The following is a 112183-nucleotide window of genomic DNA, read 5'->3' on the forward strand; positions in this document are numbered from 1 at the left end:
ACACTGTCCTGTCCATGTAGCAGCAAAGACACTGTCCTGTCCATGTAGCAACAAAGACACTGTCCTGTCCATGAACGACAAAGACACTGTCCTGTCCATGTAGCAACAAAGACACTGTCCTGTCCATGTAGCAACAAAGACACTGTCCTGTCCATGTAGCAACAAAGACACTGTCCTGTCCATGTAGCAACAAAGACACTGTCCTGTCCATGTAGCAACAAAGACACTGTCCTGTCCATGTAGCAACAAAGACACTGTCCTGTCCATGTAGCAACAAAGACACTGTCCTGTCCATGTAGCAACAAAGACACTGTCCTGTCCATGTAGCAGCAAAGACACTGTCCTGTCCATGTAGCAACAAAGACACTGTCCTGTCCATGAACGACAAAGGCACTGTCCTGTCCATGAACGACAAAGACACTGTCCTGTCCATGAACGACAAAGACACTGTCCTGTCCAAGAACGACAAAGACACTGTCCTGTCCATGAACGACAAAGACACTGTCCTGTCCATGAACGACAAAGACACTGTCCTGTCCATGAACGACAAAGACACTGTCCTGTCCATGAACGACAAAGACACTGTCCTGTCCAAGAACGACAAAGACACTGTCCTGTCCAAGAACGACAAAGACACCGTCCTGTCCATGAACGACAAAGACACTGTCCTGTCCATGAACGACAAAGACACTGTCCTGTCCATGAACGACAAAGACACTGACATGTCCATGTAGCAACAAAGACACTGTCCTGTCCAAGAACGACAAAGACACTGTCCTGTCCATGAACGACAAAGACACTGACATGTCCATGTAGCAACAAAGACACTGTCCTGTCCAAGAACGACAAAGACACTGTCCTGTCCATGAACGACAAAGACACTGACATGTCCATGTAGCAACAAAGACACTGTCCTGTCCAAGAACGACAAAGACACTGTCCTGTCCATGAACGACAAAGACACTGTCCTGTCCATGAACGACAAAGACACTGTCCTGTCCATGTAGCAACAAAGACACTGTCCTGTCCAAGAACGACAAAGACACTGTCCTGTCCTGGAACGACAAAGACACTGTCCTCTCCATGAACGACAAAGACACTGACATGTCCATGTAGCAACAAAGACACTGTCCTGTCCATGAACGACAAAGACACTGTCCTGTCCATGAACGACAAAGACACTGTCCTGTCCTGGAACGACAAAGACACTGTCCTGTCCTGGAACGACAAAGACACTGTCCTGTCCTGGAACGACAAAGACACTGTCCTGTCCATGAACGACAAAGACACTGTCCTGTCCATGAACGACAAAGACACTGTCCTCTCCATGAACGACAAAGACACTGTCCTCTCCATGAACGACAAAGACACTGTCCTCTCCATGAACGACAAAGACACTGTCCTCTCCATGAACGACAAAGACACTGACATGTCCATGTAGCAACAAAGACACTGTCCTGTCCATGAACGACAAAGACACTGTCCTGTCCATGAACGACAAAGACACTGTCCTGTCCATGAACGACAAAGACACTGTCCTGTCCATGAACGACAAAGACACTGTCCTGTCCTGGAACGACAAAGACACTGTCCTGTCCTGGAACGACAAAGACACTGTCCTGTCCATGAACGACAAAGACACTGTCCTGTCCATGAACGACAAAGACACTGACATGTCCATGAACGACAAAGACACTGACATGTCCATGAACGACAAAGACACTGACATGTCCATGAACGACAAAGACACTGACATGTCCATGAACGACAAAGACACTGTCATGTCCATGAACGACAAAGACACTGTCGTGTCCATGAACGACAAAGACACTGACGTGTCCATGAACGACAAAGACACTGACATGTCCATGAACGACAAAGACACTGACATGTCCATGAACGACAAAGACACTGACATGTCCATGAACGACAAAGACACTGACATGTCCATGAACGACAAAGACACTGACATGTCCATGAACGACAAAGACACTGACATGTCCATGAACGACAAAGACACTGACATGTCCATGAACGACAAGACACTGACATGTCCATGAACGACAAAGACACTGACATGTCCATGAACGACAAAGACACTGACATGTCCATGAACGACAAAGACACTGACATGTCCATGAACGACAAAGACACTGTCATGTCCATGAACGACAAAGACACGGTCATGTCCATGAACGACAAAGACACTGACATGTCCATGAACGACAAAGACACGATCATGTCCATGAACGACAAAGACACTGTCATGTCCATGAACGACAAAGACACTGTCATGTCCATGAACGACAAAGACACTGACATGTCCATGAACGACAAAGACACTATCATGTCCAATACATTTTAATTCAGTTACTTCTTGCTAATTTGCTGGTAAGACAACATAGATATTTCAGAGCATTAGCAACCAGCGCAAAGTCAAGCTGGATAAATGGATGTGGTTCCCAGATCTAGGTTTAGCTTATTCTCCCCCGATGCTAACCTGAGCCATTAGAGGTAGAAATGCTAAACTGACCCAAAATCAGCACAGAGGGGCAACTTGACCCTACCCCAGTTACCTGATCAGGAGGCTGGATGTGTATGAAGCCCTGGAGGAAGTGGGAGCCCTGCACCTCCCTGAGTGACGGGTGGAGAGAATGTTCACTGTGACTACTGACGACCAGAGACACCAGGCTGGAGCGCACCACCACGTCATGTACCATGTCCCTTAGACCTGGACAACACACACAGGGAGGGGTCACAACACACACAGATATTAGATGTCTATGAACAAGAAACACACACACACGGACGCGTATGCGGATATGGACACACACAGAGTTGTGTAGTATCATACTCTGGGCAATGTGCAGCCTTAGCAGAGCCTCTGGTCCGTGTTCATGTTCCGGTGAGGTCGGTGCCCCCGTCACATGATCCAGGTCATCCAGCAGGACCACAGAGGGCTGTCTCCACACCGCCTGTTCAAACACCTCTTCCAATATCTGCCTCACGGTCTCTGCTCTCTTCCCTGCAGAACATTATACAACAACACTGTATCATCATGGTCAAAAATAAACAAGTCACCACAGACACAATAAGTGAAAGGTCCAACTCCCACCTTTCAGCTTTTTGCAGTCAACCACCTCCACATGAGCATCCAGGTCCTCCATAGTTTTCCTACACAGAGCTCTGGAGAGTGCCGTCTTCCCACTTCCCTGTAAGGGAATACAAAACACACACTGGACAGTCACACCAAAGCTCACAGTCCACAATCTGATTGAGTGGGTCACTACAGCTGGCAGTGGTAATCGTTTTAACCTACATATTAGCCCTTGATATCAAGATAAAACTGTTTTAACTTAATGTGATCTGACTTGGACATTCAGATCATGTCAGAATCAGTCCTGCTGATTTCTGGGAAAGATTGACAGGATGACATGAGGTCAGAGGATACCTTGGCCCCTGTGATGAGTAGGGCTCCGCCCCGGAGGCCCCGGCCGGTGGACACCAGCTCCCAGGAGAGAGGCCGTCCCATCAGGCTGTGGGAGAGGAAGTCAAACCCTGTCCTGATCAGCTCCTCCACACCACTGGGGACAGCACAAGAGAACACAGGTCACATCATGGCAGGGCAGTGACACACTTTGGCCGCATTCCAGGCTGACTACATTGCAGATGCATGCCAGATCGCATCATGCCTGGATAGGGGTTTGACATGTCAACTAAGCAAATCATTTGATATGGCAGTCTGTTGCGTGACTCCGCAGTGGGATGATGTTACATTGCATCAACCAATGGTCGTGTGCCACGTCTGCAATGTAGTCAGCCTGGAACTCGACCAACATAAAAACAGCTACCATTAATCAACAATCAACCAAAAACATAAATCCTATACCGTTTGTGAGATGTTTAGTATAAAAATATCAATTTGGTTCACACAGCTATGACTTTAACAGGTTAGTGTGTTCAGTAAGGAATCTGGTGGTTTACCCAAGACTGCTGAGAGAGGGTAGATCTTGATTAGGTGTCTCACCCATGGCTTTCATTGTAGGCACAGTTACAGGTTCCCTGACAACCTAGACATCATGAGAAGGAGGGGGGGGGACTCAATATTAGGAAGGTATTCTTAATGTTTTTTACACTCAGTGTATGAAGTCTGAGTTAGCAAAGCTTGTCACTAGTACCTGTATGTCTGTTTTCTGTATCACACATGGAGCCAACAGAAACAACTGGTCAGGCTCTTTACTCTCTGGCTCAGGTTCTGACTTCAACACAGTCAGAGCAAACTCCACCTTGCCTGAAGTGAGAAGATCAAGATTGTATTCCATTTACAATGCACTCCATACACTTTGGGTGAGGTTGAAGAACCTGCTGCCAACCATCACAGAGTGACTTATTCCCTCTGACATTTCTTGATTTGTATTATTTGTGTACAGTGCCTTCAGACAGTATTCATACCCATTGACTTATTGCACATTGTTGTGTTCCAGCCTGAATTAAAAATGGATAGATTTGTTTCTCACCCATCTACACAACATGAAAACATGTTTTTAGAAATGTTTGCAAATGTAAGGATAATGAAATAAAAAAATATCATATCACATTCAATTTCGCCGTGGTAAGCAACTCCAGTGTAGACTTGACCTTGTGTTTTAGGTTATTGTCCTGCTGAAAGGTGAATTTGCCTCCCAGCGTCTGTTGGAAAGCAGACTGAACCAGGTTCTCCTCTAGGATTTTGACTGTGCTTATAGCTGTATTCCGTTTCTTTTTATCCAAAAAAAAAAAATCCCTAGTCCTTGCCAATGACAAGCATACCCATAACATGCCACCACCATGTTTGAAAATATGAAGAGTGGCACTCAGTGATGTGTTGGATTTTCCCTGAACATATCACTTTGTATTCAGGAAAAAAAATACATTTATTTCTCTTTTTTTTTTTGCAGTATTACTTAAGTGCCTTGTTGCAAACAGGATGCATGTTTTGGATTATTTTTTTTCTTCTGTACAGGCTTCCTTTTTTCACTCTGTCATTTAGGTTAGCACTATGAAGTAATTACAATGTTGTTGATTCATCCTCAGCTCTCATATCACAACCATTAAACTGTGTAACCATTTTAAAATCCCCATTGGCCTCATGGTGAAATCCCTGAGCAGTTTCCTTCCTCTCCGGCAACTGAGTTAGGAAGGACGCCTGTATCTTTGTAGTGACACACTATCCAAAGCCTAATTAATTACTTCACCATGCTCAAAGTGATATGCAGCATCTGCTTTCTTTATTTTTACCCATCTACCAAGCGGTGCCCTTGTTTGCGAGGCATTGAAAAACCTCCATGGTCTTTGTGGTTGAATCGGTGCTTGAAATTCACTACTCGATTGATGGACCTTACAGATAATTGTATGTGTGGGATATAGAGATGAGGCAGTCATTCAAAAATAATGTTAACCACTATTATTGAACACAGAATGAGACCATGCAACTTATTATTTGACTTAAGCTCATTTTTACTCCTTTATTTAGGCTTTCCATAACAAAGGGGTTGAAAACTTACTGACAAGACATTTCAGCTTTAAATTTGGAATTAATTTCAAAAAGGTTCTACAAACAAAATACCACTTTGACATTATGGGGTATTGTGTGAAGATCAGTGACACATAATCTAAACTAAACAACTTAAATTCAGACTATAACACTACAAAATGTGAAAAAGGTCAAGGGGTGTGAATACTTTCTGAAAACACTGTATTTGTTTGACATTTTACTGCAGTTAGAAGCTAGTAACACAAACATTTCACTGCAGCTGCTATAACTTCTGCTAAAGTGGGTACATGACCAATAAACTTGGATTTTATTTTTATAGTGCACTATAAAGGGGACAGGGTGCTATTTGTGATGCAACCTATGTGTACCTTCAGTGGCAGGTAGGAAGATGGTGTTGGAGCGGCCAGTCAGACAGGCTAGTGGTTCGTGGCTCTGGGTGTGCAGCCAACCCAGGAAGGCAGTCTGAATCTCCACCTCACTCTCTGCTGCAGGCTAGGAGGACATCAGGGCAGGGGTCAAACAGCAACACGGAAAGTACAAGATTAGGCTGAATAGAACAGTAGAATCCATAGAATTGCGTATTCCAAATGTACCAATATGTCAAAGCTCTGGAGATATAACATGATGTAAAAATAAATGTTACTCACCAGTGGTTGTAAAGGCTGCAGGTGGATACTGGTGGCTACTTTAGGAGTTGACTTGATTGGCTTGATTCTCACTGATGAGTGTGGGTTGATATGAAGACTAGTTTCCAGGGATTGTGGGATCTGAGAAAAACAACTGTATGAGGCATGGATACATATGAGCCTCAATATGAATACGTTAGGGCTGACAAACCTGTAAACCATAGGTAGAAAAGGTCATTTGATTAGGCCTACATCGTGTCCAACTTGAGTTTAGACCATGGCTTCAGTACATGTACTCACCCAGACCCTTCCACTGTGGAGCTCTCCCTCTCTAGATGATCCCTGCTTCCCTTTCAACCCCTCTGTAAGGTGACACACCACCTTGACTACAGTGGCATCCTCTTTTTCCTCCCTGTCTCCTACCCCACCAGCACCACCTGGCTGGGGAGCACCACCAGCCCTGCCACTCTTCTTCTTTTCCATGGCCTGCTTAGCCCTCTCTCTCACCTCCTTGGGAGAGAGCACCTTTGACAGTAGGCCATAGGTCACAGCTGGCTGGCCTCCATTGATATTACCTCCCATCTGCTGGCCCCAGGGCAGGATGTGGGCAACCCCATGGGTGGCACTCAGAGGGCCAGGAGACACGGGCGGTGCTCTGCACACTCTGAAGACTGAGTCACTGAGGAGGGCAGGGATGGTGGGGATGGGTGGAGTCTCTCTCACAGGGTCACAGTTCCCTGTTAGCATGTACCTGACCAGGCTCTTTACGTCTGCTATCCCGCCCCACTGCCGGGGGCTCTGGAGGGCAGCAGCGTTAGGATGTTGTTCTACAGGGAGTCCAGTCCCCTGAACGCTGAACTCCTGAGAGGACCTGGAGGAGGGTGAGAGGTCAAAGTTCGGCTGCCTGTGGAGGGGCATGTTCTGATTGGATAAGGATGATCCAGAAGGAGCGCAGGAGAGGTCCTCACTTCCAGCACGGATTTTAGGAGAGACGTGTAGCTCTGTGAACTGCTCTAATCGACCGTACGGCACAGTTGGGGTGAGTGAAGCTGCAGAAGAAGAAAAGTATGAACGATAGTATGACATCAACTGCAGATGAGGCTGGTGGGAGGAGCTATAGGAGGATTGCTCATTGTAATGGCCAGAAATTACATTCCAGAAATTACAATGAGCTTGTCGTCCTCCTATAGCTCCTCCAATCAGCCTCCTCTGATCAACTGTTTCTTTGGTCATAACATAGGAGCTGGTGAGTTCATAGCTGTTAGATGTTGAGAAAATGTAAAAGTGAAAATCAGTGCTGACCGATTCTGATGTAGATGACTGTTCTCTGGTCCACCCACACAGGAAACACTGCATCAGGAAACACCACTCTAATCTGATCCAGGAGCTGCTGCTCCAGCTCTGCACTGTGGAGCTCCTGAGGATAAGACATGGTTAAATGTTTGCCCATCCCAGACTGTACATTTACGAACCATATTGACAGTTGCTCTTCAATGTTGAATTTGCTGTGACAGCAAAGGATCAAAAATAGCCTTGGTAGCTGTCTGTTGCATGACATCGACAAAGGAGTTGAATGAAGAATAAACCCACAGGCAACACTCCCAGGCTATACTAAAACCATAGGGTACTAAATGTTTCTGATGGGTGAGCTTGCCTATTGCACAAAGACCTCTCTATAGGTTCTCACCAGGATTTCCCAGTCGTCAGAGGAGAGTGGCTCCACAAACACCTGCTGTACAGACAGGACCTGCTGGCACGACCGCAAGAAGCCCTGAAACCATCCAACATGAGTTAGTAATCAGGAAAAGTGGGGTTATCAGGGCATGATGAGTTTGGGGAATGGGCAAGAGAATTAGTGAATGGGACATCATTGCCTGCTCTCCATCTCTGAGTCCAAGCTTCTCTCCCAGTTGCCTGCTCAGCGCTACTTTGTGGTCCTCCTGGTTGACAGGGCTTCTGCTTCTGGTCCAGCTGAGGAACACACGGGCATCATGACCCCAGGACAGCTCCAGGGCCTGGTTCTTTATAACACAGAAGATAGCTAATTGCATGAAAAAACGTTGGGAAATTGTCATACTACAGATCAGACCAGAAGAAATGGCATGCAATGGTTACAAGTGCAAGTTAGCTACCGGTAGTTTGTTGATAGTTTGGCATAGTTATTATTTGACACAACTTAAAAGACAACACTAACTAGCTGTTAGCTAGCTAGCTAGTTTATAGCTTACGTCTTGGAGAGAGAGCTGTTTTAACAAGTTTGGAGGAAGGTGAAGAAAACAGTTTTTCGTGTTGTGGAAAATCAGAGTGACCGGTTGGATGCCATGATTGCCCAACATAACTAAATATGTTTACAATATCATCAAAATGTCCCTTTTCAGAGCATGGAAATATATTGTTAGTAGCTAGCTAGCTAAGCGACGTGAATGTACTCTTGGGGATCGATGCATTCGGTGCTATGTCTGGCAGGCAAAAGTAGCTGATCTGCTTTTTGTTTTTCACAGAGACATCGATGAGCTCAGATCCGATTATTGTCGTCTGGGAAACTACTTCCGGTTTGGTGCTTGTTGTAATTCGCAAACATGGCAGGATTTACCAACAGCTCATGTTGGAGCACTCCAGAGGTTTATAAACATCATGAGCAGCAAAAGATTTGCCCCTCACGACCGAAGTATAGAGAAGGGAGGAGACCTAAAGCAGTCAAGGTAGGAATGTCGTTTCCTACCTTAACTGCAGCGAAATGCTGGATATGGCGTGGATACAGGATACAGCATTTCGCTAGACATCGAATGTATTTGGTTGATTGATAGATACAATTTATTGTATTTCTAACCCGTGCTATATTGCCCCTGTAGGTGTACACCATCAACTTGGAGTCTCGTTACCTGATGTTGCAAGGAGTCCCAGCCATCGGGGTGATGACAGAACTGATCGAGCTCTCTGCGCTGTACGGGGCTGTGGAGGAGTACAGGGTGCTGGATGAGTACCCTGCAGAGCAATTCACAGAGGTCTACCTCATCAAGTTCCAGAAACTCACCAGTGCAAGGTTAGGACAGGTTTTATAGGTTAGGATGAGATAGACAGGGATGGGTGTTTTCCCTGACCATGTAACCTGGTCAGGAAAAACTTCAGGCCCTAGTTTTATCTACCCTAGTTGTACACCAGCTGGTAGATCACATGTCTCAGCCAGTTATGCTTTAAAGTAATTGTGTTTCAGGGCGGCCAAACGGCACATGGATGAGAAGAGTTTCTTTGGAGGTTTACTACATGTGTGCTATGCCCCAGAGTATGAGACGGTGGAGGACACCAGACTGAAGCTGCAAGACAGGAGACGATATGTGAACAGGACGACTCAAAATAAAAGTACAGATGTTGTGCTAGTAGAATATTATCAGAACTATCTCTGGTATGTCATTCCCAATGTAAGAAGGATTATTATGATGTAGTTAGTTGACATATGATTCTTCTTTTTCGGTTGAGAAGCAAAGGAACAGGACCCCGGGGATGAAGAGTGCAAAAAGCCCATGTCTTTAAATACAGTTGCTACCACAGCCAGGACTTCCTCAGGTGATGATCAGAGATCCAGTGATGCCAGCAATAAGGGAGAGACTTCGAGTACCAGCCAAGGCCATTATTTAGGATTTCCCTTATTGCCTTTACCCCCACAGGAGTTTCTTCCTTACAGACATGCCCCATCTTATGATCAGTTGTATAGTTATCAGGCAAACCAATGCAGGACTATTCCAACAGAGGACAAAATGGGGTCATTGCATAATGCAATAAATACTAAACAGCAGCTGGCACCCAACATAAGCAGTGTTCCCTCCTCTTCTGGGGGAGACAGAGGAATAGTGAAAAGACTGAGTAAGAATCCACCCCTTGCAGCACCCCCAAGATTCGTACCGAGGACCACCCATTTGGAGAACAGAAAACGGAAAATAGTAGAAACTAATAAAGACTCACTTTTTGGCTTTGTGGACAAAAATGAAATCCTCATTGGACCAAAACTACCAGACCGGCCTAAGATGGATATGGCGGACGAGTCATTGAACATAACAGCCAACATGATCAGAAATACATTGAAAAAGGTATATTCGTGGTCATTGTTCACTCACAATTTCATACAATTGAAGAGTGATACTACAGTAAATTAATTTATTTCCTTGTTCTCAGGTTGCATCAGTTCCTGAAGTCAAGCCAACAGAGAAGAAGACAAAGTCAGCAAAGCCTCGGAAGAGAATCTAACAGACCTGTCCTGAAAGACTACTTCTCACAGGGAATGAGGTGGACATTAGCAAGTTCCTACATTTACATTTACATTTCCCATCAGTGTATAAGAAGATTTTTGTTTATAAAAAAAATAAAAAATGGTGTTATGAATAACTTAGTGATGTCCTTTAGCGCTCAAGTGGATACTGGAATGCATGCTGCTCAAATGCCAATATGCTCTGTAACACAAAAGGAAAGAACATGTCAGACAATGGCAAAATATTGTCCAATCCAGACAGACAAGTCATTACACTGTTTTTACAGTCTTAACTTCAAGGGTCACCTTGGCATCATGAAGGCAGGTTCCAAAAGCCTCAAGCAATAGATTTTCATCTCTAACTGCCTTTTCAAAGTCTGCATAGGATAGTCTGCTGTCATGATCCTGAGGAAGGAAACAGCTCATTGATATTTTATGTTCAGACAGTATATTTAATCTGAAACATGAATTGGTCAATTGTGGCCAAGTTAAACAGTGATTGTAAACACAGGGTACAGTGAAGATAGCTTGGCAGGTTAAACAATAGGTAGCACAGCATTCAGCCTGGTGTAACCTGATGAAAATGAAGATAAACATTTTGCCATTACCATCTTCTTGAGTGTGATCACCACCAGGTCTTTGATGCCCTCGTCTGGGTCCTCCTCTGTGGGCTGTCTGATCAGGCTGTTCTTCAGCATGTGGAACGTCTCTTCCCGGGAAATGTACCCAAGTCATACACATCAAAGCTGTGAAAACCAAATGGGGGACCATACATGGGTAGAAATATCGTAGATAGCAGTCGAAAAGCCTACATGATACACTTTATAGCTTTCTTAAACTTAATTTTTTTCATCCTATGTCCCATGGAGAAAGACTGATAGTCCCTCGGTCCACTCTTTCACACTGACGTAGCTGTCGTTGTCCTTGTCAAATGCGCAAAAGACTGGAATATAATACCAATTTTTTTGTGATACCTTACCGTATCAGTATCATACTTTATTTGGTGCTTACATTCTGTTTCATGTGACAAAAGAGACACACCTACCTCTATCCATGATTATATGATCAGTCATTCCAAAGGTGTTGTGGGGAATATTCCTGAATTTCCCACTGTCCAGGCCATTCCCTATCATCCTGTCACTCTGATCCCCCAGGTGTCCATTGAATAGTCGGATCAGACACTCCGTTTCTGTTTAGTGTTAGTACTGCTTCCATATGCATCATTTCAATTTACGTAGACTGATATATGCTTTTATTAATTTGCATAATCACAGGACATACTTGACATGATCTCAACAAAGCAAGATTATAGCGCCCCCATCTGTCACCTAAACAGTGGTGCCAACACGTTCAATGGAAGGTGAGTTTTGGTTGGAGGAGCTCGACAACAATAGAGCTAGACAACAATAGATAGCTATTCACTTTTCTTTTGTTTGCACTTTTTGTTATTAGATATATAGCTACTGTAGCTAGATAAATGCAGAGAAGAAGAAACTAGGTAGTTGGCTACTAAGACGTTCTGCGAGCCGTTACTGTAACGTAGCTATCTCAGGACGCAACATAGACTCTCTGCCAACTGACATTAGCTATCAAAACTCATACTTACAGTGTTCCCTGCTCCCTGCTGTTTCATTACATTATTTAATGTTTAGGTTTATGTACTCTTGTTTGTATATTTCTGTTTTTTTTTGTATTTGTTGTGTTCATAATAACATTTTTTAAAACTAACGTTAGCTACTTGATGTTGTTACCATAGTAACTCCAATCCACGTGCACAGAGCTGCACGTATAATACAGGCAATGGCTCAGAAAGTGAGGAGCATGATTGATACATAGTATGGGTGGCTATCTTCTCCGATTTCAGAGCACTCTTGTCTGAGTGTGCCAGAGCGCAGAATAACTGATGACTTTACGAACGCTCAACACCCGTTGAATAAGGCCGGTGTCAGTAAACGTTGGCGTAATGAAATGCGTAATGAAAGTGATGCCAGCAGTACAGTTACAGTCACCAACGCTCTGGATAACATGAAAACAGCCTAACCAGCTCTGACAGGCTGAGTAAAATGGTGACACTGAGGTGTTCTCTCATTTGTGTCAGGAAGTACGTTAGCTAGCCAACGTTAGCCAGTTAGCTTGGGTGCTTGACTGCAGTTGTGAGGTCAGAATGATGGGATCAACCCTACTCCTTGGCCAAAGCGTCTAGTGACAGCGCTTTGAATTTATGATCGCCCAGAGCGCACTCTGAGCACACCCATGCGCTCCAGAATTAATTTACGAACACACCCATACTGTACATAAATATTTGACTCTGATACAATTTAGCCAGTGGAGATTGATAGCCTATAAGGAATGATACACTAAATACTCAACAAGGAAACATTTTAATGATTGGGTGACATGATTTAACATTCTTGTATTCATCAGTGCAAGGTTAAATTCAAATGCATTCACAAAAAGGGTACAATCCAATGTCAGTACAGTGACAAGATCATAAATAATTAGAAATAGTGTCAGTCCTGATTAGCATCATCCTTCAGACCTGAAGGAATCTGAGAGTACCATTTCCTGCACTTGTATGAGTTTGGGTCACAGGTGTATCCATATTCACAGCAATGCAGGCCATCCGCACAACACTTCGCCTAAAAATTAAAAATAGGTCTCAGAACATGATAGTAATATAAAATCGGCATAATATTGCACATGATCTTAATGTGATAACTCTACCTACATGTACATATTACCTCAATTACCTCAACTAACCGGTGCCCCCTGTACAGTTGAAGTCGGAAGTTTACATACACCTTAGCCAAATACATTTAAACTCAGTTTTTCACAATTCCTGACATTTAATCATAGTACAAATTCCCTGTCTTATGTCAGTTAGGATCACCACTTTATTTTAAGAATGTTTAATGTCAGAATAATAGTAGCGAGAATTACTTATTTCAGCTTTTATTTCTTTCATCACATTCCCAGTGGGTCAGAAGTTTACATACACTCAATTGGTATTTGGTAGCATTGCCTTTAAATTGTTTAACTTTGGTTAAACGCTTTTGGTAGCCTTCCACAAGTTTCCCACAATAAGTTGAGTGAACTTTGGCCCATTCCTCCTGACAGAGCTGGTGTAACTGAGTCAGGTTTGTAGGCCTCCTTGCTCACACACGCTTTTTCAGTTCTGCCTACAAATGTTCTATAGGATTGAGGTCAGGGCTTTGTGATGGCCAATCCAAGACCTTGACTTTGTTGTCCTTAAGCCATTTTGCCACAACTTTGGAAATATGCTTGGGGTCATTGTCCATTTGGAGGACCCATTTGCGACCAAGCTTTAACTTCCTGACTGATATCTTGAGATGTTGCTTCAATACATTGTCATGACGTTGGCCTCTTTGGGTATAGCAAGCCCCATCCCCCTCTCCCTGCCTCCCCCTTTCCTCCTTCAACTAGGTTGCTGTGGTCAGAGAGACGTCGTAAATTCCTGAGGATCTCCTCATGGACACACAGTATAGAGAGTACAATTTCATAGAGAACAAAGCAATTCCTTCCACCTCACAGAACTTGAGGTACCAACAAATTTCATGTTCCGGAGAAAGTATAAAAGATCAGTGAAGAATCCAGCTACGAACTGGTCCATTTGTCACAACTTGGGGAAGCTCATGGGAGACGGTGTGGCCACATTACCATAACGCTGTTTATATAATAGCCTCAGATATGAGGTTTACATCTAATTGTTGTATAAGATGAATGAGTGAGTATGATACTGTTTGTAAAATTGTGTAATATGATTTTGGACGTGTTAAATGAAGGAAAACTGAAAAAGGGGATTGGAGTTAACTAAATCAGAGGACCGCCCCTGAGCCCAGTTAGGGTCAGGCGTCCTGGGACAGCCCTTTTCTGCCTTCCGAATAAAACCCCCACTCGGGTTTTCGATCAGCAGACCAAGCTTACCTCAATTACGAGATGGCTAAAGGTTGCAGACCATGTTTTTCTACATTAGGAGAGTACAAAGGTTGTAGACCATTGCTGAATCTTTTAACCATACCATGTGGTTAAACTCTTAGACTATCGATACCGACAGAATAAGAACAAGTCTTTGATATTAATTACTAGTCTGCAGCTAGGAATTCGGTATCATTGAACACAAAGAACGACAACCGCCGAAACATCCATTCTATAACGAAACGAATGAATGTCACTCTGAACTATCCACTATAAACACGACAGAGAGAGAGACGGACAATTCTACAAAATAAATTAACTTTTCACCAGCGATCAAGACGACACACTGAGCGTAAATATATACAGTATATTGATTGCAATTGTTCCCAAATGAGTGAGCGTTCATGTGCAAAGGATTAGCATTTAAATTGTTATAATTATCACTTTGTAGTGACTTCTTAGTCGACCCCCACTTCCCCTTTTGTCTAACAACCCGCCATGCCGGTTTAGCCCACTAGGGCACATTCTCCTATCATTTCTTGTAACCACATTTACCTTGATTGTTTGTTTATGCATTTCTGTGAATTACTTAGTTAGTAATAAATAAATGATTTAAGACAATTGATGTATGGATGACTCATAGTGAAGACTGGGTTCGTGCAGATAACCAACAATTTACGACATTTGGAATGAGACTAACGTGAGGTAAAGTAAATAATTAATTAATCAGAAGACTATGGATCAGATATGAAAATATCTGAAAGGTTATATTAGGAAATTATAACCTTGTAATCGTAATATTTTTTCCTTGGTGCCCCGACTTCCTAGTTAATTAGTTACATGATTAATCAGTCTAATCGCGTAATACTAATTACAGAGAATCTTTGATAAAAAATTAAGTCTTCAGTTAATGATAGTAAAGACACGACAACATCCACATCATTTTCCAGCCTCATGATGCCATCTATTTTGTGAAGTGCACCAGTCCCCCCTGCAGCAAAGCACCCCCACAACATGACGCTGCCACCCCCGTGCTTCACGGTTGGGATGGTGTTCTTCGGCTTGCAAGCCTCCCCCTTTTTCCTCCAAACACAATGATGGTCATTATGGCCCAACAGTTCTATTTTTGTTTCACCAGACCAGAGGATGTTTGAAGTACGATCTTTGTCCCCATGTGCAGTTGCAAACTGTAGTCTGTCTTTTTTATGGCGGTTTTGGAGCAGTGGCTTCTTCCATGCTGAGCGGCCTTTCAGGTTATGTTGATATTGGATACTTGGACTTGCGTACTATTGTTTGCGTACTTGCGTACTATTGTTTGTACAGATGACCGTAGTACCTTCAGGCGTTTGGAAATTCCTCCCAAGGATGGACCAGACTTGTGGAGGTCTACAATTTTCTTTCTGAGGTCTTGGCTGATTTCTTTAGATTTTCCCATGATGTCAAGCAAAGAGGCACTGAATTTGAAGGTAGGCCTTGAAATACATCCACAAGTACACCTCCAATTGACTCAAATTATGTCAATTAGCTTCTAAAGCCATGACATAATTTTCTGGAATTTTACAAGCTGTTTAAAGGCACAGTCAACTTAGTGTACATAAACTTCTGACTAGAGGTCGACCGAATCGGAATGGCCGATTAATTAGGGCCGATTTCAAGTTTTCATAACAGTCGGAAATCTGTAATTTTGTTGGCCTAGTTGCCTATTTTTTATATTTTTTAATCTTTATTTAACTAGGAAAGTCAGTTAAGAACACATTCTTATTTTCAATGACGGCCTAGGAACGGTGGGTTAACTGCCTCGTTCAGGGGCAGAAAGACAGATTTTCACCTTGTCAGCTCGGGGGAGCCAATCTTGCAAGATTACAGTTAAATAGTCCAACGCAATAACGACCTGCCTCTCTCTCGTTGCACTCCACAAGCCTGTTACGCAAATGCAGTAAGCCAAGGTAAGTTGCTAGCTAGCATTAAACTTATCTTATAAAAAACAATCAATTATAATCACTAGTTAACTGCACATGGTTGATGATATTACTAGATTTTATCTAGCACGTCCTGTGTTGCATATAATCTGACTGGGCATACAAGCATACAAGTATCTAAGTATCTGAGCGGTGGTAGGCAGAAGCAGGAGCGTAAACATTCATTCAAACAGCACTTTCGTGCAGCTCTTCGTTGTGCGTCAAGCATTGCACTGTTTCTGACTTCAAGCCTGACTTCAAGCCTCAACTCCTGAGATGAGGCTGGTGTAACCGAAGTGAAATGGCTGGCTAGTTAGCGCGCGCTAATAGCGTTTCAAACTTCACTCGCTCTGAGCCTTGGGGTGGTTGTTTCCCTTGCTCTGCATGGGTAACGCTGCTTCGATTTGGTGGCTGTTGTCGTTGTGTTGCTGGTTCGAGGGAGGGACGGAAGCTATACTGTTACACTGGCAATACTAAAGTGTCTACAAGAACATCCAATAGTCAAAGGTTAATGAAATACAAATGGTATAGTGGGAAATAGTCCTATAATAACTACAACCTAAAACTTCTTACCTGGGAATATTGAAGACTCATGTTAAAAGGAACCACCAGCTTTCATATGTTCTCATGTTCTGAGCAAGGAACTGAAACGTTAGCTTTCTTACATAGCACATATTGCACTTTTACATTCTTCTCAACACTTTTTTTTGCATTATTTAAACCAAATTGAACATGTTTCATTATTTATTTCACCTTTATTTAACCAGGTAGGCAAGTTGAGAACAAGTTCTCATTTACAACTGCGACCTGGCCAAGATAAAGCAAAGCAGTTCGACACACAACGACACAGAGTTACATTATCTACTTGAGGCTAAATTGATTTTATTGATGTATTATATTTAGTTAAAATAAGTGTTAATTCAGTATTGTTGTAATTGTCATTATTACAAATACAAAAAAATGTAATCGGCCGATTAATCGGTATCGGCTTTTTTGGTCCTCCAATAATCGGTATGGTATAGGCGTTGAAAAATCATAATCGGTCGACCTCTACTTCTGACCTACTGGAATTGTGATACAGTGAATTTTAAGTGAAATAATCTGTCTGTAAACAATTGTTGGAAAAATGTCTTGTGTCATGCACCAAATAGATGTCCTAGCCGACTTGCCAAAACTATAGTTTGTTAACAAGACATTTTTGGAGTGGTTGAAAAACGAGTTATAATAACTCCAACCTAAGTGTATGTAAACTTCTGACTTCAACTGCATATAGCCTCGCTATTGTTATTTTACTGCTGCTCTTGATTTATTTGTTACTTTTATTTGTTACTTTTTTGGGGGTATTTTTCTTAACTGCATTATTGGTTAAGGGCTTGTAAGTAAGCATTTCACTGTGAGGTCTATACCTGTTGTATTCAGCGCATGTGACAAATAACATTTGATTTGATTAAAACATTTCACACTGCTCTGCACGTGCACTACAGATAAAATGTTCATTACATTATTAAACATGCTCTACCTACATAACATTGATATACTACTTTATCAAATGATAGCTCAGTGGTATTTAATGTCAGTTGTATTAAATCCCCCCTAAAGTACACCCAACACTTTCAGTATATTTACCAGTGGGAATGGGCAACATCCCCATTTGCCATTAGGTCCCTTGCAGCAGCTGGTTGCAGAAGGACAATAGAATTTAGTGTCACAGTGAGTGACTCCAGCCTGTGGCGTGCTGTCAGCGGCCTGAACTAGAGCTGTCCATGAGACCTGCTAAAAGACGAGGGAAAGAAGATAACCACACCGTCAATGTTCTACTCAGGGGTTCAACATGTAAAAAGAACACGCACATCTGAGTATCTGGTTGCGTGGGACTCATGTGATTACATTACTAACTACTCTCAGAGGTTAAAATGTAATAGCATACCAGTGTGCAGGAAATCATTCTCTATTCATTATTATTTTTAATGCCCATAAGGTGGGAATCAAAAGTGATTTTCTCTTAGACTGACTTGAATGGCACAGGAACAAAAATAGAAAGAGAACAATGTCCACTGCCTACACAAACATTGGTTGCCTGTGAGTGTGACGCATAGGTACCTACCTGATCATGGACCTTGTTTTCCGGTTTGGAGACCTTGATGGCTTCGATCATTGAAGGGGCCTGCCTCGGAGCAAAAGGGTACCTCAGGTTGCCGTACCTCACACACTTTGTGTATGTGGGGTCACAGTCATAGCCATAGGGACAGCAGTGGTACCCATCTAGACAGCACCTACCCTGTGGAAAAACAGAAGTACACAAGTTGATACAGTGAGCTACAAAAGTATTGGGACAGTGACATGTTTGTTGTTGTTGTTTTGGCTCTGGGGGTATGGTATTTGTGCGTCTAACTTTCTAACTCATCACTATTCACCATTGATTCAGGACTATCCATAATCATGGTAGCATCCACATTAATGTAGAAATATTTAGAAATATATTATAATCTTATTTACAATAAAAGTGACTCCAAAATTACACAATATATAATCAGAAACAACAAGTTTGTAGTCACACGCTTGATGTAATCATTGTGTGCTAGGATTATGGGACCAAATACTACACTTTAGACTACTTCAATACACATATAAGTGAAATTCTACCAAATATTTTTGGTCTCCTGAAATGGGGGGACTATGTACAAAAATTGCTGTAATTTCTAAACTGTTGAACCAATATAGATGACAATAACCTCAAATTAAAGCTGACAGTCTGCACCTTAACCTCTTAGTCACTGTATAATTTAAAATCCAAAGTGCTGGAGTACAGAGCCAAAACAACAACAACAAATGTCACTGTCCCAATCCTTTTATAGCTCACTGTATATTGACAATAACCATTTTGGAATTAAGTACAACGTATATTGATTCAGTATATTGTTTCATGCATACCACAGCTCTCAAATTCTTGTTTTAATATTTCTGAGAAAATATCCAGTTTAGAAAAATATGAATAACTTATTGTGTAGTATGTTTTGTTTTTTAGCTGTAATAAAAACCTAATACAATAACAAAAGTGTCACTAATTCCTGATACTGCCAGCTACTCTATAACACTATTACAAATTGACAAGAGCCCTTCAAGCCAACATACTACAAGCAGAGAAACACTAGTCAACTCACAGGAGAGTACGGACAGCAGAACCACAAGCCTGTGGGGTGGTGGCAGCAGGTGGTGCCATCGGGACAAGCATAATAGTTGTCACATTGCACCTTGCCGACCATGGAGCTCTCCATTGCATTGCTCTGGACAGGGCTGCTGTCAGATTCGAGCGGAGCAGAGACAGGAGAGCTTGGTTCCTCTGCAGCCACCTTGTTCAGCATGGGCACACTGCTCCATGGATGGTCGCCTTTCTCACACTTCTGGGTGATGGCATTGCATTTGAAGCCTGACGGGCAACAGTGGGCCATGTCAGAGCAACACACCGCCTGGAAAACATAATGAAAAAAAGGTGATATGCAGTCAAAATACCTTTATGGGGTCTTTGCTCATACAGCTTTCTAAACCCAAGGTCTTTCAACTGAAAAATTGGAAACAACAGTACCAGTATGCTGGTTTCTTTTTCCAGTATTTAAAACCTTAGTGCTGCTGAGAATCCCATTTACTAGTGTTATCAAATTCCCTAGCCTGGTTCCAGATGTTTGTGCTGCCAATTGCTATGGCTGTTGACATGACAAACAGATCTGGGACCAGGCTACAAATTGCCCTAAGGTGAACCCTGGTTACTCACATTGGGAACTGGACAGCAGGCATATCCTCCTTTAGTCAAACAACAGGTTGTTTGATCAGAGCAGACCTTCCCACCAGGGCACGTGATGTAGCAAGAGGCAGACCCTGTCAGCACTAACACCAATGCAGCTATGCTCCACATCTAAAGGATAGGGATTTAACAAGTGGTTACAATTTAGAGGAATTTTGTAGTAGGTTGAGTATGATGATTATTTGTTGAAGTTTACTGGATCATTATACCTTGTGGAATTTCCAACTCTTTGTCTTTATCTTAGGGTACGTTTGTAAATTACCTCTGGAGTACCAGTTCTGTCAGATTATTTGTTTGTAACGCACCCTTAGATGAGCAAAAGTAAGATGAAAAACATGAGGGTGGTTTGAGAGTGCCAGAGTGAAATGCTCTGAATTTAGCCTACAAATGGTTAATCTGACAATGCTCTGAATTTATGATAGAGCACACTGAACGTACTCTGGCACTCCAGAATCCAGAGTGAATTTACGAACACGCTGCCACAGCACTAACATGGTGTCTCAGTTTACTTTCAATTTCAAATGCATCTAAATTTAGATGACTTCTGAATTACTTGACTAAGATTCAAATAATTGAATACATTTGTTGTTTACTAATTCTTATATTTGTGATTTCTAATTGCATAGTTTAAAATGAAATTATTTTCTTTTTTAAAAATCTCACTTACCTTAGCCTTGATATTGAGCTCAGTTTAGTGATCCAAACACTTCCTGTGATGAGATTACACAATGGGGTGACTGCATGAATCCTTGACCAATTCATACACTAGATTTGATCCTCCCACTTTTTATAACAAATAAGTAACTTTATCTCATTTCCCCATGTATGCCAACAACGCACTAAACAGAAGCTTAGGTCAGTGACGAATACAGAAGTAGTTAACAGTATATTACCATGTCCAATAGCACCAGTTGGCTTTATAGACCCTTTGGTTTTCATTATGTCAGTCTGTCAATGATCACTAGACCTTATAGTCTCGGGAATCGTGAATTTGGCCAAGGTGTGGAAAATGAAGAACCCCAACGACTTCTATATTTAAAGGTTTAATAGACAAACAATAGACAGAAATATGCACACAGGGAGACAGACACGCTCCTCTGATAGGTTCGTAGTAATCTGCCAACCCCCTCAAAGGCAGGCAGGCAGGCAAAAATGTAGATATTAACAATAGCTCAAACTATGTGAAGGACTTAAATAGGCCTCCTTTAACCTTTGATACCAATCATTCCTATGACACATTCTTCACTCCCCTAGACTGTGTTCATCGCAATAGTTGTTTAATAAGTCTAGGAGTTATTTCAAAAACGATAAATTTTCAGAGAAATGTGGAATATAAGGAAGGAACAAGTGAGAAATTATGTGTGGTACAGCATTACTCTTATCACGGTTGTCTGTAGTACGATTGATTCCTCTGTGTGACCTGAGTCCTTAACTGTACTGTAAAGTTATTGTCATGCAAATTGCAGCGTTTCTCAACAAAAAAAGTGACTGCTGTATAAGTCTATTTAGTATTGTGTTGCAAACCACAGTGATAAGGAATACAGTCTGTTTTAGGGAATCTGGGTGTAACCATGAGGAACGTTGTCCAGATTGAGGATGTCTACAAATGTTCTGTTTAAAGACAGAATCGGCAGGTCGTGGGCAACCCTATGCTGCCCTACTTCTCGTGTAGTGTTTTCACTTAGAACGAAAACAAGGGGGTGGCACCAAACAATCGGTCATTTACAGGTGGCACCAAACAATCGGTCATTTACAGGTGGCACCAAACAATCGGTCATTTACAGGTGGCACCAAACAATCGGTCATTTACTGGTGGCAACAAACAATCGGTCATTTACAGGTGGCAACAAACAATCGGTCATTTACAGGTGGCACCAAACAATCGGTCATTTACAGGTGGCACCAAACAATCGGTCATTTACAGGTGGCACCAAACAATCGGTCATTTACTGGTGGCAACAAACAATCGGTCATTTACAGGTGGCAACAAACAATCGGTCATTTACAGGTGGCACCAAACAATCGGTCATTTACAGGTGGCACCAAACAATCGGTCATTTACAGGTGGCACCATTGACTGAATACATCAATATGTGTCTTACAATAAATATTATTTTGCAAAAAATAGTTGTGAAATATTAGCCTTCTGGGCTAATCCCGGCTACTCGAATGACACTGCTGCCTCAGAGTTGGAGAGGATGTGAAAGTCACTGCAAACTAAGGGAGAGGTAAAAAGAAAATGTACGCAATAGTTACCCGGAGGAAAATGGGGGAGGGTTATGCAATTTGTAATTTAGTCCAGGGGAGGGTCATGTAATTTGTAATCAATTAAATGTCATACTGCTAAGTGTTTGAGAATGAGTTGCTTACAGAATTATAGTATCTCATGTGTGCCCGATGATGCCCCTCATCCCTGATTCTCTGCTGGGCTCGCAATATCAAGTGTTCCAAGTGGAGTCTCAGAAGAATTATCAATAGCCTATTCCAGCCTTTCTCAAACCCTGGTCTGTGGACCGGCGTAGGTCCGTGGAGGAATTCTTGCTGGTCTGCAGCATATTTGTCTTGAATAAATACTTGTTGTTGGCCCACTTGCGCAATGCGCTGAACAATGCATTCCACATTAAACAAATAGTGTTGCCATGACTAAATGTTGTTGTCTTAGGTCTCTCTTTATGTATTGTTGTTATCTTACATCTCTTTATGTAGTTAAACAATTGTTAGGTGGGCAGCACTGATTGGTGGCATTCACTGGGCTATATTTGGCTATAAGAGAGGGAGGTCTGAATAGTTGTATCGTAAAAGTTTTGTAATAGTTCCCGGTTATTGATTTTGGTTTGATTGTTCAGGTAACACCAGTGAAATTTAACAGGAAGTTAAGGTATACTAACATTATAATCTGTTTTCATTACGGGGAACAATGAAAGGTCCGCAAAGTGGATTGCAGGCTGAGTTCATTTTATTTTAAAGGGACAGTGCACGTTTATCACAGGTGTGTGTGTCTAATGGCAGGGTATTCCTATCAAGCATTTTGGGGAGACTATTTGGAGAAGGACTGAATGAGTTACATGAAACATTGAGGAAATTAAAAAAAAATAATGATTGGAGGGAGTACATTTCCATTTTCCAAGAGACATATCTTAAAGGGGTACACTCACATATGGAATATTAGAAGTTTTGTTTTCTGAGTTTAAATTAAACACGTGAATTCTTTAGATAAAGGGTTCTTCAATTTGTCTAATATTGTATGGAACATGACGGTAAAAGGGTGGTATGACTATTGACCTCTATCATGGCTTTCCCTTGTGGTCTGATCAGCCTCATGGGAGGGCCATTTGGATAAGGAATTTAAGGTCATTTGTGATACTGATTTTAAGGTCAATTGAGTAACTGATAATTATGAACGAGTATATAGTTCTTTGACATAGTTGTAATTTGAACCAATGAGACGAAAGAAATGGCATAGCCTTGGACTAAGGGCAGACTTTCTTGAGTCTCTCTTCCGATGGCCATAAGGGTACAATAATTTATCTTTGTGGAGGGTTCCAGAGTAGTAACTCTGATCATGTTATTTGAAACTTTGTTTTATCTTTTGACCGGTAGTAGTATTTTTTATATACACTGCTCAAAAAAATAAAGGGAACACTTAAACAACACAATGTAACTCCAAGTTAATCACACTTCTGTGAAATCAAACTGTCCACTTAGGAAGCAACACTGATTGACAATAAATTTCACATGCTGTTGTGCAAATGGAATAGACAACAGGTGGAAATTATAGGCAATTAACAAGACACCCCCAATAAAGGAGTGGTTCTGCTGGTGGTGACCACAGACCACTTCTCAGTTCTTATGCTTCCTGGCTGATGTTTTGGTCTCTTTTGAATGCTGGCGGTGCTTTCACTCTAGTGGTAGCATGAGTGCAGCTCATCCAGGATGGCACATCAATGCGAGCTGTGGCAAGAAGGTTTGCTGTGTCTCTCAGCGTAGGGTCCAGAGCATGGAGGCGCTACCAGGAGACAGGCCAGTACATCAGGAGACGTGGAGGAGGCCGTAGGAGGGCAACAAACCAGCAGCAGGACCGCTACCTCCGCCTTTGTGCAAGGAGGAGCAGGAGGAGCACTGCCAGAGCCCTGCAAAATGACCTCCAGCAGGCCACAAATGTGCATGTGTCTGCTCAAACGGTCAGAAACAGACTCCATGAGGGTGGTATGAGGGCCCGACGTCCACAGGTGGGGGTTGTGCTTACAGCCCAACACCGTGCAGGATGTTTGGCATTTGCCAGAGAACACCAAGATTGGCAAATTCGCCACTGGCGCCCTGTGCTCTTCACAGATGAAAGCAGGTTCACACTGAGCACATGCGACAGACTTGACAGAGTCTGGAGACGCCGTGGAGAACGTTCTGCTGCCTGCAACATACTCCAGCATGACCGGTTTGGCGGTGGGTCAGTCATGGTGTGGCATTTCTTTGGGGGGCCGCACAGCCCTCCATGTGCTCACCAGAGGTAGCCTGACTGCCATTAGGTACCGAGATGAGATCCTCAGACCCCTTGTGAGACCATATGCTGGTGCAGTTGGCCCTGGGTTCCTCCTAATGCAAGACAATGCTAGATCTCATGTGGCTGGAGTGTGTCAGCAGTTCCTGCAAGAGGAAGGCATTGATGCTATGGACTGGCCCGCCCGTTCCCCAGACCTGAATCCAATTGAGCACATCTGGGGCATCATGTCTCGCTCCATCCACCAACGCCACGTTGCAACACAGACTGTCCAGGGGTTGGCGGATGCTTTAGTCCAGGTCTGGGAGGAGATCCCTCAGGAGACCATCCGCCATCTCATCAGGAGCATGCCCAGGCGTTGTAGGGAGGTCATACAGGCACGTGGAGGCCACACACACTACTGAGCCTCATTTTGACTTGTTTTAAGGACATTACATCAAAGTTGGATCAGCCTGTAGTGTGATTTTCCACTTTAATTTTGAGTGTGACTCCAAATCCAGACCTCCATGGGTTGATAAATTTGATTTCCATTGATAATTTTTGTGTGATTTTGTTGTCAGCACATTCAGCTATGTAAAGAAAAAAGTATTTAATAAGAATATTTCATTCATTCAGATCTAGGATGTGTTATTTTAGTGTTCCCTTTATTTTTTTGAGCAGTGTATATATGATGCTCCGGGAGAATAGTGGGTTAAAAGAATCCCCAGCAGTGGAGGGACTCAATGCCCTGTATAGTCAACAATTAAAATTTGCCTTCCTCAGTGGAATGCGTCCCGAGATAAGCCATACCATATAAACAGAACTTAGTAGGGTGGGGGCGAGCTGAGCTCGGAGAGGTGGAGAGATAAGTAGTTCACTAGGAGCAGCAAGACTCAGAGGAGAATGTGGATTTTTGGCAGGACAAATTATGAGGAGCGGGGGATTAGACTCTATTGAGGAGGAGGAGGAGGTTCAGTATTCTGTTGTAAACACTGACTGTGAAGGTTTCGAATTGGCTACTATTCATTTGGTATTACAACAGGAACAGAAATCCTATTTATCATCGATAATAAACGGGGGAGGATATGGTCCTTTGAGGTTTGGACAGGACATAGTTTAAGCAAATAAGGCAGGAAAATAGATTGAGATAGAAAAATAGTGATTTTATAAGCATTAAAATTAATTATGAAAAAAAATTATGTTGCAGTTCTTAGGGATGGTCAATTACTGTAGATAATGTATCCCACACTATGCAACATATATTAAATGATTGATGAGACTGATTTTAAGGTTATTGTTAGATAATACACAGTGGACTCCCGATGGGGAGAGCTCATTAGTACAGAAAGCATATGATATGGTTAGCATTCGTTTTGGCTTTATTTGATCATTAGAAATTTTTTATTTAAATAGTATTAAAGTTGACAGGGATATATGACATCTGTGGTGATTTAGGATTATTGATAGGATCGAGATAGGTTATGTAAGGACTTTAGAGATTGCCACCATAGACATGTTTTTTCTAAAATCCATGAGTTCAGATAATGCCAAACACTGAGACACTTAGTCAATAGTTGGTAACAACCCATATTTGATAAAGACTGCTATGAGAAAGAGCGAAAGACAGATGGAGGAGCCCTCCCCGTGCTGCTGAGACCTTGAAGGTTTGAGAGCAGAGAGGAGAAGTTTTAGAAGGGGAGCCAGGAAATGAGCAAGGTAGGAGTGACACAGAATGGGTAAATAAACAGATACTGAGTGGAATGAATGTTTAGTTGGTTTCAGGAACTATGGTGTAAAACACGGAAACATTGCCAAGAAATTATTCGGCACAGCAGGCCGACATAGTAGCATTGACTAGTGCCTGTGAAATAAGAAAGGAGAGAAAAGGGTCGCTGTTTAAATAGACAAGCACATATACAGTACATCTAAGAACATACAAAGCAGCACAGATAACTCTTAAAGTAGATAAGACACTTGACAGATCATTTATACAGGATAGACATGAACGGAAGCCCAAGGGAGAATTGGACATGTGGAGAATGAAAGGGGCGTGCCTACATGATAATGTCAGAACATAAGGATAATTTACTAATCTTACCTAAGTCATTGTTTAGAGTAGGCAAGGTTGTTACCTGGGCAGAGCCAGATATCAAAGGGGGGATGGGTAAATTGTGGTCTAGAATAGGGGGGGGCCTAGGATAGGACACTTTGTGGCCTATTGGATAATAAATGAATAAATAAAAACTAAAACTAACTTGGCCCTCTTGCTTGTTTGTAGGTGACCAAATACTTATTACTTAAATACTTATATTTATACATTCTTTAAAAATCCTACAATGTGATTTTCTGAATATTTTTTTTTCTCATTTTGTCTGTCATAGTTGAAGTGCTTCTCTCACATGGATAGGCAGACCGTTATATAAAAATGGAGCTCTGCAGGATAAATCTCTGCCTCCAGCTGCTTGCATAGACAGCCCAACAATCCAGCCAAAGGCAAGTGTGGGTAGCTGCAGCCCCGGAGGGGCGTGTTGAAAGGAGTGGGTGTATGGAAAGCAAATCAGCTAATTTGGCAGATCCTTTGCCACTCAAGAACGTTTGGCGTGGCTGATTGGACTGCACGATGAGATAAACCGGCGACCAGTGCACCAGTGTTGTAGCTACATGCCTGCTGACCTCATGTGCTTTCTACCGCTACTGGGTATCACGGTCATTAAAAAAACTATTACAATAACGAGATATATCCACCAATCCAAAGAAAGAAGGGAGATAGACAGCCTGCTGTGCCACTTTGTGGACAACAAGTCTTATTGTTAGGGCGGCGAGATATGTATCTTGTCAGTATATCCATAATCTTTGTGGCAGCTCAGGGCTCAACCCCCTTGTTTTCGTTCAAAGTGAAGACACTACATAAGAAGTGGCCGGCGTGTGGTCGCCCACAAACTGCAGATTTCAGCTTTAAAGGGGTAATCTGCAGTTGCTACAATCATTTTGGGATTTATAAATGAATAATACAGTGGGGCAAAAAAGTATTTAGTCAGCCACCAATTGTGCAAGTTCTCCCACTTAAAAAGATGAGGCCTGTAATTTTCATCATAGGTACACTTCAACTATGACAGACAAAATGAGAAAAAAAATCCAGAAAATCACATTGTAGGATTTAATAAGTATTTGGTCACCTACAAACAAGCAAGATTTCTGGCTCTCACAGACCTGTAACTTCTTCTTTAAGAGGCTCCTCTGTCCTCCACTCGTTACCTGTATTAATGGCACCTTTTTGAACTTATCAGTATAAAAGACACCTGTCCACAACCTCAAACAGTTACACTCCAAACTCCACTATGGCCAAGACCAAAGAGCTGTCAAAGGACACCAGAAACAAAATTATAGACCTGCACCAGGCTGGGAAGACTGAATCTGCAATAGGTAAGCAGCTTGGTTTGAAGAAATCAACTGTGGGAGAAATTATTAGGAAATGGAAGGCATACAAGACCACTGATAATCTCCCTCGATCTGGGGCTCCACGCAAGATCTCACCCCGTGGGGTCAAAATGATCGCAAGAACGGCGAGCAAAAATCCAAGAACCACACGGGGGACCTAGTGAATGACCTGCAGAGAGCTGGGACCAAAGTAACAAAGCCTACCATCAGCAAGGGCATTGAAGATGAAACATGGCTGGGTCTTTCAGCATGACAATGATTCCAAACACACCGCCCGGGCAATGAAGGAGTGGCTTCGTAAGAAGCATTTCAAGGTCCTGGAGTGGCCTAGCCAGTCTCCAGATCTCAACCCCATAGAACATCTTTGGAGGGAGTTGAAAGTCCTTGTTGCCCAGCAACAGCCCCAAAACATCACTGCTCTAGAGATCTGCATGGAGGAATGGGCCAAAATACCAGCAACAGTGTGTGAAAACCTTGTGAAGACTTACAGAACACGTTTGACCTCTGTCATTGCCAACAAAGGGTATATAACAAAGTATTGAGATAAAAGTTTGACCTAATACTTATGTTCCACCATAATTTGTTAATAAATTCATTAAAAATCCTACAATGTGATTTTCTGGATTTTTTTTCTCATTTTGTCTGTCATAGTTGAAGTGTACCTATGATGAAAATTACAGGCCTCTCATCTTTTTAAGTGGGAGAACTTGCACAATTGGTGGCTGACTAAATACTTTTTTGCCCCAGTGTATTTCATGCTTCAAGGATGGTAAATTACAAGTATAAATGTTATTTGTTACTCTCATCTAATACAAATCATTTATCATTCATCCATACACAAAAAATAATCACTATATTATCAAGGATAAAACAATACTTTAATCATTAAAACCCATTCATTTATAGATATTCAGTTGTAGAATTCATTACATTAACAGAATTGAACAGTATATCCCTTGTGATAATGACAATTTCACTCGTATTTTCACAATCCCAACTTCAATATGAGGCTGGCAAGAGAAGTGACCATCATATCAGAATGCATGCATCATGACACTGGGCACCAGCATAACAAAGTCCCAAAATGACCTCAGTGTAGCTAGTGATGCACGAGATCTCCAAGAATGGTAAAATAGACATAGCAGGGCAGCATACCAAAGGTGTAAAAAATGTACACTGCTGATCAATATCCATGTATGGAAGTTCATTTTCATTTCATATGCAAATGTTTCAGTTCAGTTGGGCCACACTTGACAGACTTATGGTGTCCTTGACGACGACTTATGGTGTCCTCGACGACGTTCATTTGGATCTAATAAAAACTAGCAACAGACAAAAGAAAAACAAATATGCAAAGTTGTCACAGAGGGTTTGATGACCCGTAACTCCCAGTTCACCATTCCTTAATTAACATTAGAAACCCCATATCCCATCTCCCCACCATCTCAACTCTCATGAGCAGAAAGCTAGCGGTTCCCCTTATCCATCAACTACCCCCATCATGGGAGCAGCCTAGATGGGATTTTTTGGTAGTGGAAAGGCAGATGCTCTCTAGTGGTGGACAGTTGGACAGAGAACCACAGCGCTAGATGTTAGTCTAACTCAACGTCAGAAGAGGTCTTCTTCTTCTTCTTCCTGCCATGTTTCTTGTGCTTCTTTTTCCTCTTCTTCTTTGATTTGTCCTGTTAACATTTACAACAGTTGGGTAAGTAAGTGTTAAACTTTCATTCTGCTGTTTTTGTATAAAATATGTCAGTGCAGAAAAATATTACTCAGGCAGTATTGTATGTGGTCCTTTGTGGCTCAGTTGGTAGAGCACGTCGCTTGTAACGCCAGGGTAGTGGGTTCGAATCCCAGGACCACCCATATCTTAAAATGGTATGCATACATGACTAAGATGCCTTGGATAAAAGCATCTGCATATATTATATTACAAATATGCTACATTTGAAACAATCCCAAGAGATAGTCATGTAGTTATCTGCTGACAGAGGCATGTTGCCATTTCTGGTCATTTGCTAACATACACTACATGACCAAAAGTATGTGGACACCTGCTCGTCAAACATCTCATTCCTAAATCATGGACATAATATGGAGTTGGTCCCCTTTGCTGCCATAGTAGCATCCACTCTTCTGGGAAGGCTTTCCACTAGATGTTGGAACATTGCTGCAGGGACTTGCAGAGCATTCGTAAGGTCAGGTTATGATGTTGGGTGATTAGGCCTGGCTTGCAGTCAGTGTTCCAATTCATCCCAAAGCTGTTTGATTGGGTTGAGGTCAGGGCTCTGTGCAGGCCAGTCAAGTTCTTCCACACCGATCTCCAAACCATTTCTGTATGGACCTAACTTTGTGCACGGGGGTATAGTCACGCTGAAACAAGAAAGGTCCTTCCCCAAACTGTTGCCAGAAAATTGGAAGCACAAAATCGTCTAGAATGAAATTGTATTCTGTAGCGCTAAGATTCCCCTTCACTGGAAGTAAGGGGCCTAGCCCAAACCATGAAAAAAAGCCCCAGACCATTATGCATCCTCCACCAAACTTTACAGTTGGCACTATGCATTGGGACAGGTAGCGTTCTCCTGGCATCCACCAAACCCACATTCGCCCGTCAGACTGCCAGATGGTAAAGTCTGATTCATCCCTCCAGAGAATACGTTTCCACTGCTCCAGAGTTCAATGCTGGCGAGCTTTACACCACTCCTCCCAACGCATGGCACTGCGCATGGTGATCTTAGGCTTGTGTGCAGCTGTTCGGCCATGGAAAACGAGGACAGACGATTGTGTGGCCTACCACTCCCCAGCTGAAAAGTTGTTGACCAGGGCAGAAATTGTTGGAAAGGTGACATTCTATGACGGTGGCGGTGCCACGTTGACAGTCACTGAGCTCTTCAATACGGGCCAGTCTACTGCCAATGTTTGTCTATGGAGATTGCATGGATACATGCTTGATTTTAAACACCGGCCAGCAACGATGTGGCTGAAATAGACTAATCCACTAATTTAAAGGGGTGTCCACATAGCTTTGTAAATATAGTGTATTTTGGTCACTAGTCATTAAATCTGACATGGGGAGTGGCCGTTTTCATCCTGTGGTTAGTGTATGCTTATCTGACAACCACTTACTGCTGCTATTTTTTCTTTCTCCTCATTACTTCTCTTTCTCTTCTTGGGTTCACCCTACAGAGACATTGCAAAAATTAAACAACCACAATATATGGGGAAAGGCCGTTGACAGTTTCCTAACGTCCAATCAAAAAGTGCAGTATTTCACAATGATACAGAATGCTAAAAAAGTTCCTTCCATATAAGACTTAAACTGCAGATGACCTATGCCTTCCAACGAGGAACAAAAATACAGCCCATAAGTGGTCATCTAAGTCAATACATAACACATTATTTTCAGTCATAAAACATGGCAAATGAATATAAAGGTGACAAAGGTGAATGTACTTACACCCTCCTCCACTTCTGAGTCCGCTGACGACTCTGAGGATGAGTCTTTATGACTTTGCTCAGCTTTCCTCTTCTTCCTGCGGCTCTTTTCATCCTGAAGGTTAAACATTTACAGCCCTCAGCTCACTGTAGCCCAGCATGTTCAAAACCTTCTTCAGGCAGCAATACACAAAATAGGACTAACAGCCACACGAATGTCCTTAAATTACCTTTTCTTTCTTCTTCATCTCCATCTCCATCTTCGTCTTCTTGGAGAGAAACAGAATGAGAGGGAAGGAGCCCTTTTTTTGCATACAAAACATGAAGATTTAATGAAGTACTCACATAACAAAAAAAAGTTTAACATTGAAATGAATGAACAGAAATCAAACAATGGCTAAACAGAGAAGCACGTGACGAAAGACATTTCTAAGAGTGCAGAAATGTCTTCAATTAAAATGAATGTAAGGAAATAGATGGAATACTCTCCACATCAAAGTAACCTTGCTGTCGGGCTCCGATTCTACAGTCGAGTCTTCTGATGCTTTCTTGGAGGAGGACCGCTTCTTTTTACGTCTCTTTTTGACACTCTTCTTTTCATTCTGACCAAACAGACATCAGATAAAAACTCAGTTTCAATCTATCACATTTCCCCTCTTTGAATTAGTAGGACAACATTTAACTGGAAACGCATATTCATAAAAGGGGGTAGAAGCCAATCCCCAAACAAAATATCAACGGTATAAATGTATTCACAATATATATATATTCACAATACTTCACACAGCTCTTCGTGCCTACCTTAGAAATATAATACATTAGAAGTAATTGTATTTCTATGGTGCCCACAGGGTGGCTGGGAAACAGTATGGCAAGCTGACACAGACTTGTCACCAAATACTCTGGTACATACCTCGTCTTCAGAGTCTGAGGAGGAGCTGCTAGAGGAATCAGAACTCGATGAGGAGGAGGAGGGAGAGGAATGCTTGACCAAACACAATGAAAGCAGAGCTCATTAGATTTGAAGACAGCAACTGACACAAAGATACCTTTGTGAAAAGCTTACACTTTAGATGACAGATACCACTACCGCAATATGCATACCAACAGCCTTCAACAAGACATTGGAGACAGCTTTCCTCACCCTGTTGGATTTCTTTCCCTTTTCTTTTTTCCCCTTCTCTTTCTTCTTTTTCTAAACACAAAACCGAGATCTGGTATGAGAGGTGGATACGTTAAAACAAAATGTTTGTATTCAAATGTTAGACATGGATAGAACTGGAAGCATACCTCTTTCTTCTCCTTCTTCTCTCTCTTCTCCTTCTCCTTCTTCTCCTTCTCCTCTTTCTCCTTGTCAACACCACCCAGTAACTTCTCTCTGTTCTTCGCCAGCTCTTTCTTCCAATTCTATACAAAGCAAATTGTGATATTTGAATGTAAGAAAAAAAGAAAACACTGGATTTGTGGTATAATAACAACCGGTCAATAAAGTACAATTGTTGACATTTGAACAATACCTCGTTCATTTGATCCTCAAAGTCCGCCAGAGCTCTGGAGCCTTTCTTCTTCCTCTCGATGATCTCTTTCACCTCTTCCCTGATGAACAAAAACCATCATCACTCAATGAATCACAACTGACGGTGATGTAGGCCTAGGTCCAAACATTCAAGGGCATAGCAACATTTTACTGTGACTTGCAGGCAGCATTTCATAGTGTGTAGCCTATTACTATAAAACAGCAATGCCTTACTACCCCGATTTACACACATAGAATCCAACATTTTGCCTGTTGACATTCTTCAGTAACATCAATGAGGGTATGTCCATCTCGCCAGTTATACAACCTGGAGCCCTTTCAGGCACAAATCCTGGGTCCTTTGTTGTGTTATCTTATGCTTACCATGTTGGCCGTGGTCTGCTCAGGTAATCCTGGATAGATGGTCCTGCGTTGGGTGCAGGTCCCTTGGCCCGTGATGCAGCTATGGGGTTCACATATGACTGAAAACACACAAGGGAGACAGTCAGACCAGACATCTCAATGACATCTGGCTACCGTAGACAAGAAACATTAGTCTAGACAGTATCGGATGCATAATAACACACATTATTTTGATCTGGCTAGGTTGGATCAGTCATTTTGACTAGACTGTCAATACCAATTCTATGGCCTTTCCATACAAAGGTAATGTTAACACATTCATAACATAGATACAACGTAGACAGCCAGTCCGGCCAATTCGGGTGATGAACTCGAGCCTAGTTGGCAGGCGTAGTTACAGTAATAGTTAGTTGTTTTTTTAGACAGTGCACTTGGGATTATGTTAGCAGAACAGGCACAGGGTGTGCTCGCTAGTTCGCTATATTATTATACACTAGCTAAATAACATAACTAGATATATTTCGAACTTAATAGTTAGCTACGTTAGTTCAGGTGTGGCTCCGTTTAGCGGTCCTTCATACGACCTGCTAACGTTTACTTGTTCTTCGATATCTGCCAGGTTAGTTTGCCTAGCTAGCTATATTCGTTCGATATATATATATATCGTATGTTAAAATAACTCACATTTCCGCACCTTTGATAGCTAGTTTTAAAGGGATTCGACTTGTCTGCACACTAACGTAAACTACTGTTAGCTAGCTAACTTATAGGGCCTAGCTAACATACCTAACGTTACAGGCCCATGCGTTCCGTGCCAGTTAGCTATAGCCAACACGTTTGTTTGTTTTCATGCATAACGTTACTATTTATCGTAAAAAGCTAAATATCTACATGCCTGTAATTATTTAACACGTGGCTTACCACTCTATTGTCTCTTTTCCCCATTTCTGCAGATTTCGCCTACTATTGGGCGAATATCACTAAATTGAGAACCGTAGCATGCTTCCCGTCGTTAGCCACCACAACAAGCGAGCTGCTCTAGCTACGTAGCTAGATTCTCTGACGACGACGGACACACAGACCTGTGAAGACTGCCACCTAGCGGTAAATACGTATATTAGATTGATTAGAGAGAACACATGTACAGGGTTGCAGATGTATGTAATGACAGGGTAACAGTGAAATGATTAAGCTCCGAGCTCCAACAATGCAGTACAAAGTGAAATAAAACAATACAAATATAATAGAGTGGGGGGGGGGGGGGGGGCAGGTAGCTGACTAGTGATGATGGTCTGTGGGTAGAAGCTATTGGCCAGTTTGACATTTTTTGCCATAATGCTCCAATAATGCCCACGTCTGAGTGATGGAAACGGAGAGAACCGGTCATGGCTCAGAATATCCAGGGGTCCCTGATGATCTTCTTGCCCTTTCTGTGACACCTGGTGTTGTAGGTGTCCTGAAGGTCAGGCAGTGTGTCCCTCTGTAGCACCTTGTGGTCTGTGGCGGGGGAGTTGCCGTACCCGGCTGTGATGCAACTCAACAGTATTATCTTGATGGTGCTCCTGTAGAACACTGTGAGGGCCCTAGGGAACAGACTGAATTTCTTCAGAATCCCGAGTTTGATGAGTCGCTATTGTGCCTTCACCAGCGTCCGTGGGGTTTGACCATTTCAGCTCCTTGGAGTTGTGTACGCAGAGGAACTTGAACTTTTTGACCGTCTCCATGGTGGCACAGTTGATGAGGATGGGCGCGTGCCCAACCTGGTAACTCCTGAAGTCCACAATCAGCTCCTTTGTTTAGCTGACTTTGAGGTTGTTTACCTGGCACCACGCCATTAGAGTGCCTACCTCCTCCCTGTAGGCCGCCTCGTTGTTGTTGGTAATCAGGCTGTCGTGTCGTCAGCAAACTTTATGATGGAGTTGTGTGAGACCACACAGTTGTGGGTATACAGGGAATACAGAAGGGGGGTGAGAACGCCCACCAGGAAGTCCAGGACCCAGATTGCATAGGGAGGAGATCAGTCCCAGGGCCGTATGTTTTGTGGTGAGCTTAGAGGGCACAATGGTATTGATAGGCTGAGCTGTAGTCGATGAACAGCATCCTCACATATACATTCCTTTTGTCCAGGTGGGGGAGGGCAGTGTGGTATTGATAGGCTGAGCTGTAGTCGATGAACAGCATCCTCACATATGCATTCCTTTTGTCCAGGTGGGTGAGGGCAGTGTGGTATTGATAGGCTGAGCTGTAGTCGATGAACAGCATCCTCACATATACATTCCTTTTGTCCAGGTGGGTGAGGGCAGTGTGGTATTGATAGGCTGAGCTGTAGTCGATGAACAGCATCCTCACATATACATTCCTTTTGTCCAGGTGGGTGAGGGCAGTGTGCAGTGTAATGACGTTTGCGTCGTCCCTGGATCTTTCAGGGAGGTAGGCAAATTGGAGAGGGTCGAGTGTGTCAGGGAGGGAGGTGGTGAGGTAGTCTTTGACTAGCCTCTCGAAGCACTTCATGATGACGGAAGTTAGTGCTATGGGTTGGTAGCACTAACTTCAGTTATTTTCCCTTTCTTGGGCATGGGGATGATAGAGGAAATCTTGAAGCAGGTAGGGGATTTCACCTGAGCTAGAGATTAAAAACACAGGTAGATTTAAGCAATAAGGCCTAGGGGCTAAGAGCTAAGAGCTGTTCTTAGGCACGATGCAACGCGGAGTTGTATAGCCGTGGTATATTGGCCATATACCACAAACCCCTGAGATGCTTTATTACTATTATAAACTGGTTACCAACATAATTAGAACAGTAAACAAGTAGTTTTGCATCATACCCGTGGTATATTTAAGCAATAAGGCCCAAGGGGGTGTGGTATAGGGCTAATATACCACAGCTAAAGGCGGTTCTTCTGCACGACGCAACGTGGAGTACCTGGATACAGCCCTAAGTCGTAGTATATTGGCCATATGCCACCAACTCCCGAGGTGCCTTATTGCTATTATAAACAAGTTACCAACATAATTAGAACAGTAAACAAGTAATATTGTCTCATACCTGTGGTACAGTCTCATATTCCACAGCTTTCAGCCAATCAGCGTCCAGGGCTTGAACGACCGGTTTATAATTACAGTGCCTTGCGAAAGTATTCGGCCCCCTTGAACTTTGCGACCTTTTGCCACATTTCAGGCTTCAAACATAAAGATATAAAACTGTATTTTTTTGTGAAGAATCAACAACAAGTGGGACACAATCATGAAGTGGAACGACATTTATTGGATATTTCAAACTTTTTTAACAAATCAAAAACTGAAAAATTGGCCGTGCAAAATTATTCAGCCCCTTTACTTTCAGTGCAGCAAACTCTCTCCAGAAGTTCAGTGAGGATCTCTGAATGATCCAATGTTGACCTAAATGACTAATGATGATAAATACAATCCACCTGTGTGTAATCAAGTCTCCGTATAAATGCACCTGCACTGTGATAGTCTATGTCATGATCTTCGGTCAATTCTGCTATGTCATGATCTTCGGTCAATTCTGCTATGTCATGATCTTCGGTCAATTCTGCTATGTCATGATCTTCTGTCAATTCTGCTATGTCATGCTCTTCTGTCAATTCCGCTATGTCATGCTCTTCTGTCTATTCTGCTATGGCATGCTCTTCTGTCTATTCTGCTATGACATGCTCTTCTGTCTATTATGTTATGGCATGCTCTTCTGTCAATTCTGCTATTTCATGATCTTCTGTCAATTCTGCTATTTCATGATCTTCTGTCAATTCTGCTATATCATGATATTTAGTCAATTCTGCTATGTCATGATCTTTTGTCAATTCTGTTATGTCATGATCTTCTGTCAATTCTGCTGTCATGCTCTTCTGTCAAATAGAAAGATACACATTCTTTACAGATTGTTTATAATAAAATATACTGAGTGTACTAAACATGACATAGACTGGCAAGGTGAATCCAGGTGAAACAAGGATTTTTTTTGCAGCTTCACATGTTAACAACATTGAAATACCACAACAAATACAACAACTAAATATCCACAGTCTAACGCAACCCAATTCAATATTAAGCACATTATACATTTGTTCATTATTTGAATGAATCCCAAACAAGAACGCTCACATATACAAAGCAGATTTTTTTATTCAAATGGTGCAACATGAAGCAATCACCACTGATGGCATTTATTCATGTAAACATAATGCCCATTACCTCCATATCGTCATTGTAAATTAAGTTACCATGTCATAGGTGGGCATTTCATATACATTTGTGGCCTTTACTTTCATCCTTGGAGCTAAATGTGTTAAAATACTACATTTTTCAGTACTGTTCATTAGCTAAAGGGTATTTGCAATACAAAGCTATCATACTGTAGGTGCATTTGTGTAATCGTAGGAAATGTATGGCAGACCCCATGTAGGTGGCTGTAAAAAAGTACAACTTAATTATTTTCTATTACATAGACAAAAGTATTCTTGTCCTGTGTTTTAGGTTTACAAATGACCAATAAACCTCTTAAATAAAATAACACAGTGATAGTTTCAAGTGAATATAGACTAAAATGATGATAGTCTACCCTCTAGGCAAAAACTGGTTGAATCAACATTGTTTCCACGTAATTTCAACCCCAAAAATCTATGTCATGACGTTGAATCAACGTGGGACAATAATTGGATTTGCAAAAAGTCATCAGCATTTCGTCTTTTTTTCACCCAACGTTTAACCTAAATCCAAGCACATTTTTTTTTTGATTTCACACTGAATTGACAACTCAACCAACTGTAAACCAAAACAAGACGTTGAACTGATGTCTGTGCCCAGTGGGTACTTGTTAGTAGGGCAGTAGACGTTGAACTGATGTCTGTGCCCAGTGGGTACTTGTTAGTAGGGCAGTAGACGTTGAACTGATGTCTGTGCCATGTGGGTACTTGTTAGTAGGGCAGTAGACGTTGAACTGATGTCTGTGCCCAGTGGGTACTTGTTAGTAGGGCAGTAGACGTTGAACTGATGTCTGTGCCATGTGGGTACTTGTTAGTAGGGCAGTAGACGTTGAACTGATGTCTGTGCCCAGTGGGTACTTGTTAGTAGGGCAGTAGACGTTGAACTGATGTCTGTGCCATGTGGGTACTTGTTAGTAGGGCAGTAGACGTTGAACTGATGTCTGTGCCCAGTGGGTACTTGTTAGTAGGGAAGTTGACGTTGAACTGACTGATACCAAGAAATCTTGACAATCCCTATTTCTAGAGAGTTGTAACATGAAGTCTGCAACAGGGATGAGTATCCATCAGTGACATGAACCTAACAGAACAGAGGTGAGTATCCATCAGTGACATGAACCTGACAGAACAGAGATGAGTATCCATCAGTGACAAGAACCTGACAGAACAGAGATGAGTATCCATCAGTGACATGAACCTGACAGAACAGAGATGAGTATCCATCAGTGACATGAACCTGACAGAACAGAGATGAGTATCCATCAGTGACATGAACCTGACAGAACAGAGATGAGTATCCATCAGTGACATGAACCTGACAGAACAGAGATGAGTATCCATCAGTGACATGAACCTGACAGAACAGAGATGAGTATCCATCAGTGACATGAACCTGACAGAACAGAGATGAGTATCCATCAGTGACATGAACCTGACAGAACAGAGATGAGTATCCATCAGTGACATGAACCTGACAGAACAGAGATGAGTATCCATCAGTGACATGAACCTGACAGAACAGAGATGAGTATCCATCAGTGACATGAACCTGACAGAACAAACACATCTACTGCTACATGGAGATGAGAGCTCAGTTCAAATGGATTTCATGTCATTAAACCAAGTGTCCCCTGACACTGAAAACACGTAGGATATCAAACATATCATAGCAGACGTGCAGTTTGATTCACACAGTCATGAATTCTGTAATATGAGTATAGTATCAAAATCATGTTATAGCATTATTGTCAGCCACGGAAACAGTTGATGCAGTCTGATCATGAATGTGCAAAGTGTGTCAGAATGATTTCTGATTTGATTTCTAAAAAGATCCTGAGTGTATTTGTGTGCTAGCAGCACTAGATATACCAGAGTGAAAGTTATGGTCTAGATTACTGTGCAGTAAGAAGTTTTACAAACAAAATAACTCTATTTACCTTGACTTGTTTTCAGCCAATCCCTCGGAGGGAGCGAGTCTGAAAGCACTCTTGCTAGTCATATTGAATCAATATGCCATTGGAGTGCTCCTCAACGTGAGCATAATAAGTAAGGTGAGCATCATTGTTAAAACAACCATTCTTAACACAGAACAGCTGTGTTTTAACATGAACCCCTGTATGCTTTTATGTAATCCTCTGAGACTAAGTCCAAATGAAGAAGGTACAATGTTCAACATCCTCTGAATCCGACATATCCACCTCCCTTTTCTCAATACAAAATCTCACAACTAATAACATTTCACTGACCAACACCTATACTACTGCTACCCTGCTACACATGCCAGTGTGCTGGATATGCAAGTCACACCACTACTGCCAGGATAAGTGCAGTCTCTAGCACTAGCCTATACCAGTCCATTACCCAATCCATTCTACATGCCTCACATTGTCAAACCTTTCCTCCTTTGGATTTGACCTAGTCTTGTAATTTATTTTCTAGCGTGGAATTTTGCAATATCATTTTTAATTTCAATCCCCACACATGATTTAAAGTCCAGTAAAATTAAGACAAACTAGAAAATAAGAAATCAACTGTCAACAATGGTGCGTACATCGACCTTATTCTTATACAACATGTAGTCACTCCAGTATGCTCTGTGTATCAGGTCATCAGGTAATTTTCTTTCGGAAAGATATCAGTTTGTCTCTGTGGATGGTTTGTCCTCTGACAAATAAATTGTACGTTTCGGCATTCCTCAAGGTTCTGTTTTAGGACCACTATTGTTTTCACTATATATTCTACCTGTTGGTGCTATGCGGACGACACACAGCTGTACATTTAGATTAAACATGGTGAAGCCCCAAAATTACCTACTCTGGAAGCCTGTGTTTAAGACATAAGGAAGTGTATGGCGGAAAATTATTTTAAACCCGGACAAAACAGAGATGCTAGTTCTAGGTCCTAAGAAACAAAGAGATCTGCTGTTGGATCTGACAAATAAGCTTGATAGTTGTATAGTCGTCTCAAATAAAACTGTGAAGGACGAACATATCAAGAATATTTCAAGGACAGCTTTTTTTCCATCTTTGTAACATTACAAAAATCAGAAACTTTTTGTCCAAAAATTATTTTAGATTAGACTACTGCAAGGCTCTACTCTCCGGCTACCCGGATAAAGCACCAAATAAACTTCAGTTAGTGCTAAACATGGCTGCTAGAATCCTAGAATGACTAGAATCAAAACATTTGATCATATTACTCCAGTGCTAGCCTCTCTACACTGGCTTCCTGAGAAGGCTAGGGCTGATTTCAAGGTTTTACTGCTAACCTACAAAGCATTACATGGGTTTGCTCCTACCTATCTCTCAGATTTGATCCTGCCGTACATACCTACACGTACGCTACGGTCACAAAACACAGGCCTCCTTATTGTCCGTAGAATTTCTAAGAAAATAGCTGGAGGCAGGGCTTTCTCCTACAGAGCAAATTTTTTAGGGAATAGTCTGCCTATCCATGTGAGAGAAGCAGACTCGGTCTCAACCTTTGTCTTTACTGAAGACTCATCTATCTCTTCAGTAGGTACTATGATTGAGTGTTGTCTGACCCAGGGGTGAGAAGGTGAACAACAAGGCACAGGAGCGACGAACCGCCCTTGCTGGCTCTGCCTAGCTGGCTCCCCTCTCTCCACTGGGATTCTCTGCCTCTGACCCTATTACAGGGGCTGAGTCACTGGATTACTGGTGCTCTTCCATGTCGTCCCTAGGAGTGGTGCGTCATTTGAGTGGGTTGAGTCACTGACGTGATCTTCCTGTCCGGTTTTGCACCCCCCCGGCTCGTGAAGTGGAGGAGATCTTCGTGGGCTATACTCAGTCTTGTCTCAGGGTAGTAAATTGGTGGTCTGTTGATATAGCTCTAAAGGTTTGGGGGCTATGCTTTGGCAAAATGGGTGGGGTTATATCCTGCCTGGTTGGCCCTGTCCGGGGTATCGTCGGACGGGCCACAGTGTCTCCCCCCCCCCATTCAGCCTCCAGTATTTTGCTGCAATAGTCTATGTGCCGGGGGCTAGGGTCAGTCTGTCCTATTTTGTGTAATTATCCTGTCTTATTAGGTGTCCTGTGTGAATTTAAGTATGCTCCCTCTAATTCTCTCTCTCTCCCTTCCTGGAGGGCCTGAGCCCTAGGACCATGCCTCAGGACAACCTGGCCTGATGACTCCTTGGTGTCCCCAGTCCACCTGGTCGTGCTGCTGCTCCAGTTTCAACTCTTCTGCCTGAGACTAGGGAACCCTGACCTGTTCACCGGGCGTGTCCCAGACCTTGTACCTTGTCCCGGACCTGCTGTTTTTGACTCTCTCTCTCTACCGCACCTGTTGTCTCGACCTCTGAATGCTTGGCTATGAAAAGCCAACTGACATTTATTCCTGAGGTACTGACCTGTTGCACCCTCTACAACCAGTGATTATTATTTGACCCTGCTGGTCATCTATGAACGTTTGTACATCTTGAAGAACAATCTGGCCTTAAATGGCCATGTACTCTTATAACCTCCACCCGGCACAGCCAGAAGAGGACGGGCCACCCAGTTCCTCTCTAGGTTTCTTCCTAGGTTCCTGCCTTTCTAGGGAGTTTTTCCTAGCCACCGTGCTTCTACATCTGCATTGCTTGCTGTTTGGGGTTTTAGGCTGGGTTTCTGTACAGCACTTTGTGACATCAGCTGATGTAAAAAGGGCTTTAGAAATACATTTGATTGATTGATCAGGTCATCAGAAAGAGTAACACATAGGCTCTTGAATGGTGTCCATCAGATTTCATCTCACTTTATGACACTGAAGTATGGATACCATAAGAAGAACTCAAAGTGATCCATTTTCAGTTGTTCCGTGAAGTGCTTAGTTCGCACCAGTCAAAGTCTTTTAAGCTGAAGCCCATCAGAATCCTGCTCCAGCCTGCAGTAACACAGGACTACCTGTAGATGGCAGTGATATAAAAACACAAATGTATGTTTGGACCATAAGCAGCGCTAGGCAGTGTGAGGTCCTCCTGCATGGGATAAACATATGTGTGTGTATCCTCTCTCTCAGTTCAGTCGTGGAGATGAGCTCCAGGTGAGATCCATGCCGACCTACCCTTGGTGCTTGGTGTTCCCTCACTGAGGAGCCTCTTCTCAGGCTAAGGCAGAAAAGACAAGAGGCAGCAGCTCCTGGACATCCAGAGGTTCTCCCCTGGTGGCAGTACATCTCAGCTTTAAGGGTCCTTGCATTGTTTACATTTTTTTATTTTAAAAAAATGATCCTAAAAGCAGCATTCAAATCAGTACATTGTGGAAGACAGCACTGTTGCATTTTAGAATCAAATGTCTGTCTGTTGCTCTCTTTCTCTGTCTTTGTGTCCATCTCTCTCGCTCTCTCTCTCTTGTCCTGGGACGGGGGGCTGTCAGGCAGCGCTCTCCTCCATGGTGGGCTTGTTGCTGGCAATGGGCTGAGCGTACACACTCTTACTGTCACTATCCACACTCTGGAAGTAGGGGTGGGTCAGAGCAGCAAACGCTGATATCCTTTTGGCGGGATTGAATGCCAGGAATTGCTGTACAGAGAAAGAAAAGAGAGAGACAAATATTATAATAATTCAATAAGAAGAAAAGTGTGAGTTTCATTCCTATTGGACAAATCAATTTGAAACAGTACGTACTGTATTTAGAGTGCGGTGTGTGTGCGTCTAATACTCACCAGTATAAGGGACTTCCCCAGCTCGTCCATGTCAGGGATGAGGTTTCCGATTGGCTGAGGGGGTCGTGGAGAGAAGGCACTCTGTGGTAGGGCAACTTCCTGGGGCCAGTCCTCCACCGAGGGAACCCCGACCACACTGAGGGATCATCATCATTATCATTATCATCAGAATCACAAGCCTCATTATTTGCCAATTGATTGTTAAAACTGTAAATATGATTTATAGCATGATGTACAACATGGTACTTACTCAAAAATCTTGCCCAGCTGATCAACATCTGAGCTTCCTCTAAACAAAGGTCTGGGGAGAGGAAGAGCACATGTCAATATAACTGAAGCTTATTGGTGTGTTATATACCTTCAATGAATCAGATAAATTCGTTTTAATGTGTCCTTCATAAATCAATGGGATCTGTGGCGGTGATGCAGGTTGCATTAATACTGACCCCTCATCTTCTCAACACAAAATGACATCTCAAACATTCCTACTAAGCAGGCAGACGCTGGCCAGCATCATCCTTAACTGGCATAACCAGTCCAACCCTCACTCTGTTCTACTGTAAAGAGGTGGCTTTCCTGGTTCTGGTCAGACCAGATAGTACTGAGGACTGTTTCAACAGCACATGGGAGAAAGGCACACTCATGGGAGGGAGAGAGAGGACCTGGAGAGGGGCTAGGGATGGAGGGAAGGAGCAGGCCTGCTGGTGGTTCCTGTGGCTTTGGGTATGCTTCCCCCGGCACCCACAGAAATTCCAGCAGTCATCATCAGTTCATTCATGTCTCAACTCAAACCCCAGCCAACCAACGGGTAGAAAAACATAGATTTAACCCTCATGTGTGTCTGCCTTAGCTCTCTGTGGGCCTGTGTGTTGTGTGTGTGTGTGTGCGTGCATGCATGTGCGGCATTGGGAGTGGGTGAGCAGTGCAAATCCTGTGTGAAAGACCAATTGGATTATTCTAACAGAGACTAGCTGGGAAATATATAAACTAGCAGTCACCACCAGATGTTAATGCATCTAACATCTGCCGTAATGTTTTCCCTACATAGCTGAACCCCCACACTTTCCCTACATAGCTGAACCCTCACACTTTCCCTACATAGCTGAACCCCCACACTTTCCCTACATAGCTGAACCCCCACACTTTCCCTACATAGCTGAACCCCCACACTTTGCCTACATAGCTGGACCCCCACACTTTCCCAACATAGCTGAACCCCCACACTTTCCCTACATAGCTGGACCCCCACACTTTCCCTACATAGCTGAACCCCCACACTTTCCCTACATAGCTGAACCCCCACACTTTCCCTACATAGCTGGACCCCCACACTTTCTCTACATAGCTGAACCCCCACACTTTTCCTCATAGCTGAACCCACACACTTTTCCTCCATAGCTGAACCCCCACACTTTTCCTACATAGCTTAACCCCCACACTTTTCCTACATAGCTGAACCCACACACTTTACCTACATAGCTGAACCCCCACACTTTCCCTACATAGCTGGACCCCCACACTTTCCCTACATAGCTAAACCCCCACACTTTTCCTACATAGCTGAACCCACACACTTTCCCTACATGCTAAGACTTTGAAGATTAGATACAGCTAGTTTGCACATTTTACAGTGACAGCAATTATGTTTCCACATAGTTTGACGGGTTAAGGGTACTCCATAACACGCTATACAAACCTAGCAGCAACAGTGGTGGAACTGATCTATGCCCCTCTTCACCAAGTAGACGCCATCCTAACCAATACACCCCCTATAACCACATTTCTATCAATGGCTCACTACACTGGCATCCCTTTATACTGGTTGCTGTAAGGGCATGTTGAGAGTCTGAGGGTTGAACCATAGAGATCAGACCAAACCAGTTCTCTGCCTTTAGATGGAAAACATCACCTACAACAACAGCATCGTGCCAAAACAAGTATGATTTCCAAGAGGTCAATTCTTTAACCAGGAGTGGTTTGAATGGATGACTGGCTTCACACAGGGTTGGCACTGACACACACACACACACACACACACACCCAACCTAGAGGTGATAGCTGAGTCACGCTCCCCTTGTGCCAACCATTCTGTCCCACATTCCATACAACCTCTGGAATACGTGTGTGTGTGTGTGTGTACTGTATGTGAGGGAGTTTGGGAGGGAGTGCATTTGTGTTCATGGGCACGTGTGTCTGTAAGTGTAATCTATGTGTGTGGATGCACACACACGTGTGTGTGTGAGGTTATGTCTTCGAGAGGTTTATCAACGTGCCAGTCCACTGTGAGAAAGTAAACAGGGATGTGATCTCCTCCTGCGTTGGCTGCATTAACATAACATGTCCAGCCTTTAGATTAGCGGAATGTCAACACAGCCCTCTGTGTCATTCACAGCTTGTTGACTAATTACTATCCAATCTAAACCACGCAGATACAGACTTGCATGATATTTGCTTCAGATTCCTGAGACAAATGGTACTGATGCTTATCAGTAAGTGAAACTGTTTTTTCCTTCAAAAAGCTATGATTAAGAGATGGACGTATTTGGGGAAAACCTTTGATGAAGGGAGTTAGTCAGACAAGTGCTGGTTGTAGAGGACAACAGAGAGAGACTGGGGACTTCTCTGTCTACTACAGTAGAGTAACGGTAGGGGACTTCTGTCTACTACAGTAGAGTCATGGTAGGGGACTTCTCTGTCTACTACAGTAGAGTCATGGTAGGGGACTTCTCTGTCTACTACAGTAGAGTCATGGTAGGGGACTTCTCTGTCTACTACAGTAGAGTCATGGTAGGGGACTTCTCTGTCTACTACAGTAGAGTCATGGTAGGGGACTTCTCTGTCTACTACAGTAGAGTAACGGTAGGGGACTTCTCTGTCTACTACAGTAGAGTAACGGTAGGGGACTTCTCTGTCTACTACAGTAGAGTCATGGTAGGGGACTTCTCTGTCTACTACAGTAGAGTAACGGTAGGGGACTTCTCTGTCTACTACAGTAAAGTCATGGTAGGGGACTTCTCTGTCTACTACAGTAGAGTCATGGTAGGGGACTTCTCTGTCTACTACAGTAGAGTAACGGTAGGGGACTTCTCTGTCTACTACAGTAGAGTCATGGTAGGGGACTTCTCTGTCTACTACAGTAGAGTAACGGTAGGGGACTTCTCTGTCTACTACAGTAGAGTCATGGTAGGGGACTTCTCTGTCTACTACAGTAGAGTAACGGTAGGGGACTTCTCTGTCTACTACAGTAGAGTAACGGTAGGGGACTTCTCTGTCTACTACAGTAGAGTAACGGTAGGGGACTTCTCTGTCTACTACAGTAGAGTAATCTCTCACCTACTGAATGAGGTGGTAACGACAGTAGATTGCCCTACAGCAGTTTAGGGCTGAACTAACCAATCATGTCTGAGGTGTCTGAGCCAGTCATGTGAATGTGAGTAAAACTACAAACTATACCAGAATGATCACCAATGTTTCTTTTGAAAATACTTCAAATGTCATGATACCTGCCCTGTTATTTCCATGTACTGTATGTCTTCAGCCCTGGCCCTTACAGTAAACAGCAATGAGCATTTATGCAACACAGGGGCTGAGGCCTCCCCCTCAATTAAATTCAAAGGGCTTTATTGGCATGATAAACATATGCTTATATTGCCAAAGCAAGTGAAATAGACAATAAACCAAAGGGAAATAAATAATGGAAAGTAACAGTAAACATTACACGCACAAAAGTTTTCAAATAATATAGACATTTCAAATGTAATATTATTGGCTATGTACATTGTTGTAACAATGTGCAAATAGTTGATGTGTGAAAGGGAAAATAAATTCATAGATAAATATAGGTTGTATTTACAATGTTGTTTGTGCTCTACTGGTTGGCCTTTTCTCATGGCAACGAGCCACATGTTGCTGCAGTGACTGCACAGATATGGAGTTTATCAATGTTTGATTTGTTTTCAAATTCTTTGTGATCTGTGGGAAATTTGCTCAGTTTCCAACTCATTTTGTGGGCAGTGGTCTCTCGAGAGCCAGGTCTGCCTATGGCGGCCTCTCTCAATAGCAAGGCTATGCTCACTGAGTCTGTACAGTCAAGGATTTTCTTAATTTGGGGTCAGTCACAGTTCTTTCCAGTATGACAAATAGTTATCTTTTTGTTTTCTCATAATTTGGCTGGGTCTAATTGTATTGGTGTCCTGGGGCTCTGTGGGATCTGTTTGTGTTTATGAACACAGTCCCAGAGCCAGCTAACTGAGGGGACTCTTCTCTAGTTTAATATTTCTGGAGGTGAGGGCTTTGTGGTGGAATGTGTGGGCATTGCTGCCTTTTAGGTGGTTGTAGAATTGAACTACTCCTTTCTGGATTTTGATAACTAGTGGGTGCATTCCTAATTATACTCTGCATGCATTGTTAGGGGTTTTGCATTGTTCACAAAGTATATTTTTGCAGAATTTTGCATGCAGTCTTCATTTGGTGTTTGTTCCATTTTGTGAATTCTTGGTTGGTGAGTGGACACCAGACCTCACAACCATGGAGGGCAATGGGTTCGATAACTGATTTAAGTATTTTTTTTAGCCAGATCCTAATTAGGATGTTGAGTTCAATGTTCCTTTTGATGGCATAGAAGACCCTTCTTGCCTTGTCTCTTAGATCGTTCACAGCCTTGTGGCTGTTACCTGTGGTGTTGATGTTTAGGCCGAGGTAGGTATTCTTTGTGTGCTCTAGGGCCACAGTGTCTTGATAAAATTTGTATTTTTTTCTTGGCTGCTGGACCTTTTTTGGAACAACATTATTTTGGTCTCACTGAGATTTACTGTCAGGGCCCAGGTCTGACATAATCTGTGCAGAAGATCTAGGTGCTGCTGTAGGCCCTCCTTGGTTGGGGACAGAAGCACCAGGTAATCTGCAAACAGCAGACATTTGACTTTTGATTCTAGTGAGGCCGGGTGCTGCAGACTGTTCTAGTGCCCTCACCAATTCATTGTTATAAATGTTGAAGAGGATGGGACTCAAGCTCCATCCCTGTCTCACCCCACAGCCCTGAGGAAAGAAATATGTGTGTTTATTGCACACTTGTTGTTTGGGTACATTGATTTCTTTCTTTCTCTCGCTCTTGCTCTCTCTGACTCAGTCAGAGGCTGTTCCCAGGTGCCCTTTAATCTGTAACAGGTGGCCTTTTAAAAAGCCACCTTAATCATCTGCAGGTCAGAGAGAGAGAAAGTGAACGAGGGGTGCTGTACAGAGACATCAAAGGTCCTGCCTTCTACCTCCAGGCAGAGTTGGCCAGGAGCCAGGTCCTGAACACACAAGCTCATTGTGTCCCAGGGAGACTCACAAGACCCCACCTAGCCTGTCTTATCCACACACACTAACGCAAATCAGAATGCGTGATCTATGGGATCAGAATGCGTGGTCTGACTATGGGATCCGAATGCGTGGTCTGACTATGGGATCAGAATGCGTGATCTGACTATGGGATCAGAATGCGTGATCTGACTATGGGATCAGAATGTGTGATCTGACTATGGGATCAGAATGTGTGATCTGACTATGGGATCAGAATGTGTGATCTGACTATGGGATCAGAATGTGTGGTCTGACTATGGGATCAGAATGTGTGGTCTGACTATGGGATCAGAATGTGTGATCTGACCATGGGATCAGAATGCGTGATCTGACTATGGGATCAGAATGTGTGATCTGACTATGGGATCAGAATGTGTGATCTGATTATGGGATCAGAATGTGTGATCTGACTATGGGATCAGAATGTGTGATCTGACTATGGGATCAGAATGTGAATGGATCATCTTGATGTGAATAGGAGAGCTGTATGTATATAAATGTCAGACAAGCCTTTTGCGGAAAGGTTGTTGTGAATAGTTGCATAAAAGTTGTATACCAGTTGTATAAAAGTTGTATACCAGTTGTATACCAGTTGTATAAAAGTTGTATACCAGTTGTATACCAGTTGTATACCAGTTGTATAAAAGTTGTATACCAGTTGTATACCAGTTGTATACCAGTTGTATACCAGTTGTATAAAAGTTGTATACCAGTTGTATACCAGTTGTATACCAGTTGTATACCAGTTGTATACAAGTTGTATAAAAGTTGTATACAAGTTGTATACAAGTTGTATACAAGTTGTATAAGATTGTGATGATGACCAATATGCTTCAAAGACTTTTAACTTTGCATGAAGCGTTATCAATATGTTGTATCGATGTAAAATACATAACCATCTCAGAAATAAAGGAGGACAAACATCTAAATAATGTTTCAAACAGGTTCTCCGGGGTGGGGTTGTTAGTACCCCAGTGTGAGTGTCATTGCTGGGATGGTGAGGAGAATGATGTGAAAGGAGACATAGGTGTGTTAGTATAGTAAGATGTGGACATCCATAGTTCTTTAAAGGCGTCCGCATGCTTCCCACCCGAAACAGTTCGGAGCAGTTTGTGCATATATTATAATGACATATTGTGACATTTTTGTCCGGGGTTTTTCGGCAATTCTTGCACACAACATTTTTTATTGAGGCAAGCTGATGTCGGTAGCCAAAGTCTACACCCCTTCGTCTGTGATTGGTCAACAGTAGGGATTCTTCAATCAAGTGTTTATTGTCATTCAATGAGTGACGAATCCTTTTCATGCAAATTTGTTCACCTGTGAAATACTGCCTCAAACATCTTAGTTAGATGTAAAATTGTGCAACTAAGATCTCCTCTACAAAAAAAATGTAAAAATGAATGACATATTTCTTGAGTTAGCTTAGATTAATTAAGTGTATACAGGCTGCAGCATCTCAAAATAATCCAGTGTAGCTCAGTTGTTAGAGCATGGTGTTTGCAATGTCAGGGTTGTAGGTTTGATTCCCAGGGGGACCAGAATGAACATGTGAAGTGCTCTGGATAAGACCGTCTACTAAATGGTCTTTTAAGGGAGTATGCAGCACACACGTTCTGCATGTGGAAGGCTTTAGAGTAGCATTGTGAGAACATCCACAGTTGTGTTGGAGTAGCATTGTGAGAACATCCACAGTTGTGTTAGAGTAGCATTGTGAGAACATCCAAAGTTGTGTTAGAGTAGCTTTGTGAGAACATCCAAAGTTGTGTTAGAGTAGCATTGTGAGAACATCCACAGTTGTGTTGGAGTAGCATTGTGAGAACATCCACAGTTGTGTTAGAGTAGCATTGTGAGAACATCCAAAGTTGAGTTAGAGTAGCATTGTGAGAACATCCAAAGTTGTGTTAGAGTAGCATTGTGAGAACATCCAAAGTTGTGTTAGAGTAGCATTGTGAGAACATCCACAGTTGTGTTAGAGTAGCATTGTGAGAACATCCAAAGTTGTGTTAGAGTAGCATTGTGAGAACATCCAAAGTTGTGTTAGAGTAGCATTGTGAGAACATCCAAAGTTGTGTTAGAGTAGCATTGTGAGAACATCCACAGTTGTGTTGGAGTAGCATTGTGAGAACATCCACAGTTGTGTTAGAGTAGCATTGTGAGAACATCCACAGTTGTGTTAGTAAGGTACTGTGAGGAAACGCTTGCGTCCCAAATGGCACCCTAATCCCTATACAGTGCACTACCTTTGACAAGGACCCATAGGGCTCAGGACAAAAGTAGTTCTCTATAGAAATGAGGAAATAGAGTGCCATATGGGCCACACACAAAGTGAAACCATGGGTGGGTGTAGTTCAAATAAAATACACCCTAAAGCCTTACCAGAATTTCCTGGTGAAGGTTAAACTTACAATAGTACATTCAAATAAAACATTTTTTTTCCCAGGTCATAAAATGGATCATATGTTTTTTCATGGTGCACACACACACACACACACACACACACACACACACACACACACACACACACACACACACACACACACACACACACACACACACACAGAGCAACAGTTCTAACATTCATACGTACATAGAGGATCCCTCTTACCATTACAATGAAACAATGCATAAGAAGAGACAGAGAGACAGAGACAGAGAGAGACAGGGACAGAGAGAGACAGAGACATAGAGAGACAGAGACATAGAGAGACAGAGAGACCGGGACAGAGAGAGACAGAGACATAGAGAGACAGAGACATAGAGAGACAGAGACATAGAGAGACAGGGACAGATAGAGACAGAGACAGAGAGGGAGAGAGATAGAGAGACAGAGAGAAAGAGAGAGAGAGACAGAGAGAGAGAAAAGAGAGAGAGAGAAAGATTAAGGGAGCTATATAGCCATGGTCACATTCTCCTGGCTAATGCCAGGGAAAGACCACAGGGATCTCAAGTGGTCAGCAATCTATGGTCTATCTATGATCAATCTATGGTCAGATACACTGTAAGTGATGAAGTCAGAGAGTCCCATTGAAATGAATTGCTATGGATATGATTACAACTATAGGCTTGGTGTGGACAACCAAGAATTTTCCCAGAGTTCCCCTTCAATGACCATGACAATTCCCTACTACATTAAACATTGGGCATGTCCCAAATGGCACCCTATTCACTATATAGTGAACTACTTTTGACCAGAATCCTATTTTGGGACACAACCACAAGGTTTGCAATGTCACCCAGGGTGCTCTTGGAGAGAGAGACAGGATATCTGAATCCCAAGACAGAGCTCTGTCCTCTCTCCGCCATCCCAGCTGTCCATCTGTCCATCCGTCCGTCCTCAGCCTGTGACATCAGTGTTATGTGAAAACCCAGCCCACCACATCCACTCCAGGACAATGGGGAATAATCAGCCATGATCTGTGTCATCGGGCTACAGCAGGGAAATCAACACACACATTATACTTTACACACAAACACACACACACACACACATGTTTCTATCCACGCACACATCCCTCACATACTCACTCATACACACACACACCTTGGTCTCCTAAGACTCCTACCTGTGTCCGTCCTTACTGAGAGGGGAGACGTGTGTCTCGCTGTACAGACGGACAGAAATGAATGACAGATCCCTCCCTGTTGGCACCGCTCCCTACCATAACAGTGACTGTGTCTCAAATGTTACCCTATTTCCTATTTAGTGTACTACTTTACATGACCGCATAGGGCTCTGGTCAAGAGTAGTGCACTATATATTGAATAGGGTGCCATTTGGGAATTGGGACACAGCCGGTTTCATTTGGGAGCTAGTGACAGCTTATCTGTTACACCAGTGACCTACCCCGCTCTCCCTCATGTTCATTCACAAGCACAAAACAATAACATATACACAAACTCTATAGTAGAGGAATATTCATTTATCATTGCATGTATTTTTCTGATGTGAGGGAGGATTGATTAACAGCTTGGATTCCAGTAGAGGAAGTATGTTACACCACAAACTGACAAATAGCTATATCAAGAAACTGGATCCTCCGTTGCTTGCAACCACAGCCCACTGTGGTGGAATTTCATTAATGGTTTGATAACCAAACTGACAAAAAAATATACCACCAGTCGCAATCATCTTGCCAGGTGGCAGAAAATGACATTATATATGTGTGAGGAAATGCCCAAGTCGAATAATTCCATGAAAAACATACAGCAGTTCGATTTGTCATGTAACATTCCTTTACACTTCTTCAAACTTGATATATGATGCTTTACCATCACATTGTGTCTTGTATGTACGTAAAATGCAATCAGGAAAAGGAACTTCAGGAGATTATTATTTTTGCGTACCTAAAAAAATAATAATTATGAAACCACTGCACTACCGATGAAGGATCTTAATTTGATTACTCTTTTGTTTATGAGAATTTTCCTGCACAGAAGGAAATGCAAACTTGTAATGAATTCAACTTTTTAAAAAGGCTTCTAAAGTTTGTAATACCACCCTAACTTCAAATGTATCAACCCCTACAAAAAACGTCCATTCGTTATGATCAACATAATAATTAACATTTCTTGTTGATGAAGGATTATTTTCCTGCAAACTAGCTCAAATGAAGATCCTACAAGTGTAGGTCTTCAGAACAACGTTGTAAACAGTTCCCATGTGTTTCTGTACCAGTGGTCAGATGTGTGGCTTCCCAATGACAATATGTGTGGGTAACCAATGGCATCCTATTCTTTATAAAATGCACTACTTCGAGCTGAGCCATATGAGCCCTGGTCAAAAGTAGTGCAATATGTAGGGATACGGGTGCCATTTGGGGCGCATATGGCATGACAGCACAGGCAGTTTTGGTGTGAACAAGGCACTGGCTATGTTGTAATGGGGAAAAAGAACTAGGCAGACACATTGGCTCCGATGACTTCTGAGATATGTCTCTTCATTTAGCCTCATACACAAGGCAATGAGTGAACCGCCACTAATCAATGTTACACAGGTTGTTGTGTGCTGTTGGCTAAATGATGACCTGACCTTTCTTGATAAGATCTATACAAACACTGTGTTGACCGTTAGAGAGAGCAGTATGTTCTGTAATTGGTGAATGACCTCAAACACAGCTGCTATGTGTGTGAGGGGAGTGTGACAGTTGGACTCTGTTTTAAAAGTGGTATGAGGAGGACAGTGTGACAGTTGGACTCTGTTTTAAAAGTGGTATGAGGAGGACAGCGTGACAGCTGGACTCTGTTTTAAAAGTGGTATGAGGAGGACAGCGTGACAGTTGGACTCTGTTTTAAAAGTGGTATGAGGAGGACAGCGTGACAGCTGGACTCTGTTTTAAACGTGGTATGAGGAGGACAGCGTGACAGCTGGAGGACAGCGTGACACCTGTGTGTGTGTATGTGTGTGTGTGAGAGAGAGAGAGAATGAGCCAGCCCACTAACAGTGTGTGTGTGTGTGTGTGTGTGTGTGTGTGTGTGTGTGTGTGTGTGTGTGTGTGTGTGTGTGTGTGTGTGTGTGTGTGTGTGTGTGTGTGTGTGTGTGTGTGTGTGTGTGTGTGTGTGTGTACGTGCTGTGTACCAGGACCACTCACCTTCTCCTGAACATCTCAGCGAAGATACAGCCCACACTCCACAGGTCAACTGGGGTGGCATAGCTGGACTGGAGCAACACCTCTGGGGCTCTGTACCACAACGTCACCACCTACACACACACACACACACACACACACACACACACACACACACACACAATCAACACACTGATTATACCAAACTTTATGAACACCTTCCTGATAATGAGTTGGAAAGGAAGACAGGACAGGAGCTAAGGAGTAAAGGAGGAGAGGAAGAGAGGAGTAAAGGAGGAGAGAAAGAGAGGAAGAGAAATGTAAAGGAGGAGAGAAAAAGAGGAAGAGAGGAGGAGAGAAAAAGAGGAGTAAAGGAGGAGAGAAAGAGAGGAGTAAAGGAGTAAAGGAGGAGAGGAAGAGAGGAGTTGAGGAGTAAAGGAGGAGAGAAAGAGTGGAAGAGAAACATAAAGGAGTTGAAAAAGAGAGGAAGAGAGGAGTAAAGGATGAGAGAAAGAGAGGAGTTGAGGAGTAAAGGAGGAGAGAAAGAGAGGAAGAGAGGAGTAAAGGAAGAGAGGAAGAGAGGAGTAAAGGAGGAGAGAAAGAGAGGAAGAGGGGAGTAAAGGAGGAGAGAAAAGGAGGAAGAGAGGAGTTGAGGAGTAAAGGAGGAGAGAAATAGAGAAAGAGAGGAGTAAAGGAGGAGAGAAAGAGGAAGATAGGAGTAAAGGAGGAGAGAAAGAAAGGAGTTGAGGAGTAAAGGAGGAGAGAAAGAAAGGAAGAGAGGAGTAAAGGAGGAGAGAAAGAGAGGAGTAAAGGAGGAGAGAAAAGAGGAAGAGAGGAGTAAAGGAGGAGAGAAAGAGAGGAGTTGAGGAGTAAAGGAAGAGAGGAGTTAAGGAGTAAAGGAGGAGAGAAAGAGTGGAAGAGAAACGTAAAGGAGTTGAATAAAGAGAGGAGTAAAGGATGAGAGAAAGAGAGGAGTTGAGGAGTAAAGGAGGAGAGGAAGAGGGGAGTAAAGGAGGAGAGAACGAGAGGAGTTGAGGAGTAAAGGAGGAAGAGGAGTTGAGGAGTAAAGGAGGAGAGAAATAGAGAAAGAGAGGAGTAAAGGAGGAGAGGAAGATAGGAGTAAAGGAGGAGAGAAAGAAAGGAGTTGAGGAGTAAAGGAGGAGAGAAAGAAAGGAAGAGAGGAGTAAAGGAGGAGAGAAAAGAGGAAGAGAGGAGTAAAGGAGGAGAGAAAGAGAGGAAGAGATGAGTAAAGGAGGAGAGAAAAGAGAAAGAGAGGAGTAAAGGAGGAGAGAAAGAGAGGGGTTGAGGAGTAAAGGAGGAGAGAAAGAGAGGAGTAAAGGAGGAGAGAAAATAAGGAAGGGAGGAGTAAAGGAGGAGAGAAAGAGAGGAATTGAGGAGTAAAGGAGGAGAAGAAGAGAGGAGTAAAGGAGGAGAAGAAGAGAGGAGTTGAGGAGTAAAGGAGGGGAGAAAGAGAGGAATTGAGGAGTAAAGGAGGAGAAGAAGAGAGGAGTTGAGGAGTAAAGGAGGGGAGAAAGCAAGGAAGAGAGGAGTAAAGGAGGAGAAGAAGAGAGGAGTTGAGGAGTAAAGGAGATGAGAAGATGAGGAAGAGAGGAGTAAAGGAGGAGAGAAATAGAGGAAGAGAGGAGTAAAGGAGGAGAGAAAGCGAGGAAGAGAGGAGTAAAGGAGGAGAGAAAGAGAGGAGTTGAGGAGTAAAGGAGGAGAGAAAGAGAGGTGTAAAGAAGGAGAGAAAGAGAGGAGTTGAGGAGTAAAAGAGGAGAGAAAGAGAGGAGTAAAGGAGGAGAGAAAGAGAGGAGTTGAGGAGTAAAGGAGGAGAGAAAGAGAGGGAGAGGGGAGTAAAGGAGGAGAGAAAGAGAGGAGTAAAGGAGGAGAGAAAGAGAGGGAGAGGGGAGTAAAGGAGGAGAGAAAGAGAGGAAGAGAGGAGTAAAGGAGGAGAGAAAGAGAGGAGTTGAGGAGTAAAGGAGGAGAGAAAGAGAGGGAGAGGGGAGTAAAGTAGGAGAGAAAGAGAGGAAGAGAGGAGTAAAGGAGGAGAGAAAGAGAGGGAGAGGGGAGTAAAGGAGGAGAGAAAGAGAGGAAGAGAGGAGTAAAGGAGGAGAGAAAAAGAAGAGTTGAGGAGTAAAGGAGGAGAGGAAGAGAGGAGTAAAGGAGGAGAGAAAAGGAGGAAGGGAGGAGATAAAGAGAGAAAGAGAGGAGTTGAGGAGTAAAGGAGGGGAGAAAGCAAGGAAGAGAGGAGTAAAGGAGGAGAAGAAGAGAGGAGTTGAGGAGTAAAGGAGATGAGAAGATGAGGAAGAGAGGAGTAAAGGAGGAGAGAAATAGAGGAAGAGAGGAGTAAAGGAGGAGAGAAAGCGAGGAAGAGAGGAGTAAAGGAGGAGAGAAAGAGAGGAGTTGAGGAGTAAAGGAGGAGAGAAAGCAAGGAAGAGAGGAGTAAAGGAGGAGAAGAAGAGAGGAGTTGAGGAGTAAAGGAGGAGAGAAAGCAAGGAGTTGAGGAGTAAAGGAGGAGAGAAAGTGAGGAAGAGAGGAGTAAAGGAGGACAGAAAGAGAGGAAGAGAGGAGTAAAGGAGGAGAGAAAGAGAGAAAGAGAGGAGTAAAGGAGGAGAGAAAGAGAGGAGTAAAGGAGGAAGAGAGGAGTAAAGGAAGAGAGGAGTTGAGGAGTAAAGGAGGAGAGAAAGAGAGGAGTTGAGGAGTAAAGGAGGAGAGGAAGAGAGGAGTAAAGGAGGAGAGGAAGAGAGGAGTTGAGGAGTAGCAGAGAGAAAGCGATGAGTTGAGGAGTAAAGGAGGAGAGAAAGAGAGGTGTAAAGAAGGAGAGAAAGAGAGGAGTTGAGGACTAAAGGAGGAGAGGAAGAGAGGAGTTGAGGAGTAGCAGAGAGAAAGCGAGGAGTTGAGGAGTAAAGGAGGAGAGAAAGAGAGGTGTAAAGAAGGAGAGAAAGAGAGGAGTTGAGGAGTAAAAGAGGAGAGAAAGAGAGGAGTAAAGGAGGAGAGAAAGAGAGGAGTTGAGGAGTAAAGGAGGAGAGAAAGAGAGGGAGAGGGGAGTAAAGGAGGAGAGAAAGAGAGGAGTAAAGGAGGAGAGAAAGAGAGGGAGAGGGGAGTAAAGGAGGAGAGAAAGAGAGGAAGAGAGGAGTAAAGGAGGAGAGAAAGAGAGGAGTTGAGGAGTAAAGGAGGAGAGAAAGAGAGGGAGAGGGGAGTAAAGGAGGAGAGAAAGAGAGGAAGAGAGGAGTAAAGGAGGAGAGAAAGAGAGGGAGAGGGGAGTAAAGGAGGAGAGAAAGAGAGGAAGAGAGGAGTAAAGGAGGAGAGAAAAAGAAGAGTTGAGGAGTAAAGGAGGAGAGGAAGAGAGGAGTAAAGGAGGAGAGAAAAGGAGGAAGGGAGGAGATAAAGAGAGAAAGAGAGGAGTTGAGGAGTAAAGGAGGAGAGGAAGAGAGGAGTAAAGGAGAAGGAAGAGAGGAGTAAAGGAGGAGAGAAAAGAGAAAGAGAGGAGTAAAGGTGGAGAGAAAGAGAGGGGTTGAGGAGTAAAGGAGGAGAGAAAGAGAGGAGTAAAGGAGGAGAGAAAGAGAGGAGTAAAGGAGGAGAGAAAAGAAGGAAGGGAGGAGTAAAGGAGGAGAGAAAGAGAGGAATTGAGGAGTATAGGAGGGGAGAAAGAGAGGAGTAAAGGAGGTGAGAAAGAGAGGAATAAAGGAGGAGAGGAAGAGAGGAGTAAAGGAGGAGGAGAAGAGAGGAGTTGAGGAGTAAAGGAGATGAGAAAATGAGGAAGAGAGGAGTAAAGGAGGAGAGAAATAGAGGAAGAGAGGAGTAAAGGAGGAGAGAAAGCAAGGAAGAGAGGAGTAAAGGAGGAGAGAAAGAGAGGAGTTTAGGAGTAAAGGAGGAGAGAAAGCAAGGAAGAGAGGAGTAAAGGAGGAGAAGAAGAGATTAGTTGAGGAGTAAAGGAGGAGAGAAAGCGAGGAGTTGAGGAGTAAAGGAGGAGAGAAAGTGAGGAAGAGAGGAGTAAAGGAGGAGAGAAAAGGAGGAAGAGAGGAGTAAAGGAAGAGAGGAGTTGAGGAGTAAAGGAGGAGAGAAAGAGGAGTAAAGGAGGAGAGAAAGAGAGGAGTAAAGGAGGAGAGAAAAGGAGGAAGAGAGGAGTTGAGGAGTAAAGGAGGAGAGAAAGAGAGGAGTTGAGGAGTAAAGGAGGAGAGGAAGAGAGAAGTTGAGGAGTAAAGGAGGAGTTGAGGAGTAGCGGAGAGAAAGCGAGGAGTTGAGGGGTAAAGGAGGAGAGAAAGAGAGGTGTAAAGAAGGACAGAAAGAGAGGAGTTGAGGAGTAAAAGAGGAGAGAAAGAGAGGAGTAAAGGAGGAGAAAGAGAGGAGTTGAGGAGTAAAGGAGGAGAGAAAGAGAGGAGTAAAGGAGAGAACGAGAGGTGTAAAGAAGGAGAGAAAGAGAGGAGTTGAGGAGTAAAGGAGGAGAGAAAGAGAGGGAGAGGGGAGTAAAGGAGGAGAGGAAGAGAGGAGTAAAGGAGGAGAAAAAGAGAGGAAGAGAGGAGTAAAGGAGGAGAGAAAGAGAGGAGTAAAGGAGAGAAAGAGAGGTGTAAAGAAGGAGAGAAAGAGAGGAGTAAAGGAGGAGAGAAAGAGAGGAAGAGAGGAGTAAAGGAGGAGAGAAAGAGAGGAGTTGAGGAGTAAAGGAGGAGAGGAAGAGAGGAGTAAAGGAGGAGAGAAAGGGAGGAAGGGAGGAGAGCAAGAGAGGAGTTGAGGAGGAGAGAAAGAGAGGAGTAAAGTAGGGGGAAAAAGGAGGAGGAGACTCAAGCATTTCTAATACCTGAGACACATTCCTCCCTTCACCCTCACAGTCCTCTCTCTCTAAGTGTTTTACCTGAGAACGCTCTCTCTCTCTTTCACACACACACACACACACACACACACACACACACACACACACACACACACACACACACACAGACACACACGCCCAAACTGTTTGTAAGATGGCTCTCACACACACACACACACACACACACACGGGCTAACGTTTCTGTGTCCCTGTCCCAGGGTTACATAAGGTATGAAATCATATCTGGCAGGGCAGGTCTCTGGGAGCGCTCCTGTTTTGGTGTGCCCAGATCACACAGTGTTTCCATAGTGAGCCATCAGGAAACTCAGTACTGGTCCCTGTGTGTGTGTGTGTGTGTGTGTGTGTGTGTGTGTGTGTGTGTGTGTGTGTGTGTGTGTGTGTGTGTGTGTGTGTGTGTGTGTCCATTACAACTAGATCATCTGCTTTCACAGGATTAACACAACTTTATCAGGCAGCTGTCATACTCAAACAAACCCCAGTACAACTCTTGGCTCTTAGAATAATGTTACTAAATTGTATTAATATTTGGTTCCCCCCACAAACATCTGGTTTGAAAGTGCTTTGCAGTGCTTTGGGAGGAAGTGTGTAACACCTCTTGCACTACTTGCTCTACTATGTAGTAGCAACCAACTAGGAAATAAGCAGGCAGGCAGCCATTTTGTGCCAGAGCTGCTCCCCACACGTCTCCCAATTTCTAACCCTGTGCTCGTACTCTGCTGGGAGCTGTGTCGACTGACTGTTAGCCCACAGGAAAAGCAGCATTGTTAACAGCTACAGTAGGGAAAGCCTCCAGACAAAACTCAGTGACCCCTCACCAGAACGTGGACTGCTTCCAGGTGCTTTCCCCTCTCCAGTTTTTCCTACGGCGGTTGTTTGGCCCGAGGACCCGGCAGCCGCTGCTCTCTCTCTCTGATTATCAAAGTGTCAGCAAAGACCAATGTTTGTAAGCAAAGGCAGAAATGGGGTCCTTGGGATTAGTACCCTTGCATGTTTGTCCAACACAGTGAGAACGATGAACAATGCTGAACAGCTGAGCTTGCCCCGCGGTTTGGTACACCAGTTACTACGAGGTTGTATGTTCAACTTTGACCTTGCTAATGTGGACTGTACCTTTGGGATGATGAACGTTACTTCAGATAATTGGGTCAAATAATATGGTCACTCAGTTAGGTTTGGTAGATTATTTCTGGTTTATAGACTTATCTGGCTCCGAGTCTGAGTGGAAATCCTACATAGCTTTTAGTTATTCAGTTATCTACCAGACTAGCATTAGGTATTTGGAACACAGAGTTCACTGGTCTGTGAAGATACAGAGTTCACTGGTGTTGGTCTGTGAAGAGAGACAGAGTTCACTGGTTTTGGTCTGTGAAGAGAGAGAGAGTTCACTAGTGTTGGTCTGTGAAGAGACAGAGTTCACTGGTGTTGGTCTGTGAAGATACAGAGTTCACTGGTGTTGGTCTGTGAAGAGAGACAGAGTTCACTGGTGTTGGTCTGTGAAGAGAGACAGAGTTCACTGGTGTTGGTCTGTGAAGAGAGACAGAGTTCACTGGTGTTGGTCTGTGAAGAGAGACAGAGTTCACTGGTGTTGGTCTGTGAAGAGAGACAGAGTTCACTGGTGTTGGTCTGTGAAGATACAGAGTTCACTGGTGTTGGTCTGTGAAGAGAGACAGAGTTCACTGGTGTTGGTCTGTGAAGAGAGACAGAGTTCACTGGTGTTGGTCTGTGAAGAGAGACAGAGTTCACTGGTGTTGGTCTGTGAAGAGAGAGAGTTCACTGGTGTTGGTCTGTGAAGAGAGACAGAGTTCACTGGTGTTGGTCTGTGAAGAGAGAGAGTTCACTGGTGTTGGTCTGTGAAGAGAGAGAGAGTTCACTAGTGTTGGTCTGTGAAGAGACAGAGTTCACTGGTGTTGGTCTGTGAAGATACAGAGTTCACTGGTGTTGGTCTGTGAAGAGAGACAGAGTTCACTGGTGTTGGTCTGTGAAGAGAGACAGAGTTCACTGGTGTTGGTCTGTGAAGAGAGACAGAGTTCACTGGTGTTGGTCTGTGAAGAGAGACAGAGTTCACTGGTGTTGGTCTGTGAAGAGAGACAGAGTTCACTGGTGTTGGTCTGTGAAGAGAGACAGAGTTCACTGGTGTTGGTCTGTGAAGAGAGAGAGAGTTCACTAGTGTTGGTCTGTGAAGAGACAGAGTTCACTGGTGTTGGTCTGTGAAGATACAGAGTTCACTGGTGTTGGTCTGTGAAGAGAGACAGAGTTCACTGGTGTTGGTCTGTGAAGAGAGACAGAGTTCACTGGTGTTGGTCTGTGAAGAGACAGAGTTCACTGGTGTTGGTCTGTGAAGAGAGAGAGTTCACTGGTGTTGGTCTGTGAAGAGACAGAGTTCACTGGTGTTGGCCTGTGAAGAGAGACAGAGTTCACTGGTGTTGGTCTGTGAAGATACAGAGTTCACTGGTGTTGGTCTGTGAAGAGAGACAGAGTTCACTGGTGTTGGTCTGTGAAGAGAGAGAGAGTTCACTAGTGTTGGTCTGTGAAGAGACAGAGTTCACTGGTGTTGGTCTGTGAAGAGAGACAGAGTTCACTGGTGTTGGTCTGTGAAGAGAGACAGAGTTCACTGGTGTTGGTCTGTGAAGAGAGACAGAGTTCACTGGTGTTGGTCTGTGAAGAGAGACCGAGTTCACTGGTGTTGGTCTGTGAAGAGAGACAGAGTTCACTGGTGTTGGTCTGTGAAGAGACAGGGTTCACTGGTGTTGGTCTGTGAAGAGAGAGAGTTCACTGGTGTTGGTCTGTGAAGAGACAGAGTTCACTGGTGTTGGCCTGTGAAGAGAGACAGAGTTCACTGGTGTTGGTCTGTGAAGAGGTTGATTATGGTCATTTTTTTTTAAGTCATCATGTTCTTCATGCGAACTGATAGAATGGTCCGATGCTATTTCTGGAGGCTCTATTTCAGATCATTCTCCCTGGTTTAGTGGAAATGGAGAGGAAGTCGAAGCAGAGAACAGTTTTGGTTAGCTCTTGTCGCGTGACCTGAGATGAAATGCACATGACTCAGGCAGGCCATTGAAGATTTTTGAGTAGTGAGGGAGAGTTGAGAAAAAAGATGAATGAAATGGTGGTTGCACTGTCCAATTGGCAGGATCATCTTCTGCATGACAATGAATGGGATTTCATTTCATGTTTGTTTTCTTATAGCATATATCGATCTCTCTCCCTTGCCACAGCTCTACGTCATAACCACATTGTATACAACTGAATTGAGTGTTGATGCGAGCGTTCATATTTCAGACCAACAAAGGTCTCAAATGAAATTACTGAACATACCACCACAAATAGAGAGACATAGATCACTCCGATAAAGCATAAATAAATGTGTACGATATCAAACCCAATCACTCTTTCCTGTGGTTATGTTTCTCAAAGGGAGAGACAGATGCCTGCTGTTTCTGCAGGTGACATCTATTTCAAACACCACAAAGCAGCTAGCAGCAGACTTCTAGGAAGAACCACATAGTCAATGCTAACTGATGTGAGTGTTTAAGTACGTATATCCGCTGTTATTCGAAGGCTAGGCCACAGACAGACACAGCAGGAAGTGCATTGCAGTAAGTGTTGTTACCATGCAGAACTGGCCCGGAGAAGACTTGCTGCAACACACAGTAATGATTTGTGCCTTTAGAGAGCCATTTCCTGGTCCCAGATCGTCATGTGTTTGGTATGGCATACATACACCAGGTACAGCAATGATCGTCAGAGGAGTGTGACTGGCTGGACTTGAACCCTGACCCCTGAGCACCACAAGATTGCATTGGTCTGCGGAGCAAACACCTAGGGCCTAGGTACTAGCCCAGGGAGCAAACACCTAGGGCCTAGGTACTAGCCCAGGGAGCAAACACCTAGGGCCTAGGTACTAGTCCAGGGAGCAAACACCTAGGGCCTAGCCCAGGGAGCAAACACCTAGGGCCTAGGTACTAGTCCAGGGAGCAAACACCTAGGGCCTAGGTACTAGCCCAGGGAGCAAACACCTAGGGCCTAGGTACTAGCCCAGGGAGCAAACACCTAGGGCCTAGGTACTAGCCTAGGGAGCAAACACCTAGGGCCTAGGTACTAGCCCAGGGAGCAAACACCTAGGGCCTAGGAACTAGTCCAGGGAGCAAACACCTAGGGCCTAGGTACTAGCCCAGGGAGCAAACACCTAGGGCCTAGGAACTAGTCCAGGGAGCAAACACCTAGGGCCTAGGTACTAGTCCAGGGAGCAAGCACCTAGGGCCTAGGTACTAGTCCAGGGAGCAAACTCAAGTCTTCAGGTCTCAGCTAAGGTTATTCATCACGAAAGTCGAGTGTTTGTGTCCCCTATTGGCCCTGGTCAAAAGTAGTGCACCACATAAGGAATAGGGTGCCATTCTGGATATATTCAGAGTATTCCTTTTGTTCTATATGAGAACTATGCATACTTTATAATGGTTAAAGGGCAATCATTTGGCATTCCTGAAGAAATAATATGCTGCATGTACCAAGTGGAAGTGATTCATAAACACTTTCCCTTTCCAAGCCTCAGGGCCTTTATGCAAACCCAGAAAACGTCAGGCCACTGTCAGTACTGCTAAAGATGACCCATCCTTTGATTCTCCTCTCTCTATAAAATATCTACACATCTCTTTATATAATCCTTACGTGTCTGTAAAACACATACAGAACATCTCTCTGTATTCCAAGGAAGCATATACACCTCTGTCCTATGTCTCTGTCTATTAGCACACTGCACACAGACCATTCACTCTCTCTCTCCATAAAACACATCGGTCGGCCTCTCTCTATAAATCAGGATATACTCTGTGAAATAAGGGAGCAGCTGAACAGTAACTCATTCAAGGCATGAAGACTTCTGATTGTGGAAAAAGGAATGTCCAATTCAACATTAAAAAAAATATATATATTTTACCTTTATTTAACTAGGCAAGTCAGTTAAGAACAAATTCTTATTTTCAATGACGGCCTAGGAACAGTGGGTTAACTGCCTGTTCAGGGGCAGAACGACAGATTTGTACCTTGTCAGCTCGGGGATTTGAACTTGCAACCTTCCGGTTTCTAGTCCAACGCTCGAACCACTACCCTGCCGCCCCAACATGTACATCTTAAAGGGGACATTTGGGATTGATACATCACTTTTTGGACTTTTAAATGAATGGTGTATATACCCAAAAAGAAGCAGGGTGAAAGCTTGGATGTCCTCCGACCCCCCGTTTCAGTCTCCCGTATCTATGCTGCAATATCTGGTTACTGTGTGAACTTAAATTCTCCTGTCCTATCTGGTTACTGTGTGAACTTAAATTCTCCTGTCCTATCGGGTTACTGTGTGAACTTAAATTCTCCTGTCCTATCTGGTTACTGTGTGAACTTAAATTCTCCTGTCCTATCGGGTTACTGTGTGAACTTAAATTCTCCTGTCCTATCTGGTTACTGTGTGAACTTAGTCATGTTCCCTCTAATTCTCCCCAGTCTCTCTCTAGGAGCCCCAGGACCAGGCCTCAGGATCCAGTTCTGCCGTTGTCTCTGCAGTTATGGAACCCTGACTTGTTTCACCGGATGTGCTACTTTGTCTCGGACCTACTCTTTCGACTCTTTCTCTCCCTCTCTCCCGGACTTGCTGTCTCGACCTCTGAATGCTTGGCTATGAAAAGCCAACTGACATTATTCCTGAGGTATTGAATTGCTGTACCCTCTACAACCAGTGATTATTATTTGACCCTGCTGGTCATCTATGAACGTTTGTACATCTTGAAGAACAATCTGGCCTTAATGGCCATGTACTCTTATAATCTCCACCCAGCACAGTCAGAAGAGGACTGGCCACCCCTCAGAGCCTGGTTCCTCTCTAGGTTTCTTCCTAGGTTTATGGCTTTCTACGGAGTTTCTTCTAGCCACAGTGCTTCTGCATCGGCATTGCTTGGTCTTTTAGGCTGGGGCTGAGTCACTGGCTTGCTGGGGCTCTCTCATGCCGTCCCTGGAGGGGGTGCGTCACCTGAGTGGGTTGATTCACTGTTGTGGTCATCCTGTCTGGGTTGGCGCCCCCCCCCTTGGGTTGTGCCGTGGCGGAGATCTTTGTGGGCTATACTCAGCCTTGTCTCAGGATGGTAAGTTGGTGGTTGAAGATATCCCTCTAGTGGTGTGGGGGCTGTGCTTTGGCAAAGTGGGTGGGGTTATATCCTTCCTGTTTGGCCCTGTCCGGGGGTGTCCTCGGATGGGGCCACAGTGTCTCCTGACCCCTCCTGTCTCAGCCTCCAGTATTTATGCTGCAGTAGTTTATGTGTCGGGGGGCTGGGGTCAGTTTGTTATATCTGGAGTACTTCTCCTGTCCTATTCGGTGTCCTGTGTGAATCTAAGTGTGCGTTCTCTAATTCTCTCCTTCTCTCTTTCTTTCTCTCTCTCGGAGGACCTGAGCCCTAGGACCATGCCCCAGGACTACCTGACATGATGACTCCTTGCTGTCCCCAGTCCACCTGGCCATGCTGCTGCTCCAGTTTCAACTTCCACCTGACTGTGCTGCTGCTCTAGTTTCAACTGTTCTGCCTTATTATTATTCGACCATGCTGGTCATTTATGAACATTTGAACATCTTGGCCATGTTCTGTTATAATCTCCACCCGGCACAGCCAGAAGAGGACTGGCCACCCCACATAGCCTGGTTCCTCTCTAGGTTTCTTCCTAGGTATTGGCCTTTCTAGGGAGTTTTTCCTAGCCACCGTGCTTCTACACCTGCATTGCTTGCTGTTTGGGGTTTTAGGCTGGGTTTCTGTACAGCACTTTGAGATATCAGCTGATGTACGAAGGGCTATATAAATAAATTGGATTTGATTTGATTTGATTTAGGCTGGGTATCTGTAAAGCACTTTGAAACAACTGCTGATATAAAAAGGGCTTTATAAAATAAATTTGATTGATTGATTTGATTGTTTGAATCCCAGATTACGCTTTTAAGACAAAATATTAATCAAGGCTGTTATCATACTGATCTAATTTGTAAAAAATCTTCAAACTTTCTTTCTACAGTCGTGGCCAAAAGTTTTGAGAATGACACAAATATTAATTTCACAAAGTCTGCTGCCTCACTTTGTATGATGGCAATTTCCATATACTCCAGAATGTTATGAAGAGTGATCAGATGAATTGCAATTAATTGCAAAGTCCCTCCTTTGCCATGCAAACTGAATCCCCCAAAAACATTTCCACTGCATTTCAGCCCTGCCACAAAAGGACCAGCTGACATCAGTTCAGTGATTCTCTCATTAACACAGGTGTGAGTGTTGACGAGGACAAGGCTGGAGATCACTCTGTCATACTGATTGAGTTCGAATAACAGACTGGAAGCTTCAAAAGGAGGGTGGTGCTTGGAATCATTGTTCTTCCTCTGTCAATCATGGTTACCTGGAAGGAAACACGTGCAGTCTTCATTGCTTTGCACAAAAAGGGCTTCACAGGCAAGGATATTGCCGCCAGTAAGATTGCACCTAAATCAACCATTTATCGGATCATCAAGAACTTCAAGGAGAGCGGTTCAATTGTTGTGAAGAAGGCTTCAGGGCGCCCAAGAAAGTCCAGCAAGCGCCAGAACCGTCTCCTAAAGTGGATTCAGCTGCGGGATCGGGGCACCACCAGTACAGAGCTTGCTCAGGAATGACAGCAGGCAGGTGTGAGTGCATCTGCACGCACAGTGAGGCAAAAACTTTTGGAGGATGGCCTGGTGTCAAGAAGGGCAGCAAAGAAGCCCCTTCTCTCCAGGAAAAACATCAGGGACAGACTGATATTCTGCAAAAGGTACATCGATTGGACTGCTGAGGACTGGGGTAAAGTCATTTTCTCTGATGAATCCCCTTTGATTGTTTGGGGCATCCGGGAAAAAAGCTTGTCCGGAGAAGACAAGGTGAGCGCTACCATCAGTCCTGTGTCATGCCAACAGTAAAGCATCCTGAGACCACTCATGTGTGGGCTTGCTTCTCAGCCAAGGGAGTGTGCTCACTCACAATTTTGCCTAAGAACACAGCCATGAATAAAGAATGCTACCAACACATCCTCCGAGAGCAACTTCTCCCAACCATCCAGGAACAGTTTGGTGACGAACAATGCCGTTTCCAGCATGATGGAGCACCTTGCCATAAGGCAAAAGTGATAACTAAGTGGCTCGAGGAACAAAACATTGATATTTTGGGTCCATGGCCAGGAAACTCCCCAGACCTTAATCCCATTGAGAACTTGTGGTCAATCCTCAAGAGGCGGGTGGACAAACAAAACCCACAAATTCTGACAATCTCCAAGCATTGATTATGCAAGAATGGGCTGCCATCAGTCAGGATGTGAACCAGAAGCTATTTGACAGCATGCCAGGGCGGATTGCAGAGGTCTTGAAAAAGAAGGTTCAACGCTGCAAATATTAACTCTTTGCATCATCTTCATGTAATTGTCAATAAAAGCTCTTGACACTTATGAAATGCTTGTAATTAAACTTCAGTATTCCATAGTAACATCTGACAAAAATATCTAAAGACACTGAAGCAGCAAACTTTGTGGAAATTCATATTTGTGTCATTCTCAAAACTTTTGACCAGGACTGTATATCCCCACCCATCTCACCTCCCTCCCCATTCTCTCTCTCTATTATTTTTCTCCCCCCTGTGCCTCCTTCCCACCCTCCATCTCCTCTTCTTCTCCCATGTCTGTGCAGGCCAGGGCCAGGGGGCTGGGACTGTAGCCTGACTGACAGGTATGCAGGCCTCTCCTTTAGCTCTGCTTGTGTGGAGCTGCTGCTTGCCTGCTAACAGAACAGAGGCGGTCAGATAAAGCAGCCGTGTCCTGGGCTGGCTGACTCCAGATTAAAGGACAACATTCTGGGCATTCCTTTCTGCTGAGAGCATCCATCCCGTCTGGCCCAACTCGCTCTCTGCTACACACTGGAGAGGAAATGGCAAACAGGCAGGCAGAACAGGCAGCACAGGCAGACATTCAGAACAGGCAGCATAGGCAGACAGGCAGAATAGGCAGCACAGGCAGAACAGGCAGCATAGCCAGACAGGCAGAATAGGCAGCACAGGCAGCATAGGCAGACAGGCAGAATAGGCAGCACAGGCAGAACAGGCAGCATAGGCAGGCAGGCAGAACAGGCAGCACAGAAAGCAGCCATGCAACAGATCCTCCAAGGCAAGGCAAGCTCCACTGACCGAGCACATCCGCCTTCCTCCCTCTCATGTTGCCCCTCTCGTTCTCTCTTTTGTTGCCTTTCTCTCTCTCACTCTCCCTTTCCCTCTACCTCTCTCTCTCCCTCTCTTTCCCTTTGCCTCTCTCTCTTTCCCTCTACCCGTCTCTTTCTCTCTCTCTTTCCCTCTGCCTCTCTCTCTCCCTCTCTCTTTCCCTCTCTTTCCCTTTGCCTCTCTCTCTTTCCCTCTGCCCGTCTCTTTCTCTCTCTCTTTCCCTCTACCCATCTCTTTCTCTCTCTCTTTCCCTCTGCCTCTCTCTCTCACTCTCCCTTTCCCTCTACCTCTCTCTCTCCCTCTCTTTCCCTTTGCCTCTCTCTCTTTCCCTCTGCCCGTCTCTTTCTCTCTCTCTTTCCCTCTGCCTCTCTCTTTCCCTCTGCCTCTCTCTCTCCCTCTCTCTGTCTCTCTCTCTCCCTCTGTCTCTCTCTCTCTCCCTCTGCCTCTCTCTCTCTCCCTCTTGTCTCTCTCTCTCTCTCTCCCTCTGTCTCTTTCTCTCCCTCTGCCTCTCTCTCTCTCCCTCTTGTCTCTCTCTCTCTCTCTCTCCCTCTGTCTCTTTCTCTCCCTCTGTCTCTTTCTCTCCCTCTGTCTCTCTCTCTCTCCCTCTGTCTCTCTCTCTCTCCCTCTGTCTCTCTGTCTCTCTCTCTCTCCCTCTTGTCTCTCTCTCTCCCTCTGTCTTTTTCTCTCCCTCTGTCTCTTTCTCTCCCTCGGTCTCTCTCTCTCCCTCTGTCTCTCTCTCTCTCCCTCTGTCTCTCTCTCTCTCCCTCTGTCTCTCTCTCTCTCTCTCTCTCCCTCTGTCTCTCTCTCTCTCCCTCTGTCTCTCTCCCTCTGTCTCTCTCCCTCTGTATCTCTCTCTCTCCCTCTGTCTCTCTCTCTCTCCCTCTGTCTCTCTCTCTCTCTCTCTCTCTCTCTCCCTCTGTCTCTCTCTCTCTCCCTCTTGTCTCTCTCTCCCTCTGTCTCTTTCTCTCCCTCTGTCTCTCTCTCTCTCCGTCGCAGCGCTGTGTCCAGTACAACTGTACTGTTAAAGACTGGACCAGTGTGGAGTGCTAAAGAGATCATTGGGCAAGCATTGTGCCCTGTTAATAGAACCTTAAAAACATCCCCCCTTCTCCCCCTCAGCCAGTACTATCCACCCACCCCAACCCAGCACTATTCCACTATTGCCCCAGCCAGCGTCTCTCTTTGATATCCCCTGTGGAATTAAAACAATCGAGACACAATGTGATTAGTCGTAAGCTTGGCTGATGGGCTTGGCCGGGGTCCCGTGTTTACATTCTCTCTCTCAAAGGAATCTCAGGATGAAAGGCCCCTGCCTTCAACACAGGTTGCGTCCCAAATGGCACCCTAAATGGCACCCTATTTTCTATGTAGTGCAATACTTTTGACCATGTGGCCCGCGGCCACATTCTTTTCTACCATGTAGGGCTCCCGCCCCAGATGGGCCGACACCTTTAAAAGGCTCAGTTCCACCAAACGTTTGGCTAAGGACAAAATGCAGATAAAGAAAGTCGCACACTCCATATTTAAACTCCCAGAAATGTAATGGGTATTTACCAACGTCTCGGCATCCCTGTGTCTTCCTCAGGGCCATTTAGAGTTTCTACAGTTGAAGTCGGAAGATTACATACACCTTAGCCAACTACATTTAAACTCAGTTTTTGACAGTTCCTGACATTTAATCCTAGTAAAAATTCCCTGTCTTAGGTCAGTTAGGATCACCACTTTATTTTAAGAATGTGAAATGTCAGAATAATAGTAGAGAGAATGATTTATTTCAGCTTTTATTTCTTTCATCCCATTCCCAGTGGGTCAGAAGTTTACATACACTCCAATAGAAATTTGGTAGCATTGCCTTTAAATGGTTTAACTTGGATCAAACGTTTCAGGGTAGCCTTCCACAAACTTCCCACAATAAGTTGGGAGAATTTTGTCCCATTCCTCCTGACAGGGCTGGTGTAACTGAGTCAGGTTTGTAGGCCTACTTGCTCACACACGCTTTTTCAGTTCTGCCCACACATTTTCTATATGATTGTGGTCAGGGCTTTGTGATGGCCACTCCAATACCTTGACTTTGTTGTACTTAAGCCACAACTTTGGAAGTATGCTTGGTATGCTTGCATTGTCCATTTTGAAGACCCATTTGCCACCAAGCTTTAACTTCCTGACTGATGTCCTGAGATGTTGCTTCAATATTTCCACATCATTTTCCTGCCTCATGATGCCATCTATTTTGTGAAGTGCACCAGTCCCTCCTGCAGCAAAGCACCCCCACAACATGATGCTGCCACCCCCGTGCTTCACGGTTGGGATGGTGTTCTTTGACTTGCAAGCCTCCCCCTTACTCCTCCAAACATAACAACGGTCATTATGGCCAAACAGTTCTATTTTTGTTTCATTGGACCAGAGGACATTTCTCCAAAAAGTATGATCTTTGTCCCCATGTGCAGTTGCAAACCGTAGTCTGATTGTTTTATGGCGGTTTTGGAGCAGTGGCTTCTTCCTTGCTGAGCAGCCTTTCAGGTTATGTCAATATAGGACCCGTTTTGTTGTGGATATAGATCCTTTGTACCTGTTTCCTCCAGCATCTTCACAAGGTCCTTTGCTGTTGTTCTGGGATTGATTTACACTTTTCACACCAAAGTACGTTCATCTCTAGGAGACAGAACGCATCTCCTTCCTGAGCGGTATGACGGCTGCGTGGTCCCATGGTGTTTAGACTTGCATATTATTGTTTGTACAGATGGACGTGGTACCTTCAGGCGTTTGGAAATTGCTCCCAAGGATGAACCAGACTTGTGGAGGTCCACAATTTTCTTTCTGAGGTCTTGGCTGATTTTTTTTGATTTTTCCATGATGTCAAGCAAAGAGGCACTGAGTTTGAAGGTAGACCTTGAAATACATCCACAGGTACACCTCCAATTGACTCAAAAGATGTCAATTAGCCTATCAGAAGCTTCTAAAGCCATGACATCATTTTCTGGACTTTTCCAAACTGTTTAAAGGCACAGTCAACTTAGTGTATGTAAAACTTCTGACCCACTGGAATTGTGATACAGTGAATTATAAGTGAAATAATCTGCCTGTAAATAATTGTTGGGAAAATTACTTGTGTCATGCACAAAGTAGATGTCCTAACCGACTTGCCAAAACTATTGTTTGTTAACAAGAAATTTGTGGAGTGGTTGAAAAACGAGTTTTAATGACTCCAACCTAAGTGTATGTAAACTTCCGACTTCAACTGCATATGGAGTGTGTGACTTTCTTTATTTTGATAGTTTATGGTTCATTCAACGTTAATCAACACCTCCACACAAACTACATTTTTCTGTGTGTGTGTCAGCTCATGTTTTTTAAAGACAGAATGGCGACAGCAGGTTCCTTCCAGTGGTTTAGGGCCAAGAGTTTTACCTGCCTGGTCAGGTCGTGTGTTCAGGAAAATAATTAGGGCCCTGACCAGGAAAACCTCCTGACTCTAAATGTCATATGTAATAATGTGTAATTAGGGCCCTGACCAGGAAAACCTCCTGACTCTAAATGTCATATGTAACAATGTGTAATTAGGGCCCTGACCAGGAAAACCTCCTGAATCTAAATGTCATATGTAATAATGTGTAATTAGGGCCCTGACCAGGAAAACCTCCTGACCCTAACTGTCATATGTAACAATGCATAATTTAGGGCCTCCTGGGTAGGTGGCTCGTTTCAGGTTGTTGTATCTTGTTCTTGATACCATGTCTTGTTTTTAGGTGTTTTGACTGATATCATGTCTATGCTAATATGGCTAAAATACACGAGCATGCCAACGACATAAAGTATTTGAGAGACAACAAGTGCTCATTGTGCACATGTATTCATGTTCTCAATAAACATTCTAACTTCTAACTTCTATAGTTCACATGTTGTCAACAGTCTAACCAACCCGTCTGTTTTGCCATAGTCGCACACAAGTCGGTATTGTTGCTAAGAAAGCAAGCCGTCTGTAGTGAAGCCTGGTAGAGACAGTACCTTACTGAACACTTCACCGTGCTAAACATGTCCTGTTTAGATAGACACTTCACCATGCTAAACATGTCCTGTTTAGATAGACACTTCACCATGCTAAACATGTCCTGTTTAGATAGAGCTAAACATGTCCTGTTTAGATAGACACTTCACCATGCTAAACATGTCCTGTTTAGATAGACACTTCACCATGCTAAACATGTCCTGTTTAGATAGACACTTCACCATGCTAAACATGTCCTGTTTAGATAGACACTTCCCCATGCTAAACATGTCCTGTTTAGATAGACACTTCACCATGCTAAACATGTCCTGTTTAGATAGACACTTCACCATGCTAAACATGTCCTGTTTAGATAGACACTTCACCATGCTAAACATGTCCTGTTTAGATAGACACTTCACCATGCTAAACATGTCCTGTTTAGAAAGAGCTAAACATGTCCTGTTTAGATAGACACTTCACCATGCTTAACATGTCCTGTTTAGATAGACACTTCACCATGCTAAACATGTCCTGTTTAGATAGACACTTCACCGTGCTAAACATGTCCTGTTTAGATAGACACTTCACCATGCTAAACATGTCCTGTTTAGATAGAGCTAAACATGTCCTGTTTAGATAGACACTTCACCATGCTAAACATGTCCTGTTTAGATAGACACTTCACCATGCTAAACATGTCCTGTTTAGATAGACACTTCACCATGCTAAACATGTCCTGTTTAGATAGACACTTCACCATGCTAAACATGTCCTGTTTAGAAAGAGCTAAACATGTCCTGTTTAGATAGACACTTCACCATGCTAAACATGTCCTGTTTAGATAGACACTTCACCATGCTAAACATGTCCTGTTTAGATAGACACTTCCCCATGCTAAACACGTCCTGTTTAGATAGACACTTCACCATGCTAAACATGTCCTGTTTAGATAGACACTTCACCATGCTAAACATGTCCTGTTTAGATAGACACTTCACCATGCTAAACATGTCCTGTTTAGATAGACACTTCACCATGCTAAACATGTCCTGTTTAGATAGACACTTCACCATGCTAAACATGTCCTGTTTAGAAAGTAAGCTCAGCAGTCAGATAGCCAGTAGACACCACTATTTTCAACAGAGTCACTTTGACTTTTAACCTTTTCTCTTTCAAAAGAAAATTGACATGAAAGACAACAATACCCTCACCGCAGGCCAAGAAAGACAACAACAATACCCTCACAGCAGGCCAAGGAAGACAACAACAATACCCTCACAGCAGGCCAAGGAAGACAACAACAATACCCTCACAGCAGGCCAAGAAAGACAACAACAATACCCTCACAGCAGGCCAAGAAAGACAACAACAATACCCTCACAGCAGGCCAAGAAAGACAACAACAATACCCTCACAGCAGGCCAAGAAAGACAACAACAATACCCTCACCGCAGGCCAAGAAAGACAACAACAATACCCTCAACGCAGGCCAAGAAAGACAACAACAATACCCTCACAGCAGGCCAAGAAAGGAAAGAAGACTCGGAGTTAGTCACAAGCTTACAGTAGAGAGCAGCCGCAGCATAAACTGTATACAGTTATAAAATGGAGCGCAACAGTTGCCAAAGTATGCACAGCGTACAGGAATGCTGCATGGGGCCCTCTCCCAGCGAACAAAGACAGCACAGTCAGCCTCTTTCCCCTCAGTGCTATAGCTACCACATCCGCACATCATTAGTTGGAAAATTCCTCATATATGCTGTAATTTTATTTTCTTCATTGCTGTTACAGGCAAGGCTTTAATATCCAGATGCCATTAACCCCCCCCCCCCCCCCCCCCCAATCATTCACCCTTTTCTCGACCTGAACCGTGGCCAAGAGCCCGTCAACAATTAACACAGATGGGGCCTGAAGTGCAGGGGGTGCGCTGCCTGGCTGGCTGGCTGTAGGGGTTACACAGGAAATACCAAATAAGACGTTCACTGTGCATTGTGCTCTCCACCATTGCCTGTGTGTGTTTGTGTATGTGTGTACTGCCTGTGTGTATACTGTGTGTGTGTGCGTGTGTTCTGCTTGTGTGTATACCGTGTGTGTGTGTGTGTGTGTGTGTGTGTGTGTGTGTGTGTGTGTGTGTGTGTGTGTGTGTGTGTGTGTGTGTGTGTGTGTGTGTGTGTGTGTGTGTGTGTGTGCGTGCATCCATATCCTCGTGTTTGGGGACAGCCCTCTTCTCCCGCTGCATTTGGAGCATGGAGAGAGAGGAGAGAAAGAGGGAAGTTTTCCTTTTTCCGTTGAGGAGATATCTAAACATTCCCAGAGAGGGCTGCATGTGCTCTGCTGCATGATGTGTGGGGTTTTTCCCTTTCCAAACTAAGCTGAGTTGTTGCCTGAGTGTCTGTCCAGAGTGGAAGCACATTGTCTGGCAGTGAGAACATAAAGGACTGGAGTCAGACAAAACCTTCCAATGAGATTCATCCTTGGCTATGACTGAGAAATTCATTTTAAAGCGTTTTATTTTTTCCTCAATTCTCACACAGTAGTGGATTAGACTGACGTTGTCTGTTGAGGTGCTGGGTCTCAAGAGACATGGAACGTACTGATAAATGTATTGATTACTTATCATTACTGGCACGGCCATGAAATTCAAGATAGGGTCATGGGGAATTCAAAAAAGTGAAAACAGAATAAGAGAATAATAATAATTATTCAATAAGTCATTGAATAAGAGACATCTGATTCAATGACTTACATCTGATTTCTAATCAAAATCTGGATCCTAAAATGACTAAAAGTGGTGAGTAAACGGTAAGTGGTTTCCCCACCCACACTCATAGTTGAACTGAAATGTGTGCAATCAAGCTTACTTAAGAATTTTTCACACTCACACTGACCTCATCTAATTCAACACTACTTGTTGTGGAGACGCGCAGCGTACGGCGACAATGTCAGACAGGAAAAGTGTAGCCTGGTCCCAGATCTGTTTGGTCATTATCACAGAGCTGGCAAGAGGGCACAAACAGATCTGGGACCAGGCTACACTTTTCGTGCTGCACGGTGACAACAAGTAGTGTTGTTGTCGTGGGAGTCATCTGGAGTCTGTCACTTCCTGCCCGGCCAACGGAATGAATTCCTCATGTTGGCAACACCTAGCGACCGACCAGCCGACCACTTCACAGGTCAGCTTGCTGCTTGCACCCGCTGGCTTGTTCTATATGTTCCCTGTATCTATGTGGAGAAACATACCCCACACTAACACCTGTATCTATGTGGAGAAACATACCCAACACTAACACCTGTATCTATGTGGAGAAACATACCCCACACTAACACCTGTATCTATGTGGAGAAACATACCCCACACTAACACCTGTATCTATGTGGAGAAACATACCCCACACTAACACCTGTATCTATGTGGAGAAACATACCCCACACTAACACCTGTATCTATGTGGAGAAACATACCCCACACTAACATCTGTATCTATGTGGAGAAACATACCCCACACTAACACCTGTATCTATGTGGAGAAACATACCCCACACTAACACCTGTATCTATGTGGAGAAACATACCCCACACTAACACCTGTATCTATGTGGAGAAACATACCCCACACTAACACCTGTATCTATGTGGAGAAACATACCCCACACTAACACCTGTATCTATGTGGAGAAACATACCCCACACTAACACCTGTATCTATGTGGAGAAACATACCCCACACTAACACCTGTATCTATGTGGAGAAACATACCCCACACTAACACCTGTATCTATGTGGAGAAACATACCCCACACTAACACCTGTATCTATGTGGAGAAACATACCCCACACTAACACCTGTATCTATGGGGAGAAACATACCCCACACTAACACCTGTATCTATGTGGAGAAACATACCCCACACTAACACCTGTATTTATGGGGAGAAACATACCCCACACTAACACCTGTATCTATGTGGAGAAACATACCCCACACTAACACCTGTATCTATGGGGAGAAACATACCCCACACTAACACATGTATCTATGTGGAGAAACATACCCCACACTAACACATGTATCTATGTGGAGAAACATACCCCACACTAACACCTGTATCTATGTGGAGAAACATACCCCACACTAACACCTGTATCTATGTGGAGAAACATACCCCACACTAACACCTGTATCTATGTGGAGAAACATACCCCACACTAACACCTGTATCTATGTGGAGAAACATACCCCACACTAACACCTGTATCTATGTGGAGAAACATACCCCACACTAACACCTGTATCTATGTCTCTTCTTACAACAACCACCGTTTATTTTGGTAGCTGCAAATATGTAACAACAATCAGTGGGAATGAAGCAACGCAGTGCACATGATGCTTCCCCGAGAGAGAGAGCGAGTGTGTGTGTGTGTGTGTGCCTAATTCCATTCATGGGACAATCCAGTCAGTCTGCTTCCCATTATAACGACTGGCCGTGGTATGAATGGACGGACAGGGAAACCCCCACAGGCCGAATCAATTATAATAATGATGCACTATATGGTTCTAAATATGCCTTGAGGAAACAGACCATTAGGAGTTTGTTCTGGTGTGGCCAAAGCGTCTTGCGGCGGGGGACAAGATCTCATAGCTTTTGATTTAAGGACCAAAATACATTAAAAAACAAACATGTTTCCCCTCAATGTGCTGCATGTGCTTATAAGAAAAGCAAAAGGTTGATAATCCTCAGTTTGATGGGAGGAAAAAGGACATGGTTGTCTCTTTTCCTCTTTCCTAAGCCATCGGCTTAACTCTGCAGCTTTACACATCGGCTTGTCACTCAGAGACAGACAATTAGGTGTCAGGAGGCTGAGGTCATTGTAAAACAACAAACAAAGCATTGGACCCCCAGCTACTCCCAGGGTCAGCCTGATCTGCACCCCCGCGCCACCCGATGGGTGGTCCCCGAGTCCCCCTTTCACTCAGGGGAGGAACTGTCAGGGGGCCTCTGAGGGATGCAGCAACCCCATCATACACACACACACATACACACACACACACATGCAACACATAAAAGAGAAGTTGAATTGTCATAAACCGTCAACTGCCTTTCTGAATGAAACCAGTTTCAGTTAAGGAAAGGAAAATCCAGAAGAGGCCCTTTTTGTACCTTATGCAAATTCAGCTCTCATATACTCTGTAAGAAAGCAGAATATGAATCATATTGATTCATATCCTGACTGTGATGGAGACAGAACAGACACATATTCTATTCAGAGACAGCATTTCTCAGTGCCCTGGGTAGTTTGGAATGAGTCAAGCGGAGCCAGGTGTGGTAATGAGTTGTACGTACCTGGGCTGCTTCGCTGACCCTTCTGCCTGTAACTGTGCCCCTTTATAACTAGACAGGCCATTCTCAGTGTGTTGGTAACTGGCAGGTATCATCCTCTATCATCGGACAGAAAGGTACAAATCCTACTATGAGTGTGTGTGTGTGTGTGTGTGTGTGTGTGTGTGTGTGTGTGTGTGTGTGTGTGTGTGTGTGTGTGTGTGTGTGTGTGTGTGTGTGTGTGTGTGTGTGTGTGTGTGTGTGTGTGTGTGTACTGTGTCTCTAACTGTGAATGGGTTATGTTTTTGCATACTGAGTGAGAGCACAGTCACGGCAGGGAATTCTTTATCTGAGCCAGAGGAAACATCACTGGGGAGGGAGATAGGGGGATTCCAGACACACACACACATACATACAGGAACATTAATCTGGAACCCCCACACACACACACGCACGCACACACACACACACACACACACACACACACACACACACACACACACACACACACACACACACACACACACACACACAGGATCTGTATTTCTGTCACCGATGCCTAAGGTGGATTCCCAGGTGAATTTCCAGAACAGAAGCTCTAACTGTCAACCTAACAAAATGTTGCCATGCCCCATCTATCATAAAATAACTGAAACCAGCTAATGGAACCACAGAGCGAGACCCCGACTGACAGCATGACTGAGTCTGGACAGGCCAGGTACACATTGGATGACACATCTTAACTTGACTGTCTGTTCATTTCTCTAGGTAGTGCTTAATAAAGTTGATCCTCAAACATTTAGAAATGAAACAACAATGCCTCCCGTGGTTATATTTGGCCATCTTTACTTTGTATAAGTAATATAATAGTATACATATTTGTATATTCAGATCACTATTCCCACAGATAAATGAATGTCCTCAGTTAGTCCTGAAATACCCTTGTTAAGGTCTGCTAATCTAATAATGTCTCATCTCTCCGTTCTTCCATCCCTTTCAGACCTTCTCCCTCGCTCTGTCATCCTCTGTCCTGCTATCTCTGGACATCAGAGCCCAGTGCAAGACAGTCCCACTTCAAAGCCTTGATGGAAGAAGGGTAGGAGGAGGAGGATTAAGGGGGGGTGGTATCGCTGACTCAATCTCTCTCCGTCCCCCCGCCAGGCTCCCTCCCTCACTGTCTATTTCATCCTTGTCACGTCCACTTCAGGGATTCCTGAGACTTGCGTCTCTTCAGCCCTTCCTTCATTCTCACTCTGCACACCCCATATCGTTTACTGGTCTTCTCTCTGCTGTGCAGGCTGGTGCCCTTTCAGTGCCCGCTACATCACATTAGCCGCTTTTCATCTGTGTCCCAGGAGACCATCCTGCCTTCTCTCTCTCGTTCTGTCTGTCTCTCTCTCGTTCTGTCTCTCTCCCTCTCGTTCTGTCTGTTTCTCTCTCGTACCGTCTCGCTCTCTCGTTCTGTCTGTCTCGCTCTCGTTCTGTCTGTCTGTCTCTCTCATTCTGTCTGCCTCTCTCTCGTTCGGTATGTTTCTCTCTCGTTCTGTCTGTCTTTCTCTCGTTCTGTCTGTCTTTCTCTCGTTCTGTCTGTCTCGCTCTCTTTCTGTCTCTCTCTCATCCTGTCAGTCTCTTTCTCTGTCTGCCTGTTACACTCCCCATTCTACCTGAGGGACTCCAGACTTCAGACTGACACCAGAAAACGCTCTGTCTGCTTCCCAAATGGAACCCTATTCCCTTATAGTGCACTACCTTTGACCAGGACCCATAAGCCCAACTGTGCACTATATAGGAAATAGCATGCCATTTGGAACACAGGCTATGTTTTACTGAGCTGGTCTACCAATGAGAAGATAAGTATCCTGAGTGGGAAGTGAGAGTGAGACTATAAAACATTGGGACATGAGGCCATATAACATCCCAATGTCTTGATGAGAGAGAGTGAGAGAGAGAGAGAGAGAGGCCACTGGGTAAAGGGTGACTTCTTCTCAGCATCCCAAATGGCACCCTATTCCCTTTAGTGCACTACCACAGGGTCCAGATCAAAAGTAGTGCACTAAAGGGAATAGGGTGCCATTTGGGACGCGGCCACGTACAGTAAGTGGAAGTTCACCCAATTGGAGAAATAAGAGCGCACCAACCGACCGATAGCAGAGGAGCAGAAAATTAGATAAAGATGGACAGAGAGAGTGAAGGAAGAGAAGGAGGGAGGAGGAGAAAAAGAGGGAGATCAGGTTTTCAGAAGAAGGGTCTGAAGCCATTCGTTTGTCCCAGAAGAACAAGTATTTTGTTTTGGAGAGGACTGAGGTAGATATTCTTTAAAAAATATTCTTTACATTGGGAAGTAACACACACAGTCCCCATACATAACCTCTGTTATGTCATCTCTTAATGAAGAGTTATCTAATTACCTGATATTAATCAGACGTATGCTGCTTGAGACTATGGGGTCTGGCTAGTGAGCCTGTAGGAAGAGGAACCAGGCTGGCTATATGTAACAGACTTGTGTCAAGTATGTGAAATATTTGGGGAGGTTTGGTTTTCCATGTATAATTGAACCAATGGAATAGTACAAAAAGTGCAACCCAAGGAAAATCAAGTGCCTCAAATACTTTCCAAAAAGTATTTTACTTAGTCTATTATATATCCTTTAGCCAGAAACTGGTATAACCTGGTATAACCTCATACCTAGGCTATTGTGAACAGCGCATATAAACCTGGTACAGCAACAATTCAAAGTTAGCCTTAGTTGGAGTGACCGTATAATTCTATGGGATTAACCTTACTGAGTAAAGTATTTATCATCATTTCATTTGAACCAATCACACAACTGCGAGGCATGGCTCTGTGCTTGAGGTATGCTAGTGTACGGGGAAGGGTTAGGGGAAGGTGTTGTGGGAGATGATTGGTAGATTAATCCAGTGTTCATTTCGTCAACAAAAATAGTGACAAAAATATTCACCAAATACCTATTTTTCTGTGTTAATTTACAAGATAATAACTAACTAAATAGACTGAGATATATATATTTTTTAAATATATATATATTGTAATGAAACAGCAGGGCCTTCGACCTTCGAGCCCGAGGTGCGGCGCGCTATCGACTCTGCCGCAAAAGCATGCTCAAGCGGCAGAGTCGATTTCCGCGCTTACAAACCCAGGGTCGTTACAATATGTTTAATATCAGTTGATTATGACGAGACTAAATTATCTTTGTGGCTAAAATCTCACTACAATAGTTTTTTGGAGTGATTGAGACTTTTTCAGTGATAAGTTCAATTAATATTAGCAGAACAGAAGCACAGCGCAGTTATGTTCAGCAGTGGAAGGACGCGCCACACCCGGCACACAGCCTACATCAGCTGGTGATGTTTTAGTCATAGTTGAAGTGTACCTATGATGAAAATTACAGGCCTCTCTCATCTTTTTAAGTGGGAGAACTTGCACAATTGGTGGCTGACTAAATACTTTTTTTGCCCCACTGTATGCATGGCTCAAAGAAGGCAAAGTTTGACGCATTGGTCCAACAGACTCTTCGAGCATTTGGGCGGAAGTGTCTGGGAATGAGATTGGTACTGGTATAATGTTAAAATGCTCACCACGGCAGTCAGGGCCATCTGAAAGCTGTATATTCTGGTGTTTTAACAGTTTATAAGAGGTTTATAACAGGTGTATAACAGTAAGGCTCTCACCACGGAGGTCAGGGCCATCTGAAAGCTGTATATTCTGGTGTTTTAACAGTTTATAAGAGGTTTATAACAGGTGTATAACAGTAAGGTTCTCAACACGGAGGTCAGGGCCATCTGAAAGCTGTATATCCTGGTGTTTTAACAGTTTATAGGAGGTTTATAACAGGTGTATAACAGTAAGGCTCTCACCACGGAGGTCAGGGCCATCTGAAAGCTGTATATTCTGGTGTTTTAACAGTTTATAAGAGGTTTATAACAACGTGTATAACAGTAAGGTTCTCACCACGGAGGTCAGGGCCATCTGAAAGCTGTATATTCTGGTGTTTTAACAGTTTATAAGAGGTTTATAAGAGATTTATAACAGGTGTATAACAGTAAGGTTCTCACCACGGAGGTCAGGGCCATCTGAAAGCTGTATATTCTGGTGTTTTAACAGTTTATAAGAGGTATATAACAGGTGTATAACAGTAAGGTTCTCACCACGGAGGTCAGGGCCATCTGAAAGCTGTATATTCTGGTGTTTTAACAGTTTATAAGAGGTTTATAACAGGTGTATAACAGCAAGGTTCTCACCACGGAGGTCAGGGCCATCTGAAAGCTGTATATTCTGGTGTTTTAACAGTTTATAAGAGGTTTATAACAACGTGTATAACAGTAAGGTTCTCACCACAGAGGTCAGGGCCATCTGAAAGCTGTATATTCTGGTGTTTTAACAGTTTATAAGAGGTTTATAACAGGTGTATAACAGCAAGGTTCTCACCACGGAGGTCAGGGCCATCTGAAAGCTGTATATTCTGGTGTTTTAACAGTTGATAAGAGGTTTATAACAGGTGTATAACAGTAAGGTTCTCACCACGGAGGTCAGGGCCATCTGAAAGCAGTATATTCTGGTGTTTTAACAGTTTACAAGAGGTTTATAACAGGTGTGTAACAGTAAGGTTCTCACCACGGAGGTCAGGGCCATCTGAAAGCTGTATATTCTGGCAAGACCGAAGTCGGCCAGTTTTATCTGTCCTCCACTGGTGACCAGGATGTTCTGGGGTTTCAGGTCCCGGTGAACCACACGGTGTGAGTGCAGGAAGTCCAACCCCTGCAGCAGCTGGTACATCATATCCTGTTAGGACACATGGACATTCAGACACAGTCTTAACAGGTACAACATGACACATGGGCACTGAGAAAATACACCTGATATCCCTGACAGAGGATGCAATGGTTCAGCATCATTGGTTTCTCTTCTAAATCAACCACCAACAGGCCTCAGAACAGTGAAAAGTCCCACAGAGAAGTTAAATCACTGAGGCCTTGTAGGCGGTGTAGCAGCCTGTCGACTAGGAAAAAAGAGAGCGTGTCCCTTTAAAGCCTTTGTGTGGCAGATGCTGATAACTGACACGACTGTGGAGAGAGAGCAGGGCAGGAACGACATGTTACTGTGGGGAGTAGTTCTTATCTGTGTTCCAAATGGCACCCTGTTCCCTATAAGCCCTGGTCAAAAGTAGTGCACTACAAAGGGAATCGGGTGCCATTTGGGAGGCAACCTTGATCTGTTGGTGGTGGGCCTCTCTCTGCCTCCTTCCCTACCCACCCTGCAGCTGTCTGGGCCAAGCTGAGGAGGATTGATCGTTGTAGATCCACTATAACAAGCTGTAGCCAAGGACGGCCCCACAGGCCCTAATACCCACAAGCACTCAGTCCGGGAGAGAGAAAGAAAGGAGAGAGAGAGAGAGAGAGAGTCTGAGAGGAGGGATAAACGGCCATTTCCTCATTCTGGTGGAAACTCTCAGCCCAGCCACAACAACATAAGGACTGAGGGTGATAGTGGCAGTGGGGGCTGTTTGAGTGATAGAGACAGAGAGATTGGGGCAGATTAAAAGAGAAAGAGAGGGAAAGAGAAATGGAGAGGGAGAGAAAGAGGGGCGCTTTCACAGTTGTGACATGAATCGGCCTGCTGCTGGGGTTGCAGCAGGCGGCGGTGCGGCCTACCCCCCCGAAACCCGTCGCCAAGACCTCACAAGTGACATGGACCTGGGCCCGCGCGGGGCTCCATTCACTGACCCTAGCAGCTGGTGAGTGATTAAAAGAGCTGAAACAATGAGCTGCACACTCAAGAAGAAAACATTAGCAAACGGCGCGGGGTGACCAGGGTCGAGGGGAGGGGACTAGAGCCTCTCACAATGCACGGAATAGGGACAGGACCCTGGATGTGTGTCTGTGTGTTAGGGAAGATACAGGGCAGAGGGAATTTGTGTGTGTGGCAGGCCAGAGAGCGTAAACAGGCCTTCCTTTTTGAATATGCATCCACCCATGACCTAGCAGGTCAACAGACAGGGGCAGAGGCAGTTATTTAGGGAGCTGACACAATGGCACCGCCCCCACGAGTTCCTCTCTGTTTGCTTTAAATGGCCATTTGCACCATGTTTCCTTTCAACAGCATTTCCTACAAAACCCCAATTATCTCAGAAGTGTGACTCGAGGACAAACATACAAACAACAACCATGCCCCCTCGATGCTCCATCTCCTCTCTCCTGTTTCAGTTCATTCATATAACAGTCATACAGTACATGATGCAAGTAAAGATTCATGATGCAGAGTTTATCCATTTTAGTTGCAAATAGCAGTGAATCGCTTGTAGGGCTGGGGATAATGTCAAACTATCAGACTGACATTAATATCTAATCTAATATCTAAAACCTGACTTGATGCAAACCAATGTCACAGGAGGTGACACAGAGCAACAAGATACCCAACAACCTAACCGTCTAGGACAGCAGCTCAGCCAGAGAAAGCTGGCTAGGAAACACAAGGCAAGCGACCAAAGCCCCCCAAAAAAGAAGAGTACCCAAGAAAAAAAGACCTGAAAAAAGTAACCCACATAAAAAAAGAGTAAAAACATTGCTTCTCTGAGTGCAGCCCCTTTTCTCATGCTAATATGCAAGAGGCGGCCATATTGTTTATTGTAGCTGGGCACAATACAGGACATCTGCCAGTTAGCGTTAGTGTAATTCCCTCCCTATGCTTCATTAACCAGCCTTTTACAGGCCTGGAGACGGGGGACAGATGAGGGTTCTGGGGGGGGCAGCGTCAGACCAGCCGTACTCCCCAAGGCTGGGGGAGAGAGACCGGCCGCTTGATGTCCTTCCAGCTCATTTGATTCCCGGGGCCTCTTTCATCAATTACCATGCGGTGGGTCTGACTGGAGGCCTGAAAGGGGTCAGGAGGAGTGGATGGACAGGCTGGGCTAGGGTGAGATGGGCAGTGGGGGTTGGAGGGGTGGTCTGCAATCTGGTGTCCTCTGGTCTGGAGGGGTGTAAATTAAGTCGTTGGGGGGCCGGGGTTTGCAGTGTCCACTGTCATGGAAATAAAAGGGACGGTGCCGCTGTCATCTTGCACTTGATCGTTATCCATTGTCCCTCATCCCTCCAGATGCTGTTTGGATGTTGCGAATGAATGGGGAAGATCTCACTCCCACCCAACAAGTGGTTTTCCATACTTGCTTTGGAGTCGATGTGGTTCGGCTGAGTAGGCCTCGATGGTAAAGCTTGCTTCAAGAATACATATCCAGTCGACTATTCCACCAAATCAGCTGCATTTTGAAAAGCTACACTGATGTACAGTATATGAAAACACCACCACAGGGTTCACGTTCACTCATAGACCATAAAGCTGACCATTTGCTGTGAACAGACAATAGTCACAAAGGTAACACTAAGGTCTATTAAATATCCTCAGGTCAGCTCTGACACCTATTACAGCTGAGGAGTCATGGCAATATTAAGCCCTGTCACAGGAAGCGGAACACAACACCGATCTGATTGACAACATTAGAGAAAGAGGAGACAGCAATCCCATTGGGAAATACTTTCTTCAGGTCTTTTTTTTCTTGGGTACTCTCCCCAAAGCCAACACCTCCTTTGGCCGCCTTTCCTTCCAGTTCTCTGCTGAGAATGACTGGAACGAATTGCGAAAATCGCTGAAGTTGGAGACATATTTCCCTCACTAACTTTAAACACCAGCTATCTGAGCAGCTAACCGATTGCCGCAGCTGTACATAACCCATCTGTAAATAGCCCACCCAATCTACCTAACTCATCCCCATATTGTTTTTATTTACTTTTCTGCTCTTTTGCACGCCAGTATTTCTACTTGCACATCACCATCTGCTCATCTATCACTCCAGTGTTAATTTGCTAAATTGTAATTACTTTGCTACTATGGCCTATTTATTGCCTTTACCTCCTCACGACATTTGCACACTGTATATAGACTTTCTTTGTTTTCTATTGTGTTATTGAATGTACGCTTGTTTATTCCATGTTTAACTCTGTGTTGTTGTTTGTGTCGCACTGCTTTGCTTTATCTTGGCCAGGTCGCAGTTGTAAATAAGAATTAGTTCTCAACTAGCTTACCTGGTTAAATAAAGGTGTTCTCAACTAGCCTACCTGGTTAAATAAAGGTGTTCTCAACTACCTTACCTGGTTAAATAAAGGTGTTCTCAACTAGCCACCTGGTTAAATAAAGGTGTTCTCAACTAGCCTACCTGGTTAAATAAAGGTGAAATAAAAATTGTACATTTAAAAAAAGAGGAACGTATAACGCCCCACCCAACAAACTTTCGACCAATCGCGTTCATGCTGTCATGCTGCATCACGCGGTTGCTAAGCTAATCTTCACGCTATTCTCAAAGTCAGGGTATGAATCAAGATGCCTGCTTATTTCCCTTGAAAGTATGTCACTATTCCAAAACTATATGATATGATAGAGAACAAAATAACTCTCTCATATCTCTGAAAAGATTTGTAATATTGAACCCAATTGACTCCCATTCACTCCTTGAAGGAGAGCTCTACTTGTCACAGAACTGCCCAGAATTGCACCACGCGGCTCATTGATGACGCATGGGCAACGTACACAACGTTTCCATTTCCTCAAAAGTCCTCAATCAGACAGCCCCAAATGTGTTCGCTTTCGGTGAAGGGTCGAGGAGGTACTCAGATCCAGACTACGGTTAAGAAACACAAGCTGCTTTACAAAATTAAAAACAATAGCAGCATTAAGTTTAATTGTAAAACAACAGTCATGTTTTTCTCTTCCTAGAGTATAGAAAAGTCTTTAAATGTGTCGTCTTGCTCAACCCTCACACTTTCCCTACTGCATTTCATAGCCAGGTGCTGTACTAGCCAAGTCTCCCTATTTTCCTCATAGAAACAGCTTGATTCTAGCCATTATCATTCATGTATTGGCGGACCACATTTTACACATTGGTGACTCGGACTTGGATTCGAGCACAGGGGACTTGGAACTTGATTCGGACTCGAAGTTTAGTGACTCGAAAACATCAATGGGCAAAACAGTCATTATTAGCTCCAGTTCAAAGCCATTATCCCCCATTCTACTAACATCAGAATCCTCCTCCCTACGTTTGTTTTATTCACTGCTTTAGCACACTCTGCCAAACCTGATGTCCTAGCCGTGTCTGAATCCTGGCTCAGGAAGGCCACCAAAAATCATGAAATTTCCATCCCCAACTACAACATTTTCCGACATGATAGAACTGCCAAACCCCCTCTGGGGTTGCAGAGTTGGAATCTACTGCAGAGACAGCCTGCAGAGTTTTGTCATAATATCCGGGTCTGTGCCCAAACAGTTCAAGCTTCTACTTTTAAAAATCCACCTTTACAGAAACAAGTCTCTCACCATTGCCGCTTGTTATTGACCCCCCCCAGCCCCCAGCTGTGCCCTGGACACCATATGTGAATTGATTGCCCCCCATCTATCATCAGAGTTCGTACTGTTAGGTGACCTAAACTGGGATATGCTTAACACCCCGGCCATCCTACAATCTAAGCTAGATGCCCTCAATCTCACACAAATTATCAAGGAACCTACCAGGTACAACCCTAAATCCATAACCATGGGCACACTCTTAAATATCATCCTGACCAACTTGCCCTCTAAATACACCTATGCTGTCTTCAACCAGGATCTCAGTGATCACTGCCTCATTGCCTGTGTCCGTAATAGGTCCGCGGTCAAATGACCACCCCTCATCACTGTCAAAAGCTCCCTAAAACACTTCAGCAAGCAGGCCTTTCTAATCGACTTGGCCAGGGTATCCTGGAAGGATATTGACCTCATCCCGTCAGCAGATAATGCCTGGTTGCTCTTTAAAAGTGCTTTCCTCACCATCTTAAGTAAGCATGCCTCGTTCAAAAAATGTAGAACTAAGAACAGATATAGCCCTTGGTTTACCCCAGACTTGACTGCCCTTGACCAGCACAAAAACATTCTGTGGCATTTTGCATTAGATTTGAATAGCCCCCGCAATATGCAACTTTTCATAGCAGTCAGGAACCAATATACACAGTCAGTTAGGAAAGCTAAGGCTAGCTTTTTCAAACAGAAATTTGCATCCTGTAGCACTAATTCCAAAAAGTCCATGAAGAATAAGAGCACCTCCTCCCAGCTGCCCACTGCACTGAGGCTAGGAAACACTGTCACCACCGATAAATCTACGATAATCAATCATTTCAACAAGCATTTTCTACGGCTGGCCATGCTTCCACCTGGCTACCCCTACCCTGACCAACAGCTCTGCACCCCCTGCAGCAACTTGCCCAAGCCCCCCCCCCCCTCCCCCACTTCTCCTTCACCCAAATCCAGACAGCTGATGTTCTGAAAGAGTTGAAAAATCTGGATCCCTACAAATCAGCTGAGCTAGACAATCTGGACCCTCTTTTTCTAAAATTGTTGCAATCCCTATTACTAACCTGCTCAACCTCTCTTTTGTATCGTCTGAGGTCCGCAATGATTGGAAAGCTGCCACGGTCATCCCCCTCTTCAAAGGGGGAGACACTCTAGAACCAAACTGTTATAGACCTATGTCCATCCTGCCCTGCCTTTCTAAAATCTTTGAAAGCCAAGTTAACAAACAGATAACCAACCATTTCGAATCCCATCGTACCTTCACCACTATGCAATCTGGTTTCCAAGCTGGTCATGGGTGCACCTCAGCCGGGCTTTCGACTCTGTCAATCACCGCATTCTTATCTGCAGACTCAATAGCCTTGGTTTCTCAAATGACTGCCCCGCCTGGTTCACCAACTACTTCTCAGAAAGAGTTCAGTGTGTCAAATCGGAGGGACCTCTAGCAGTCTCTATGGGGGTGCCACAGGGTTCAATTCCCGGGCCGACTATTTTCTCTGTATATATCAATGATGTCGCTCTTGCTGCTGGTGATTCTCTGATCCACCTCTATGCAGACGACACCATTCTGTATACATCTGGCCCTTCTTTGGATACTGTGTTAACAAACGTCCAACCAAGCCTCAATGACATACAACACTCCTTCCGTGGCCTCCAACTGCTTTTAAATGCTAGTAAAACTAAATGCACCTGTACTGACCCCGCCTTCTGGATGATAGCGGGGTGAACAGGCAGTGGCTCGGGTGGTTGTTGTCCTTGATGATCTTTATGGCCTTCCTATGACATCGGGTGTTGTAGGTGTCCTGGAGGGCAGGTAGTTTGCCCCCGGTGATGCGTTGTGCAGACCTCACTACCCTCTGGAGAGCCTCTTGATTGTGCATCTGTAGAAGTTTGTGAGTGCTTTTGGTGACAAGACTAATTTATTCAGCCTCCTGAGGTTGAAGAGGCGCTGCTGCGCCTTCTTCACAACGCTGTCTGTGTGGGTGGACCAATTCAGTTTGCCCGTGATGTGTACGCCGAGGAACTTAAAACTTACTACCCTCCCCACTACTGTCCCGTCAATGTGGATAGGGGGGTGATCCCTCTGCTGTTTCCTGAAGTCCACGATCATCTCCTTTGTTTTGTTGATGTTGAGTGTGAGGTTATTTTCCTGACACCACACTCCGAGGGCCCTCACCTCCTCCCTGTAGGCCATCTCATCGTTGTTGGTAATCAAGCCTACCACTGTAGTGTCGTCCGCAAACTTGATTGAGTTGGAGGCGTGCATGGCCACGCAGTAGTGGGTGAACAGGGAGTACAGGAGAGGGCTCAGAACGCACCCTTATGGGGCCCCAGTGTTGAGGATCAGCGGGGTGGAGATGATGTTACCTACCCTCACCACCTGGGGGCGGCCTGTCAGGAAGTCCAGTACCCAGTTGCACAGGGCGGGGTCGAGACCTATTTATAGGCCTCTATGGCCTATTTATTGCCTTACCTCCCTACTCTTCTACATTTGCACACACTGTACATACGATTTTTCTATTGTGTTATTGATTGTACACTTGTTTATTCCATGTGTAACTCTGTGTGTTGTTTTTGTCTCACTGCTTTGCTTTATCTTGGCCAGATCGCAGTTGTTCTCAACTGGCCTACCTGGTTAAATAAAGGTGAAATAAAAAAAATAAAAAAAATATTTCTGGAAATCAGCATGGCTGCTGCATCTTTGGAACGTTAATGACAATGGCAATGACGTGACCGAGTGACGGAGGTGCAACCCATACTACTTTTCCAATACTTTGCAGCACCATCTGGTGATTGTGCTACTCTCTCTCTCTCTCTCTCTCCCTCTCTCTCTGCGCTTGTGTGTTTCTGTTTTGTATGTAATGTGCTGAGTTAGGAATTTGTTCTATATTATTGTTTATATGTTTGTTATATTCTTCTGTTGGGAAGAGAATAGGATGTTATGCAGGAATATCTGTTGGTAGGATAAGGATATGTATGTTTGTTCACATGGAAGTCAGTGATTTATGTTTACTATAGATTAATGAGGCAATACAAAAGTGATGCAATAGTTTATGTGTCGTGGGGTTAGGGTCAGTTTGTTATATCTGGAGTATTTCTCCTGTCTTATCCGGTGTGAATTTAAGTATGCTCTCTCTAATTCTTTCTCTCTTTTCTTTTTTTTTTTCTTTCTTTCTTTCTTTCTTTCTTTCTTTCTTTCTTTCTTTCTTTCTTTCTTTCTTTCTTTCTTTCTATCCATCTTTCTTTCTTTCTCTCTCTCGGAGGACCTGAGCCCTAGGACCATGCCTCAGGACGACCTGGCCTGATGACTCCTTGCTGTCCCCAGTCCACCTGGCTGTGGTGCTGCTCCAGTTTCAACTGTTCTGCCTGCAGCTATGGAACCCTGACCTGTTCACCGGACGTGCTACCTGTCCCAGACCTGCTGTTTTCAACTCTCTAGAGACAGCAGGAGCGGTAGAGATACTCTGAATGATTGGCTATGAAAAGCCAACTGACATTTACTCCAGAGGTGCTGACCTGTTGCACCCTCTACAACCACTGTGATTATTATTATTTGACCATGCTGGTCATCTATGAACATTTGAACATCTTGGCCATGTTCTGTTATAATCTCCACCCGGCACAGTCATTAGAGGACCGGCCATCCCTCATAGCCTGGTCTACTCTAGGTTTCTTCCTAGGTTCTTGCCGTTCCAGGGAGTTTTTCCTAGCCACCGTGCTTCTACACCTGCATTGCTTGCTGTTTGGGGTTTAAGGCTGGGTTTCTGTACAGCACTTTGTGACATCAGCTGATGTAAGTAGGGCTTTATAAATACATTTGATTGATTGATTGGTTGGTTGATTGATCATTGATGTGACTAAAATTAACGGGAATTTAGTTGACTAAAATGGCCCAGTGTTTTCATAATTTTGACAATAACTAGACTAAATCATATTCAAATAACAAAAATGTGACTAAGACTTAATGATATTTCAATTAAAATGGCTAAGACTAAATCTAAAAAAAGAGAGCCAAAATTAACACCGGACACGTGTGCTGCCCTTCAACAAGCCTGAATGCTTTCTGATGTTTGGGAGTTCCATCCTCTCTGTTCCTGTCTGGGCCAGGGAAGAAACATTCCCTGGATATTCGGCAAAAAACAAGGTCCACATAAAGTGCCTTCGGAAAGTATTCAGACCCCATGACTTTTTCCACATTTTGTTACGCTACAGCCTTATTGTAAAATTGATTAAAAATATATTTTCCTCATCAATCTACATACAATACCCCATAATAACAAAGCAAAACCAGATTGTTTGAAATTTAAATGTTTGCAAATATATAAAAAGTTTAAAACAGAAATACCTTAATTATAGTATTCAGACCCTTTCCTATGAGACTGTAAATTGAGCTCAGGTGCATCCTGTTTCCATTGATCATCCTTGAGATGTTTCTACAACTTGATTGGAGTCCACCTGTGGTCAATTCAATTGATTTTGACATGATTTGGAAAGGCACACACCTGTCTATATAAGGTCCCACAGTTGACAGTCCATGTCAGAACAAACACCAAGTCATGAGGTTGAAGGAATTGTCCGTAACACAGAGGACTGTGTTGAGGCACAGATCTGGGGAAGGGTGGCAAAAACATTCTGCAACATTGAAGGTCCCCAAGGACACAGTGGCCTCCATCATTCTTAAATGGAAGAAGTTTGGAACCACCAAGACACTTCCTAGAGCTGGCCGCCTGGCCAAATTGAGCAATCGGGGGAAAAAGGCCTTGGTCAGGGAGGTGACCAAGAACCCAATGGTCACTCTGACAGAGCTGCAGAGTTCTTCTGTGGAGATGGGAGAACCTTCCAGAAGAACAACCATCTCTGCAGCACTCCACCAATCAGGCCTTTATGGTAGAGTGGCCAGACGGAGGCTACTCCTCAGTAAAAGGCACATGATAGCCCGCTTGCCAAAAGACCGTGAGAAAAATAATTCTCTGGTCTGTTGAAACCAAGATTGAACTCTTTGGCCTGAATGCCAAGTGTCACATCTGGAGGAACCTGTCACCATCCATACGGTAATGCATGGTGGGTGCAGCATAATGCTGTGGGGATGTTTTTCAGCAACAGGGACTGGGAGACTAGTTTGGATTGAGGGAAAGATGAACGGAGCAGAGAGAGAGATCCTTGATGAAAGCCTGCTCCAGAGCGCTCAGGACCTCAGACTGGGGTGAAGGTTCACCTTCAAACAGGACAACGACCCAAAGCACACAGCCACGACAATGCAGGAGTGGCTTCGGGACAAGTCTCTGAACGCCCTTGAGTGGCCCAGCCAGAGCCCGGACTTGAACCAGATCAAATATCTCTGGAGAGACTTGAAAATAGCTGTGCACCGACACTCCCCATCCAACCTGACAGAGCTTGAGAGGGTCTGTAGAGAGTAATGGGAGAAACTCCCCAAATACAGGTGTGCCAAGCTTGTAGCGTCATACCCAAGTAGAGTGCCAAATTACCGCCAAAGGGGCTTCAACAAAGTACTGAGTAAAGGGTCTGAATACTTGTAAATTTGATATTTTCAGTGTTTTTTATTATAAATTTGCAAAAAACTGTTTTTGCTTTGTCATTATGGGGTATTGTGTGTAAATTGATGAGGGGAAAAAAATATTTTAATCCATTTCAGAATAAGGCCGTAATGTAACAAAATGTGGAACAAGTCAATGGGTCTGAATACTTTCCAAATGCACTCTATTCATAGACCTAATGAGTACAATTTACAATTCAACTGAGAATTTGCCCCTAGACACTAAAATCTTTCCTCCATTAGGGAAGGGTATTAAGTAAGGGTAATCTGATCCGAGATCTGTATCAATCCCAGCAGTAATGTCAGACTCACCTTGATAGTTTCAGGTGGCACCCCAGGATCAGGGGCTTTCTCTAGGTATGTGGTCAGGTCCTGGTCAACATGCTCAAAGACCAGGGTCAGCTTGGTCTCGCGGTCGGTCCGAGACACAGTACACACATCGAACAGTCTGCAGAGAGAGAGGCAGAGGAGGAGAGTAAATACTGCTGCTTAGCATTGTTATGTGAGTCTGATATTATGATAACACTTATATAAAATTCTAATCTATAAAATGTTTAAAAAAGGGTTTATAAAAGGTTTGTTTGTAATTCATTAAGGCTCCCGAGTGGCGCGGCGGTCTAAGGCACTGCATCACAGTGCAAGAGGCATCACAACAGACACTGGTTCGTTCCCAGGCTGTATCACAACCCATAGGGCGGCGTACAATTGGCCCAGCGTTGTCCGGATTAGGGTTTGGCCAGTGTAAGCCGTCAATGTAAATAAGAATTTGTTCTTAACTGACTTGCCTAGTTAAATAAAGGTTAAATAAAATAAAAAATAAGTCAGTAGAGGTTATAAGTGCCATAAATCATCTGTCTTTACTTTTAGAGGAATAACAATGTTCAAGAGGGCCACCATTGTTCCTGTACCCAAGAAAGCTACGGTAACTGAGCTAATTGACTAGAGCCCCGTAGCACTCACTTCCGTCATCATGAAGTGCTTTGAGATACTAGTCAAGGACCATATCACCTCCACCCTACCTGACACCCTATACCCACTCCAATTTGCTTACCGCCCCAATAGGTACACAGCCGACGCAATTGCAACCACACTGCACACTGCCCTAACCCATCTGGACGAAAGGAATACCTATGTGAGAATGCTGTTCATCGACTACAGCTCAGCATTTAACACCATAGTACCCTCCAAACTCATCATCAAGCTCGAGACCATGGGTCTCTCTGGGTACTGGACTTCCTGATGGGCCGCCCTCCAGGTGGTGAGGGTAGGTAACAACATCTCCACCCCGCTGATCTTCAACACTGGGGCCCCACAAGGGTGCGTTCTTAGCCCTCTCCTATACTCCCTGTTCATCCTCGACTGCGTGACCATGCACGCCTCCAACTCAATCATCAAGTTTGCAGATGACACTACAGTGGTAGGCTTGATTACCAACAACGACGAGACGGCCTACAGGGAGGAGGTGAGGGCCCTCGGAGTGTGGTGTCAGGAAAATAACCTCACACTCAACAAAACAAAGGAGATGATCGTGGACTTCAGGAAACAGCAGAGGGAACACCCCCCCATCCACATCGACGGGACAGTAGTGGAGAGGGTAGTAACTTTTAAGTTCCTCGATGTACACATCAAGGACACACTGAATTGGTCCACCCACACAGACAGCGTGTTGCGCAGCAGCGCCTTCAGATGCACAATCGAGAGAATCCGCCTGGTACCGCAACTGCTCCGCCCACAACCGTAAGGCTCTCCAGAGGGTAGTGAGGTCTGCACAACGCATCACCGGGGGCAAACTACCTGCCCTCCAGGACACCTACACCACCCGATGTCACAGTAAGGCCATAAAGATCATCAAGGACAATAACCACCCGAGCCACTGCCTGTTCACCCCGCTATCATCCAGAAGGCGAGGTCAGTACAGGTGCATCAAAGCAGGGACCGAGAGACTGAAAAACAGCTTCTATCTCAAGGCCATCAGACTGTTAACATCGAGTGGCTGCTGCCAGCATACTGACTCAACTCCAGCCACTTTAATAATGTAAAAATGTATGTAAAAATGTACCACTAGCCACTTTAAACAATGCCACTTAATATCATGTTTACATAGCCTACAAAACTCATCTCATATGTATATACTGTACCCTATACCATCTACTGCATTGTGCCATCTTTATGTAATACATGTATCACTAGCCACTTTAAACTATGCCACTTTTATGTTTACATACCCTACATTACTCATCTCATATGTATATACTGTACTCTATACCATCTAATGCATCTTGCCTATGCCATTCTGTACCATCCCTCATTCATATATTTTTATGTACATATTCTTCATCCCTTTACACTTGTGTGTATAAAGTAGTTGTGGAATTGTTAGGTTAGATTACTCGTTGGTTAATACTGCATTGTCAGAACTAGAAGCACAAGAATTTTGCTACACTCACATTAACATCTGCTAACCATGTGTATGTAACAAATAAAATTTGATTTGATTTGATGAGGGAGGAGGATGTCTTCCCTGTAACACACAGCATTGAGATTGCCTGCAATGACAACAAGCTCAGTCCGATGATGCTGTGACACACCGCCCCAGACCATGACGGATCCTCCACCTCCAAATCGAGTACAGGCCTCGGTGTAACACTCATTCCTTCGACGATGAACACGAATCTGCCCATCACCCCTGGTGAGACAAAACTGCGACTCGTCAGTGAAGAACACTTTTTGCCAGCCCTGTCTGGTCCAGCGACGGTGGGCTTGTGCCGATAGGCGACGTTGTTGCCGGTGATGTCTGGTGAGGACCTGCCTTACAACAGGCTACAAGCCCTCAGTCCAGCCTCTCTCAGCCTATTGCGAACAGTCTGAGCACTGATAGAGGGGTTGCGCGTTCCTGGTGTAACTCGGGCAGTTGTTGTTGCCATTCTGTTCCTGTCCCTCAGGTGTGATGTTCGGATGTACCGATCCTGTGCAGGTGTTGTTACAAGTGGTCTGCCACTGCGAGGACGATCAGCTGTCTCCCTGTAGCTGTCTCCCTGTAGTGCTGTCTTAGGCACCTCACAGTACGGACATTGCAATTTATTGCCCTGGCCACATCTGCAGTCCTCATGCCTCCTTGCAGCATGCCTAAGGTACGTTCACACAGATGAGCAGGGACCCTGGCCATCTTTCTTTTGGTGTTTTTCAGAGTCAGTAGAAAGGCCTCGTTAGTGCCCTAAGTTTTCATAAACTGTGACCTTAATTGCCTACCGTCTGTAAGCTGTTAGTGTCTTAACGACCCTTCCACGGGTGCATGTTCATTAATTGTTTGTGCATGGGAAACAGTGTTTAAACCCTTTACAATGAAGATCTGTGAAGTTATTTGGATTTTTATTAATTATCTTTGAAAGACTGGGTCCTGAAAAAGGGATGTTTTTTTCAACATCTATGACAAACCATATTTTTCCAGTACAAACTGCCTTCTGAAATATGGAGAAAGCACACTTGATAGGATCTCTAGTATCCTTCCAAACCTGAGAGAGATCTAATCTATTTAAACCATCAAGATTCAGTTAGGGAAGAAATTCCTTTATAGTGTCAGGTAACTGTCCAGGCTAGTTTTACTAACAGTTTGAAAGAATGCGAGAAATGCTTTAACCTACTGGGGCGTTGTTGGCTAAACGAAAGGAACCAATCTGAAATGACTCCTTACTCCTGAATGATCAACATTTTGGCAACATGATCTCCTTGCCATTAGTCCAGTGAAATTACACTGCTTTTAGAGTATGTGTGGAATGGTACAGTCCAGTAACCACAACAAGATCACTTGAGAGTTGAACTCCTTGTCAAAGAAATTGAATTGGAATTCTCGTTCTTAAAAACATGCAACTGCAACCTACCAGGGTTCGAATCCAGGTCTCCTGCATACCACAAGTCCCCTTGGCCCACTGAGCTAAAGTCTTAGCCAATACATCTGGGAGCAAATGCAACTCTTCAGGTCTAAGAAAATGTGATTCATCAAGCGAACGTAGTTATGACCTAATTCCTTCAGGCATGTTTTGATTTCTGAACACAAAACTAAACCTATCCTTCAGCCTATATCCTGACAAGGCCAATAATAATGTTGTAGCTACATTATATGACTTTTATGAGGGAAACCCTTGGCAACTCCTGAGCATCCAACACAATACATCAACTTGTGGTTGTATTTTTACAGAGAAACAAAACGAGCCCCAACATCCAGATTATTCTTGCAGTTGTGTCAGGGGCTAACTTTGGTGAAAAACCTAGAGAAGACGGCCAGTGTCTTCCTCAAAGAGCCGAGGACCACAACAAACATTCCTCCAGGAGCACCACGGCAACGTGTGATGCGCCATGGCAACTGAAGCAGGGACTGCCCATGACTAACCACCAGACGCTGTTGGTTCATGCAGTAATTCTTATATTTAATTTAAAATATTTAATATTTACAGTGAAATCCATATTTCAATTTCCTCAAATATTTCGAAAGTCAACAGCACTGCAGTAATAACAGTAAAATTGCAGTTCATGTCTGTGTAATCTCTGTGAATTGTTTTGAAGCATGGGAAAACCGCCCCACCAACTCTTAAGGAAAGTTGTCCTTTTCTTTTGATGCACCTCGCCACGCCCCCCTTGTACTGTTATCAAAGGTTTGTAAGGAGTTATTCTTTCAAAGTATTATAACCATACGCCCATGATCTCACGGAACGAGTGAGCCTCCCGGTTGGAAACGCAAGGTTAAATGCTCCTCAGAACCGTGATTGTTCTGCTACAATGCAGCCTCTCGCCAGACACTGAACATATGGGATGACTAATGGGTGTCATTCTAAAACATCCAGGGCCTGGCAGGCCTGTAGTTACACAGTAGGTCCAGAATGCATCCTGCTCAGTGTCGGCTCGCTCCCATGCTGTTTAGCTTTATAGATATAGACCAGACCAGACCCCCTTTGGTGTGGATTCAAACTTGGGCTTATGTATACACTCTTAGAGAAAAAGTGCTATCTAGTCCCTAAAAGGGTTCTTCAGCTGTTCCCATAGGATAACCCTTTGAAGAGCCATTTTTGGTTCCAGGTATTACCCTTTTGGGTTACATGTAAAACCCTTTCCACATGGAACCCAAATGGGTTCTACCTCAATCGAAAAAGGGTTCTTCCTGGAACCAAAATGGATTCTCCTATGGGGACAGCCAAAGAAGCCCTTTGGAATTATTTTATTCTAAAAGTGTAGGGAACCACAACCTAACAGAATAGACAGATTAGATGCATACCATAAAGTATAGGGAGTCAGGGCACATTTTGTGTTGTCATTTCATGAAACTCAATCTGGGGAACCTTCGATACGTGAAATCTCAATTGAGAATCTATTCATTTATTCAGTTTAAGAGAATAATGATGCACTTTGAGGCTGTGGTGGGACCAGCAGGACAGAGAATAACATTTGTATTATTAAAACGTTTCCATTAAGCTTTTAATCCAAAAGCACTCAAAAGCTTAATGGCAAGGTTAGACCTTGAGCAAGGCCGGTAAATGACGAGGTCCGAATGACGTGGACCGGACTGACATCCAAACTGACCCATGGGAGTCTACAGCTGCAAGCATAACAACCTTTTTATGTTGTCTTGTGGCCTGGATGACTAAAAACAACACTGTTTATATCCCCAACTCTTGTAGGATACTGGAATGGGGCAAAATCAGCTGAATACAGTATCTCTTCTTTCTTCTTATTCATTCCTAACCGCAGTTCATTCACTTTTTGGGGAAATGTCACTATAACCAGCAATGGGAATGACTTTACCCATGACTAATCTAGTGAACAGATATCACCCAAGAATGTTTGTCACAGGTACTGCACACAAAAAATCCATCAAGTTGTATTACTACAGTTTGATCCATAATACCCATAAATCCTAGAGGTCAAAAAGGGAAATGGTTCCAATTGTTTTTCCACCATTCATTTTCCCAATAGGGGATTTTAGAAACACTTCAAATAAGGGCTGTGTTTCCTGTAGGTTTACCCTGACGTGACGTTTAGATAACCATGTAAATCTCTCTAGGACAAGCTGACTTTTATCAATGTATTCGCCTGTATTTACCCCTCAAAAATGAAATGCTAATTACCTGATATGATGATCTGAGCAAGACTGCCGAATCGAGGCGAAGGTAATAATCTCTGGATTAACTATCTAATGGTATGTACATTTAGTAATAAATATATTATCAACATTTTTCTCAATTGACAATTCTGTGAACTGTCTTGTGCAACTTTTAAATTGACACAACACCTGCTAGCAAAGGTTTCAGCTGGAGATTACGTGCAGGAGCTTGCAGGGATTTGTAGTCTTGCATGATGTTTACTTTGATGCTAATTAGCATTTTTCGAAACTGAGCATAAATAGGAGCTGAATATATTGATTATCAGCTTGTCTAATAGATATTGACATGGTTATCAAACCATCACACCAGGGTAAGCCTACATGAAACACACCCCGTGTTTTCAGAGTTTCTAAAATTCCCCATATGAAAAATAAATGGTGGAAAAGCAACTGGAACCATTTCCCTGTTTGACTGTTATGTATTATGACACCTCCACTGTGAGGCCTTATAGTAACACCAGTATCAAAAGGTGTTTATAGTTACAAAACCACAGCTTTTCCGAATGTCAATAAGACAACTCCATAAGACTCTGCAATACATCCCATGGAGGCAGATACTGTATATCTGACATTATATAGATGTATATCTGACATTATATAGATGTATACCTGACATATGCAAAATATATACACTGAGTGTACAAAACAATATGACATAGACAGACCAGGTGAATCCAGGTTAAAGCTGTGATCCCTTATTGATGTCACTTCAATCCACTTCAATCAGTCCAGATGAAGGGGAGGAGACAGGTTAAAGAAAGGTTTTTAAGCCTTGAGACATGGATTGTGTGTGTGTGCCATTCAGAGGGTGAATAGGCAAGACAAAAGACTTAAGTGCCTTTGAACGTGGTATGGATGGTAGTACAGTAGGTGCCAGGTGCACCAGTTTGTGTCAAGAACTGCAACGCTGCAGGTTTTTCAAGCTCAACAGTTTCCTGTGTGTATCAAGAATGGTCCACCACCCAAAGGACATCCAGCCAACTTGACACAACTGTGGGAAGCATTGGAGTCAGCATGGGCCAGCATCTCTGTGGAACGCTTTTGAAGCCTTGTAGAGTCCATGCCCTGAAGAATTTGGGCTATTTTGAAGGCAAAAGGGTGGGGGCTGCAACTCAATATTAGGCATGTTTTGTACACTCAGTGTATATAGACATTATGCAGCCATTTAAAGAGAGAAATACCAGGAGTTATAAGAGCATGAAGAGATAATGGAACTCCTGGTAGAGGAGAGGCCCTTGTTAAATGCACCCCCCTCTCCCAGTTCCATCTCTGCTTACCTGACCACGTTGGGGTGTTCGAATGCCTCCAGTTGCCTCAGTACCGCCACCTCACGGATGGTCGAGAGGGGCATCCCTTCCTCCTCCGTCTGTACCCGAACTCTTTTTAGGGCTACAAAGCGTCCCGCGTTCTTCAAATCTCGTGCCTTGTACACCTTTCCGTAAGCACCTTCGCCAATCTCGGCGACGGGCTCGTATCTTTGTGCTACACTTTCATTGTCCATTTTTGCGGATTTGTTTTCTTGTTGAGAATATTGCGGGGAATCCCGACGAATGTGAAGAGCCAGGGTTTTTACAAAGCCATCCTCACATAACAGAGTTGTTGGCACTTGCAATGCCTAAATTAGAGGAAGACAGAGGTTGCAGAGGTAAACATCTTATATGTCTGCCTAATGTTTGGTCAAACGGAGGTTCAGGTAGGCTACAACATTGTGTCATCATTCCGACTATGAACACTAGAACCCCCAATGCGTTCGACTTGATCCACTCCCACTTCATTACGCGCATGAACCTCATGTCCTTCTAGCAACCTCACACAACATCTGGCATCTCTAAAACAAGGACATTTACATCTGATCACTTTTACATGCGTTCTCTAAGTGCATAAATCAGTCCATAATACAACAATAACGTAATACTTATGTTCATGCGTATAATGAGGGATTTGTAGACGAATGAGTTAGAAACAAAAGCAAAATAACTTGAAAGAACAGAATGTAAAATATAAAGCAGAATTACTATATCATATGCACAAAAATATCCAGGCTACGATATCGTTTTTCAAATGTGACCAGTCTAATAATTATGGTTTATTATAGGCGACAAACTGTTGCGAGCACGTGGTTGTTTACCGAGTTGTATTGTCTAAACTTCCTATAGTCCATTTAAACACATATCTCTCCCTTTCCATGTCATTAATAGTTATGGTGTAATAATGCAATTTTATCGCAGTTTTTTGCACAGCAGATTTTTTATTTTAATTGAATGTGTTATTTTTTTTTTTGTAGTCTACATTAATGAAAAATGATGTGCAGCAATTGAATTGGTAAAATAACACAATAAGGACATGCATGCAAAATACATGTTTCTAACACAAAAAGTAAAATATCAACATTTCAGCCTACCTCGTTTCATGTTATCAGTGAAAGTTGCAACATTGGCCGTGTCCATGAAATGATGAAACATCCCTCCTTTGGATAAATGTTCAAACTAACACACAGCACATCATATATCCCACACAGGTAGTCGGATGGTGCACGCTTCTCTAACCCCCATCCCTCAGCAGTTAACTACCACCTCTTCAACTGCAGCTCAAGCAAAGCAGTAACTATAATACCGGGGTTGTGTGTGTGGGGGGGGGGGGGGGGGGGGGGGGGGCGTATTCCTTACAGAAAAACACAGTTCCTACTGCAACTTTTTTGGGGAGGTCATAGGACAAAAGCTTGATATATTCTCCAAGCCATGCTCTTCTAATTTTTTTTTTCCTGTTTTAACGCTCTTTTTTTCAAATTTTGTCTGTGAGCTCCGTCTCTTCTTCGCTTTCCCACGCTGGCTGAATGTGCCTTGACCCCCTTCAGAGAAGTTTGACACAGAGCAGGAACATTTCCGCATTCCTCCCGACTACAAGACTAACCGCCTCCTTTTGCCCTCCTTGGTTCTTTATCATTCATAGTTCTCTCTCGGTTTTGTCTCAGTGTCAAAACCAGCAGCACCACGGGGGGAAAGCTGGGCAGCAAGGAAAGTGTATTTGATGGACCAGTCGATCTATCCGGCCATTGAAAACTATTCGTTGACAATACATCAGCGGGGAAGCGGGGGTGACAAGCTCGCCTCTGGGCCCATAAGGTCAGGTTCAAGGACCAGTGGCTTGGGTTGTGTCAGGGGTGATTCTCCCAAAGCGCTCCTTCGAGGGTGCTCTGTTTCACTGCTTCATCCAAACGTGAGATGCCAACTGCACACGTGAGAGATAGTCCACAGCTTTAAATAGTATGAATTTTGGAAATAATAATGAAATATGTAAATTATCAAATTAAAATGGATAATCCATTAATCCAATACATATTATTTTCATTCATGGCGCAGAAATCTAAATATAATTAACATATTTGTATTAATGTCTGCGTATTTCAAAAGTAGGATGGTAAGTGATTTCTCAGAAACTATTTTGAAATGACTGTTAGATCTATCCGTTTTGACAATAAGATTTATAATTATAAAATATTTACATTTAACACTTTCTTTTTGTTTTATACATGTCATTGATATTCTGTTTATCACATGTTCTTTAGAATGAATCCAAGGCTTTGTAGTCAGTGACAATAGATTTACTTTGTATTTCACTAGCTAATATGACCCCAACAACTTGCTCAAGCCCCCCCCCCCTCCCCAACCCCCAAAAGCCTTGAGCCAGGAAATTTATCTCAAGTGAATCACAAAGTAGCCTATATAGATGAGGCTAACAAAATCCTTTCACAATGGATATGGTTGAGAATGGAGCATAACATGTCAAGACTTGATGTCAGATTATCCTCGTGAAAGAACCATCACTGGCATTTTATAATGCCTTATTATCCTAATGTTATTTAAAGGCTTGGCTCAGATACAGTTCCAATGAACATTTCCTCAGTAAGATCTCTTGTGTACTGCTATCATTTTCATATAGTGTCTGCAAGAATTTAAGAATTTTAGATTGTACTTTGATTTCAACTGAAAAAGTAAATCTGGGGTGGGGGGCGGCTGTGTGTAGGTGGGTGGGGGGTCGGTGATGGGAGTCTGTAGTATGTATGGAAATATACCCCCCCCCCCCCCGCCCAACCCAATCCAAGTCCACCCTAGCCAATCATCATAGCATTACAAAGCACACAATGCAGACAATGTATTCTCAACACAATAACTGTAAATGTGGCATTTAGCATCATCATTGTCTGCTTTAAATTAGCACTGAGAACCATCGCCCAGATTGAATACATTCGAATGCATACTCGTTATTGGACTGCAAAATAGCCCATTAAATTCCTCCGTTGTGTGGGGTAAGTAAGCACAGACACACACTTATGCAAACACATGCACACACGCAAGCACACACGCACACCCATAACCCTGCTAGGAGCGATTGTAACTTTGAAAACCTGGATAACTGTCGCACAATACTGTCAAAAGTCACAAGTCAAAATACTCTACAAAGATGAAGCGTAAGCACAGGGCATATACGCTTGGGCTTCTCCTATCTTTAAATCTATGAATGTTCATTTCATTATTCATCAGCATTCCTCTTTTCTACTTCCATACATTTGCTGTTCTATTACTATAGATTCAGGCATAACACAGAGGTCAAGGTGTTAATAACACAGAGGTAAAGCTGTTATAACACAGAGGAAAATGTGTTGCAATCAAATTATATGTACGATAAATGTGTATTACACAAAGGTAAAAGTGTTATACATGGAGGTAAAGGTGTTATAACAAAGAGGTAATTGTGTTATAACATAGAGATACATGTGTTATAACGTAGAGTAAATGTGTTATAACACAGAGATAACTTTGTTATGACACAGAGTTAAAGGTGTTATAAACACAGAGATACATGTGTTATAACCACAGAGGTTAATGTTTTATGACACAGAGATAAATGTGTTATAACATAGAGGTAAAGGTGTTATAACACAGAGGTCAATGTGTAATAACACAGAGGTAAAGCTGTTATAACACAGATGAAAATGTGTTACAACAGAGCTAAATGTGTTATAACACAGAGTTAAAGGTGTTTATAACATGGAGGTAAAGGTGATATAACACAGGAAAATGTGATATAACAGAGGAAAAGGTGTTATAACACACAGATACATTTGTTATGACAAAGAGTTAAAGGTGTTATAACACAGAGATACATGTGTTATAACATAGAGGAAAATGTGTTATAACAGAGATGAATGTGTTATAATACAGCGGTCAAGGTGTTAACACAGAGGTAAAGGTGTTATAACACAGATATAAATGTGTTATAACACAAAGGAAAATGTTTTATAACAGAGGTTGGGTTGACGCCCCCCCCTTGGGTTGTGCCGTGGCGGAGATCTTTGTGGGCTATACTCAGCCTTGTCTCAGGATGGTAAGTTGGTGGTTGAAGATATCCCTCTAGTGGTGTGGGGGCTGTGCTTTGGCAAAGTGGGTGGGGTTATATCCTTCCTGTTTGGCCCTGTCCTGGGGTGTCCTCGGATGGGGCCACAGTGTCTCCTAACCCCTCCTGTCTCAGCCTCCAGTATTTATGCTGCAGTAGTTTATGTGTCGGGGGGCTAGGGTCAGTTTGTTATATCTGGAGTACTTCTCCTGTCCTATTCGGTGTCCTGTGTGAATTTAAGTGTGCTCTCTCTAATTCTCTCTTTCTCTCTTTCTTTCTCTCTCTCGGGGGACCTGAGCCCTAGGACCATGCCTCATGACTACCTGACATTATGACTCCTTGCTGTCCCCAGTCCACCTGGCTGTGCTGCTGCTCCAGTTTCAACTGTTCTGCCTTATTATTATTGGACCATGCTGGTCATTTATGAACATTTGAACATCTTGGCCATGTTCTGTTATAATCTCCACCCGGCACAGCCAGAAGAGGACTGGCCACCCCACATAGCCTGGTTCCTCTCTAGGTTTCTTCCTAGGTTTTGACCTTTCTAGGGAAGTTTTCCTAGCCACCGTGCTTCTACCACCTGCAGGGTATACACAGAGGTAAAGGTGTTATAACAACAGAGGTAAAGGTGTATAACACAGAGGTAAAGGGTTATAACACAGAGGTAAAGGTGTTATAACACAGAGGTAAAGGTGTTATAACACAGAGGTAAAGGTGTTATGACACAGAGGTAAAGGTGTTATGACACAGAGGTAAAGGTGTTATAACGCAGAGATAAAGGTGTTATAACACAGAGGTAATGGTGTTATAACACCGAGGTAAAGGTGTTATGACACAGAGGTAAAGGTGTTATAACACAGGGGTAAAGGTGTTATGACACAGAGGTAAAGGTGTTATAACACAGAGGTAAATGTGTTATAACACAGAGGTAAAGGTGTTATAACACAGAGGTAAAGGTGTTATGACACAGAGGTAAAGGTGTTATAACACAGAGGTAAAGGTGTTATAACACAGAGGTAAAGGTGTTATAACACAGAGGTAAAGGTGTTATGACACAGAGGTAAAGGTGTTATGACACAGAGGTAAAGGTGTTATGACACAGAGGTAAAGGTGTTATAACACAGAGGTAAAGGTGTTATGACACAGGGGTAAAGGTGTTATGACACAGAGGTAAAGGTGTTATAACACAGAGGTAAAGGTGTTATAACACAGAGGTAAAGGTGTTGTAACACAGAGGTAAAGGTGTTATAACACAGGGGTAAAGGTGTTATAACACAGAGGTATAGAACAACAGTAAAGGTGGAACATGAACCGATAAACAAAGCCAGTGGTTTATATGCTCCTTGAGTTTAGTCCCCCTCAACTTCTCTGTTCTCTCAGGATGAAGAAGAATAAAGCCTGTTTTGCAGCTTTACCGCCACGTTAATCATCCCTTGTTGAAACATTTAAATACACCCACATTACAGTTGAAACACAACACCAGTCGAAGCGAATACCTTTGTACCAGTATACCACAGAATCTGTCATGACAGTTTCAAGCGCAATACGTGGAATGTAGTTTGTTAACCAAACCCACCCTTTTGGAAATGTACAAGTCTCTTGTTTTTCAGACGAGACCACTGTCATTGCCCTGAATGCCACCATATGACAAAGTTTGGCAAGAGAGTTTGACAGTTATGAATAAGACATATAATTGGCAGCCTTTTAGCAGCCTGAAAGCTGTGGGGTTAAGACAGTTTGTCTCTTTAACCCGAGGCTTAGCATGGATAAAGTGATAACATAAGCCTGGCTGGAGAGATAAAGTAGAACAGTAGACCTCTTGGTTGGACACTTCCCAGTTGCTGATGTTTTGATCATGGCTCCTGCACTCTGTTGAGGTAAACTAGACATCTACTGTTGGGTCTCAGGTCAATGACCTATAAGCATTGGTACTTTTCTGATCGTCTAATTCTAAATGTACAGTGTATAAAATCTTTAGATATGCTGTACCTCAAATTGGTTCATTTCAAAAAGAGAGTATGACCAATTTGAGAGGATCCGAGCATGGCTGGGGAGATTTGGACAGTCCAGTCTTTCTTAATCCACAGAGAAGATCACTGTTATAAACCCTGCATAAAATCAGGAGACAATGCTAGGTTGTTTTCTGTGTTGGCTTGATTTTCCCTTTTTTTCAAGTCAAACTGAAGACCAGAGAGCAGCCAGCTAGTAAAGCCTTCCCTTCCCCAGCCCAGGCCCCTCAAAACAAGCCTCTTTCTGTTGGGAATCTCCATGGAAACCAAGCAACTAACTTGAGGAGGGATATAAAACCTGCTCTTTGAGGGACTGAAGGAACACCTGCCACCTCTACAGATGGGGGTCAAAATAGACTGACACACTGCCACCTCATAATGAACAGAGGGTTGTGTAACATTTAAATGAGTCTCCGTCCCGAACATCTGCTCATCGTCAATTACTTATTCACTGATAACTCCTATTTGATCTGTTAAAACAGACCCAATCTTTACTGGAAATCACTTGATGCAATAGTGTAGTCATTTATGAGTATTGGTTCAGATTGCAGATTGGTTAAAATTACAGTAATAACTGATATGGACTGTTCATCATTCTAAGATTGAAGATGTTAGGTGCGTAATTGATTAGGGAATCTGCATCACATCTTGAAGTCCGAGAGCTCTGAAGGTTTTGAAAATAAGATATTTGGTTGTGTGGCCGTTAGTTTGTACATAACATGGGTTCCATTGAAATCCAGCAACAGCATGTTTCTGGTAGCGACACCACACTATCCCTGGCTGTTACTGTCAAAGCAAAAAGCTGCTGTTGGACATACATAGCCTGAACAACCTTAACACCTGCAGAATAGCCCCGCGGTTGTTATTTTAATGCTGCGCTTTCATTGTTACTGGTTTTTTCTTTTTTAACTGGCGTTATTGGTTAAGGGCTTGTCAGTAAGCATTTCACTGTGAGGTCTACACCTGTTGTATTCGGTGTATGTGACAAATAACATCTGATTTGAGAACCACAACATAAATAAAAGAAAAGTACTGTTAAACACACCAACATTACTAGGGATTGTTAGCCACTCCGTCTTTTTGTAAACCTTGCTTTTTAGGGCTAATTGCCCTGACTTTCCAGAGTTCATGGGTCAAACAGTTTTCCAACAAGCATTAGGGCAGAAATTCAATCAACTGTTCAGCTTTTGCGATTCAAAGGAATCTCCTTCAAGTGTTACAATGACTATAAACAAATCTTGTCCACCACCACTATCACTATCAATACAGTGAGTCCCTCACATTTCACCTATTGTATTTCCGCTTACCCTCACCCATTCACACCCCAAACATCAAAAGGCCCTATCAACAAGAACAAGTGGCATGCAGGGGTCATCCATCCAGCCACCCAGCCTCATTTTAGCCTACACTGCCGGAGGCAATATGCTCTGGGATGCATCCCAAATGCTACCCTAATTCCCTTTAAAGTGCACTATATTAATTTCACCAGGGGCCAAAGGGATCTATATAGAGCATAGGGTACCAGTCTTCCATGTTCCTCCCCAGCCCTCCCCACTCCTCACAACTCCATTCATGTGTTAAAGTGACGGCTGCTCCTCACATTCCTCTGAAAATTAACCAGCAGGCCAGAAAAAGGGACAAATAACAATTGAGAGATTTGTTAATATAGGTGTGGAGTGTAGAGTAATCTCGGCACCAAGCACCAAATCAGCTACCTACACTCTTAGAAAAAAGGTGCTATCTAGAAGAACCCTTTTTGGTTCCAGGTAGAACCCATTTGAGTTCCATGTAGAACCACTTTACACACAGTGTTCTACATGGTACCCGAAATAATTATACCTGGAACCAAAAAAGGGTTCTACTTGGAACCAAAAAGGCTTGTCCTATGGGATAGCCGAAGATGTCACACTCTGACCATGATTTGCATTGTTTGTTTCTATGTTTTGTTTGGTCAGGGTGTGATAGGAGTGGGCATTCTATGTTGTATGTCTAGTTGTCTATTTCTATGTGTTTTGGCCTGATATGGTTCTCAACCAGTGGCAGGTGTTTGTCGTTGTCTCTGATTGGGACCATATTTTGGTAGCCTGTGTTGTATTGTAGTTCGTGGGTTATTGTCTATGTGTAGTTGCCTGTGTCTGCACGTGATGTCATAGCGTCACGTTGTTTAAGTGTTCTTCGTGGTTTTTCGTCATTCAATAAAAGGTTGGATTCACACCACGCTACGCTTTGGTCTACTCCATACGACGATCGTGACAGAAGAACCCTTTTGGAACCCTTTTTTCTAAGAGTGTATGTTAAGGCAGTAAAGACAGTTGCTGTTTCTGTAAGGGTGATATGTTGGTTAGTAAGAGGGTGTTCATACCTTTTAATTAAAAAGTATGCAACACCCAATTCACTATAGCCACATTCACCCTTACAGAAACAGCAACTGTCTTTACTGCCTTAACATACACTCTTAGAAAAAGGGTTCCAAAAGGGTTCTTCTGTCACGATCGTCGTATGGAGTAGACCAAAGCGTAGCGTGGTGTGAATCCAACCTTTTATTGAATGACGAAAAACCACGAAGAACACTTAAACAACGTGACGCTATGACATCACGTGCAGACACAGGCAACTACACATAGACAATAACCCACGAACTACAATACAACACAGGCTACCAAAATATGGTCCCAATCAGAGACAACGACAAACACCTGCCACTGGTTGAGAACCATATCAGGCCAAAACACATAGAAATAGACAAACTAGACATACAACATAGAATGCCCACTCCTATCACACCCTGACCAAACAAAACATAGAAACAAACAATGCAAATCATGGTCAGAGTGTGACATCTTCGGCTATCCCATAGGACAAGCCTTTTTGGTTCCAAGTAGAACCCTTTTTTTGGTTCCAGGTATAATTATTTCGGGTACCATGTAGAACACTGTGTGTAAAGTGTTCTACATGGAACTCAAATGGGTTCTACCTGGAACCAAAAAGGGTTCTTCTAGATAGCACCTTTTTTCTAAGAGTGTAGGTAGCTGATTTGGTGCTTGGTGCCGAGATTACTCTACACTCCACACCTATATTAACAAATCTCTCAATTGTTATTTGTCCCTTTTTCTGGCCTGCTGGTTAATTTTCAGAGGAATGTGAGGAGCAGCCGTCACTTTAACACATGAATGGAGTTGTGAGGAGTGGGGAGGGCTGGGGAGGAACATGGAAGACTGGTACCCTATGCTCTATATAGATCCCTTTGGCCCCTGGTGAATTAATATAGTGCACTTTAAAGGGAATTAGGGTAGCATTTGGGATGCATCCCAGAGCATATTGCCTCCGGCAGTGTAGGCTAAAATGAGGCTGGGTGGCTGGATGGATGACCCCTGCATGCCACTTGTTCTTGTTGATAGGGCCTTTGATGTTTGGGGTGTGAATGGGTGAGGGTAAGCGGAAATACAATAGGTGAAATGTGAGGGACTCACTGTATTGATAGTGATAGTGGTGGTGGACAAGATTTGTTTATAGTCATTGTAACACTTGAAGGAGATTCCTTTGAATCGCAAAAAGCTGAACAGTTGATTGAATTTCTGCCCTAATGCTTGTTGGAAAACTGTTTGACCCATGAACTCTGGAAAGTCAGGGCAATTAGCCCTAAAAAGCAAGGTTTACAAAAAGACGGAGTGGCTAACAATCCCTAGTAATGTTGGTGTGTTTAACAGTACTTTTCTTTTATTTATGTTGTGGTTCTCAATCAGATGTTATTTGTCACATACACCGAATACAACAGGTGTAGACCTCACAGTGAAATGCTTACTGACAAGCCCTTAACCAATAACGCAGTTTAAAAAAGAAAAAACCAGTAACAATGAAAGCGCAGCATTAAAATAACAACCGCGGGGCTATTCTGCAGGTGTTAAGGTTGTTCAGGCTATGTATGTCCAACAGCAGCTTTTTGCTTTGACAGTAACAGCCAGGGGATAGTGTGGGTGTCGCTACCAGAAACATGCTGTTGCTGGATTTCAATGGAACCCATGTTATGTACAAACTAACGGCCACACAACCAAATATCTTATTTTCAAAACCTTCAGAGCTCTCGGACTTCAAGATGTGATGCAGATTCCCTAATCAATTACGCACCTAACATCTTCAATCTTAGAATGATGAACAGTCCATATCAGTTATTACTGTAATTTTAACCAATCTGCAATCTGAACCAATACTCATAAATGACTACACTATTGCATCAAGTGATTTCCAGTAAAGATTGGGTCTGTTTTAACAGATCAAATAGGAGTTATCAGTGAATAAGTAATTGACGATGAGCAGATGTTCGGGACGGAGACTCATTTAAATGTTACACAACCCTCTGTTCATTATGAGGTGGCAGTGTGTCAGTCTATTTTGACCCCCATCTGTAGAGGTGGCAGGTGTTCCTTCAGTCCCTCAAAGAGCAGGTTTTATATCCCTCCTCAAGTTAGTTGCTTGGTTTCCATGGAGATTCCCAACAGAAAGAGGGCTTGTTTTGAGGGGCCTGGGCTGGGGAAGGGAAGGCTTTACTAGCTGGCTGCTCTCTGGTCTTCAGTTTGACTTGAAAAAAAGGGAAAATCAAGCCAACACAGAAACAACCTAGCATTGTCTCCTGATTTTATGCAGGGTTTATAACAGTGATCTTCTCTGTGGATTAAGAAAGACTGGACTGTCCAAATCTCCCCAGCCATGCTCGGATCCTCTCAAATTGGTCATACTCTCTTTTTGAAATGAACCAATTTGAGGTACAGCATATCTAAAGATTTTATACACTGTACATTTAGAATTAGACGATCAGAAAAGTACCAATGCTTATAGGTCATTGACCTGAGACCCAACAGTAGATGTCTAGTTTACCTCAACAGAGTGCAGGAGCCATGATCAAAACATCAGCAACTGGGAAGTGTCCAACCAAGAGGTCTACTGTTCTACTTTATCTCTCCAGCCAGGCTTATGTTATCACTTTATCCATGCTAAGCCTCGGGTTAAAGAGACAAACTGTCTTAACCCCACAGCTTTCAGGCTGCTAAAAGGCTGCCAATTATATGTCTTATTCATAACTGTCAAACTCTCTTGCCAAACTTTGTCATATGGTGGCATTCAGGGCAATGACAGTGGTCTCGTCTGAAAAACAAGAGACTTGTACATTTCCAAAAGGGTGGGTTTGGTTAACAAACTACATTCCACGTATTGCGCTTGAAACTGTCATGACAGATTCTGTGGTATACTGGTACAAAGGTATTCGCTTCGACTGGTGTTGTGTTTCAACTGTAATGTGGGTGTATTTAAATGTTTCAACAAGGGATGATTAACGTGGCGGTAAAGCTGCAAAAACAGGCTTTATTCTTCTTCATCCTGAGAGAACAGAGAAGTTGAGGGGGACTAAACTCAAGGAGCATATAAACCACTGGCTTTGTTTATCGGTTCATGTTCCACCTTTACTGTTGTTCTATACCTCTGTGTTATAACACCTTTACCCCTGTGTTATAACACCTTTACCTCTGTGTTACAACACCTTTACCTCTGTGTTATAACACCTTTACCTCTGTGTTATAACACCTTTACCTCTGTGTCATAACACCTTTACCCCTGTGTCATAACACCTTTACCTCTGTGTTATAACACCTTTACCTCTGTGTCATAACACCTTTACCTCTGTGTCATAACACCTTTACCTCTGTGTCATAACACCTTTACCTCTGTGTTATAACACCTTTACCTCTGTGTTATAACACCTTTACCTCTGTGTTATAACACCTTTACCTCTGTGTCATAACACCTTTACCTCTGTGTTATAACACCTTTACCTCTGTGTTATAACACATTACCTCTGTGTTATAACACCTTTACCTCTGTGTCATAACACCTTTACCCCTGTGTTATAACACCTTTACCTCTGTGTCATAACACCTTTACCTCGGTGTTATAACACCATTACCTCTGTGTTATAACACCTTTATCTCTGCGTTATAACACCTTTACCTCTGTGTCATAACACCTTTACCTCTGGTCATAACACTTTACCTCTGTGTTATAACACCTTTACCTCTGTGTTATAACACCTTTACCTCTGTGTTATAACCCCTTTACCTCTGTGTTATAACACCTTTACCTCTGTGTTATAACACCTTTACCTCTGTGTTATACACCTGCAGGTGTAGAAGCACGGTGGCTAGGAAA

At 43.5% G+C, this 112183-nt stretch overlaps 6 protein-coding genes, 1 long non-coding RNA gene and 1 pseudogene across 14 annotated transcripts in view; 2 read left to right on the forward strand and 6 right to left on the reverse strand.

Annotated features, from left to right (window-relative positions):
- LOC109903391 (peroxisome biogenesis factor 1) overlaps positions 1 to 8637 on the reverse strand; it is a 27704-nt gene extending 19067 nt beyond the window's left edge. Inside the window, exons 1-13 of the mRNA XM_020500060.2 lie at positions 8388 to 8637; positions 8034 to 8180; positions 7847 to 7930; positions 7462 to 7576; positions 6460 to 7208; positions 6181 to 6300; positions 5902 to 6025; positions 4179 to 4291; positions 3985 to 4070; positions 3452 to 3584; positions 3116 to 3212; positions 2855 to 3025; positions 2577 to 2731 (exon numbers count right to left, since the gene is read on the reverse strand). Of these exons, the coding sequence (XP_020355649.1) occupies positions 2577 to 2731; positions 2855 to 3025; positions 3116 to 3212; positions 3452 to 3584; positions 3985 to 4070; positions 4179 to 4291; positions 5902 to 6025; positions 6181 to 6300; positions 6460 to 7208; positions 7462 to 7576; positions 7847 to 7930; positions 8034 to 8180; positions 8388 to 8495 (2202 nt within the window). The 5' untranslated portion in view covers positions 8496 to 8637. The remainder of the gene's footprint in view (positions 1 to 2576; positions 2732 to 2854; positions 3026 to 3115; positions 3213 to 3451; positions 3585 to 3984; positions 4071 to 4178; positions 4292 to 5901; positions 6026 to 6180; positions 6301 to 6459; positions 7209 to 7461; positions 7577 to 7846; positions 7931 to 8033; positions 8181 to 8387) is intronic.
- Positions 8638 to 8684: 47 nt separating this feature from the next.
- rbm48 (RNA binding motif protein 48) lies at positions 8685 to 10536 on the forward strand. Its single transcript, XM_020500061.2, has 5 exons — positions 8685 to 8861; positions 9012 to 9202; positions 9374 to 9519; positions 9640 to 10244; positions 10330 to 10536. Exons 1-5 carry the CDS (start codon positions 8739 to 8741, stop codon positions 10399 to 10401), a joined length of 1137 nt encoding a protein of 378 aa, XP_020355650.1. The 5' UTR covers positions 8685 to 8738; the 3' UTR covers positions 10402 to 10536.
- On the reverse strand, positions 10502 to 12643 carry LOC109903394 (EF-hand calcium-binding domain-containing protein 1-like). The gene is made up of 3 exons (XM_031788893.1): positions 11011 to 12643; positions 10709 to 10807; positions 10502 to 10604 (listed from the first exon to the last, which is right to left on the reverse strand). The coding sequence occupies exons 1-3, from the start codon at positions 11098 to 11100 to the stop codon at positions 10554 to 10556; spliced, it is 240 nt and encodes a 79-aa protein (XP_031644753.1). The 5' UTR covers positions 11101 to 12643; the 3' UTR covers positions 10502 to 10553.
- Positions 12644 to 12764: 121 nt separating this feature from the next.
- Positions 12765 to 20988, reverse strand: LOC109903393 (progranulin). 2 transcript variants are annotated; one of them, XM_020500062.2, is made up of 6 exons: positions 20763 to 20988; positions 20066 to 20206; positions 19458 to 19763; positions 18401 to 18574; positions 17923 to 18069; positions 12765 to 13041 (listed from the first exon to the last, which is right to left on the reverse strand). In XM_020500062.2, exons 2-6 carry the CDS (start codon positions 20204 to 20206, stop codon positions 12913 to 12915), a joined length of 897 nt encoding a protein of 298 aa, XP_020355651.1. In that variant the 5' UTR covers positions 20763 to 20988; the 3' UTR covers positions 12765 to 12912. The 2 variants fall into 2 exon arrangements, with proteins under 2 accessions (XP_020355651.1, XP_020355652.1); XM_020500063.2 differs by having other exon boundaries at positions 17923 to 18066; positions 20763 to 20922.
- Positions 20989 to 28863: 7875 nt separating this feature from the next.
- Positions 28864 to 34409, reverse strand: fam133b (family with sequence similarity 133 member B). 6 transcript variants are annotated; one of them, XR_004202897.1, is made up of 11 exons: positions 34243 to 34393; positions 33343 to 33440; positions 32960 to 33038; positions 32733 to 32849; positions 32587 to 32637; positions 32356 to 32380; positions 31946 to 32044; positions 31673 to 31708; positions 31465 to 31557; positions 31134 to 31187; positions 28864 to 29689 (listed from the first exon to the last, which is right to left on the reverse strand). XR_004202897.1 is itself a non-coding variant. In XM_031788895.1 (11 exons), the coding sequence occupies exons 1-11, from the start codon at positions 34264 to 34266 to the stop codon at positions 29600 to 29602; spliced, it is 849 nt and encodes a 282-aa protein (XP_031644755.1). In that variant the 5' UTR covers positions 34267 to 34409; the 3' UTR covers positions 28864 to 29599. The 6 variants fall into 6 exon arrangements, 3 of the variants coding, with proteins under 3 accessions (XP_031644755.1, XP_031644756.1, XP_031644754.1); XR_004202896.1 differs by having other exon boundaries at positions 31673 to 31744; positions 32356 to 32383; positions 34243 to 34392; XR_004202895.1 differs by having other exon boundaries at positions 31673 to 31744; positions 34243 to 34391.
- Positions 34410 to 37449: 3040 nt separating this feature from the next.
- On the reverse strand, positions 37450 to 101183 carry LOC109904398 (cyclin-dependent kinase 6). 2 transcript variants are annotated; one of them, XM_031788897.1, is made up of 8 exons: positions 100987 to 101183; positions 99863 to 100200; positions 92747 to 92882; positions 82123 to 82290; positions 54143 to 54252; positions 43459 to 43509; positions 43209 to 43344; positions 37450 to 43065 (listed from the first exon to the last, which is right to left on the reverse strand). In XM_031788897.1, exons 2-8 carry the CDS (start codon positions 100084 to 100086, stop codon positions 42916 to 42918), a joined length of 975 nt encoding a protein of 324 aa, XP_031644757.1. In that variant the 5' UTR covers positions 100087 to 100200; positions 100987 to 101183; the 3' UTR covers positions 37450 to 42915. The 2 variants fall into 2 exon arrangements, with proteins under 2 accessions (XP_031644757.1, XP_031644758.1); XM_031788898.1 differs by lacking the exon at positions 100987 to 101183 and having other exon boundaries at positions 99863 to 100353.
- On the forward strand, positions 79548 to 90193 carry LOC109903389 (uncharacterized). Its single transcript, XR_002257034.2, has 3 exons — positions 79548 to 79794; positions 82225 to 82329; positions 90144 to 90193. It is a non-coding gene; the product is annotated as an uncharacterized LOC109903389 (long non-coding RNA).
- Positions 101184 to 111343: 10160 nt separating the features above from the next.
- LOC116353481 (cyclin-dependent kinase 6-like) overlaps positions 111344 to 112183 on the reverse strand; it is an 11860-nt pseudogene continuing 11020 nt past the window's right edge.

This window comes from Oncorhynchus kisutch, linkage group LG14 (assembly GCF_002021735.2).
Source record: "Oncorhynchus kisutch isolate 150728-3 linkage group LG14, Okis_V2, whole genome shotgun sequence".
Classification (NCBI taxonomy): domain Eukaryota; kingdom Metazoa; phylum Chordata; class Actinopteri; order Salmoniformes; family Salmonidae; genus Oncorhynchus; species Oncorhynchus kisutch.

Bases quoted from the DNA above. Each gene is read 5' to 3' on its own strand.
- rbm48 (XM_020500061.2), top strand. From the start codon at position 8,739: ATGGCAGGATTTACCAACAGCTCATGTTGGAGCACTCCAGAGGTTTAT. The intron at 9,520-9,639 runs GTACAGATGTTG...TCGGTTGAGAAG, and splicing joins CAGGACGACTCAAAATAAAA to CAAAGGAACAGGACCCCGGG. The intron at 10,245-10,329 runs GTATATTCGTGG...CCTTGTTCTCAG, and splicing joins TCAGAAATACATTGAAAAAG to GTTGCATCAGTTCCTGAAGT.
- LOC109903394 (XM_031788893.1), bottom strand. From the start codon at position 11,100: ATGCTGAAGAACAGCCTGATCAGACAGCCCACAGAGGAGGACCCAGAC. The intron at 10,808-11,010 runs GTAATGGCAAAA...TTCCTTCCTCAG, and splicing joins TGATCACACTCAAGAAGATG to GATCATGACAGCAGACTATC. The intron at 10,605-10,708 runs GTGACCCTTGAA...TTTGTGTTACAG, and splicing joins CCTGCCTTCATGATGCCAAG to AGCATATTGGCATTTGAGCA.
- LOC109903393 (XM_020500062.2), bottom strand. From the start codon at position 20,206: ATGTGGAGCATAGCTGCATTGGTGTTAGTGCTGACAGGGTCTGCCTCT. The intron at 19,764-20,065 runs GTGAGTAACCAG...TATGTTTTCCAG, and splicing joins CCTGCTGTCCAGTTCCCAAT to GCGGTGTGTTGCTCTGACAT. The intron at 13,042-17,922 runs GTAAATATACTG...TTTAATTTTTAG, and splicing joins GATGTTGCCCATTCCCACTG to GCGAAGTGTTGTGCGGATGG.
- fam133b (XM_031788894.1), bottom strand. From the start codon at position 34,266: ATGGGGAAAAGAGACAATAGAGTG. The intron at 32,045-32,355 runs GTATGTACCAGA...CTGTTTGGTCAG, and splicing joins CCTCAGACTCTGAAGACGAG to AATGAAAAGAAGAGTGTCAA. The intron at 31,558-31,672 runs GTAATTTAAGGA...TTTAACCTTCAG, and splicing joins AGATGAAGAAGAAAGAAAAG to GATGAAAAGAGCCGCAGGAA.
- LOC109904398 (XM_031788897.1), bottom strand. From the start codon at position 100,086: ATGGACAATGAAAGTGTAGCACAAAGATACGAGCCCGTCGCCGAGATT. The intron at 54,253-82,122 runs GTGAGAACCTTA...GTGTGTGTGTAG, and splicing joins AGATGGCCCTGACCTCCGTG to GTGGTGACGTTGTGGTACAG. The intron at 43,510-54,142 runs GTGAGTGGTCCT...TCCTCTCCCCAG, and splicing joins GCTGAGATGTTCAGGAGAAG to ACCTTTGTTTAGAGGAAGCT.